Genomic DNA, 125921 nt, shown 5'->3' with positions numbered 1-125921 from the left:
ATAAGGTCTTGGTGATGCAGACAGTTCTACTCACTTTTTTAAAAATCATCTAGCATTGTGACTTGGGCACAATGTGACAAGTGATAAGTAGTTTATTAAAAGGGACTTCGCCAAGTATAGCTTTAGATGAGTATTATTCCTAGTATATGGTTATAACTACTACTCTATGGGATTTACTCAGTATAATTATATGGTTTATCGTCATGAGTTTCAGTAATAAGAGTTAGGTACTGTCAGAATAGATCAAAGCCCACAAGGATTATTTACATAAATTCTGATTGTGTATTTTTGTTTTCTCTCAGAATTATACTCTTACATTAAAATATAACAATTGGTTGCAGCATTTTTTTTTACCTAATAATTGGATCAGATGTGAAATAATCAGTTATGGTGGTGGAGGGGGGGGACTGTCTTCTCATTCTCTGTATTGTTCCCATATGATAAGTGAGGATTATGGAAATAACTAATTAGGTCCTTGTTTGAGTTCCAATAAGAACTTGAAAATGTATTTATTTATTCATTTATTGTGAAATAAATGTCAGTGTTTCTTTTCTCTGTGCTAAGCACAGTGGTAGGCACTGTATAAGGGTTGCGCTGACCTGAATAGACTTGGTCTATCCTGTATGGCTAAACATTAATGTCCACGGATGCATTTGATAACTGAGATTCATCATGCGCTTGTTTTGTTAAAGTGCCAGATGATGAGTCTAACTTATCATTTGACCTGAGATAATAGTTAATACTTACATTCTTGTTAACTGAATATATTCAGTTGCTTTGTAGCAACTGCAACAAAAATCTACCACTTTTGCATAATACTTCAAGCACCAAAAAATTTAATGTTTCATGTGCAAATTTTTTTCAAATAAGTCTGTACCCAAGGGGTTGGGACTAAAAAAAAAAACCAAATATCATAGTCCTTATGAATTAAACTTGAAAGCACAGTTGGAGATCTTTGATCTTAGTTAAACACATTGGATGATTTTCTCTTCCTGCAGTAATTGACTCTACTAAATTGAATGAATCATTTTAGTGTTCATATTGGGGTAAGTCCAGTGTATTGATGAAAATCTACACTGAAAATATATGTGACTTGCTCTGGGAGAATTTTATTCCATGACTTGGTTAGAAGGAGAGGTGTGAGTAGGCCACAAGTAAGTGGCCAAGAATTTTATGTAAATTTGAGCAAGTAACCTTGTTTTTTCTGTAGAATTGGAATATCAGGCTATTAGATTTCTTGGAGAATTAAACTTACATATTCACAGAAACTCTATTGCCTTTGTAATTCCATAACTGGAATTGTTAGTACATCTACAGGTACTATTACTATTTTTTTAACTGGAGAGTGTATGGTTTATTTATTTATTTATTTAATTTTTATTAGTGAAACACCATGAGGTATAGTTGTAGACTTACAAATTGTGCTTGGGTTTCAGTTATACAATGATAAAGTACCCATCCCTCCACCAGTGCCCATCTTCCACCACCACGGGTCCCAGTATCCCTCCCACCCCCCATCTCCCCCATCCCACCTTGCCTCTGTGGCAGGGCATTCCTTTTTGTTCTCTCTCTCTACTATAGGTACTATTAGAACAATGTGTGAAAACCACCAAAAATCAATATCTTTTTTTTTATTAAAATTCACCAGAGTTGCCAACAGTCCTCAAAGCATGAGATCTAATCTACAACAGCCAAACTTAAAAATGCCTGTCAAGGAGGCAGCTGTGGGATGAGAGGGAGCATGAAAACAGTGGTGGAGAAAACTTGACACTGGTAATGGGATTGGTGCTGCAACATTGTATGCCTGGAACTCAACTCTGTCTAACTTTGTAAATCACAGTGTCTTAATTAAAAAAAATTAATTAATTAAAAATTCACTAGAGTGAATAGTGACCACAGAGAGGAAGGAATGAGACTCAATGAAGAAACATGCATTTCTTTATTGTTCTGACTATATGATAAATGAATATTTCTGATCCACTTATGGTGTTTCTAATGAAACCCTAACTTTTAATGAGACCTACATATTAACTTCTCATGTCTTCTTTGTAAACCTCTGAAATCTCTCATTTCATGTTTTACTTGAAAATATTTAAATCGAGTAACTATGCATGCAATTTCTTTCAAAACACAAAACCTGTACATTAGCATCAAAATAAAAAATCAAGACTGCTTAATTAAAACCTTGACACCATCAACCTCTTTAATTATGTGTTAAAGAGACCTGGCATCCTGGGGATACCCACTTACAATCAGTGTGCATTTGAGTGTGATATGGTCTGTGTGCCTGCTTAATTCGCAGAAGGGGGTAGGGGAAAGAAGTGGAAAGAAATCATTTGAAATTTTTTCCTTGGCATGAATGATTTCACATTTTTAAAACACAAAGAGGGTAAATTTGTCTTAACAGAGAAAGAATGCAGAATAGAAAATGAGGCCAGAACAGTTTGTTTCTATCCTATATCCAAATTTCAGTGGATGCTTTTTAAATAATAAAGACTTGAATTATAAATGTCATTAGGAAAATACAGTTCTTTAGTATTTAGCGGATCTACTGGTTGCTTGAATGTATACTAGAGCTCTCATTGGGTAAATGGGGGAGGAGCAGGCTGTTTATCTCTCTCCTTTAGCGTATAGAAATTGTGCAGCGAAACAACTGATTTTCTTCACATCTCAGTTCTTGCTGTCTTCACTATTACGTGACTATTCCCAATTTCTTTTGCTAATGTGAAACCCAGCAGCTCTTTGTTCTCATTGTGTCTGTCCTCTCCCTTTCTTTGTGTTGCAGGGATACTGCTACCCGCATCTGCCACTGAGCATGCGGATAAATCCTTCAATAGATTCTTGCTTAGGACTTTCAGTAGTATTATTCCACTTCTCCAGGTTTTAGTAAGAGCTCGAATATCCTGAAGATCCAGTGAAACTTGGATAGGTGATAGGGGACACAGGTGGTTAGGTAGCCAGGCTACCAAGTTGCCAGCCAGGTGGGAACGTTCAGGTTGTTATCACCCATATTCATGTAAATCGTGGAAGTTCTCACCAACCTTATAAAATGCAGAACACTCCCTCTACCCCACTGAGACTTGCCAGACTGACAACTGAACAGCCACAATGTTTCTAAGTGGAAAATCTCCCTCATATTTAAAGTCAATGCATACAATGGGCTTCATGCTTCCAGAGGGACATGGTACATTGTGGCAAAGCCTGGAATGTCAGTTCTGGAGAGGATGAGAACCTGCTGTGTGGGCTCTTCTCAACACAACATTCAGAATTCTATCATTGTGTCAAACACTTATGATGCTAAGTCAACAAAAATGGAATGAAACTCCATCCAATAGTTCTGCTTAAGAAATATATTTGCAGTGATATTAGGGGTGTTGGGGACTGAATCCTGAGTTTTTGTGACACCCCCTCACCCCAGGAAGACTGGCTTTAATAGCTTGTAAATCATTGAACAGATGGAGCACTACACAATTTTACTCATGTTTCTCCCATAATGATTTCTGCCTGTTCATTGCTAGTGTGCATCACTCTTAAAAAAAGGGGAGTCTGGCACAGAATTAGGTGCTCCCAGACCCTTATTAATGAATGGATGACATATATAGAAGAATGCTCTCCATTTCCTCACGCAGCTCTTGGTAGTAACTGAATAGCTCGAATTAGACTGTTTTAGAATACACTAAAGGCACCCGGCTACTTTCTCTCTCTCTGTCTCTGTCTCTGTCTCTCATTTAGGGAGGTTTTCTTCTTTCTCTTCTGCCTCCTCTCTCCATTTTGTTTCTGAAATGAAAGGAAGGCACCAACAGCATCGTCTCAAAGCCTTTCTGTCGCGCGTTATCTATTTCCGTTTCCTAAGATGTCTTGCAGCCTTTACGTTTTTCTATCGGTTTCACTCGCTAGCGGATAGCAGGTCAGACCGTCAAGCATCTCAGTGCTTCTAGGAAGACGGCAAACCAGGCACTGCAGGATGTGCCCACCTGGGGAGGAGACACCTGCAGAGCGGCCTCCTTGGCACCCAGCCCCTGGCTCCTCTAGGGATGTGCAGCCTCCACGCGCCGCAGCTGCAAGAAGGACCAGTGGCGGGAACGCCGAGGCCAGGTCTCAAGGCACCTGGGGCAAGGTTGCGGGGGGGGGGGGGGGGGGGGGGGCCGGAGGCGTTGGTCCCGCAGCCCCACGCCCACCACCCGGGCAGGCCCCGCCCCCACAGCCTTCACCGCCCCCCCGGCCCCGCCTCCTGGCGCCCGCGCCCCGCCCCGCCCCGGGGCCGTGGCTAAAACCCGGAGCCGCCGCGCGCCCAGGGGACTGGAGGGACGCTCTGAGCATGTGCAGAGCAGCTCGGCGGCGGCTGCCTGGGCCAGAGTCTGGGGCCCGGTGCTGATGCGAAGAGCCGCGCCGGCCGCCGCCCCAGCTCGCTGCGCGTCCCCGGCCGCGGTGGCCGAGCCGGAGCCCTAAGCCTCCCCGCGGCCCCGGGAGCCGACCGCCGCGCGCGCACCCCGCAGCGTCCTCGGCGGCGGTGCTGCCGCGGGAGCCCACGATGATGGCGGAGCAGGTGAAATGCGTCTCGCCGGGGGGCGGCTCCGGCGCGGGCTCCGGGCCCGTGGTGAACGCCGAGCTGGAGGTGAAGAAGCTGCAGGAGCTGGTGCGCAAGCTGGAGAAGCAGAACGAGCAGTTGCGGAGCCGCGCGGCCAGCGCGGCCGCCGCCCCGCACCTGCTGCTGCTGCCCTCGCCGCCGCCCGCCGCACCGCCCCCTGCCGGGGCCTGCAGCCCGCTGAGTCCGCGGAGCCCCCCGGCCGCGGCCGCCGCTGCCTCGGGGGGCCTGGCTCTCGGCTTGGCGCTGGGCGCCGGGGGCGGCGGAGGAGGCGGCACCAGCAGCGGTGGCAGCAGCGGCAGCAGCGGCGGCGGCTCCAGCCCCGCGTTCCCGGGCACCTACTGCCTGCCCAGCCCGGCGCCCTCCCTGCTCTGCAGCCTGGCGCAGCCCCCCGAGGCGCCCTTCGTCTACTTCAAGCCCGCCGCGGGCTTTTTCGGCGCGGGCGGCGGCGGGCCGGAGCCGGGGGTCGCGGGCTCGCCGCCGGGGGTCGCCGCCACGCCGCCCTCGCCGCCCCCCACGCTGCTCGACGAGGTGGAGCCGCTGGACCTGGACAGCGTGGCCGCCTGGCGGGACGGAGACAACTACACCTGGTATTGCCCTGCGGCACCCCGGGTCCTCGGGTAGGGCGGGCGCGGGGACCTCCGCCCCCCGGATGTGCAGCATCCCCCCCTCCCACATGCACCCGGGCAGGTCCGGGGCAGAACTGGCTTCTCTCTAAGGCGAAAACCTGGTTTCTTCTAGCTCAGACGGACCCAGCTGGGGATGGGCTGGTTCCTCTTTCCATTGCCTTAGCGCTCCGCTGTGATCCTGGGGGTCCCAAGCACCGCCTTCGCCTTAATTGCAAGATATGCCATCTTGTCTGTCTACGGCGCGATCTGCACTTAACCTGCTTTTTCTAGGGACCCGAGAGGGGGTTAGCCTCCCTCTCTGCATCTGTTTGTGTGGATTTCACTGCAAGGTCGCTCGCTGGACAGGGTTTGCGTGCGGGTCTCTCCTCCCCAGGCACCTCAAACTGCCCAGTGATGGATCTCTCCCTAGGGATTCTCTGACTTGCACTTGCTGCTGGTGGTGGCGGCGGTTGCTGGTTTGGGATTTGGGGTCACATCTGGCGCTGCGCAGCACTTGCTCTTGGCTCTGTGCTTAGGGTTCACTCTCGGCTGTCCTCTCTCTGCAGGGCCGTCTTGCACTTACTTTCCTGCAGGCAGATTGTCCTCACTTTGCCGCCTGCCCATCAACGATACTTATCATTTCAGGATCTGACCTGCCGGTTTCTTTTTAATTATTGCATCACTGTGAATTACAAAGTTACGAAGTTATTCGTGATTGGGTTTCAGGTGGACAGTGTTCCTGACTTGCTGTTTGAAAAGTGCTAACCACACTGGCGTGAAGATGTCCAGAAAAAGGGCTTCATAGGGAATGGGTCTGCAGCTTCAAGGCACCTTGTTAGTCAGAGACCATGGAACTTTCCGTTTTTTAACTTAAATGGAAATGGTGATGGTGGAGGATAAGGGTGATGAAATAAACTTAATTTATACAGAATCTTTAAATTTGGTATCAGAAGATTTGAGGCTGACATCTTCTCAGTGCTCCTTACCAGGAAGGATGAGAAGTGGAGGTTCTAGTCTGTTTATTTTAAAGATAGTGATGGTGTGAGTGATTTTTGCTGTGTTGGTAGGTTTTCTTAAGTTACTGTGGTAGAGAGGAAAGGCCCCATGAGTGTTCAGTTATGGTGGAACTTTGACAAATGTGTAAAGAGGGAGGACCTTTGAAATTTTTGCCATAGAACTTTCTTTTCTTCTTTTTTTTTAAAGGTCTTTTCAATTTTTCCAAGCTTGTTTCTCTACTCTCTGTGCCTATTGCATGATTGCACATGAGAGAAGGGGAGATGGAACTTGCTGGTTTCCCAGAAGAAACTGGTGTTGCTTTTCCTTCACATTCTTGAGTGTTATAACTCATCACTATGAAACATACTAATTGGTTAGCCAGATTCTGAGACTCAAAATATATGAAGATACAACAAAGCAAGCTCATTCAACATCCTCTTTAGCTTGGACGACTGTGCTTGATTTGTAAAAATTTTTGACAATTTACTGCTTTCTGAAATTTAAAGCCATTCTTTAGAACGCACATCTTTTTTTTTTTTCAAGCCCAGGCTATGATGTTGTTTTTAGCCTAAATATGGTACTAAAGATGCTCTCATGATAATTCTTAGGTTGTCACTAAAGTTGAAGGAAATTTGTTTGCATTTTTGATGAGAGTATATCTTGTACTTTTAAGATATTAGTGTTTAAGAGGCCAGAATGATAGCACAGTGGGTAGGGCGGTCACCTTGCACAAGCCAGCCTGGGTTCAATCCCTGGCACCTGGAGCCTGCTGTGAGTGTCCCTGAGTGCAGAGCAAGAGAAAGCCTTGACCACACAAGGTCTGATCCAAGAACTAAAAAGAAAAAAAAAATGGAATTTAAAATTTAATTGTACTTACTTTATACTTAGATTGGTGATAGTACATATGTAATAACACAATTTTAGTATTTTTCTCTTTTGAATAGACTCCTGTATTTAGTCACTTTTCTGTGATTGCTGTCATTTTCATATCTATATTTTTCTTGGGCAGTGTATTTTTGCATCATTACAAACTACACAGGAGCACCCCTAACCTGAATCTTAACATAGGCTGCTTGTTATTTGGCTCCCTGAAAAGTTCCTCTGAGCATCCAGAAACAGCTTGTAGATACATAGTATCCATTTTAAAAAAAGTTATTTTATTTTGTTTTGGCGGCAAATGCAGAGGTGCACAGAGCTTACTCCTGACTTTGTGCTCAGGGATCACTTCTGGCAGGGCTTGAAAGACTATATGGGGTGCTGGGGACCAAACCGAGGTCAGCCATATGCAAGGCAAGTGCTCTACCTGTTGTACTGTCTCTCCTGCTCAGTATCTGCTAGCACTTCTTAAAGTGTTTGAAAATTGATGTTTTACATTTTATTGTAAAACCAAAATGAAAAAAATTCATGGAAGTCACTAGTACAATTTTTTTCTGTTGTTCCCAGTTCAGTGTTACTACTCAGAATTAATCCTGTTAATGTTAATTCTCTACATCCTTCAAGATAAACATAATTATATATATATGCATATGTATATATATACACATATATAAATCAGTACACAAATAATCAGTTTTGCATTTTCCTGTCATTGAACTTATGTAACAGTGGAATCATTGTTAAAGTAGTAATAGTATTAAAGATAAGTTACTACATTATATCATCTACAATTTTTTTGTGCACTCTTACATTTCAACCTAATGGCTTAAACAAAATTGATGTTTGATTTGTTTTTTCCTTTGTGTAATGATACTTTATGTTAGATAAGGTGCCATATCTCCAGGGGAAAAATCCTTACAAAGGCAATACAAGTTCTTTTCTGTTTTTTTTTTCCCTAGTAAAACCTTAGATTATTACTATTTACCTTTTATTAACAACATGAACAAAGTTTGGCCAAAGGATTGTGTCTAGAAAGAAAGCAGGGACTAGTAGAATCAGCGTTTGCTGGATAAAAGTTTATTAGTGAAAGATCTGAAAGATCTGTCATGTCTCTTGGGATTTTTAACCCACACGATTACTTAACCTGCAAGTGTCTTTAGTTTATGAAACACCCAATTTTGATAAAAGGAAAATGATGTGTTCTGTATTTCATATTGATGAAAAACTTTCAAACAAAACAATTAGTTTCTCCAAATATTTGTCTTGGTTAAACTTAACATATTTTTTTGCCTTAGTAAACCCTGGTTTTCATAACACAGTGCTGCTAGCTAGCATTGAGTGTTTCAGAAAGTTCAAGTTGGGGTTTCAAACCTGAGTTCATAAGTCCAGTTAGTCTGCTTGATTTTTTTTCTTTGGAGGTGACATCTGACTCTGAGCTTTTAGCTCGCTCTCAGCGAAGCCTGGGGGAACCAGGCAGTGCCGGAGATGGAACCTGGGCCCCCACATGTGCACACCCACTTGACCCTGTAGCCCCATTATTCTAATACAGAATAAATTTCAAGTCCTGCTTTGCTGATTCTGGGGTGATCTTCCCACTGATTTGACAGCTGTAACGCACCAGGGTGGGTGAGACCATAGGCTGGAAAGTGACAGGGAGAAAGTAACTCTCAAGAGCAAATGAAAGAGCAAACCTCTTGTGTCCATGGGACACATTGTGACTGAGTGATGTACTAATCTGTCAGAGATCTGTCCCCAGGCTAAGAAGCACCAGCACACAAATAGAATTGGCCACAGTGACACCCATTAACTTCATGCTGGACTTTTCCATGGCCTATTACACTGTATGTCTCTTATTCCAGTGGTGAGCCACTGAAAAGACATAATGTGAACTGAAAAAATAATCTTTCAGTAATTCTTTGAAGACTCAAATTCAGATAATTTTCGTTGACTCAGGTGTGTTTGCACCATTGGTAGTCACCCCCACTCCCCAAGATTAATTGTAGCCCATTAGTGGATTGGCTGACATTTCCTTTTTTTTATAAAAATAATGAAACTGCAGTAGAATTAGAACAGAGTGTATGCTACTGTGCAATATAACCCTTGATTCCAGTTTTGCTTTATAAGTGTGTGAATTGGGTGGCACTAGTGAATTGTGTGTTATATAATTGTGTGTTATGGCCAGAGTTAAAAAAAATTGCAGTTTCTAAGACTTGAATGCAAAGTGGCAGGGCTACCGTGGGTGGAAAAGCATAGCTGTCCGAAGCGAGGGTTCCATTGGGGAAAATGAGGTCCTAAGCTCTTCAGGGTGCAAGACAATCCTGCCTTCAGAAAAGGGTGAGGAAGAAAGAGGCACCCTGGGCTGGAGCTATAGTACAGTGGGGAGGGCATTTGTTTTGCATGCCGCCAACCCAGGTTTGATCCCTGGCATCCTATATGCTCCCCGAGCACCATCAGGAGTAATTTCTGAGTGCAGAGCCAGGAGTGATGTCTGAGCATCTCTAGATGTGACTCAAAGAAAAAAAAAATAGGCAGCCTGCTGTGGAGAGTGTGCAGGGGTGGGACACATGCTTTTTCTAAGAGGGAGGCTGAGTTTGATTCCTGGCACTGCTTGGCATCTTGGGCGCTGAGCCAGGAGTAACTCCTGAGCACCACCGAGTATGACTCCCAAACAAAACAAAGCGAGCTAATATAAAATATAGCCATGTGAAGAGGCATTAATTTTGGTGGAGTGGAATTAACAGAATACTGAGACGTATGAAAAGGGAATGTAACGGGGATTTTTGACTTGACCAACTGGAAGAAACAGGAGGAAAATAGTTAATTATACAATGGAAAACTGGTGGTATTTACAAATTAAGGAAAATTTAATGAATGATAGTCGTCACCCATGTGTAACACCAGGACCCTGGACAGCTGGCTAAAATCATTGCCAAGTCTACATCAGTGCGATTGAACACCTTGTGCTCTACATATGGCACTGCTAAATTAGACCATCGAACTGTTTTTGTGCATAATTGATTTTCAGCGAAAAGACCAGAGGGTGCTTCAGCTTTCTGACAATGCTAATTGAAAATGCATGGTGTTTTCTAGGAGCAAATGGAATTGGAGAGAAGTGTGCTGATGTGTCTTTTAAAAAAAAATATTTATATATATATATATATGATCACAGGTACAGTAACAAAATTGTTCATGATTTGGTTTCAGTTATACAACATTTCCAACGCATTCTCTTCATCAGTGTACATTTCCCACCACCAATGTCCCTAGTTCCTCACCCCCACACCTACTCTCTCTCTCGCTTGTTTGCTCTCTCTTTCTCTCTCGGTCTCTCTGCCTGTCTCTCTGTCTGTCTGTCTGTCTGTCTGTCTATCTATCTATCTATCTATCATCTATCTATCATCTATCTCTCGGGCATTGTGGCTTGCAACACAGGTTCTGAAAAGTTATTTGACTTGGGAATACTGCAGTGAATCTTCTGAAACCAAAATTCAGATCTAACTGGGGGCAGTTGGTGTGCCATAGGGCAGCTCAGTAACTAAAAGGTAGACTATGTATCCTTTGAATAGCTTAGAGCTAGTCCCTTGGTTTGGCGGCCACTGCCTGGTTTGGCCCTAGCAGCTGCCAGTGACTCAAACACTGGATCTGACTAAAGATGGATGGCACTCATCTGTACTGGAGGCTTTAGCTTTCCTTAGAATAAGAAGTGTAATTGAAAGTGCTTAGAAGTACTTGTCTGAAAATTGCAATGTATTACTTTGCAGTCGCAGGTCTATTTAATTATGTATTATCTACAAAAGGATGACTTTGGAACCAAACACTTGAGAATAACTGAAATGCCCCCCCCCATCCCACCCCCGAACGGTTGTAATACTTCATTTAAAGCCTTCAGGGTTATTATAATGGGATTTGAATTACTTCTGATATTCCAATGTTAGCACATGTATTAAGTCATGGGATCAAGAATGAAATTGGGTGGCAGGGTGGGGGTGGGGTAGAGTGTGAGGAAAATTGCAGTTTCTAGCTATGTGCCCTTGGCAGTAATTAGAAGTAAAGAAATTAGTTAAGAAAAATTAGACTTCCGCATTTTAAATGGTAGTAGCTTTTCTAATATTTGAAGCTTTAAGGTTTAGAATAAAGCTTTTCTATATCTCTCATAGGTACAATGAAATTCTAGAATTTGAAGCAGTAATTTGAAAGTCACTAGGAAGATATGCTGCATTAAAATGATGAGAAAATAAAAGGTAAAGGTAAAGGCCCTCCCGTTGATCGTCGATTTGCTCGAGCGGGCCCAGTAACGTCTCCATTGGAGACTTTGTGGTTACTGTGTCTGGCATATCGAATACTCTCGGTAGCTTGCCGGGCTCTCCGAGAGGGGCGGAGGAATCGAACTCGGGTCGGCCATGTTGGCTGCATGCAAGGCAGACGCCCTACCCGCTGTGCTATCGCTCCAGCCAATGAGAAAATAAAATATTATATATATTGCCAACATTGCAATAGAAGTGAATAAGGTGATTTTTGTGACATTCTAGGAGATTTGAATCAAAATAAATAAAGGTATTTTCTTTGCATGTCTAATTAGGTATATATGTTGCACCAAAGGAATTTGTACCTGGTTGATTGGTGATGTGTCCCTCCCACCCCGACCTGCCTGCCTCTTCCCTGTTCATTAAATCCAGCTCTAGGTCTTGCAGTAGAAATAGGCTTAAGGCTATTCTAGGTATACTATATGATGTCAGTTTCTGAAGATAATCTCTTCTGTAAACCATGTATTTGCATAGTGCTATCAAAGTTAATCATTGTAATATAATAAATAGGATAAAAATAGCTATACTTACCTATAGCAAGTCTTAATTCATAAACCAATAGTCTTTTACTCTTTCCTACCTCTGGGACCAACCACACAGGCATAGCTTTGTGCTCCTCTGTTTATTTTCTTCCGTATTTTAAAACCAGCTTTTTACTAAATGCTGTACAGTCACTTCATAAATATATATATAACTATAAGTTGTCCTTATAGTCTAGACATTTTAAGACTTGTTTTAGAAGATGAAGACTAAAATTTCCTTGCCCCAAACCATTCTTTCCCTTATCATAGTGGGTTTTTATGGTTTTTCATATTACATTCTGTGTAATGTCTATGTTATATTGATAACTGTTATTAACTGTTATTAAGGCCTGTTAATTGTATATTGGGTTTATTTTCTCCTTGTTCCTTCAGGAGTTAATAATGACCTCTCTTTTCCTCTGTAACTCTTCCGTCTCTGTTATAAGTCCAAACATTCTGCTTGTGTCACAAAATTCTTCAGTAGATCAAACGCATGTAATGATCATTGAAATCTGTTTATTTACTTGCTAGTGCCTTTCTTCTGGAACTCATTGCTCTAGTTTTTACTATTTTTTTCATTAGGGTGGGAATGCAGTACTTCTTGTTTGAGAGTGTCTCCATTTCTAACCCATGTTGGATTTCCTGTATCTGAAGTCTTTGGTATTTCATTTGTTCCTTAAGGAGGGGCAACCCCAGTAGGTTTCTGAGGAAGAGGACCTGCATAAATTCTACTTTGAAATTCTACTTATTTTAAAAGGACTTTCCTTATACAAGATCCACAGTTTGGCTGGGTATAAAAGTCATTTCAACCTATATTAATATTTGAAGTCAGTGTCTTCATTTTGTTTAAGTTTCTGTTATGTTCTGGCTTTTAACCCATACTATGATTTAAGTAGCTCACCCTTGTGATTTCTTTTGTTTCCTTCATCCCTAGTATTGTACAGAGTTACATTGTACCTCAGGGCAGAGTTTTTTCATTAGTTATACCAGACATTTGTGGGTACCCTTGCTGTTGAACCCAATGGCCTGTTTCACTCTTGGGAATTATTTTTATTTTTGCTTACACAATAACCCTTTTCTCTTTGTATCCGTGTATATTTTAGAACTTTTAATAATCAGATTAAAACTCACGGTTGCTTCCCCCGGAAGGCAACATAAAATGAGGCTTCCATAACCATGCCACCAGACTCCGCACCAGGCTGTTATTCACTTGGGGTGCCCCAGAGTGGGGTAGGTGAGAGCCCTCCCCTCCCCAAGGGACTCAGCCCGGCAGCCGACCTTCCAACTGCTGCCACGCACCAGGCCACTTTCTGTACACATCATAAGATACTTCCTACCCATTTTCCATAATTACCACACTATATTTGATGGTGTTCAGACAGTAGTCAACAAATCATAGAGAGAAATATCACTGTATCACTGCCATCCTGTTGTTCATCGATTGCCTCGAGCAGGCCCAGTAACGTATCCTTCGTCCTAGCCCTGAGATTTTAAAAAGTGCCACATTCGAAGCTCTTTCAGGGTCAGGAGTTTAGACAGTAGGCAACAAATCATAGAGAAAAAATATCTGTATCTATCTATCTATCTATCTATCTATATGCCTCCTGGTGAGTCCTGCAAGCTACAGAGAGTATCCTGGGCAGAGCCTGGCAAGCTTCCCATGGAGTATTTGATATTCCAAAAACAGTAATGATAACAGGTCTCATTCCCCTGATCCTGAAAGAGCCTCCAATCATTGGGAAAGATGAGTAAGAAGAGGCTGCTAAATTTCAGGTTGTGAGGAATAGAGACGTTATTGGCGCCTGCTCGAGTAAATCGATGAACAATGGGATGACAGTGATACAGTGATAATAACCAGATGTGGACTCCCTCAGTGGTGTGATTTAACTTCTCTGTGTACCTCTCCTCATTGTTAATTTCTATCTTTGTTTTGCTTCAAGGATACTTGTTCACTTGATCTTCCAAACACATCCACTGACTCTGTCTCTGCTGAGTAATTTCTTCTTTAAAAAAATGAAGAAACTGTTTCATATCCTCATTTTGTTTCATGTGCAAAATCTGCTCCCACTTGATACCAGATTATTGTTGTCTGTAGATTTTCATTTATTCTTTGAGCTGTTTTTCTCCTTTTTTTCTCTTCTTCCTTTAGTTTTGGGATTTTATTTAAAAGGAATACGCCAAATTGCCATTACTAGTGCTTGTCTGTTTACACTCAGAAAGGTGGTGTTGAAGTTGATCTAAAGCTCTGCATGGGCAGAAACTGGTGCACTTTACTAGGGACTGGATATATTACCAGTTTGTTTGAGTATTTCAGATTCATCATCTTCTCCTGACATAAACGTTTTATACTTTCAGGGGATATAAGTAGAGGAAAAGCATTTAGTTTTTCCATTTTTGCTGGGATTTTTACTCAGGGTTTGTACCTAAACAAGTCTTTGGGCAAATGGGAACGATGGAATTACCATGACTGGCTTAGCTCAGGCTTGCATCTCTGCAGTAAATCGCTGGAAACTGTCACACACACACATTTTCTGGTCCAGCCCAAACCTCCTGAGAGTATCCCTACCTGGAACCAAGTACTCGCAGTTTAACAAGTGCTCCAAGACCTTGAGCAAGCCATATTGAAACAGTTGGCCTTGTCTAACCTTTACTCAGGAGTAGAGCGAAAATACCTAGCACTGGGCAGTCTGTGCCTGCTTCAAAGGAATGTGTGGAGCTTGGTAATAGTCTTGTTATAGTAGATGGAGGTGGAGCCCAGGAATATAATTTTTTGCTCAGTCAGCTCCTGTTGAGAGCAGGACTATGGTTTGCCCTCTAAGGCAGCGCTTCCCAAAGTGGCAATACCACCTGCTGGGGACACAGGAACTACAGGGTCCGGGTGAGGGTAATAACCTTGGATGCAAGTGGGGGTGTTTACAAACTTCTGCTTATTTACTAAAGAAGGTAGATTTCCAAGGAGGAGCTGTGTAAACTTTTTCTATAAATGTGAGTATGGTGGTAAGATAAACTAGGGAACATCTCCAATAGAAGGATGATATGTTAGAATCACTATTTTTAAAATTAGTCATTGTGAACTACAAAGTTATTCATGATTGGGGTTCAAGCGTACAATATTTCACCATCAATCCCTTCATCAGTGTCCCCTTCCGTCCACTAGTTACCATCTCCCTTTGCCTCCCACCTACCCATCTGCCTTTGTGAAGGTGCTTTTTAAAAATAACTTTGCACTATGGTTTGTACAACTGTTACAGATCAGTTTCATGCCTAACTGGATACTACCTTTAGGCTTCCCCTCCTCCAAGTTGAACACCTCCCTCCCCCATAGTTGTAGCCCCTTCCCTGGCCTGTCCTTCAACTCCCACAAGTTACACACTTTCTATTGAAGACCACTTCTCCTGGTCTTTGTTTCCCTTGCCTTAGGGCATTCATTATTCCTCCATTATGTTTTCTTTATAGTCCCCTTATGAGAGCACATTCTGTGTTGGTCTCTCTTCCTCCAACTGACTTCCCTAAGCATGATATTCTCCAGATACGTCCATGTAGCAGCAAAATTGCATGATTTGATCTTTTCTTATGGTCCAGTAATATTCCACCATGTATATGCACCATCATTTATCTTGTCTTTATTTGTGAACACTTGGGTTGTTTCCAGATTTTGGCGATTAGCTGCATGAGGGTGCAATGTCTCAATTTTGTTCTTGGGCCCTTGTGGTATATTCAAAGAAGTGGATTGCTAGGTCAAATGGGAACTCAATTCCTAGGATTTTTTTTTTTTAAAGCAAATGGTAAAGGTGTATTGGTAGTGGGATTGATGTTGGAATATTGAATGTAATGAATTATTGTGAACAACTTTATAGCAATTGAAAAATTGGTAAGGGGAGAAAAGTGGTTTGCTACATGCCAAAAAAATGAACTTGGATCCCTTTCTAATACCGTGAACAAAAGTCAAGTCGAAATGGATTAAAAACCTCAATATCAGACCTGAATCCATAAGATATATTGAGAAAAATATAGGCAGAGGTCTCCATGACACTGAAGCTAGAGGTGTGTTTAAGGAGTCAACACATTGGCCAAGAAAACAGAAGCAAAGACAAACAAATGGGACTACATTAAGAATCTTCTGTACCTCAAATGAAGTTGTGACCAAAATACAAAGACCATAGACTAGGTTAATATCCAAGATACATAGAGCACGGATAGAACTACAAAAAACATCCAACTCCATCAATAAGTGGGGAGAAAAGATGAACAGAAACTTCCTCCAAGATGACATACAAATGGCCAAAAGACAAATGAAAAAATACTTGGTGTCACTACTCATAAGGGAAATGTAAATCAAAACAACAATGAGTTATAACCTCACACCATAGAGACCATTATATTAAATAGAACAACCATCACTAGTGTTAGCGTGGGTGTGAGGAAAAAGGGGAATCCAATTTTGTCTAACTTATTAATTCCTTGATAAATCTTCTTTGCAACAAAAGAGTGAATACTGAAGGGTGTTATTTAGCTCATTAGAACTGTAGCAATGTTGGAGTAATTTTTAATGAGATTCGTAATTAGAATACAGATATATAGAGCATAATTACAAGAGCCACAATGTTCCTCTCTCCCTCTTCCCTTTTTTCCTCCTCTCTCTTCTGTTTCTTTTTCATGGCCAGAATGTTCCGGTCTACCATTGAGCATCATCTCTGCCTTTTTAGTTCTTCCCTTTACATTGTTTTATAGCAAACTCTAATATTTATTTATTATTGTCTAGAAAACACCTCCAGTGTGGCTGCTAGTGGGTCCTGTGGATCTTTTTTTTTTTTTCCCCTTTATTTTATTTTATTTTTTTTAAAGTTGTAGATTTACAATTTTTTGTGCTTTGGTTTCAATTATACAATGATCAGATACCCATCCCTCCACCAGTGCCCATTTTCCACCACCATGGATAATATCCCTCCCACCCCCATCCCCCCATCCCCCCGTCTCTGTGGCAGGGCAATCCCCTGTGTTCTCTCTCTCCTTTTGGGTGTTGTGGTCTGCAAAAGAGGCATTGAGTGGCAAACATGTTCAGTCCATAGTCTACTTTCGACATGCATCTCCCCTCCTGGGAGGATCCTCCAAACATCCTTTATTTGGTGCTCCCTTCTCTATCTGAATAGCCCTTTCCTCTAGGATACCCGGCTGGCCTCTAAGTTATGGAGTAATCCTCCTGGTGCTGATCTCAGCTATTCTTGGGTATTAATCTCATACTTTGTTACTTTATATCCCCCAGATGAATGCAATCTTTCTATGTCTATCCCTCTCTTTCTGACTCATTTCGCTTAGCATGATACTTTCCATGTAGTACCACTTGTATGTAAATTTCATGACTTCATCTTTTCTAAGAGCTACATAGTACTCCATTGTGTAGATGTACCAAAGTTTCTTTAACCAGTCATCTGTTCTTGGGCATTCAGGTTTCTTCCAGTTTCTGGCTATTGTAAAGAGGGCTGCAATGAACAAACAAGTGCAGATGTCACTTCGACTATACATTTTTGCCTCTCTGGGATATATTCCCAGGAGTGGTATTGCTGGGTCAAATGGGAGCTCAATTTCTAATTTTTTGAGAATCGTCCATACGGTTTTCCAGAAGGGCTGAACCAGTGGACATTCCCACCAACAGTGAAGGAGTGTCCCTTTCTCGCCACATCCACGCCAGCATCGGTTGCTTTTGTTCTTTTGAATTTGGGCCAGTCTCTGAGGTGTGAGATGGTATCTCATTGTGGTTTTGATCTGCATCTCCCTGATGATTAATGATGTAGAGCATTTTCTCATGTGCTTTTTTGCCATTCGGATTTCTTCTTTGAGAAAGTTTCTGTTCTTGATAGATCAACCAGATCTTCTGTTCTTGATAGATCAACCAGACTCAAGCTTAGCAAGGACATACTTCATTTGAGGGAAACAATGGAAGAAAGGGACTTAGTAGATATATACAGGACACTTCATCCACAAAAAGCTGAATACACATTCTTCTCAAGCGTACATGGAACATTCTCCAAGATAGACCACATGCTGAGCCACAAAACATGCCTCCATAAAATTAAGAAGGTAGAGATTGTATCAACAATCTTCTCAGACCATAATGCGCTGAAATTAGAAGTAAATCACACACAAAAACAGAAAACTAAATCAAACACCTGGAAATTAAACAGTGCACTATTGAACAACGAGTGGATTAGACAGGAAATCAAAGAGGAAATCAAAAGATTCCTAGAAACGAATGAAAATGAGAACACGAGTTACCAAAACTTATGGGACACAGCAAAGGCTGTGTTAAGAGGAAAGTTTATAGCTCTACAAGCATTCCTCAGGAAGGAGGAGCGAGCACACATAAGTAACCTAACCTCACAGCTTAAGAGCTTGGAGAAGGACCAAAAAAAGGAGCACAACCCGAACAGGAGAAAGGAAATAATAAAACTCAGAGCAGAGATTAACGAGATGGAAACCCAAAAAACAATCCGAAAGATCAATGAAACCAAGAGCTGGTTCTTTGAGAAAATTAACAAGATCGATAAGCCTCTAGCAAAACTCACAAAGAAAGGGAGAGAGAAAACCCTAATAAACCGAATCAGAAATGAAAAGGGGGTCATTACAACAGAAACCACAGAAATTCAGAGGATCCTCAGGGAGTACTTTGAGAAGCTTTATGCCACGGAACATCAAAACCTCGAGGAAATGGATAAATTCCTAGACTCCTACAGACTCCCAAGGCTGAACCAAGAAGACCTGGAATACCTGAACAGACCTATCACCATCAAGGAAATTGAAATGGTAATAAAAAGTCTCCCCAAGCACAAAAGTCCTGGCCCGGATGGATTCACTAGTGAATTCTTCCAAATCTTTAAAGAGGACTTACTCCCAATACTCTTTAAGCTTTTCCACGAAATTGAAATATCAAAAACACTTCCAAACAGTTTCTACGAAGCAAATATCACACTGATACCAAAAGCAGACAGAGATACCACAAAGAAAGAGAATTACAGGCCGATATCCCTGATGAACACAGATGCAAAGATCCTCAACAAACTACTAGCAAATAGAATCCAACTACTCATCAAAAAGATCATACACCATGACCAAGTAGGATTCATCCCAGGGATGCAAGGATGGTTCAACATTCGGAAATCAATCAACATAATCCACCATATCAACAAAAGAAAAGATAAAAAGCATATGATCATATCAATAGATGCAGAGAAAGCATTTGATAAGATCCAGCACCCCTTTATGATGAAAACCCTACCAAAATGGGTATAGAGGGGACCTTCCTCAACATAATTAAAGCCATCTACCACAAGCCTACAGCAAGCATCATCCTCAATGGGAAAAAACTGAGAGCCTTCCCTCTAAGATCAGGGACGAGACAGGGATGCCCACTCTCTCCACTGGGTCCTGTGGATCTTGGTCTGGCGAGGACCTGAAATTTAGCCTGTCTAAGCCCCGGGTGGGTTCAGTGACAAAGAGACTCATATTGAGCTTAGGGAAGATTTGGGTTGGGGAAGATATTTGATTAAAAGTTGACAGTAACTAGAAGGGCTGGAATGATAGCCCAGTGGGTAGGGCATTTGCCTTGCAAGCGGCCAACATGGCTGACCCAAGTTCGATTCCTCCGCCCCTCTTGGAGAGCTCGGCAAGCTACTGTGAGTATCTCCCCTGCAAGGTAAAGCCTGGTAAGCTACCTGTGGCGTATTCGATATGCCAAACACAGTAACAGCAAAGTCTCACGATGGAGACATTACTGGGCCCGCTCCAGCAAATTGATGAACAACGGGAGGACAGTGACAGTAACTAGAAGCCCAACTAATCTCAATTTATATAAATATTAACATGAAGACAGGCATAATTTATGACATCTTTGTACTCCATCAGACAAGGACTTGCTGTCCGTGGTATGAGTGAGATAAAACAGTTTTCACTAATTTTCTTCTGAGGAAATAACTTTTGATTATTCCATTAACAATTTATTGGTAACAAGCAGTATAAATTATGGTGGGCCTGCCATAGGAGCAGGCTTGAGGGGTGGTTGGGAAAATTGGAAACAGTGGTGGAGGAAAGGTGACAGTGGTGGTGGGTTTGGGGTTGGAATATTGAATGCTTGGAACGAATCATCGTGAACAACTTTGTAAACCACAGTATTTAAATAAAGTATAGGGGAAATTTATTTATTTTTTTCATATCTAGGGCTTACCTATTTCATGTATACTCCAAAATATATTAGTACAGAATTTTTTAAAAAGTTTTATTAATGACAGGTATGACATGATTATTACTATAATGAGATCCTAGTCCAAAATAAAATTTAATGCAATTATATATTTTTTAAAGTTGACAGTAACTGGTTTGCTCTTGTTTGTGAGTTTTTTCCCAGGCTTAATTAGTAATGTAAGTTGCTGACCTCAAGCTCTCTAGGATGTAGTTGCTTACTTATCATCTTTTTCCCCTTCCAACAAGCTGCAGTATATTTGGGGATTTGACATTGTCCCTTGGCAGTTTCCATTGCAAATGTTGGGTGTTTGTTTTCTCTGTGAGAGGTAAGTTAAATTTCTATATAATACCTATAATGTAGATTTCTTTTTTTAAGGTTATATGTTGGCTCTTCCAAGACATTCACATCGTCTGAAAAATCCCTGAATCCTTTGCAGTGGTGTAGACATGTCCTCGATAATCCGACTCCGGAGATGGAAGCAGGAAGGCGTTCCCTGTGCTTCAGACTGGAGCAAGGTAATTGTCACCCAGCACAGTCACATTCTCGAACATGCTCAGCCCTGGTTTTTTTTTTTTAATTTTTTAAATTTTTAAAAAATTTTATTGATTCACTGTGAGATATAGGTACAAGCTTTCATATTTGGATTACAATCACACAATGATCAAACACCCATCCCCCCACTAGTGCACGTTCCCCACCACCAATATCCCCAGTGTACCCCCTTCTTTTCCACCCTCCCACTGCCTCCACGACAGACAATATTCCTTATACTCTCTCTCTACTTTTGGGCATTATGGTTTGCACTGCAGATACTGAGAGGTTATCATGCTTGGTCCTTTATCTATTTTTGGCACACATCTCCCATCCTGACTGATTCCTCCAACCATCATTTTCTTAGTGGTCCCTTCTCATGAGGCAGATTCCAACTATGGAGCAATCTTCCTGACCCTTATATCTACTGTCCTTGGGTGTCGGTCTCATGTTATGTTATTTTATACTCCACAAATGAGTGCTGTCCTTCTATATCTGTCCCTCTCTTTCTGACTCATTTCACATAGCATGATACTCTCCATATCTATCTACTTATATGCAAATTTCATGACTTCATCTCTCCTAAGAGCTGCATAGTAATCCATTGTGTAGATGTACCAAAGTTTCTTTAACCAGTTGTCTGTTCTCGGGCTCTTGGGTTGTTTCTAGATTTTGCCTGTTGTGAACAGTTCAACCCTGGTTTTATAGTCGGGGTTAGTGTAGACACTTCCAACTAAAAAGCCTCACTGACGTGCACAGTGCTTGTGTGCGTGCACTTCACTTCATGTTTCTCAGTAGAGTGTATATAGTTTCCCACCTGTTTGTAGCTAGACTTTCAGCTTAGATGAACTTTGTACTGTAAGGTAGGAACATGTATTCATATTTTCCCCTCTCCAGTTTATTTCTTCTGTTTGCAAAGATACTGTGAGGGAAGATGAGTCCATGTTTAATTCTCTTGATATTGATAACAGAGATGTGTAACTGAATCCCAAGGTTTGGGATTCACTGGGATTGCACTGGGACCTGAGCTCTCTGACCCTTTTGATCGTTTCTGTACTCGGTTGCATTGATAACCGGAAGTCCTCACCTTTGGAAATTGGGAGGGAGCCGGACAGATAGTACAGAGGGGAAGGCCCTGCCTTGCATGCAGCAAAGGCTGGTTTGATCCCTGGCACAATATGGTTCCTTGAGCATCACTGTTGTGGCCAAAGTGATCTGGAAGGTCAAACTAACAAGGTTCATTAACATTTTAGGCAAAATGAGCAATGCGATCATAGAGAGTTGAAGAGTGTAGAAGGAGCCTTTGTGTATTCGCTTGAAAATGACAGCAGCTGCACTTCTCTTTTTATTTTTATTTTTTGGCCAGCAACATTTTTATTGAAATCAGACAGGGCTTAGATAGGAAAGGATGCAAGGGTGGGGGTGTAGGGATTAACATGTGTTTGGTTGGACATAAACATGGATTTGTTTGAATATAAATATAAACATGAATTTGGTTGAGCATAAATATAAACATGGATCTGGTTGTGCATAAACATAAAGGGCTTCCTTCAGGGGAAAGTCTTCTAGGAGACCCGCCCAGGGGCAGCACTTCATTTCAGCAGCTCCAGCATTCTGGATTCTGGTCCCCAGCACTGGCTTTGAACGCAGGAGTTATTCCTGGTGGTGCTTGAGAGACCATGTGGGATGCCAGGAATCAAACCCAGGTCTGCTACATGCAAGGAGGGTGCCATATCCGCTATATTATCTCTCTAGCCCCCCCATAATAATGCAGGGATTTTGAAGTTTTTATCGAATCACTGTGAGATAGACCATTAAAAAGCTGTTCATGATTGGGTTTTATACAGTGATCCAACACCCATCCCTCCACCAACCAGTGTCACTAGTTTTCTTCCCAACCCCCTCCCCCCCATTTCTATGACAGGCACATTCTCTCTCTCTCTCTCTCTCTTTCTCTCTCTTTCTCTCTCTCTTTCTCTCCCTCTCTCCTCTCTCTCTCTCCCCCCCTCCTCTCTCTTTCCCCTTCTTTCTCTCTTCCCTCTTCCGTCTCTCCCTCCCACCCTCCTTTTGTGCATTACTGAGGAGCAGCAGCACTCTTTTTTTTAAAATTTTTTATTAGTAAATCACCATGGGGTACAGTTATAGACTTACAAGCTTTCCTGCTTGTGTTTCAGTCATACAATGATTGAGTACCCATCCCTCTACCAGTGCCCATTCTCCACCACCAATGAACCCAGTATCCCTCCCATCACCCCCATTCCATCCCCCCTACCCCCGCCTCTGAGGCAGGGCATTCCCTTTTGTTCTCTTTTTCCTTTTGGGTATTGCAGTTTGCACTAGAGACATTGAGTGGCCTTTGTGTTTGATCTATAGTCTACATTCGGCTTTCGTCTCCCAACCTGAACTGGTCCTCCAAATACCCTTTACTTGGTGTTCTCTTCTCTGTCTGAGCTGCCTTTTCCCCCAGCATGTGAGGTCGGCTTCCAAGCCACGGAGTAAACCTCTTGGTCCTTATCTCTACTAATTCTTGGGTGTTAGTCCCCCATTCTGTTACTTTATATACCAAAGATGAGTGCAGTCCTTTCTATGTCTCTCCCTCTCTTTCTGACTCATTTCACTTAACATGATACTTTCCATGTTGATCCATTTATACGCAAACTTCATGACTTCATCTTTTCTAATAGCTGCATAATATTCCATTGTGTAAATCTACCAAAGTTTCTTTAACTAGTCATCTGTTATTGGGCACTCGGGTTTTTTTTCCAGATTTTGGCTATTGTAAACAGTGCAGCAATGAATATACACGTGCAGATGTCATTTCTACTATACTCTTTTGCCTCTCCAGGATATATTCCCAAAAGTGGTATAAGCAGCAGAGCAAATATTTCATACCCAAGATACTGTTCAAGATACTGTTAAAGTCATTCAGATGACTCTAAGCAAATCATTAAATCCCTATGAATATTTTTTTTCAGAGATTATATAGAGAATCTCTTAAGAGTCTTTATTCAAACTTCTCTAGACTCGAGGATGTTTTAGATGTACATTTCACTCTGCCCACTCCAGATGAACCCCAGTGGCTACAAATGTACTTCCAAAAGAAAAACCCAGGTATGCGAGACCAGGGTCTGAAGACTCCAGGCCACATGGCAGTGGTAGGGATGGGCCTTCCCTTCCCGTCTCCCTGCCCCTTTGGGGACTTGGCTGTCACATCCATGAACTGCCTCTGGGCGATATTTAAGTACATCAACACTTTGATCCAGAGACTCACAAATTAATCTCCAAATGGATTAGCTCTCTACAGAGATGTATCTGGACCCCAGTCATTTACAGTTTTAGAATTCCAGTGACTGTGCAACCTCTCATGATATTCACAATAAGCAATAGAAAATAAATTATCTGGCATCTGCAGTGGCAGGCAGGTTTGAATGGTCGTGGGAAAATTTGAAATAATGGTGGCAGGAAAGTGTAATAGTGGTGGGATTGATGCTGAACTATTGAATGAATGTAATCAATTAATGCGAACAACCTTATGAAAATAAAATTTAAAAATTGAATAGGGCGTTTGCCTTACAAGCGGCCAACATGGCCGACACGAGTTTGATTCCTCTGCCCCTCTCGGAGAGCCTGGCAAGCTACTGAGAGTATCTCGCCCACACGCCAGAGCCTGGCAAGCTCCCCGTGACGTATTTGATATGCCAAACGCAGTAACAACAAAGTCTCATGATGGAGACATTACTGGGCCTGCTCGAGCAAAATCAATAAACTATGGGAGGACCATGAAGCAAAAATAAAATGAAGTTTAGAACTAGGACCCTTTAGTTCAGGTTTCCACAGACTTCCTGAAAGGAGCCTAAGAGTAAATATTTTAGGTGCTGTGGGTCGCACAATCTCTGCCTTCACTAGGAAGCAAGAATAAATACAAAAATGAGCAAAGCTATTTACTAATAAACCTTTCATTATGGGCACCAGGATTTTAATTTCATGTGCTTTTTTTCCCCCATGGGCCATGAAGTATATTATTATTTTTTTAATTATTAAAACAATGCAATAAACATTCTTTAGCTAGGAATTACAAAATGAGGAGCAGATCACATTTGGACCACCCAGGCTATAATTTGCTGAGTCTGCTTTCATTCTTTTGCAAGCAGGTAGATAGCTGTATAGGACTGATTTTTTTTTTTTAATAAAGGAGAGGCTTTATTAAATTTAATGGAAATGACCTTAATTGGAGTGCTTTTGAGATTTTTTTTTGAGGTGATTCATTTACCACATTGTTTTAGGTATGCCACAAATGATTTGATATTTGTGTATAGTGCTTGTATTGACCATGATAAACCTAGTTAATATACATCACCATAAGACTACAGTTTTGTCTTGGTGATGAGAATTTTTTAAAATATACTCTTGAGAACTTTCAAATATCCAGTACAGTCCAATTACGTATAGATACCATGATGTCTATTACTTATTTTACATAAACTCGAATTTATACCTTTTGGTCATCCTAATCTAAAACTTCAGAAGTTTTAGTCTGATTACCTCATTTTTCTTTGGCAAGGAGCTAAAGCAGAATTTAAGGTGAAGAGAGCAAATTGATGAACTATACCTCTTAATAATGCAGTTTATTTAGATTTCATAGGTTTTTAAAAACAATTAGTCTTTATTAAATCTGTATGTAAGTGTTAATCCTCTGATATTAAATGCTTCTGTTCTAGATATGCACACTTTGTAATCCCGTTCTGAGCCAAAAAGTAACCCATGTAAACTGGTTCTCTATTGAATGAAAAATACTTTTGAAATTTAATGTATTTTGTAAAGCAACAGGTCTGTAGATTACAAAGGATTAGTTTTATGGGATTCCAGCCTCATCCCAAACATTCCCATTCTATTACTTGGGTTCAGTTGTTTAAGTAAAGCTGTTTATTTTCTTTCTGCTGTTTACCTCTTCTATGGCTGCTGATTGCATTGTCAGTTTTAAATGTTTTTTATTGGCTTTTTATTTTGACTGTGAAGGTTTAATTAACCCTTTAAAACCACCTACTCTTCTTTTTCTCTGTACCATGCCCCATTCACCCTTTAACGAATTCTGAGTTACATTAGTGTTGATTTTGTGAATGAAATTATCACATCTAAATCATGCAATAATTTATCTTTTTTTTTCTTATTTACTAATTTCTTTTCCAAATCTTAATTATGGACTGAAGCTATAGCACAGCAGGTAGGGTGTTTGCCTTGCACACGGCCAACCCAGGTTCGATTCCTCCATCCCTCTTGGAGAGCCAGGCAAGCTACCGAGAGTATCCTGCCTGCACGGCAGAGCCTGGTAAGCTCCCTGTGGCATACTCGATATGCAAAAAAACAGTAACAACAAGTCTCAACGGAGATGTTACTGGTGCCCGTTTGAGTGGAAGGACCTTCTTGACCTTGTATTTCCTTGAACTTTGCTGTTCACTGGAGTACCTTCTCTTGTGGCTTTGGGCAGGGCAGGGAGTAGTACGAGAGGAAAGAGGAAACATGGTAGCCTGAGAGTATGAGAACCTCATATATGTGAAAATACCTTTACTGTAGATTTTCTTCTACAGTTAATTCTTCTTTTGGGCTAAAAGAGTTTAAAGTCAAAAAACACTGTCAGGAGAGTTCAGAAAGCATTACCTCATTTAGAGTGTACTCTCTGAATTGCTCTGGAAGTTCCATTTGTGGTCATTCTATCTTTCTATCTGTAGTACTGTAAGTCTCAAGGGCTGGGCCCAGTTCAAGATATTTTGAAATTACATTTTTCCCACCTTATGCTAGATGGTAGAGGGATAGAATACACACACGCACACACACACACACACACACACACACACACACACACATGCACACACACATTTTAAGTCAGGAAATGTGAGCTCTACAAAATTTCTTACATCATTTGTTTCTCCTACTTGTTCTTCCTAGATGCTGAATGTTGACTTTACTGGATTTCAGCTTCATGCTTTCTCCCTTTTTCCATTCTTGCTTCTGTTGTTGTTCCCAGTTTATGGATTTTATTTGTTTAAATGCATCTTGCAAGCTTTTCTTCTCTTTGTTAAGTACTTCTATCTTCCAAGCCCCATTGTAGAGTACAGGGATGCAGCAGTACCAAAACAGACCATAGATCTCTACCCTTACTGACTTTACCTTGCAACATGCAAACAGACCTTCATTAATCCTCCCATTTTTTGTACCTGATTAGTGTAAGGTGTTGTTAAATTCAGCTTTTTTCTGTAAATAAAATGAAAATTAAGCAGTAAAAGCTGTCTTTAAAAATAAAACCCAGTGAATAATTGTTTTTTTTTTCTATTTCAAAAATATTCGGCTGGTGTTTGTTAATCTTTATGTGGAAGCACACCCTGTTTTGTAAAAATATTTTAATTTTTTTGTGTAAATAGCATTTGACAGGAGTACCTATACAAACTTCGATTTCCTGTTAAGCTAACCAGCACTTAATGCATTCTCAAACATATTTTTAGCTCCGAATGTTGGGCTTTTGTACTTATTTCCTGTGTTTAAATTCCCTAGACTGAGCTAAGAAACTCAACTTGTTGACTAAATGGCATCTAATTAGCCAAAGCTAAAAAAAAAAAAAAAAAAAGAAAAAGAAAAAGAAAGAAAAATCAGTATTGCTTATTAAAGCGATGGTTCTGAGGGGGAGATAAATCTGTTTTGTTCACTGCTGTAACCCTCCCAGAGCCAAGAATAGTGCCTGTCACCTCGTACTATTGAATGCTGCTTGTTGATGAATGAATAAATCTGTGAGAAAGTTTTGATCCTGTGGTTAGATTTATGTCCCCCAGTGCTTCTTTCCATCATAACTCCAAGATCTCATCTAATAACATTGAACAGATTTCACAGTGGAAAGTTTTGAGGAGATGCTGAATGTGAAATACTTTGAAAACTGTGTGTCATGTAACTGCAGTTAATATGCAGTTGTCTTTTTTTTTTCAGAATTACTGGGAATCCTCCTAGGTGGGCTACTTAGACATTAATAGAAAACAAATAGCTTTTTCTTTATTTCTCTGTCTCTCCCTTTCTCTCTCTATATAGATACCTATATCTAGCTATATATCTATATAGATAATATCTATATGTATATATATCTATATAGATATATATGTATTTATATACATATATAGATTTTGTATATTCTGTCACTTCTGTTTTATCACTCTGACCCAAGGCTGAGATTTTAAAGGACCAAATAATGATTTTAAAAAAAAAAAACCCTTACCTGAATAATTAGCACAGCAGTAGGGCATTTGCCTTGCGTGCAGCCAGCCAGGGTCTAGCCGGGTTCGATTCTTCTGCCCCTCTCAGAGAGCCAGGCAAACTACCAAGAGTATCTCGTCTGCACGGCAAAGCCTGGCAAGCTACCTGTGATATATTCGATATGCCAAACACAGTAACAACAAGTCTCACCATGGAGAGGTTACTGGGCCCACTCAAGCAAATTGATGAACAATGAGAGGACAGTGACAGTGATACATACATATATATGTACATATATATGTATATATGTATGTATATAGATAGATGGGCTGAGTGATAGCACAGCAGGTAGGGCATTTGCCTTGCATGTGGTCGGCTCGGGTTCAATTCCTCCGCTCCTCTCAGAGAGCACAGCAAGCTACCAAGAGTATCCCACCCACACGGCAGAGCCTGGCAAGCTCCCCATGGTGTATTCAATATGCCAAAAACAGTGACAAGTCTCACAATGGAGGTGTTACTGGTGCCCGCTCGAGCAAATCGATGAACAACGGGAGGACAGTGCTACAGTGCTATCTTGTAAGGTTTGAGGATCTTAATTTGAAGTGTTATGAGCATAGTTTATTTCATTCAAGAATAGTAAAAAATTTAGACCCTCTCACTGTATTCCTTTGTCTTCTATTTTTTATTCATTCTATATAGTAAATGCTTTTTTAAACTCTATTTTTCTACCCTTTTAGAATAAAACTAACAGATAGAGCTTACCTGGGTAGCTTTAGTTCCCATGGCTTTCTAAAATTGCAGTGAGGCTAATGTAAGAATATTTGTTAATCCCATGTCATGAGGCTGGGATTTTTGGGTTGTTTTTGGTTGTTGTGGGTCACATTAAGCAATGCTCAGGGATTACTCCTACCTAGCTCTGCACTCAGGAATCACTCTTGGTGGTACTTGGGGGACATGTGGGATGCCAAGGATCAAACCCTGGTTTTTTGCATGCAAGGCAGTGCCCTATGTGCTGTTCTATCACTCTGACCCAAGGCTGGGATTTTAAAGGACCAAATAATGATAAAAAAAAAAAAAAAAAAAAAAAAAACCTTACCTGAATAATTTGAAACACCTAGTATGTGGCTCAGTTAATTTGCAGCCAGTTAATAAAAGCTTATCTTGCCTCAAGATAGTTGAATATGTATAAATATTGAGTTAGGACAGGGCACATTTGAGGAGTAAGGATGTAACCTTCCCAAACAGTATAACCTGCACAATGACCCTCTTGGCTGTCTCCCTATGACCGTCTCCCATTTCCTCCTGGATCACACGTTGAATGTGATTTTTACCTCATGGTCGAGTTTTTCATTTTACCTTTATATGATACTACTGCCCATTCTTATCTCTATTGTTGTTATGGAGTGTTTCTAAATTTAGCGAATGGAGAAGAAAGTTGTTGACTAATCTAGTGTGTTAAGAATGTGGCCTTTTCACTGGTGAAAGCCACAGAGATTGTGTTGAGACATTAAGCAGCTTATCCGGCATCTCTCCTAGACCCTGTTCAGTCTCTCCTCACCTGGCCTGAGATGCTATCTCCGTCAGTTCAAGTTTCCAGTCTTGAGATACTCTGTCAATTCGGAACACAGAATTAAAACTTAAGTTTGTGTGGTTCATTTTAGGTAAGCTTGGTCAAGGTCCCTTTCTGTTTGGGAAAGTCATCTGGAATCAGGCCAACATTTTGGTGCAGTGACATGGTCTCTGGATATTTCCTGTGTGTTGGAAATTGGAGCCAGGTTTTCACTGCTCTGTATTTTCATCATTACTTTGCTTTGCTCTTCTGTTCTGAAGAGCCCCGTTGCATTTGCTTCAGTATTGGCCTTTATGCTTAATAGGGTCAGTAACAAGTAATTAGGCACTATACTCCTGTGAAATTTGTAGTTCCCATCTGTTTTTTTCTAGCAACATGGAACTGTGTGATCCGGGTCTTCTTCAATAATCATTCCCTGTGTGTTGCCAGTTACACAGGCATGTGGCTTTGTTCTGCATCTCCTCCATGATTTGAAAGGTTGTTTATTAAAATGAACAATAACTTAGGACAGGACATAATGTTTGCTATAATGAATTAGCTAATTGGCATGCTATTTTGCTACCTGCTGCTTCTAAGAGGAAGCATAAGAGATTCTCCCAGAGTATCCTTTGTACTATTCTGCGGTTGATTAAATCTTTCCTCTGTGGCAGTGAAATTTTATTTGGCAGATGTTCACGGAGATTTCTTGGGAGCTCTACAAAACCATCATTATGTGGGAATCCATAGTCTCTTTTCAGAAATAATACTCCTCCATCAGAGAGACATTAGAATGCTCACTCGTGAAATAAATCCAGTGTTTGCTAAGTGCAGGCCCAGTTTTGAGGTACTAAGGGTAGAACAGTTTCAGATAATCCCAAATCAGACCTGGCCTTCAGGGCATGTGGTCTTCTGTGAGAAACAGATTTTAGCAGAGAGCAACTTTTGTTCTTGTTTCTTCTTCGCTCTTATGCCAGCCTAAAGTCGTAATTCAGCTGACCTTACCAAAGGGGGGTGGGGGCGGGGGCTGGGCAGAAAATGCTTTCCCAAGGATGGGACATAACCAAGAGGCTATGAGAGTCGGCAGAAAAAGGCATGAAAATGGCCCTGGCCTTGGGACCAGGGACTCTGTGATGAAGTGGGACTTGGGATATGAGAGAACTTAACATACCCTGTGATGCACCGCACACGTACACTACAGCTCTGCTGTTTGGCCTCACAGCTCTGCTGGCTGTGACTGCTGGTACCACATGCAATTTCCGGCCACACTGCCCTACAGACAGCTTTGTGCAAGCACAGAAACTGAAAGGACTGCAGCCCACAGCAAAACCACAACACAAAAAGATTCGTGAGCTTGCCTAGCATAGACTTCCGAGTCTCACCAAGACTGAACCCTGAGCACAGGACCAGGAGTCAGTCCTGAGCATCACCAGGTATGGCCGAAAAACAAAACTAAAAAAAAAGCACTTAGGTATTAGCCCATTATCTGATGCACTCATGCAAATATAATAGGGTGTCTTTATTTCAGCTCAAGGGCTTTTTGTTTTTGGAGTGATCCCCAACCACAGAAGCAGGAGTAAGTCCTAAGCACTACTGGTTATGATGGAAAAAAATTTAAAATGATAGATAGATTGTGAATGTATAATGCAGGCTTGTGGTGTACTCAGCCACGTCCCTTGCTCACTGCTTTTCTGCAAATACTTTTTGTTTCCATGAACGCATAGCAGTAAGAAGATGCTCATCATTCAGTTCGGCTCTCAGTACCAACATGGAACTGGCTGGAGCCAGAAATCTCTAAAACAGACTTTGCCAAAGTGGGTGATTTCATCTCCAGACCTGTGAAGCTGGAAGGATTTAGGGCAAGCGGGAGTAACCACAGGCACAACTGGTGGACACTCCCTGTTAACTTAAAGTAGGCTTCCAGGAGGGCTCTGAGTAGGGCGTGTGTGTATGTATATGTGTGTGTGATGTGTGTGTGTGTGGTTTCTTGAAACATGGTGGCCGTTAGACCAGATAAGTTTAGAAACTCCTGGTATCTGGGTTTTATTATATTTTGTAGGGCTCAGGGTTGGACCTTGGGACAAGCTCCTTCGTGGTACATGTGCACTCTACCACTGCACCTAACCCAGGTTAGTTCACTACCCTTTAGATATTTTCTTGGTCTTTATTGACACTGATGTGAAAAACGGTAGTAAAGAAGCTTGCCATTGGCCGTCATTTGTGTGCCTCAGTCCCTAACCAGTCCCTCCATACACTTGTAATCCTTGGCATTATTCCCTGGTGTGTGTTCCACTTCAGGACGTGGCAGACTCAGGCCAGATCTGACCTTCTGCCTATACCTGTGTGGCCTCTCCACCTGGGGGTGATGAGAAGCTACTTCCAGCAAGTGATCAGGAAGCCCCCAGTGATGATCGGGGGGCCGTGCCGTGTGGTGCCAGGGATCAGTCCTGGGCCTCCAGCATGCAAAGCGTGTGCTCCAGCCTTTGGAGCTGTCTCCCCTGCCCGCTCTTCACATCCTCAAGTGGCTAAAAAAACCCCAGAATTAATCATTTTCTGATCCATAATGATGACTTGGTTGGAGAATCTCAAAATTTACATGTGTTGGAGACTGTCCGTGTTCATTCATTGATTATTTCAATTGATTGGCTCCTGTCTGCAGCAGGAGCAGCATCAATCCTTGCTGACGTGGGTCAGTGGTTGCCTCAGAAACAGCACAGCCAGCAAAACTTGGCCCATTTGTCCCTTGTTGTAGTGATCTTTGATTTTTGCTGGTGATGAATGCAGCTGGCTAGCCCTTCCAGCTCCTCCGCAGTCTCTTCTCATCAAGCTCTTACCCTCGATCTCGAACATTCTTCAATAGCAAGCACTTACTTGCAGTCAGGGTCAGTTCTGACTTCCTGACTGCAAGTAAGCAACTTGTTCCATTTTGTGTTTTGCCTTATGACAGGGATGACGGAGTTGACATCTCTGAACAGTGCAGCTGCCCCCCCCCCTCCCCACACACCAACTACCTAGCCCTAAATCCTTTGGACATCATTGCGCTTTGCAGAATAAAACAAAAACAAAAACAAACCATGAACAAAATAGCAGCAACAACAACAAATAGGTGCTTCTTGCCAGCTTCTTCCACTGTGAGGTGGTTCACTGCCTTCTAATCTGGAGATAACTTCCCACCTTCGCCTCCCTGTTGCCTGCTCTGTGTCTTACTCTCCCTTTCTCACAGCTCTCCCTGTCTCTCCCACTCATTCCCCCCCCCACCCCCCCACCCCGCCTCTCTCCACCTTCCTACTGATCCCGAGGATCTTGCTTCAGAGCTTTGCCTCTGTTTGTAAAGTCTTTTCTCCATCCCTCCTTCCATTCTGCAGACACGCGGAAAGACCTTCACGCTCTGCAAGCTGCCTCCTGTTCTTGCTTTTGGAGCCAGGTTCCTTTAGAAGACATTTCTTATTCCTCGTCTTGTGTGAACTCGATTCAACCCCACTCATTTCTGCTGCCTCTGTTCCCCTCAGGGACCCAGGCCATCTAGCCAGGAGCCCCATCCCTCTTAGCTGTGGTTTCTCAGTTCACTCCCACTTCCGTGGCGAGAACTGGAAGACGTTTCTGGGCTGAATCGAGTACACACAAGATGAGGAAGAAGAAATGTCTTCTAGTTCATTTCAGATATCTTTTCATCCCCATCCCTCTTAGCAGTGGTTTCTCAGTTCACTCCCACTTCTCGTGGTGATGCTTCATTATCTTTGTTCTTTGGGCACCTCCCTCCCCCCTCCCCCCAGCCCTTTGGCTTCCTAAATTCTACCTCCTAAGTTTCCTCTGCCAGATCCCTGGATTCTCTGTTCAACAGCCTTTCCTCAAGCACCTTCACCTTTACTTTTCTAGGTTCTCCATAGGTGAAGGTCTATTCATGCGTTGGTTTCATCCAACTCCTGTTCTGAAACGTGCCACCCACTTCCTCCTCCCATTCACTGCATATGGGCCTGCCTCATTCCTCTTAAATTCTCCTCATTTTTTTTTTATTAGTGAAACCATGAGGTACAGTTGTAGATTTACAATTTTTTGTGCTTGGGTTTCGATTATACAATGATCAGATACCCATCCCTCCACCAGTGCCCATTTTCCACCACCATGGATAATATCCCCCCACCCCCATCCCCCCATCCCCCCCTGCCTCTGTGGCAGGGCAATCCCCTGTGTTCTCTTTCTCCTTTTGGGTGTTGTGGTCTGCAAAAGAGGCATTGAGTGGCAAACATGTTCAGTGCATAGTCTACTTTTGACATGCATCTCCCCTCCTGGGAGGATCCTCCAAACACCCTTTATTTGGTGCTCCCTTCTCTATCTGAGCTGCCCTTTCCTCTAGAATGCCCGGCTGGCCACTAAGCTATGGAGTAATCCTCCTGGTGCTGATCTCAGCTGTTCTTGGGTATTAATCTCATATTTTGTTACTTTATATCCCCCAGATGAATGCAGTCTTTCTATGTCTATCCCTCTCTTTCTGACTCATTTCGCTTAGCATGATACTTTCCATGTTGTACCACTTGTATGTAAATTTCATGACTTCATCTTTTCTAAGAGCTACATAGTACTCCATTGTGTAGATGTACCAAAGTTTCTTTAACCAGTCATCTGTTCTTGGGCATTCAGGTTTCTTCCAGTTTCTGGCTATTGTAAAGAGTGCTGCAATGAACAAACAAGTGCAGATGTCACTTTGACTATACATTTTTGCCTCTCTGGGATATATTCCCAGGAGTGGTATTGCTGGGTCAAATGGGAGCTCAATTTCTAATTTTTTGAGAATCGTCCATACTGTTTTCCAGAAGGGCTGAACCAGTCGACATTCCCACCAACAGTGAAGGAGTGTCCCTTTCTCGCCACATCCGCGCCAGCATCAGTTGCTTTTATTCTTTTGAATGTGGGCCAGTCTCTGAGAGGTGTGAGATGGTATCTCATTGTGGTTTTGATCTGCATATCCCTGATGATTAATGATGTAGAGCATTTTCTCATGTGCTTTTTTTGCCATTCGGATTTCTTCTTTGAGAAAGTTTCTGTTCATTTCATTGCCCCATTTTTGGATGGGGTTGGATGTTTTCTTCTTGTGGAGTTTAACCAGTATTTTGTATATCCTGGATATCAACCCCTTGTCAGATGTGTATTCGGAGAATATCCTTTCCCATTCTGTAGACTGTCTTTGTATTTTCGTCACTGTTTCTTTGGAGGTGCAGAAGCTTTTTAGTTTAAGATAGTCCCATTTATCTATCTCTGTTTTCACTTGCTCGGCCAGTGGCGTGGCATCTTTGAAGATACCATTAGCTTCAATGTCATGGAGAGTTTTGCCAACTTTGTCTTCAATGTACCTTATGGTTTCTGGTCTGATGTTGAGGTCTTTAATCCATTTTGATCTTACTTTTGTACAGGGTGTTAGGCAGAGTTCTGAGCCCATTTTTTTGCATGTAGCCGTCCAGTGATGCCAGCACAATTTGATAAAGAGGCTTTCCTTACTCCACTTCACATTACTTGCACCTTTATCAAAGATTAGATGATCATATGATTGAGGGGAGATGTCAGTGTATTCAACCCTGTTCCATTGGTCTCCAGTTCTGCCTTTGTTCCAGTACCATGCTGTTTTAATTATTACTGCTTTGTAGTACAGTTTGAAGTTTGGGAGGTTAATTCCTCCCATTTTCTTTTTCCCAAGAATTGCTTTAGCTATTCGTGGGGGCTTATTGTTCCATATAAATTTCAGGAGTGTTTGCTCCATTTCTTTGAAGAATGTCATGGGTATCCTTATAGGGATTGCATTGAATTTATACAGTGCTTTCGGTAGTATTGCCATTTTGACAATGTTCACTCTCCCGACCCATGAGCAGGGGATATCTTTCTATTTCCTCATGTCCTCTTTTATTTCCTGAAGTAGCGTTTTGTAGTTTTCTTTGTACAGGTCCTTTACTTCCTTACTTAAGCTGATTCCTAGGTACTTGATTTTCTGGGGCACAATTGTGAACGGGATTGTTTTTTTCATGTTGCTTTCTTCTCTCTCACTGTTTGCGTATAGGAAAGCCATGGACTTTTGGGTATTGATTTTATAGCCTGCAACTTTACTATATGAGTCTATTGTTTCTAGGAGTTTTTTTTGTGGAGGTTATTGGGTTCTCTAAGTATAGTATCATATCATCTGCGAATAGTGAGAGCTCGATTTCTTCCTTTCCTACCTGAATGCCCTTAATATCTTTTTCTTGCCTAATCGCTATTGCAAGTACTTCCAGTACTATATTGAACAGCAGTGGAGAGAGTGGGCATCCTTGTCTCGTCCCTGATCTTAGAGGGAAGGCTCTCAGTTTTTCCCCATTGAGGATGATGCTTGCTGTAGGCTTGTGGTAGATGGCTTTAATTATGTTGAGGAAGGTCCCCTCTATACCCATTTTGGTAGGGTTTTCATCATAAAGAGGTGCTGGATCTTATCAAATGCTTTCTCTGCATCTATTGATATAATCATAGGCTTTTTATCTTTTCTTTTGTTGATATGATGGATTATGTTGATTGATTTCCTAATGTTAAACCATCCTTGCATCCCTGGGATGAATCCTACTTGGTCATGGTGTATGATCTTTTTGATGAGTAGTTGGATTCTATTTGCTAGTAGTTTGTTGAGGATCTTTGCATCTGTGTTCATCAGGGATATTGGCCTGTAATTCTCTTTCTTTGTGGTATCTCTGTCTGCTTTTGGTATCAGTGTGATATTTGCTTCGTAGAAACTGTTTGGAAGTGTTTTTGATATTTCAATTTCGTGGAAAAGCTTAAAGAGGATTGGGAGTAAGTCTTCTTTAAATATTTGGAAGAGTTCACTAGTGAATCCATCCGGGTCAGGACTTTTGTGCTTGGGGAGACTTTTTATTACCATTTCAATTTCCTTGATGGTGATAGGTCTGTTCAGGTATTCCAGGTCTTCTTGGTTCAGCCTTGGGAGTCTGTAGGAGTCTAGGAATTTATCCATTTCCTCGAGGTTTTGATGTTCCGTGGCATAAAGCTTCTCAAAGTACTCCCTGAGGATCCTTTGAATTTCTGTAGTTTCTGTTGTAATGACCCCCTTTTCATTTCTGATTCGGTTTATTAGGGTTTTCTCTCTCCCTTTCTTTGTGAGTTTTGCTAGAGGCTTATCGATGTTGTTAATTTTCTCGAAGAACCAGCTCTTGGTTTCATTGATCTTTCGGATTGTTTTTTGGGTTTCCATCTCGTTAATCTCTGCTGTGAGTTTTATTATTTCCTTTCTCCTGTTCGGGTTGTGCTCCTTTTTTTGGTCCTTCTCCAAGCTCTTAAGCTGTGAGGTTTGGTTACTTATGTGTGCTCGCTCCCCCTTCCTGAGGAATGCTTGTAGAGTTATAAACTTTCCTCTTAACACAGCTTTTGCTGTGTCCCATAAGTTTTGGTAACTCGTGTTCTCATTTTCATTCGTTTCTAGGCATCTTTTGATTTCCTCTTTGATTTCCTGTCTAATTCATTCGTTGTTCAATAGCGCACTGTTTAATTTCCAGGTGTTTGGTTTAGTTTTCTGTTTTTGTGTGTGATTTACTTCTAATTTCAGCGCATTATGGTCTGAGAAGTTTATTGATACAATCTCTATCTTCTTAATTTTATGGAGGCATGTTTTGTGGCTCAGCATGTGGTCTATCTTGGAGAATGTTGCATGTACACTTGAGAAGAATGTGTATTCAGCTTTTTGAGGATGAAGTGTCCTGTATATATCTACTAAGTCCCTTTCTTCCATTGTTTCCCTCAGATGAAGTATGTCCTTGCTAAGCTTGAGTCTGGCTGATCTATCAAGAGGTGACAAAGCGGTGTTGAAGTCTCCCACTAGTATTGTGTTGCTATTGATGTCTTTTTCCAAATCTATGAGTAATTGTTTTAAGTACTTTGCTGGTCTCTCATTAGGTGCATATACATTTATTATTGTAAGTTCTTCCTGTTGTACAGATCCTTTGATCAATAAGAAATGGCCTTCACTGTCTCTTATGACCTTCTTCACTCTGAAATCGATGTGGTCTGATATTAGGTTGGCTACCCCAGCTTTTTCATGGGAGCTGTTTGCCTGTAGGATTGTTTTCCAGCCTTTGACTCTGAGTCTGTGTTTGCTTTGACTATTGAGATGTGTTTCTTGCAGGCAGCAGAATGTTGGGTTCAATTTTCTAATCCATCCTGCCACTCTATTTCTTTTAATTGGTGCGTTCAGCCCATTGACACTGAGAGAGATTATTGTTATGGGATTTTGTCCCATTGTTCTGTTGAAATTTGGTGTATTTGAGGGGCCTTTCTTGCCTTAAAGTAGCCCATTTAGTTGTTCTTGTAACCATGGTTTTGAGTCTATGAAGTTCCTGAGCTGTTGTTTGTGAAACTGTGTGTTGTTCCTTCTATTATGAATGAGAGTCTCGCTGGGTAAAGTATTTTTGGGGAGGCATTTATTTCATTGAGTTTTTTCACTATGTCCCACCACTGTTTTCGGGCCATGAGGATTTCATCAGAAAAATCAGCTATGAATTTTAAGGATGCTCCTTTGTAAGAGATTTCTTTCTTCGATCTTGCTGCTTTCAGAATTTTGTCTCTGTCTAAGGTTTTGGTCATTTTGATCAGGATGTGTCTTGGGGTATTTTTATTCGGATTTCTTCTAGCTGGTACCCTTCGGGCCTCCTGAGTGTGGTCACAAGTTTTCTTCAGCTCTGGAAACGTTGTAGCAATGATGTCTTTGACAGTTTCTTCTTCATCAAGGTTTTCTTCCTGTACCTCTGGGACTCCAATAATTCTTATATTACCCCTCTTGGCTTCATCACGATCTTCTCTTGCCATCTGTTCCCGAATTGTGAGTCTCTTTTCCATTTTCTGCTCTTTTCTGGAGAGTCTCTGAACTTCTTCTTCGAGCTCACTAATTCTGTTCTCAGCAGCTGTTACTCTGCTGCTCAGGCCTTCCACTGAGTTTTTCAATCCGCCTACGAGATTTTTCAGGTCTGACATTTCCGATTGCATTTTCCTCATTTCTGCCTTCAAATCCTCTTGTCTTCTATTGGCATTGCTTTCCATTGTTTCTTTTAGTTCCCTAAGCATCCTAAGTAGCTCCCTTCTGAATTCCTTGTCAGAGAGGTTGTCTAACACTACAGTACTGTGGGTGTCATCTGGGCTAGACTCTTCAATACGAAAGTTTGGTGGGCTTTTGTGTTGCTTTACCATTGTGACAAGTGTGGTTTAGTCCTTCACGTTCACTGTTACTATTCTGCTTGATATGCAGTGTGAGTTAAGATAGGCTTATGAGTTATTGGCCTCTGTGTTTCTAATGGCTAAGCTAGAGAAGTTTCCATCTAAGAAGGTAGCTTATGGTTCCTACGGCATATGTAGTGGGAAAATATTTCACGGCCGCTAATGCGGCTGCGGCTCCGGAAAGAGTCCCTGGCACTGGACGAGGAATTGGGAACGTCTCCTGGTTGGAATGAGGAGAAGTTCAGCTTTGTTGCCCAGAGCTGTGCCTCCGTGCCCGTCCCGCACAGATCCAAATTCTCATTTTATCTTTCATTTTCATGCACTTTCATCAGATCCCGTATCATCAGTGTCCTGAGACAGAGATGGCCATAGTTGCTGTGGGGATAGTGGTGGGGGTAAGGTGCTTGAACCCGTCTCCATCCCCAGTCATGCAGATGGCCACATGGCCAGGGGTCACTCCTGAGCACAAATACCGGAGTAGTGGCTGGTGAACCATCACTGGGTGTGGCTCCCAAATGAAACCAAACCAAAGTAATTGGTAGCTTGGGCAGCCCCCTCTCCTCCCTGCTGCATGCACAGTGCTCACCAGTTTCACAGCCGTGGCTTGTTCACCTGTGTCCCATGGGCGCTTCAGCACTGTACCTCGTCATGTGAGCCTCGGAGCCACCTCGCTGCTCCGGCCCTTGGTCCCTGCCCAGTCAGCCCATCATCTCTCCGGGCACTTGTTTCCCCTTCCTAAACGACGTAGCCACTCAGGCCTTCTTAAAGTTCAAATACCCAGTGACCATCTCTCTCCAGCGCTCACCCTGATTCTCCCGCACTCTCTTCAGTCCTGTCAACCCAGGCTGGACCCTGCAGCCATCCCTCTTGCAGGATTTCTACCCAGAAGGACGTCACCTGGCCAAGTGGAGTAAAATGTCCTGGTCTGCCTGTAGCTTGTCTTCACAGCCCGACTCCCTTTCCTTGGTCTTGGGGCTCCCGATGGTCTATCTTAGCCCTCATGGGATCTTCAGAGGCTGGTGTGGGCTGCCTGCTCAGATGAATGGAGGGGTATTGTAGCAAGCAGGTGGTGGGTGGTGGGGAGGAGAGATCATATGGTGGATTGAGTTCTTGCCATGCACAAGGTTCATCCAGGTCCTATTTCTGGCACCCCATATTGGCCCCTTGAGCCCTGCCAGGAGTGATCCCGGTTATGCCCTATAAATATTGGGCCTTTCTAAATTAGCCTGGATCACTTCCTTGCTCCACCCCAGCCCCCCACCCTCCATTTCCCACCCCCAGGAGCACACAGGCTTTTACTTGCAAACATTCATATATTTACATGCTACTGGCCTGCTCCTTGGGGCAGATTCTGGGTTAGAATGATGAAAGAGAATATTTATTTGGGTAGCTGTGAAAAGACTGAGTGAGGGAGGATACAGAAACGCCTCCTAAAGGAGTAGTTCTGTGAATTTTAGTCAAACAAGTTCTTTTTTTTTTTTTTTGCTTTTTGGATCACACCCAGCGATGCTCAGGGGTTATTCCTGGCTCTGCACTCAGGAATTACTCCTGGCAGTGCTTGGGGGACTATATGGGATGCCGGGAATTGAACCCAGGTTGGCCGCGTGTAAGGCAAACGCCCTACCCGCTATGCTATCGCTCTGGCCCCTCAAGTTCTGAGTACAATCTTACTGGTTTTCTTAAAGACTGAAAGGAAGCAGTGAGAGACTTCATTGCCACACGGTGCCAGGATCTTCTGCCCCTCTGAGAGATTCTGAGCTGTGCTTCGGAATCACCTGTGTGATGGGAAGCAGGGCAAAAAGCATGCAGGAAGTCACCAACAGTCTCTGCAAGCTGCACTTGAGCCTCTCAACTGACTGTGGATCAGGAAGGAGAACAGGGCTGGAGAGAGGTACAGCGGGAAGGCCCTTGTCTGACATGCAGCCATCCTGGGTCCTATTCCTGGTACCCTGTAAAGTTTTCCCCAGCACCACCAGGTGTGAGTCCTAAGCACAGAGCCCGGAGTAAGTCAGTGTGGCCCTAAAAAAACCAGCAGCAACAGTGACAACAGATAAATAAGACGACAGGGGAAGTGAAAAAAGTTAGGCACTCACTCAGCCCTTGCAGTGCCTCAGAGTGCTCAAGCAAAGGGCTACATGCTTAGTGTGCAAGGAGCAGGTACTTATGTGTCTTAGTCCTTGAGACTGGAAAACCTGTGATTGAGATTGGGGTGCTGCGTTGGGCAGGAAAGAACCTTTGGTTTATGTCCCAGACTTCCTGTTATCCCCTTAGGTGACTGAAGCACTGGGAGCTCCCTGGGGCCTCTTTATGGAATATCAGCCCCACTAATGAGGTTGTACTTCCCAAAGGGCCCCCCACTTGTACAACCATCACCTTGGTATTGATACTGAGCATTTCAGTGTATGAATTGGGAGTGCGGGGGGGGGGGGGGGGACCAGAGTGCGTACACTGTGGCTGGCTGCATTCGGGTACGAGCTTCCTTCCAGCTCTTCTTCACCCAACTCCCAGTAGCTCTGGCGTGGCTTACAGAAGTGTCATCAGACGCACTTTCGGCTGCTTTGCAAATGGTTTTCGGCTACTTGAGCATAGAAGGGCTCCCAAAGGGTACTCGGGATGCCCGGACCCCTCACGGGTGACTTTTTCAGCCCACCAATCTGATAGCTTAATGTGGGGCCTGAGAATGAGATGCCAAGGACACCTGGCGGTATCACATGGTGCTCAGGGAACCAGGAGCTGTGCTGGGGATCGCGCCAGGGTTGACCGTATGCACCCCACAGGCCTTAACTCTGCCCTGTCTCTTGGACCCTGATTTTTCAGTTTGAAAAAAAGGTAGCTTTTCAAGAATTTGAGGAAGCGGGCCTGGAGCGATAGCACAGCGGGTAGGGCATTTGCCTTGCACGCGGCTGACCCAGGTTTGATTCCCAGCATCCCATATGGTCCCCCGATCACCACCAGGAGTAATTCCTGAGTGCATGACCCAGGAATAGCCCCTGTGCATCACTGGGTGTGACCCAAAAAACAAAGGAAAAAAATTCCAAGAATTTGAGGAAGTTTTTGTCTTTTTGGCCTCAGCACACTGTTGACGGGACTCACTCCCTCATTCTGGACAGCCACATCTCTCTATTTAATCTTTGTTTGTTTGAGGGCACTGCATATGTCTGTGCTCAGGAGCGTACTCTGGGCTCTGTGCTCAGGGATCACTTCTGGTCGGTTCTGGAGCCCACACATAGTGCCAGGTATAGAACCAGGTCAGTAGTGTTCAAGGCAAACACTGTACCTGCTGAGCTATCTCTCTGCCCCCTCGTTTTATGTTCAAGGCTCAGTTAACCCATCATTTAACTGGAAAATGGGAGGTTCACACAAATCAGTTTCAGCAGCTCAGCAGTTATTAGGAAATATTAACCAAGTGCTCCTATATTTCCTCATTTATTTTCTGGTCTGAAATGCCTAGACTGAAGACCCCAATCTTATTTGACCTGCAGTCACTTTCAGAATAAAAATCAATTTTTATTTTAATTCTGCTCCCTTCAGTTCTACCTTCTGTAAGAGAAGAAACAGAAAGTGCCCCAGTTGTGCCCTTTGTCATTACTGCCTCCTCCCATTGTTCCAGCTGTGGAAAATGAAGGGAACCTTTGCAGTGTTCAAGATAAAAACTGACTTAGGGTTAAGCTTTGTCACTTAGCTGAGTGACCGCTCCAAGAAGTCCGCTACCTTCAGTGCTTATTGAGTGCTTCCTCTGTGCCCGGCATCGCCTGAGGTATGGAGTTGGGTGCTCCTGTAGTGAGAGCAAAGTGCGGGGACAGGTCTGTCTCCAGATAATGGCACCGTCTCACTTTATTTTCCCATTCTCATTGTGGGATACAGTACTTATCTTTTGAGAGTTAGCATAAAGATTTTCATTAGATGCTTCATTGGTTTCTTTCCATGTGAATTGAGTCAGACTATTTTCTGAAATTCGATTTGGATGTTGTGCCGGGACACAGTCAACAAGAATTTGAATGTTTGCTGTATTTATGTGAGTCTCGGGAGAGGCAACCAAAGTGGAGAGGAAGCTTGCTGATTTGGAAAGCTTTATTGTTCTCTCTCCATTTTTAGTGTGGAGAGTTAAAGAAATTCAGTTCTCCAGCCCCATCCTGCCACCTGTCCTTTGTGTCTTCTTAGGTATCATTACTGGTGTGGTTGCCAAATTGAGTTTAGAGGAGGGTTGCTTTGTTAGTGATGGGTCGTACGTGGCTACTGATGCACAAAAAAGCTGCAGGAAGAGATCACAATTTTTTTGTTGCGTTTTGGGGGCACACCCAAGATGTGCTCAGGGCTTACTTCTAGCTGTGTGCTCAAGGGTCCTTCTTTGAGGTGTTCAGACTGAACTGAACCAGCACTGACTGTGTGTAAGGCAAACCCCTTAGCCCATGTATTTCTCTGCTAGTTGATTTTTTTTTTTAGGCAGGTAACTTTAAAGACATATAAAAAATAATAATAATAGCCCTCAGAACCAGAGAGAACAGAGGATAGGGCATTCGCCTCGCATGTGGCCAGCCCAGGTTTAGTCCCTGACACCCCGTTTGGTTCTTTGAGCCCCACAGGAGTGATGCTTGAGCAGAAAACCAGGAGGGAGTGCTGAGCACTTCCAGGTGTGGCCTCAAAACAAACTAGCCCATGAGGCACTTAAAATTTTTTTTTTTATTGAATCACTGTGAGGTGGACCATTGCAAAGCTGTTCATGATTAGGTTTCAGTCATACAGTGTTCCAACACCCATCCCTCCAGCAGTGTACATTTCCCAGCACAAGTGTCCCTAGCTTCCTTCCCATCACCTCCCACCCCTCACCCCCCTAGCCTGCCTCAATGGCAGGAGCTTTTCTTCTCTCTCATGGGGCACTCTTAAATTCGGATTTTTGTTTGTTTGTTTGTTTGTTTTGCAAAATGATGAGGGGATTGGCCTATAACAGCATTCATTTTTGATAGGAAATGCTCAATAAACAAAGACAAAGTCAAAAACTGAATCAGTAGCAGTACAGGAATGCAAAGGACATTGAGAAACACGAGGCTTGGCATGAGCTGTGTGCAGGGAGTCTGGGTACCAATGGGCTCCTTTGGGCTCTAGCATGTGACAGAAGCCACAGCCCTGCGTTAGTGGGCTCAGGCCCACAGGGTGACCGCGTTGCTTGGGTGAGTATTTATTTGGTACAGGCGTGCAGTCTTGGTGGCTGGAAGTTCACTGCAGAGCAGAGCAATAGTCTGGTGCAAGGGGGCTTCTCCAGCTGATGGAAGCTAGAGGACGATGCAGAGCACGCAGGGAAGGCTCATTGGGCAGCATCAAGAGCCCCAGGACCAAAGACCCAGCCAACGTGGTAGTTTAATCAATGCGCCTCTGTGTGGGGGCCCAGCTCGATGCCATTTTAAGGACTGGAGCCAAACAAAGAAACCCAAAACAAACAGTCCACGGTGCCAACTCCCAACTCTGAGAACTTGTGTCATGGTGCACCCAGGCTCCTGTCCTCAGGGCTCAGGATGGAAAGGACCAGAGACAAAGTGGTAGTCAGTAGGAACTTGGGAAAGGGAAGGGAGAGGAAACTGATGTGAGGTCTCTCTAATAGGATGCCTCGGAAATGTGAGGAAACACCTTTTGTAAAGCTTTTACTAGGGCCGAGTGAGTGGGTACGCTTTGCATTGGGTTTAAGGCGTGCAGGAGGGTGAGACAAAGGACTTGGGGAAGAGAAGGAGGTGTGAGAGGGTTCCTGTACCTATCCTGGGCCCTTCTGACGTACTGTACCAGGAATTTCCCTCCCACCTCACTCCCCCTATTTCCATGCTGACCCTGTATCATGCAGTCATTTGGAAATGATGGACGTGGTAGGAACTCTTACTTGCTCAGAAACTTACTCCCATCTTTTCCTTCACTTAAGCGGTCTTGCTCTATCCCGGTTTCTCTTTTGATTAGCATTGAGCCTCTCAAAGAATTTTATGGCCTTTGAATTTAAAAAGCCCAGTTAAATGAATGTACTGAAAAAAGATCAAATCACCCTGTAAATAGCTCACACCATTTTTCTTATTCTCTACAAGAATGGTTTTCCTGTTGGAAGTTTTTTCTATTCCTCAGCAGCACGGTGGAGAGTGGCTCTGTAGAGAGTGGCTTGATGTGCGGCTTCCCCACCTCCTGCCTGCAGACCCCAGCACAGCAGCCTTGTTTTGTTATCTGTCCCCCCGCTCCCGCGCCTCAAAGCCTCCTAGGTGCCAAGGACAATGTGGCGCATTCTCTCTGGAGATAGATGCTAATTGTGCTCTTGGTGGGGACCCTGCTGTCACAGCCACAGTCACTGTGGCCTTGTTGTGCTGAGGGGCTGGCGTGGTGAGTGCTGTTTACTGTTCGCTCTGGCGCCTGCATCTGCGGGTGAGAACATGCAGCCACTGTAATTTGCCTGGCAAGGGATCAAACTGGTATAAAATAACATCATCTGTGATGCAAGTTAGCATTCACAAAGGACGATTGATTTCTTTTTTTTCTTTCTCCGATACAGATCTTTTTTTAATGAGATGCTGAGTAAAAGATAACTGACAACGCGCCCCACGAGAGCAGAGATCAACTCTGTGTGTGTGTGTGTGTGTGTGTGTGTGTGTGTGTGTATGTGTGTTACATCTGAACCCCTAGTGTACTTGGGGATGGGCTTACAGATTTAAAAGCTGTAAAAGAGGGAGCTGGGGTCGGGGGTGCCAGGCAGCCAGGTCTCCCTCAGGGGTGGCATAGAGTGAGAGGAGGAGGTACGGAACCACAGTGAACATCACAGGAAGTCACATGACTGGTGGTGAGGCAGGCAGCTTGGTAGGAGAGGGTCCAGGGCTCGGGAACTAGATTTAGAGACTGTGCCCCCTCTGGAAATGGTGTGGATGCTGAAACACTGCCGTTGTGAGAATGGTGCCAGTGCCTAGTAGTTTCCCCCGTGCAGGGATCCAGAGAACTGTGTCTTTTGGGAATGGGAGGTCCTCAGCTCCAGGTGCTTGCTGCAGTCAGGATACAGATGGGCCTTTCCACAAACCTTTCCATTCAGCAAGGGCCTCAGCACTCCAGTTCTTCTCCACCTGACACCCCCCGCCCCCAGCTGTTGTTTTTACCCTTCTGCTCATTTTATTTTTGTTTTTTTTTATTTTTGACATTTTGGGTCACATCCAGCAATGTTCAGGGTTTACTCCTGGCTCTGTGGACTCAGGAATTACTTTTGGTGGTGCTGAGGGATCATATGGGATCCCGGGGATCAAACCCAGTTCAGCCTCATGCAAGGCAAGTGTCCTATCCACTCTATCTCTTACCCTTAATATGTCTAATCTTAACCTTTAACTGTTACATGAGGAAAACTGGGGACATTGGTAGCCAGAAATGTACATTGGTGAAGAGATGGGAATTAGAACATTGTATGACTGAAACACAATCATGAACAACTTTGTAACTGTATATCTCATGGTGATTCAATAAAAAATTAAAAAATTTTAAATTAACATTTTTAATTCAGTAAAAACTTTTAAAAAGAATATAGCCAAAGGTTTGTGTGTGTAGGGGAGTGGGGGGGGGGGGTAAGTTACATGAGTTCTGTCCTGTAAATAATATGTTTCGGTGCAGAAAATTTGTAAAAGAAATTCTTCATCAGTAGTTACTTCTATACCTGCCATCTATTGCTACCTTTTTTCTTTTCTTTTTTTTTTTTGCTTGAAGTTCCCTTCTGTGATTTTGTTGATCATTTCCCTATATGCTTTGTACCAAAACTAACTCAAGGCCTTACCTCAAGGCTACTTAGATACACAGATTCATTTTAATTTTATTTTATAATTCAGAAATATTTTTGCATTTAAAGTTTTTAGAGAAAATTTTTGGGCAGGAGGTGGGGGGTACATGGGTGTTGGGTCATACTTGGCTCTGCTTAGGGCTCATTCCTGGTGGTGCTCAGGAAACCATATGCTGTGTTGGAATTTGAACTAGGAGGGGCATCATGCAAGGCAAGAGTCTTAATCCCTGTCCAGTCTTTCCAGAGCTAAAATTGTCTTGCCCCACATTTTATGCTAAGAAAGTTGAAAGGGACAAAGTAGAGGACTATGGAAAGGGAAAAAATATAGGACCAAAGAGAGAAAAATATAGTACTGTAGTGAATAGTTATTAATGAGAACATTTCCCACAGCTCCAAAAGATAACATTTTTCTTTTTTTTTTTTTTTAAATTTTGATCTTGTGATACAAAACTCTAAAATCTTTGTGCAGAAACAAAACATCTCTAATGTAGTTATAGCAAGCAAAGTTCCATGACTCTGAAGTCATACTGGCTTTAACCAGGAGGGGAGAGTGGTTTGTTTTCTGAAATGATGCTGGGGACCTTGGACAGTGGTGACGGGGCTGGTGTGTGGTGCTGAGGCAAGGGACCCAGGGCTGGCACATGCCTGGCCCTGGTTTTCTTTTCTCTTCACGGAGATATAGATAAGACTGACTCACAACTAAGTCACAAAATGTGTTTTTAACTTGTTCTCTTTGATTAATGGGAGTCAAGATACTCTTTTGAGATTTTCCTTTTGTCTCTCTCTCTCTTTTTTTTTTTAATGGCTTCCCTCTCCTTGTGGCAAGTCATCCTCTGCTTCCTGTTTGCTAACTGCTGCTGTTTGTTTTTGCCTCTACGACAGCTAACCGATGGCGGAGTCTCTTCTCTTCAAATGTCTCCCTGGCTTTTCCCTATAGTCCTGTTGCAAGACTCAGCCCTTATAGCAATGGCATTAATACTTCCAGCTTCTCTAAAACTTCAAATAAAGCAATACTAACACCTGAACGAACAGGTAATATTTCAACCTCTTGGCTAATGCTTTGCCTTGCCTTTCTCTCGCTAAAGCAAACTTACATGTCCGTCTTGCATTGAAAAGCAAACTTACATGTCCGGCTTGCATTGAAAAGTTGGATGGGGTATCAGCCTTTTGCACTACCCGTGAAAGAGGCCAATGGCTTTCATTTGTTTCTCAGCTCCAGCTGTAAAACATAAAACTCGAGCACAGCCGTGGTGAGTAGGCAGTCTGGCTACACGGAGAGACAAGGTCCCAAGGCCTCAGCGACTTTTAGAATCAAGTGTCCAAGACAGTGCTGGCCGTTCCCATGATGATAAGGCCTTAGAGTCTTGTTTCTCTATGCTTCACTTAAGAGACAGAGATCTCACCATTTTTGTGCCTAGCTGGAGATTGGTTTCCTCCTGCTATGATTTTGCCCCTGGGGTCCTCTCTTCCTTGCCTCACCAGCCACGGCTTCTCCACCTTCAGGTGACTACAAGTCCCCTGTGTCTACTCTACACTTTTTTTTTATACATATGAGTTTGCATATGAGTTTGTGCATCTCATAAGGGACTATTCTTAGCCACATCTAGCAGTGCTGTCTGTACCTGTTAAGTACATCGGTGCTGGCACGTCCCACCTGTGGCTTGAGTGGTACATAACCATGCATGAGGCTTCATGAGCACAGCAGCACCAGCCTCCATGTGTTTTTTTTTTTAAATGTACCAGATGAAATTTTAATGTGTAAATATTTAATGAGCAGCTACCCAGGTGCAAGACGATCTGTGCATTGCCAGTGTCCATGAGTATGTGTTGTTTGCAGGTTTTTCCCTCCTGCCCTCAACTTGGTAGGTTAATTTTCGGGTCTGGGAATGGAGAAGAACAAATTCCAGAGATGGTTGTTGCTTGAGTGGCATGACGATAAAAGGAGGAAACTGCTCACTAGTGCCGATGCTTGTGTTGCAAACCATGGAGACGTATTAGTGCTGTGAGCTAATAAGTGTCTTTCTTTGCTTTCAAGGTTATACCTCCAGGGGGTCCCCCCTCAGTCCCCAGTCATCAATCGACAGTGAGCTGAGCACTTCCGAATTGGAGGATGACTCGATCTCCATGGGTTATAAGCTACAGGACCTCACTGACGTACAGATCATGGCACGTCTGCAGGAAGAAAGTATGTTCTTTTTAAATTCTTAGATAAGGACTCACCAACTCTGCCATCAGATGACTATAAGTCATCTGATGTTCACATATGTTCACAATGTTCACAATGTTCACATAAATTTATTTTCTAGATCTATTGATATTAATATTGCAACTTTGTTATCGAATAGCTTTTAAATCTAGAATTATATCAACCTTGGCCACTTTTTTTAAACATTACATAAGAAATAAAATAAACTAAATGCTTCCACATGAGCTGTTTCAGTGGTCAGGTAGACTTTCGGGAATTCTTCCCCAGGGAAGGTGCAAGTAATTGGATTTTCTCTCATGTACTAGCCTACCTTGGAGTTGGTTAATGTAAATGCTTCTCACATTCTTGTGAGCACTGTAAGGGATTAGGACTTAATTCTGATAAAAACACCTTCATAGGGGCATTGCTGTTGTAGCCACTATGGACACGGGTTGTCAGTCTTTAAAAAAAAATCTAAATTTGAGGGAGCTGAAGCAATAGTACAGCGGGTAGGGCGTTTGCCTTGCACCCAGCCGATCCGGGTTCTATTCCCGGCATCCTTGGGTCCTCTGAGTACAACCAAGAGTAATTCCTGAGTGCAGAACTAGGAGTAATCCCTGAGCATTGCTGGGTATAACCTAAAAAGAAAAAAAATCTAAATTTGAAATTTCTGCAAGGACTGCAAATTGCATTTATGCTTAATCCCAGGTGAATGGACATTTTTGTTCATACACAAAGACCATGGATGAATGTTCCTAGGGGCTTTGTAATAGCAGAAACCAGACCTAGCTCAAACATTGCTTAGTGGGCAAATGGTTAATCGAGCAGTGGTATATCTGTACCATGAAGTATTATTGATCAGCAAGGAATGAATTAATGACGCACATACCATTTCAGATGCATCTCCAGAAAATTATGCTGAGTGATAAAGATGATCCCAAGAGATTGTGTACCGTCTAATCCCATTTGGATCAAAACATTCTGGAATGATGAAATTTTAGAAAGAGATTTGTAAGTTAGTGGTTAGTGGTTACTGGGGATTAGGGACAGGCTTTCAGATGGGAAGTGGGTTGGTTATAAAATGACAACCAACACAAGGGATTTAATATAAATGTTTGCAACTGTTTAGTACCTCTGTGTACTGTTATACCTTGCTTCAGAGGCATTCAGTATTTTGACTAATGGTAGATATATAAATCCTTTGACAATAAAATTATATTGATCTTAATGCTAACACTCATTTATGAATAAAACTGAAGATCTAAATAAGATCAATTTGTATCACTTCCAATCTTCTGATTTTATTCTATAATTTTGTAAATATTACCACGGGTAACAGAGGTCACTGGACAAAGGCACAAGGAATCTCCAAAATATTTCTTAGTATTACATGTGAATTTATATCTATAGCCCCAAGCTACTGAAATACTGATGTGTCAGTATGCTTAAAAAAAAAAGATATTAGTAACAAGTGAAAAAAAGAGATGACCTTCTTAGAAAAATACTTGTGTGTAAACTCACACAAAAGGGGCACGGCACCCCACAGCAGCGGTGGCTGTAAAAGACTGTTTACAGATAAACACAATGTGGTGGAAGTGCCTCAGGAGCACTGTGATGAGTGTAACCAGATTGATGGGTGTAACCAGATAAACCTAAGCTTCTTGTAGAAGGACAAAGCAATGTTACCCAACATCTTGTACTCTAGATTTTAAACTTCTGTTTGGTTTTTCAAAGTTGGGCTGGGGAGAGGAGCTCTTGGTTGGGCAGAGGATTGATTGTCTCAGTCGACTAACTTGGCAAAGTATAAAGATTTTCCTAAGATATCTTCCCAAGTATCTTTCTAGATTTCAAAAGGAATTATTTGGGGCAAGTGGCTAGACATGGGTTGGTAACCTAGAGCATTGTATAGAATCCTAAGTGGAATCAGGGGGAAGCTTTCACAAATTAATTCTCAAATGACTGTTGTTTTACATTTTACTTGTTTAGAAGATAAATCTATCTGATTTTTTGAGAATTAAAACAAAACTGTGGATTTCAATTTGAATAATTTCTTCCAAACCAGTTTTTTATTTTTTTGCAGATTTTTGATTACCATGAACTTAACTTTTTTACCTTGTTCACATGCGCCATGAGGTAACAATTTCCTATTATGTTTGTAGGTCTCAGGCAAGATTATGCTTCTACGTCAGCATCAGTGTCAAGACACAGTTCCAGTGTGTCCTTGAATTCGGGAAAGAAGGGGACTTGCAGTGATCAAGAATTTGATCGCTTTAGCCTGGAGGATGAGGAAGAATTTGATCATTTGCCACCACCCCAGCCTCGCCTTCCCAGGTGTGCAACTTTCCAAAGAGGAATCCCCCATTCCCAGACTTTCTCCAGCATCCGGGACTGTCGAAGGAGCCCCAGTTCCCAGTATTTCCCTTCCAGCAGTTACCAGCAGCAGCAGCAACAGCAGTATTACTCACCTCAAGCCCAAACTCCAGATCAGCAACCAAATAGGACTAGTGCAGGTAAGTCGTTGTACTTCCTTGGTAGGTGATGTGTCTGTCACTGTGAGATGGTTCAAAGGTCAAAAAACACATAACTGGTCAATGTACCTGGGATTTACAGTACATTTTCCAGGCCTTAGCAGTCTGGTTGAAATTTCAGTTTGTGCTAACTGGCATCTCTCTAACCCCAGTTCTATATACTTGAACTCTGAGAAAACTCAGTGGCCTGGTGAGCCCAGAGTGAATATTACGGGTTCAGGGCACCTCCCTGTTGTAGCTGTGGGGCCGAAGGACAGGTCAGGCGAGTTGAGCTCCTAGCAGAGCACCAGGTAATCAGGCCATGAGCCACCTCTCTACTTATCCTTCCTGACCTTCAGGGGCTTCCTCTGTGTTCCCCGAGGGGTGGTTGGGAAGCTTGGGTAACCATGCTTGAAGGCAGTGCCACTTAATACATCCACATTTGGAGGAAGCTTGGATGTATCTTTGCCTCATGTTTCCTGCCATCTGCAGTTGAAAACCATGTGGCAGCAGGGATGTGAAGGCTGCAATTTGGTGTGGTTCAGGAGACTTGTTTGCCCTGATGTCAACACGATGGGTAGGGTTATGGCTTTTGTTCATCTTTTCTTCCTCCCACCCCTGGCCCCAGCCTCCCTATTTATCATTTGCTTTCCTTCTCTACTCTTTGAAGTTAAAATACTGAACTACCAAGAACTATCAAACTATATGCGATACGCAAATCCTGGTATATATTTGTATTAATGTGGTCATGCAAACAGCATGTAATAGGGAGAAACCAACCATATTTTTAGAGCTGTAGCTTCTAATTATGATGGAGTGCTGTTTCTCTAAGTTGTGCCCAGAAGTGATCAAACAAGGTTATTTAAAAACATTGCCCAACCACATACAAATTGTGTTTGTAATTCCCTGCTAACTTATTTTTAGTTTCTCTGTTTCTTTCCCTTCTTGTCCTTAAAGCAATTCAGGCCAATAGAGCATTTGAAAACACTTCGTTTTCTAGTTACAATTTCTCTTTCAGATTTCAAAGTGAAAAGAAAATAGCTCATCTTATCAGGGAGACCTTGTATTCTGGGTGCTGGTTTAGCATCGTGCCTCTAAGCCTTATTCTTTTCTTTTCTTTACGCATTCTAGAATATCATATCCTAGTTGCCAAGCAGATGCTTGCCGTGTGGAGTGTCTGCATTGTCGGTGGGACCATTGTTCTGCCTTAGATGGAGTGGACTTGCACATGACTGACTCTCACCTCTTCGGTCAATCCCCACCACAGAGGGTTCCCTGTTACACACTTGAGGACCACCCCTAGCCCTCTGAACACAGTTGAGTGTGGCCTAAACCCCCCAAATATTTAAATAAGTGAGAAGTGTGTGTGTGTGTGTGTGTGTGTGTGTCCATGTGCCTGTGTGTATGTACACATATATACTGCTTCACAGCTCCTACAGCTGCCTTGGTTTATAAGAAATGGTTCTCAAAATTTCTTGGGACATCTGATGGAATGACAGAATTAAAAGGGACTTGTTTGGAATAATTTACAGGTCACTGTCAGTGTCACTGTCATCCCGTTGTTGATTGATTCCCTTGAGCAGGCACCAGTAACATCTCCATTTTAGCAAGTGCCACATTGGAGACGCTTTCAGGGTCAGGGGAATGAGACCCATCATTGTTACTGGGTTTTGGCATATCAGATACTCCAGAGAGAGTTTGCCAGCCTCTGCCATGTGGGCAGGGTACTCTCGGTAGCCTGCTGGGTTTTCCTAAAGCGAGAAGTAGACAATAAGAGGTCGCAGCCATGCACTTCTGGGAGTTTGGTTTTATAGTCTCTGGGTCTTGGCTATTGATGGGATTGCACAGCGCTGGGGGCAGTTGGTGGGTGTAATGCTTAGCTACTGGAAGATGGGGATCTGGGCGGAGTAGGCCCAGTCTTGATCTGAGAAACCTTGGAGATCTCAGCCCTGGGTCCTGCACACCTGGGTTCCTCTGCAGGTAGGAGACTTATTAGCTCATGGGGTGCATAGTGACTGTGATATTCAGGGGATGACTGTTCTCCACACAGAAAATGCTACCAGAGCACCGTGGATCATTAGGCAACTGATTTTCAGTGAACTTTTGCTTACATTCAGGATACTTCTATAGATGCTAACTTTTTCTCAACCCTGACATTCAGGCATGTGACCTTACAGTTTATGGGGTCAGGAGGCCTCCCCTTGCCCTATGTTGATGAGGAGGCTGCCCGCAGCAGGTTGGTGGGGAACTGAGCATGGCCCATCCTCACCCAGTGGTGTCATTAGCTAGAAAGCCTTCATTTTAGTTTCTTTTTTCTCAATGATATCATATATTTTCTATTTGTTAGCTGCCATTCTTAATTTTATTTTTCATTTTTATTTATTTTTTGGACTCACCAGGAGATACACAGTTACAAAGCTATTTATGATGGGGCTTGAGTTATAAAATGTTCTAACACCCATTCCTCCACCCATGTATATTTCCCATCACCAAAGACCCCAGTTTCCCTCCTGCCACCCCTCACCCCCAGCCTGCCTCTGTGGCAGGCACTCTTCTTCTCTGTATGTGTCTCTGTCTCTCTCTTTCTCTTCTCCCTCCCTCCCTTCCTCCCTTTCTCTCCTTTTGGGCATTATGGTTTGCAACACAGATACTGAGAGGTCATCATGTTTGTTCCTTTATCTACTTTCAGAATGCAGTTCCTATTCAAGTGATCATTTGCAACAATCTTTGTTGTAGTGGCCCCTTCTATATCCCTTTTCCCCATGCACTTAAAGTAGGTGGAAGCCTTTGGACACATATGGTTGAGGTTTAAAGATAGACCTGTGGAGGGCCAGAAAGATAGTACAACGGGTAGGACTCCTGCACACAGCCAGCCCAGGTTTGATCCCAAGCATCCCATATGGTCGCCTGAGTGCCAGTGATTCCTGAGCATAGAACCAGCACTTAGCCCCGAGTACAGTTAGGTGTAGCCCCCCAAACCATATATATATATATATATATATATATAATATATATATATATTATATGCGAATGAATAAAATGTTTATTGCAGGGTATATGCTTATTTAATTAAAAAATTGAAATTGATAATACTTATGATAAAGTTTGTAATCACCACATGACTAGAAAACCCCAGCGGCTCTTTCTCGCTGCTTATATTCAGTGGTCTCGGGTCTCTCTCCCACCGGGGAGAGCTGATGCCATGGGTGGACGAAGGAAGAAACGAGGGCCCAGGCTCATTGGTGATCAGTTGCTGTTTATTCCTTTCTCCCCTCGCGCTTGTTCTAATATCCCTAAGCCCCTCATTCTAGTCTCACACTGCCCCTCATTCCCGTCTCCTCCTGTCTCTCCCACTCATCTCTCCCCACTCCATCTGGTAGCCTTGGTCTCTCCCCAACTCCCCTGCATTGGGGTAGCAGAATCAACATATCAAAGCCCTTCCTGATCCAATCAGGGTCAAGGGTGTAAATACCACCTAGGGGTGTTTCTCCTCTTCTTAGTCCAATAACTTAACATCTTAATTCTACTTTTCAATATTAGTTATTTTGTATGGACACAGTAAGAGCTACATTAAGCTTGTAGCGTGGCTCTCCTGGGAACATCTCGATATAGATCTCAGACTACAGTGCTTAGGTCAGATTAATCTTTCATAACCGTAGGAGGGTCCTAGTCTAGTTGTTACTTTTTTGGATCATGACAGAATTTGTCCATGACCATGCTCTTATAGTTAAGTATTATGATCCTTTGGCCTGACCCATTTTGATGCCAGGGTAGTTCACAGCTTGCCCTGGGTCCATCCAGTCTCTCATCGGGACCCTGCTTTGCTCCGCGCAGAGCCAGGAGTAAGGCTTAAGTGGAGAGAACAGATGTCCAAGAGTGAATATCATTTGGAGTTAACTCCCAAGTTACAAAAGCATAGCATTAACTGTCTTCTTGTGCCTATACAAAAAGGACATTGCTCTGAATTAACTATGCAAAGCACTTCAGGAGAAGAGAAAAGCAATATTTACAAGTTAACAGTCTGATTAGGAGATAAAAGTGATTGACAGTTGGGGAAGCAGAACACAAAGAAAGAGGTTACAGAGCACTGTGATGGGAGTAACCCAGTAAACCAAAGTTTCCTGTGGCAAAGCAGAAAGGACAAACCAATGTTATACTATAATATAGAATAAATAGGAATAAACAGTAGCCACACAGCCAGCTCTAAAGTGGCTTGGATAATGGTTTGATTGGATAATGGTTTGCAGGGCAAGTCTTATAGAAGACATTCTTAAGGACCTAAAAGAGAATAACATGGATGGGGGCACTTGCTTTGCAAGCTGACCTGAGTTCAGTCTCCGCCAGGGACCATGTGGTCCCCTTAGCACCGCCAGGAGTTTTCCCTGAGCGCAGAGCCAGGAGTAAGCCCTGAGCATTTGCAGGTGTGGCCCATCTTCCCAAAGATGAAATTGTTCCCTTTGGGACAAAACAGAACTTGAGGTAATTAAGTTAAGTGAAATATGTAAGGCAGTGACACAGTTACCAAAATGGTTTCAGTCACCTGTGGAATGCAGCTAACTGAAGCAAATGAACAGGCAATGGGCAAGCCTCCTGGATTCAGTGACAACTCAGGTATTTAACTTGAGGGAAATGGATGGGTAGAGGGGTCGGGTAGAGGGGTAATTCTGTTGGGGAGAAGTCACTGGCACTTCCGGACTGGTGGCTGAGGAGAATCCTGGAGACACACAGTCGTCAAGTTCAAGTAGAGAGGTGTTTTTATGTTGCAAACTAGTGACAGAGTGCACAACAAAAACAATACACCGTCAAAATAACATCACCTTGGATTGACAAGAGACATATTTTCATGCCAGCTATTGTGATGTTAAATTGTCTTTGGAAAATGGGTTGGAGGGACTAGCTGGGATGAAGCTTTAAGAAAATGTGGGTGAGCCTTAATGAGATCCAGCTGATTTGGCGACAGAAAAATCAGTGGGTACGGGCCAGGCAGCCTTTACAGGGTTTGGGGGGCTCAGGGCACGTGAGGGAGGAGGTTCTCCAGACCTCTGGTGATGTGAGGTCATCTTCTGGGCTGCAATCTGGGAATCAGTGTGACACCTGGCCGTGAAGCAGAGTGAGAAATAGATCTGGTTGGGGCTGAATTACCAGATAGAGTCTTTGTTTTCGAAGCTGGAGTGACCCGATTTCTGTGAACCTTAGCTCTTGGAGTGCCATTTGTGTCAATGAGGGGAGAAAGATCATGTCACAGCCTGGCCCTTGCCACAGCCTTGTGGCAGATTCCAAATCTCAGCCATGCCCAGGTCTCTGCCGGGCTCTGCTGCCCTCTGGTGGTTCATGGTCCTCCTCGCTATGCGGAGAAGGAGCCGGAGGCCTCTGCCAGGGCTTTCAGCCTCCAGCCTTATCCATGCAGATGCAAACAAGAGACTATAAAAATGCAGATCCCGGAGAACGCTGCAGTCTTTTGCCCCCGAGCCTGGGTGTCCCTTGCCGGGACCCCTTGGAGGGGAGCGGGTTGAGCTTTCCTCCCCGCCCCGACCCGGGCTACAGCAGCCGAAGACCTTCAGGACCAGCCACCACCATGCTGAGACCACTCTCCGCACACATGAAGGTACTGGCAGAGGGACAAAGCCACGCGGGTTCCGGGGCTGAGACCTCCAAGCCTACTCGGATTGGAGTCGAGCATCTTCCATCCAGATCCTCCAAATTCCAGCAGGCGGGGGTCACACCCACCACCTGGCCCCCTGGCGCCGTGTAATCCCATCAGCGGCCAAGACTCAGAGACTATAAAATGCAGATCCCGGAACCGCGCGGCCGCATTCGCGGCCGCACGACATCTTTTCAAAACTTTTTTTTATGACATCTTATTATCTCATTCCTACTTTGGACAAACTTGCAGGCTATCGAATGTAGCCTGCCCACAGGGCAGAGTCTGGCAAACTCCCCGTGGCATACCAAATATGCCAAATACCAGTAATAACGATGGGTCTCATTCTCCTAAAGAGCCGTGAATATAATCTCAGGGCTAGGATGAAAGAGACGTTACTGGGGCCTGCTCTAGGCAATCGACGATTAACAGGATGATGAAATGAAATGAAATGAAATGCAAACAATTTTCACACACGTCTGCTTTGTTGGGCATCAGCTCAGTAATGGGGCGATGAATAGCTCAAAACACAATGTTAGAGTTTGAGTAATTTTCTCCATTTTGATCACTTGAACACTTGATATCCTGTTACTCATCAATTTGCTTGAGCGGGTGCCAGTAACGTCTCCATTCGTCCCTGTTGCACGCTAGTGTAGCCCAATGGCATCTGCTCGTTCTAGGAACACAAAGAGCCTCAAAATGATCGTTCAGGGTCTTGATGAAGAAGTCTGACCATCTCATAGGTGGGCGGCCATGCAATCTTTTGACGTCCCGTGGAATCAAGTCAGTAATGGCTCTGTCCAGCAGTCATCTCCAAATCTCATTACGTGTCCAGCCCATCTGATTTTCGACACCTTTGCAAGCGAGACAGCATCCCTGATTCTTGATCATCGACGGAGGTCGGAACTCCGGATTCTTTCTCTCATTTGAGTGAAGCATGATGCTCCAAGCATTAGCTCTTTCGATTCCTCTTTGGGAGACCCGAATAGCGTTCTCATCCTGTTTTTGTAGGGTCCAGGTCTCTGAGGTGCCATGTTAATGCAGGAAGAACAGTGGAATTGAAGATATGTGCCTGGAGCTGGAGTTTCTTCGTCCTCTTAGCTATTTATTTGATGTTCTTGAAGGCATTCCAAGCCGCTCTCATCCTCCTGCACAACTCAGGTGCCAGGTCATTCCTGGTCCACCTCCATTACTTCCATTTTGATAAATGTTGGTTTTGACTCTCCTAGGTCTTTTAAAATCATTATTAATTTGTAAAAGTGTCTAATGTTTTCCCATGTCTTTTCACATGCCTGTATTTACGACCTTTGATATAATTCCATTCACTTGCTATATAGACATGAATGACAAATCAATTCACTGATTTCTCTTTTTCTAGAAATGTGTTTTCTTTGAAGTCTGCTTAGTGGAATCTGTTAGATGTTAAGTGTTATCCACAGGACGTTACTTTTATGTAATGCATGCGGTTACTGTTATTGAACCAAATAGGGTTGTTTGCTTTTTTTTTTATTTATTGACTCACCATGAGAACAGTTACAAAGCTTTCGTGTTTGAGTCTCAGTTGTACAATGATCAAACACCCATACCTTCACCAGTGCACCTGTTCCACCACCAAAAACCCCAGTATAACCCCATCCCACTCCTACCCCTGCCTGTGTGGCAGATAATTTCCACATTGCTCCCTCTCTATTTTGATCACATTCAGTATCCCGACACCAGTTCCACCATTATTATTTTCAGTTTTCCCCCAACACTCAGACCTGCCGAAAAGGCAGCATTAGACAAATTGTTTTCTGTTGTTGATTATGAATAGTTTATGATGTCACGCGGCCACTCTTATAGTCATGTGATCTTGGAATTCTAAAATTTTAATAATTAGGTCTGGAGAGATTTCTGCCAAGAGCCGCTTGGTTCCGAGATTCATTTGTGTGTCTCTGGGATCATGGTCGTTAAGGAGCTTAATAAGTATAGCTGGGTCGGAGGTTGGGGGCTTTCATGGGCAGCATCTCAGAGTCCTGTTGGAGCGGGGGAGGAGAAGGACTGGCTTCTCCCCTGTCCTGTGAACCCGGCATCTGTCATCACTGCTGGCCCGTACCTGGATTTTCCAATGAATTCTGGAAGATGGTGGCCACTGGGATCCCCAGGGAATAGGCAAAGGGACAGCATCCACTCCCATCTGCAGTGGCTAGGAGAAGGTGGCCTATTGCAAAGTCCAGAGGCATTTCTGCCAAAAGCCGCTTGGTTCCAAGATTCATTTGTGTGCGGGGTTGTTTGTTTTTGAAAATGAGTGTTTTGATGGCTCTCAGCTGCATGGATTCTAACACAGTCCTATTCTCTTCTCATCTAGACAAGCTCCGGAGAAGCATGCCCAACCTTGCCCGCATGCCCAGCACCACCACTGTCAGCAGCAGCGTCACTTCTCCAGTCACCGTGCGAAATAGTCAGAGTTTCGACTCCAGTTTGCACGGAGCTGGAAACGGAATTTCAAGGATACAGTCTTGTAGTAAGCATGACCGTTTTTGCTTTTTTTTTTTTTTTTTGGTTCGATTTTAGTCCATTGTAACAGGATTAGGGAAAATATCTCACTGTTCATCCCTTCCTCCCCCCACCCCCTATCTTCGCCCCCAATAACGTAACAAAAAGTTTCTCTTGATGGCATCTGTTTAATTTCATCATAATCGTGAGCTATTTTTCACTTGTGCCTCTATAACCAATCAGGAGGGCTGGAGCGATAGCACAGTGGTAGGGAATTTGCCTTGCACGCAGCCAACATGGCCAACCCAAGTTCGATTCCTCCGCCCCTCGGAGAGCCCAGCAAGCTACCGAGAATATCTCGCCCGCACGGCAAAGCCTGGCAAGCTTCCCGTGCTGTATTCGATATGCCAAACACAGTAACAAATGTCACAATGGAGACTTTACTGGGCCCACTCGAGCAAATCGATGAATAACGGGAGGACAGTGACAGTGACAGTGAACCCATCAGGAATTAGTGAATTAGCGGCCAGAGCAAGAATAAAGCAGGTAGGGCGCTTTCCTTACATGCAGCTGACCTGGATTCAATCTTCAGCATTCCAAATGGTCTCCCAAGCCCTTACTGGAGTAATTCCTGACCTCAGAGTCAGGAGTAAGCCCTGAGCATTGCCAGGTGTGGCCTTCAAGCTAAAAAAACAAACCAACAAACCCAATTAGTAAATTCAATGTAATCATCTGTCTTTGAGGGAAGCAGGAGAAATTCTACGTGGAGGTTAATTTGCCCACTCAGCAGACAAAGATGTTTTCTTGGCAGTTCAGTCTCTTCATTGCTATTTATTTGGTACCTTTGTTCTGAAGAGAACATACTTGTACTGTTTACCTGTTGCTTTGGGTTTTATTCATTTCCCCTGCTCCCTTTTTAGTGCTAACGTGGGTTCTGTCAGCCTCAGTTCCCCCGTCCCATACAGTCTACTCTTCTCTGCACCTCACCCAGCACTGGCACTGGATGAGCTCAGTGGCTGTTCAACCTGGGTTCTTCTAATCCTTTTGAGTGGGCTTTCCCATCCATGGCCGCCCAGTCTTACACTGTTGATGTATCTGAAGTAAAGCTGATGCTTCCCAGGGAGCAGACTCCAGGCCTCCAAGGGTCAGGCCCAATACTGACCTGCCCAGACCTGGGATACCAGCAGCATCAGCCCAATGCTTGGTGGCTAGTTTGATTCCCTTTTTCTTAGCTCTAATTTTGGGGTGCAAGTGGCATTTCCCCAACACATGATTGGCTTTTGTTCTTTTGCCTAAATTCTTCGGGGCAGAATGGCATTTTTTTCCCAGCAGAAGCATTGGACTGACTGGATTGTATTCGTTTTTTGACTCTGTTTTGACGGCAGCCTGACCAGCTAGTTTCGGGTGGTCCTGTTTTAAAAATGAAGAACCTGTTTTAGCTGCTGGGTTTTTAGGTGCCTCTCCCTGCAGTGCTCAGGGGACCGTGTAGTGCCCGGCATAGTTTGCTGGCCTGCTGTCCACAGAGCATGTGTGCCAGTCTGTTGAGCTCTTTCTCCCACCAATGAGTCCAGAGAGGCTGGGAAACTGTCTAGTCCAAGGGCATGGAAGGAAAGGAATAGAGATGGAAAGATTCTTCTTCCTCTTCCTCATTCACCCGCCTCCTTCTTCGTCATATATACTCCTGCTTAGCTTTGTAATTCACCCAAATACCAGACCCTTTGAAAAGCTCCTTTGATGACTCTCATAGGTGCTCCTGGTATGGAGTTTGGTGCTTATCTGTTAACTTCCTATACCCAGCTATGTCTCTTCCATATAAGATGTCCATTGTTCCCTCTGGCTTTAGACCTGAGTTTTACTTATCTTTCTGTTCTAGGGGTCTGGCACGTAAGGAGCTCTCAGTAAAGATTTGAGTAAATAAGATACACACACACACACACACACACACACACACACACACACAGGGTTGTATTGTAGGCCTTGATCTGCTGATACTGGAATTAAGTTGTGGAAAGGCAGAAAAGAGAATCTATGAATTCCGCTAATGGTGGGAAACCGAGCTACTTTTAGTTAAGGAGATTCAGACAATAGATCAAATGCTTCCTGATGAAATTTCACTGAGGTTGATAGTCCATTCTGAACCTGATCACAAAAGTTAGTGGTGTGAGTGTAGAACGGGGAAATTAACTGTTTTGATGGCACCAGAGGTATGATAATTGTGAAGAAAATCATTAGTAGCGATTAGTTCAGGAAGGATTAAAAAGATAATTTGAGAAAAATACAGGAAATGCAAGAAAGAAGGAGCTGCACACTTCAGAGAATAGCCAGTTTTCTGCTAAAAATTGCTGCGAGTTCATAAAGTGATACAGGAAGCAACTTGGAAGATGCTCTGAGCGAGCTCATTGGAGCCATGGAATAATGCCAGTGATGGATTAGAGCCCGTCAGATGCAACCAGGAGCCAGGGGCTGAGTTTCCGTGAATAAGTAAATGGGGATGAGTTCCATGCGCCAGTTGAAGGCCTGGGTTGGTGGTAAGCAGAAAACAGCCACTTTTCCTCTTACTATGAACTGCACGGAATAATCTTTGATGTCCTGGAAGAAAGATTCGTGAGGCTCCCAAGTTTCTGTCCTTGGTTACCTGTGTGCCTGGAAGCTCTATGCCAGGCGTGAGGCGTTTTTGGGAGATGAAGCTTTGGTACGCAGAGAGGGCCCCTGTTCAGAGTTTTCTGCCCCGTGATGGGGGAGATAACCCTTGCTGGCACTTGGCAAGTGGGTGCCAGGCACCATTGTCCAGTTTGATGCCAGAGTGATTGGTCAGACTGATTGGCTGATATCCCATCAGCCCTCTGAAACCGCATCTTTCCAGCCCACCCATGCCACCCTCATCTTCCCTGTCCATTGTTGGCCCCAGTTCTATTTTCCGTAAAGGCGTGCTTACCACAGCTGAAAGGGCCCAGTGGCCTGAGGGCCAGCAAACAAGCGGCTGCCCCAGGAAAACTCTGAGACAGGTTTGTGAGCAGAAAGACAGGAGGCAGCTCTGGGAACTGGCTCCCAAGTCGAGTCAGGCACCCCGAAAATATTGCTGGTGCACAGAAGAATTCCAGTCAAGGATGAGAATTTGCCTGGGGCCAAATGCTGGCCAAAAGTGGATGTCTGGGATCTGGGGATCTGATACCACCTCCTCCATTGCATGGTTAGGGTGGCCTCTATCTCTTTAGCTCAGCAGAAAGTGCCGTGTCTGACATCCTCTCTCTCTCTCTCTCTCTCTCTCTCTCTCTCTCTCCTGCCTGCCATCCCTCCCTCCTCTCCTCTCTCTCTTCCTCCCCCCCCTTTCTCATGTCCCTTTCTCCTCTAGTTCCATCCCCAGGGCAGCTGCAGCACCGGATCCACAGCGTGGGGCACTTCCCGGTATCGGCCCGGCAGCCCCTGAAAGCCACAGCCTATGTGAGCCCCACGGTGCAGGGCAGCAACAGCTTGCCCTCGTCCAACAGTGGCCTGCAGCTCTACCCATCCACGGGCATCCCTGCCCCCAGCAAAGCCGCGTCCTCTGGGATCGGGCCCCGCAGCTCGCTTCCCAGACCCTCTTTGGCAATAAATGGAAGTAACCTGCCTCGAAGCAAAATTGCACAGCCTGTGAGAAGGTGAGAAGGCCCCCCCTCCTTCCCCTCACTCCCCACAAATCCCTCTCAGCTCCCAGAATCACCAACCTCAGTTTTCCTTTGGCTCAGGCCAACTTTAGGTCCCAGGTCCCCCTTCCCAGCACAGGCAGCTTGGCAGCTGGTCTTCTGTTGGTAGGCCATGGGTACCCATCGTGTGGTCAGCACCACCTTTCTTTGATCTCATCTGTTTTGGCTTTAATTTAGCTAACCAAGGCTTTGAGGGTTCCCTTTTCTCAAGTGATTTGCCTCTCTGCCCCCTCTTATACTTGGGTTGGCTGAGATCAAATCTCCGGCCAAAGCTGCAGCTCCTGCGACAGGTGGGGCTCCCTTCAGCTCCCCCTTTCCCATCTCCACAATCTCATGGATCACCATCTGACAGACTGGATGGATGGGTGGATGGATGGTTGGGTGGATGGATAGATGGAGGGAAGGGTGGATTGATGGAAGGGATGGATGGGTGGATATATGAATGATAGAATGGAGGGTTGGATGGATGGAGGAAAGAAGAGGTGGATTGATGGGAGCGTGGGATGGGTGGATGGATGAATGGGTGGGTACGAGGTGGTTGGATGAGTGAGAGGGAAGGGTGCATGGGTGGATAGATGAATGGGTGTTGGAGGATGGATGGATGTGTGGGTGGGTGAATGGGTGAATGGATGGGTGGGTAGGTGACTGGGTGGATGTAGGGTGGGTGTTGGTGGATGGATATATGGATGTGCGGGTGAGTGGGTAGATGGACGGATAATGGAAGTATTGGTGGATAGATGGATGGGTAGCTGGCTAGCTGGATGCTAATTAATGTATGGTCTGATTTACCTTATTAAGATGTAAACTCCTTGTGGATAGGCTGGGGAGTTAATATATGTCCCTCATACCGAGAACTATGCATAGCACAGGATAGGTTTACAAGTATTGGTTGAATCAGTCATATTTTTAAGTTTTTTCTCTTAAAAAATTTAAAATGAAAAATATTAGACATTAATATTAGATTGTGATTTACATAGTTATTCATAGGCGTTTTAGGAGAACAGTGTTCTAGCACCAATCCCACCACCAGTGTTCATTTCCCTCCAGCAGTGGTCCATGTTCCCTCCCAGGCCCCAGTCTGCCTCTTCAACAAGCACATTTTGAAATTTGATGTTGGTTATTAAAAACAATAATAATAAGCAAAATGAGCAAAAACTGTTTTGAATGTGTATGTACACACATGCATGTTCCACTCACATAGGAAAAGCACCTTGTGACATTTAGTTGGAGGCTTTATTAGTTATGTTAAGTTTAGGTGACATTTTTTTTCCCTCCAAAAGTCCAGATTTCTTCAAGGTAACATTTTATTTATTTTTATATTTTTGTTTTGGGGCCACATGCGGCTGTGCTCAGGGCTTACAATTGGCTCTGCAATCAGGGATCTCTCCTGATGGTGCTCTTAGGACCATATGTGATGCCACTTTGGGACCCAGCCAGGATTGGAAAGGCAAGAGTCCTGCCTCTGCTAGTTCTCTGGCCCCAGCAGGTAGCATTTTTAGCATAATATGTACTCATCAGAAGTTTGGAGTAGCTTATGACTATTTAAAAAAAGAAAAAGTGTAAATGTGTGTTGACGAAAGCTTAGAAAAAGAGAAAATGAAGATAGTAAGTGCACGTAACTCAGAAGAAATTAAGATATGAAGGAGGAGCTGAAGAGAGCCTTGGGAAAAGTTTGAAAGTGGGAATAGTTAATTTTCTTTCTCTCTGCATCTACGTGTATAAGTAGGGGTGCTTTCCTGCTTTCTGATTAGAATAGGTGTTCAGATAAAAAAAATAATAAATTCTCAGAAGCTGCTGAGGAACACAAAGTAAATAAAGACTAGCTTATAACCTTTCTCCCCAGATGGAAAATTATTGTGATGTGTGTTTGTTCAATAAATTTCACCTTACCACCCTGCCCCATTTCCCCCCACCCCCCACCTCCCCCACCCCCGTAAATGCAGAGCTGCACTGTACTTAAGATTGAATAACGTTGCACATTTACTGTGTATGGGTTATTGTGAATCATCCATTAATCTTTTGGATACATGTCTCCATGTTAATCTACAAAAGTTGTCACTGCCAGAACATAATAGGGGGTCTGTTTCCCTAACTAGAGGCAAACACCAGCAATCATCATTCTTTTAACATTCTTTACCAGTAGGACAGGCAACTGCTTGTCGGGGCAAAACTGATTCGTGTTGAACTTGCCACCTTTGCACTCAGTGAAGTTGCCCAATTCATGTACCTGGGTCATTTTTCAGTTAGGTTGTTTTCTTTCTTTCAAAGTAGTCTTTGCTTATTAACACTGTTGGCTGCTTTTCACTCCTGATGCAAGTCTGCTTGTACATGCACATATATCCTGCCTGGAATGATGTGTGTCCTGAGGACTAATGTCCATACAACTGTCTGAAAACTGAGTTTCTAGCAGATGCTGAGACTCTCAGCAGAATGTGCTGAGAGGATGCCTGGGTGCTCTGGGAGGGACCCAGCAGGTGCTCTTGGAGAGGAGAGTGGGCAGGGCAGGCCAGGGGCAGTGAGGACTCAACAGCCTGTTAATGACCTGTTTCCTTTTATCATCCCCTCTAGTTTCCTTCAGCCTCCAAAGCCTCTGTCTTCGCTCAGCACTCTGAGGGATGGAAATTGGAGAGATGGTTGCTACTGATGCTGTTCTATTCTGCCCTTGGAGTGCGGAAAGGAAGTGTGGAAATGAGGGTGGTGTTACCTAGCGGGCTGGGTAACAGTGGGTGTCGGGGATATTCTTTCCCTTTTGCATTTTAACATTACTGCATTGTTTTTCAATGGACCAATCACCAGAGACTAATTATTGCACTTAAATATTTGCCTGAGGTACTGCAGCATTCTCCAAACCCACAATTGCAGTATTGTGACACTTAGATCTAGGAAGTTTTTGTAGAACTGCTACGTATCTGGAATACTTTTTTTGAGAGAATCAAGATGTATCAGTAATTCTTTCTTTGCCATATGATTTTTTTTTTAAAGAAACCTGTTCACTGTACTTACATGTTCTAAACATCTTCACATTCCATGTTCTGTATTTTAATACTCTGCATATCTACCACTAGGTTCTATGATACATGCTTTGGACTTTACTTTTTTATAGTTTACAGGAATTTTTATTTTTTGTGCCTATTTCTTTTTACACCTATGTGAACCATGACGAAACACCTTAAATTTTGTGCCATAAAAATATTTTTGTGGTAAGGTACTATTTTTTTAGCTCTAGCGATATATCAACAAAAATTCACCATTCCAATTTGAGAGACACAATGTTATGTTGAAAGAGCACAACATAATCTGAAGCATTGCCAGGAGATAGCCAGACAGCAGTTTTTAAGTTTCGTCATTTTCATTATTAATTTATTGTCATACCTGGGTTTCATATTTTACAGTGGCATCACAGGCTCAATGAACTCAGTACCTGCGATGATTACTACTGGACCACCATTGGTTTTTAATACTTTATTACAGAGGATGAAACTGTAATGTTTTATTAACAATGCTTCTGGAAATGAATGCATTTTAAAGCAAATAAATCTTTTTGATAGACCTTTTACAAAATCCATTTGCACTAACGAATGCTTTCTTATGGGATATGACTTAATATTTGTTACTGTGTACACTGCTGTTTTGGAATGTTCAGAAATAAAGACTATTTCAGCAATCCCAGGTCATGCATCCATGCAGCGCAAACAGTATGAATGCCACGTGTGTGTCTCACCACAGCTACAAAGGAGGTTCATTTTTCTGTGTTCTTATGTAGGGCATCTTATTTTCTAACTCGGGTGAGCAAAAATATTCAGTTTCTAAAAGTTATTTCTTTGTCTAGAATACTCTTAAGAAATGTGAAGTTTCTGTTGGTAGTGAGGTCGCGGTGCGTTGTGGAAAAGGCCACGAGAAGTCACCAAGTCTCTTGCCTCAAAGTTCATTCTGGAATCAGTACTGTTGATGGAAATTTTAATATTTTAAAGGGGTTGAATTCCTTTCTGAGTCTCCGTAAAAATCACAGAACACTGTCCTTAGTCTACATTTGATACTTGTTGGAAAACTTTTTCACCTGAAAGGTACTGTGGAAAGATTAGGCAAAGATGTCAATGTTAAATTTTAAAGTTGAGTTTTATCCGAAGGCCATTAGAGATTTCTATTTATAACTAGTGTGCCTTTCTGTGTAATTTAAAATTAAAAGACTGGCATTGAACTCACATGTTCGTTGTGAGCCGGGGGAGGAAGGAATCAAAGAGGAAGGACAATTTTTGGAGCACTTAGGTGATAAGAATATGTAGATCTTTGATTTAATCCTATCAATCACCTACTGTCATCACCCTTAACAAAATGACACTCACCCTGTGCAAACATTTAACCAGCAAATAGCCAGGACCGCTCTGACGTCTAGGATTAGGTAGCCTCATCTGTTTTTCCCACTGCTGTGCTCTCGACATGAGTACATAGTGTTAAGTTAGTCTATATTTTAAAAATGATCTGATGTTCTGACAAACTTAAATGCAGCTCATTTTCCATGCTATCAGTATATAGACTTAACAAAGCACGTCTAGCCCTTGAAAGAAACATTCTAGCTATGGAGAGAGAGGATACAAGTGATAAATATAAGTGATATGTTTAATTTTTAGAGCTGGGGGGGGGAAGGGAAGCAGAGTTAAAATAAGACCAAGGGAGAAATTGAAGTGATAAAGGTCTGAGAGCCATCTGCGCAAATGAGGTCAGATACTTTTCACTCCCTGGATGGTATCTGTAACAGTGACTATTGGGCCTATCAGAAGGAACAAAAAAGAGTGCTGTGGATAGTCGGGTAGAAAGGTAAAATGTGGAGCACTGGGGACTTCAATAAGGACTTTGAGGTTTTCATGATTTTTAGCCCTGGAATTCTTTTCTTTTTTTTTTTTCTTTTTATTTTGTCACACTCAGGGAGATTACTCCTGGCTCTGCACTCAAGAATTATTCCTGGTAGTGCTAGAAGGACCATATAGGATGCCCGGAGATCAAAGTTGGGTTGGACTCAAACCTGGGTTGGACTCAAGCCCTAGCTGAGTTCTTGGAACTCAAGGTGTCCTCCAAGGTTACAGTCATTGGGATCTTTCCTGGGGAGGATTCTGCTCCCAAGGCCAGCCACATGGTTATTGGCAGGACTGATTTCCCTGATCCTTTCATCATCTTTTTTTTTTTTGACTGTGGCTTCCAGTGAGTAGTACAAATTATGCTAATAGCATCTTTCATTGCTAAATTCAAAGGAAAAACCTTTATACCCTTATTTCAGTTTCAAATCTCTGGAAGTGATTTTTACATAAGAATATGAACAAGAATATGAATTAAATATACTTTCTGCAGCTCTTGACATTTATCTCATGCCGTCTATTAACAAGTTATCACTTCTCAGCCTTTTAGAGGAGATGAAATATAGTATCCAATCTTAGCTAGTTTAATATGCTGACTTTATGATCGATCTTCCAAGTGTAGAATGAACCAGGGACACTCCAGGAAGGTCTCTGATGTCCAGGATGAATGGAAGCTAATCCAATGAAGAGGAAGGGAAGCTTGCTTCTTGCAGAGATGGGGAAGAGTCTGGAATGTACAAATGGCTGGACCTTAGTATATTAGTGGCTAAACTGATACAATGATTTGGGAGGCTCAGTAGAAAGTGCAAATGCAAGATCAGCATTGAAAAAATTCCAGGATGGCCACAGCTGAGCATTAAACCAATCTGGCCCTCCCAAGAGATGGTGGGGCCAGCCCTGGCTGGAGGGAGAAGGGTCAGGCTGAGTTGGATGAAGAGGCAGGGATGTGATCCTGACATGATCCTGTGGAGCCTCGAGCAAACAGGACCTTGAATTTGATCCCAAGTTCAATGGGAAGCTATTAATAGCAGTCTGCTCATAATGTTCTTCATATGTGCCATTCACTGCCAAATTCTTGAGAAGTTTCTACTAATTTAATCCTGCACAGGCTGTCCAAAATGATGTTTGTGAAGTTTAAATTTATGGAGGTAACTGATGACATGGAGAGGTTAGAGCTATGAAGAACAGGTTTTTATTACATTTCCCTAGAGAGGGTGGGTCCAGCTACAGGGTAGCTGAGAGGCGCCGGGCCAGGCTGCAGAAACAGTACCAGGGGCAAAGCTTTATTGGGGTTCCCGGCAGGTTTCTCCTGTCTAGGCTTGGGATCTGCGTTATAGCTGTCTCCCCCAATTTTACTGAAGCTGGAGAGTCCTCTCTGAGCCATTGTGGTGAGACTTTTGAGAAGGGGATGAAAATGCTTTCATCAGAAGACAATTTTTATTTCTTTCTGATGATTTCTAACCCAAAAATGCTATAAATCAACATCAGTGCAACAGATCAGTTAGAGATCTATCTTCTAAGAATATTTTTGTTCCGGAATATGGTTTCTCTCGCCACTCTACAACCATCAATGTGTATGCAATGAAGGAAAAACTATCAAGGAAATAGTATTCATATGTAAAACTAGATGTAGATTTAGCTTGCTCTTCAAGTCCATGTTCTCCCTTGAACACGTGTCTCACTTGTATGTCTCTCAGATTCTTTGCTGCCCGTGATCTCTTGAACACACTTCCCTTCTTTCTCTCCTCACATCTTTCTCTCCCCTCACATCTTTCAAAATACATTTCAATAAAAACCAGCTTACATCACTTACTTCACACACACACACACACACACACACACACACACACACACACACAGAGTCAATTCAACAAGGACAAAATCAACCAGATTGAAAAAATATGGGGACAAAGGGGAGAGAGAACATGAGGAACATGTGACTTAAGGCTTCTTCCTGTCCTGGCTGGGAGCCACAGTGAGCAGGTTTGGAGTCAGGAAGTTCTGGTCTGCCCAACAGCCTGAGGGGCCAGAGAGATTTGTGTGATGGTGGATGCTGAGGGGCCCTCAGCCCTCAGCAGGAACAAGAGAGCACAGAGGCCCAGGCCTTGCATCCAGGAGGGCTGACTACAACAGAGAAAGTGTTTCACCAGCAGCTTCCTTCCCCTTACACATACACAAACTGCGTGCCTGCGCCTTGCAGTGTCCTGACAGCCTGTAGATCCCCGATAAACAGCTGTGACCTCGAGAGGTGCAGTCCTGAACCCAATCTCCCTGAGACTCTGCCTCCTCACCGAGGACTCAGCTAAAGCTCCTTCACTCTCTCAGAGAACCTAAGGCGCCGACAGCAGCAGCAGTACCCCCCAATAAGGCCATAGCATCACCCATGGCAAAAGAAAGTGATAAGGACATCTTTATTATTTTAATATAGTGGAAGTAACATAGTTTTAATAGTGTTAGGCACCTTCACCACCATCAAGGTGTCAAAGGTGCTCTGTCCCTGTAACCCAGTGGTATCTTTTTCCAACCCTGTCCCCCTTCATCCCTTATTTCCTTCCTACCTACATGGTTGGCCTCCAGTCTTGTGCTCTTTCTGTTTACATGATTTTGACCTATGCCCTTCTTAGAATGTCCTGGGGTCCACAGGGAACTGTCTGACACCTTCCCCTGCCCCGCCATAAAAAGACCAATTTTAAATAAAAAGTAACGCCAAAACCCAAAAAGTTTGATGTGGCAGACAAGTGTGCAGATTTGAACTTGTCCTATCCAGCTCATATGCTTCCATCAAGAGAGAACTACAATTCTCCAGAAAGCAGACATAAGGACACAGAAGCTTGTGACCTGACAGAACTCAAGAAGATGAAGGTCTGGAGCTACTGACATTAAACATTCTCTTCATAATTTCACTTTCATCATTAATGTGAAAAAATCACCAATTTGGTCTGTTTTGCTACCCAGATACCTTGTTATATTGATGAATAAAAGGGAGGAGGCATCAGATATGAAGTTCTTTTGTGCCACTGTCTTTTATGACAGCCCCAATACTTTGATGTGAGCCAGTAAGATGTTACCCTGAGTTCCATTCTCAATACAGAGAAAAGGTTGTATCCTGGCTTTCATATGTTCCAACAATCAGAAAAATTCCTTAAGATGCCAAAATGTGAAATGCTCTAGAACACTGGCATTAATCAACAGCTTTAGAGTAATTTGAACAGTTTGGTACTAATTTTTGTTGGGATCCACTGCTCTATCAGTCATAATTCCTTTGAACATGACCTGGTCTAATGAAATTTACCAGTGGTACCTTTCCACCTTTGTAAAGAGACTGAAACTAATTAAACTAATTAAATAACACAAAATGTGCTCACAAAACAATCTTGCCACCCCTACCTGACTTTAAAGGTTCAGTGAAGGTGTTAGGTTGTATCACAAAAATCTAAGGATTAGTAAATTTGATTCTCAATGTGCAAGAGAAAAAAAATTGTACCTATAAAAATGGCATTTTGCATGTCAGTATAGCATGAAAAGTCATGAGAAACATCCATACATATGAGAACTTTTTCTTAGTGTTGCTCTTGGCCACTTGATGTATTGGTAAAGACAGGAGTTTACAAATCTGATCGATAGTTGCAGGACAGTTATGAAGTAGTTCTAAGTTGTAATGGACTCAGGGGGCCAAGCATGTGCATTGCAAGCACTTGGTTCAAGATGTTCTGTTGCTAGTGGCCTGGTAGCCTCTAGTGCTACTGGGAGTGATCACAACAACTAGCAATAGCGGCTAATATTTTAAATCATTTCATTGGTTTCCTCATTTTAAACATTGTATTCAAGGGACTTATTAATAAGTTCACATTTTTTGTTTTCAGGTATCTCATTAATTCACTGTCACTGTCCTCCCATTGTTCATCTATTTGCTTGAGCGGGCCCAGTAACGTCTCCATTGTGACAACTGTTACTGTGTTTGGCATATCTAATATGTCATGGGGAGCTTGCCAGGCTTTGCCGTGTGGGCGAGATACTCTCCGTAGCTTGCCGGGCTCTCCGAGAGGGGCAGACGAATTGAACTCGGGTTGGCCATGTTGGCCACTTGCAAGGCAAACGCCCTACCCACTGTGCTATCGCTCCAGCCCATATATATTCTAAATATTCCTTGGTTTTAAGACTATAAAGGTTACATCTTCTGGTTTATTTTTCTCTGCAAAACTAATACAATAACTATGAGATTAGAAAATTCATACATTTGTCTTTTAGAATGAGAGTAATATCAAAATTTGCTGATTAGAGGCCAGTACAATAGTACAGCAGGTAGGGTGCTTGCCTTGCATGCGGCTGGCCCAGGTTTGATTCCCCAGCATCCCATTGGATGACTCCTGAGCATTGTAGGAATAATTCTCCTGGGACAAAGGCAGGAATAACCCCTATGCATCTCCAGGTGTGGCCCCAAAACAAACAAAAAGTCTCAGCAGTGAATCCCAGAAGACAGCAACTTGATGGAGATCTCTCCAGACCCTGTGCAGCACTGATTTCACCTGGGCACCTCAGATGGAGCGGGTGTTCCAGCTCCGCCCACTCCAGATGAACCCCCAGTGGCCACAAACTTTCAGAAGAAAAACTCAGGTATGCGGGAACAGGGTCTGAAGACACCAGGCCACATGGCAGCCGAGATGGTTCATTCCTTCTGTCTCCCTGACCCTTTGGGGTTCTGGCAGTCATGCCCATGAACTGCCTCTGGGCCATATTTAAGTACGTCACTGGCTTTGATCCAGAAACACAAATGAATCTCAAAATGGATTAGTTCCCTACAAAAATGTCCCTGGACCCCAATCATTTACATATTTGAATCCCAGAAGCAGGCGGACACTTTTGCAGCTGTGCAACCTCTCGTGATATTCATAATAAGCAATAGAAAATAAGTTATCTAGAATCTGCTCGTGGCAGGCAGGCTTGAGTGGTGGTGGGAAAATTCAAAATTATGGTGGTGGGAAGATGCAGTGGTGGTGGGAAGGTGTAATGGTGATGGAATTGGTGTTGAAATATTGAACATAATGAAACAACCTTTTGAAAATGAAATTTAAAAATTAAAAAAAATTGCTGATTAGAGCAATTTTTCTTACAATATACTATTTCTTACTTTCAGGTACAACAGACAGAAATACAATCATCCCTCTGGATTTTGCATATCATTTTTTTGCTTTATAATAAAACTTATTATATGCAGGAGGATAGCACAGCGGGTTGGGAGTTTACCTTGCACGCCACCGACCTGGGTCCGATTCCTTCATCTCTCTCCGAGAGCCCTGCAAGCTACGGAGAATATCCTGCCCTCACTGCAGAGCATGGCAAGCTCCCTGTGGCGTATTTGATATGCCAAAAACAGTAACAATAACGGGCCTCACTTTGTGTTCCTGGATGAATGGAGACGTTACTGGCGCCCGATCGAGCAGATGAGCAACAGATGACAACTGATACAAGTGAATATATGCAAGACTCCTAGACTGTTATTACACAGCTGTCTAGTTCTAAAGATCAAAAACTTAGAACATGTGGTAATAATAAGCACCTTGAAGTATTACTGAACACTCACGATCCAAAGTCAGTGGAAAATGCAGACATTTTTGCAGACAGAGGATGAGGTTTTGCTGGATTTGTACCATGATGAATTGTACAACATAATTAAACTATGGTGTATTAGCAGCAAGAATTCTCATTGACTGCATAACAAGTTGTGATAAATGCAGTGGATTACCATTACACAGATTTAATAATATCACCATTTATGTTGGTCAAAAGTTGATCAGGATTTTTTAAAGCTAAAACCAAGATGTCCTGTGGACTACCTTGCTTTCTGGAACTGTTTTTTTTTTTTCTCTCCCATTGTTAACCACCTCGTGAACTAATTTCACTTCCCTGCCATTGGAGGACTAAGGCACCTGGTTCTGCTGCCTGCCATCCTGGATTTTACCTCAACTCCAAAAGGTGTTATTTTTTTGTATGGTAGCTTACCTCTTATGTCTCAAATTCCTTTTTTTATTAGTGAAACACCATGAGGTACAGTTATAGACTTACAAATTTTTGTGCTTGGGTTTCAGTTATACAATGATCAAGTACCCATCCCTCTTCCAGTGCCCATCCTCCACCACCACAGGTCCCAGCATCCCTCCCACCCCCCAACCCCCTCATCCCACCCTGCCTCTGTGGCAGGGCATCAGATTCCTTTTTAAGGACCCTTTTGATTTAGGATTGACTTACCTGGATAATTTTCCTTTTGATTAGTTCAAGGACCAGCAGGCTAGTTATCTAATCACTGGAGTACTGCTCCATTTTACAGGTAGGGAGAAATGTATGCAAAGTGTGTGTGTGTGTGTGTGTGTGTGTGTGTGTGCACGCGCACGCATGCATAACTACAGCCACAGGGAGCAATATTGGAGCCTCCTTGGAATTCTGTCACTAAATTGTCCATTGTGGTGATGGTTCAATAAACAATCACATACCAAAAAAAAAAAAAAATCAAGGGAGCCACCAGTGAGAGGCCTTCACTGGCTAAGAGAGGCATTTATCATGGAGTCCCATCAGTTGAAATGAAATACCACTTACTCTTCCTTTAAAGGACAAGTTCATAGTATGCACAGTTTGTACTTGCTAAGTCTTACAATTCTCAGTAATATTTTCTTTTCTTTAACCTAAAAACATATCATGTGAATATGACTCAGTATTTCACCAAATAGTTCTAATGATTTGTAAAAGTCTTAATGAAAAAATTTATTTAGTAAATTGGAAACGTTTTTCTTTCTAGGGAGAAAACAAATTGTTTGTATGAGAATAACTGTTTCTAGTCTGATAATAATGATTAAGTTACAGGTGCAGGTGAATAAGCAAGTGTATATGTATGCATTTCACTTTAAAATGTACTTAATGATAGTACTGGAAGTACTTGCAATAGCGATTAGGCAAGAAAAAGATATTAGGGGCATCCAGGTAGGAAAGGAAGAAATCAAGCTCTCACTATTCACAGACGATATGATGCTATACTTAGAAAATCCTAAAACCTCTACCAAGAAACTTCTAGAAACAATAGGCTTGTATAGTAAAGTGGCAGGTTATAAAATCAATGCCCAAAAGTCCATGGCTTTCCTATATGCAAATAGTGAAAGAGAAGAAAAAGACATGAAGAAAACAATCCCATTCACAATTGTGCCCCAGAAAATCAAGTACCTAGGAATCACCTTAACTAAGGAAGTAAAGGACCTGTACAAAGAAAACTACAAAACTCTACTTCAGGAAATAAGAGGATACGAGAAAATGGAAAATATCCCCTGTTCATGGATCGGGAGAATTAGCATTGTCAAAATGGCAATACTTCCCAAAGCACTGTATAAATTCAACACAATTCCTATTAGGATACCCATGACATTCTTCAAAGAATTGGAGCAAACACTCCTGAAATTCACATGGAACAATAAGCCCCCACGAATAGCTAAAGCAATTCTGGGGAAAAAGAAAATGGGAGGAATCAACCTCCCTAACTTCAAACTCTGCTACAAGGCAGTAATAATTAAAACAGCATGGTACTGGATCAAAGGCAGAGCTGTAGACCAATGGAACAGGGTTGAATATAATGACGTCCCCCCCCCCCAAGCATACGAGCATCTAATCTTCAATAAGGGGGCAAGAAAAGTGAAGTGGAGCAGGGAAAGCCTCTTTAACAAATTATGCTGGCAAAACTGGACGGCTATATGCAAAAAAATGGGCTCAGATCTCTGCCTAACTCCATGTACACAAGTAAGATCTAAGTGGATTAAAGACCTCAACATCAGACCGGAATCTATAAGATTCATTGAGGAAAATGTTGGCAAAACCCTTCATGACATAGAAGCTAATAGTGTCTTCAAAGATGTCACACCGCTGGCCAAGCAAGTGAAAACAGAGATAGATAAATGGGACTATCTTAAACTAAGAAGCTTCTGCACCTCAAAAGAAACAGTGACCAAAATACAAAGACAGTCAATAGAATGGGAAAGGATATTCGCCAACTACACATCTGATAAGGGGTTAATTTCAAGGATATACAAAATACTGGTTCAACTCCACAAAAAGAAAACATTCAACCCCATCAAAAAATGGGGAGATGAAATGAATAGAAACTTTGACAAAGAAGAAATCCGAATGGCTAAAAGACACAGGAGAAAATTTTCCACATCATTAATCATCAGGGAGATGCAGATCAAAACCACAATGAGATATCACCTCACACCACAGAGACTGGCCCATATCCACAAGAACAAAAGCAACCGGTGCTGGCGCGGATGTAGTGAGAAAGGGACACTCCTTCACTGTTGGTGGGAATGCCGACTGGTTCAGCCCTTCTGGAAAACAGTATGGATGATTCTCAAAAAACTAGAAATTGAGCTCCAATTTGACCCAACAATACCACTCCTGGAAATATATCCCAGAGAGGCAAAAAAGTATAGCCGAAGTGACATCTGCAATTGTCTGTTTATTGCAGCACTCTTTACAATAGCCAGAATCTGGAAAAAACCTGAGTGCCCCAGAACAGATGACTGGTTGAAGAAACTCTGGCACATTTACACAATGGAGTACTATGTAGCTGTTAGAAAAGACGAAGTCATGAAGTTTACATACAAGTGCTACTACATGGAAAGTATCATGTTAAGCGAAATGACTCAGAAAGAAAGGGATAGACATAGAAAGATTGCATTCATCGGGGAACATAAAGTAACAAAATAGGAAACTAACACCCAATTATGGCAGAGATTAGTACCAGGAATTTTACTCAATGACCCGGAGGACAACCACACATGTTAGGGGAAAAGGGAGCTCAGAAAGAGAAGGGAACACCAAATAAAGGGTGTTGGGAGGATCCGCCCACGATGGGAGAGCATGCTGAGGGTAGACTGTCGACCGAGCATGATTGCCACTCAATGCCTCTTTTGCTGACCATGGCACTCAAAAGGAGAGAGAGGGAAATGCCCTGCCACAGAGGCAGGGTGGGATGGGGGCTGGTGGGGGGAGGGGATGCTGGGATCCGTGGTGGTGGGAAATGCGCACTGGTGGAGGGATGGGTGTTTGATCATTGTATAACTGAAACCCAAGCACAAAAATGTGTAGGTCTACAACTGTACCTCATGGTCTCTCACTATTAAAAAATAAATAAAAAATAAATAAAATAAAATGTACTTAATGAATTCACAAAACCATTATAGTCCACAAGAGGGCAGTATCTGTTCTAGATATATTTTAAGTTTAACTGCTGTTTCCAAGTAGGAATTTTACCAAGTAAATGATAGTGTATTAACTAGTATGGGGTGGGCTGTGGGGATTTATTTCTTGGCCATTGAAAATAAGTTGTGATAAAACAAAACAAAAGCAAAGACTTATTTTTTTGTTTTTGAGACAAAAACGATGACTACAAAAAGAAAACCCACAGAAAAATCAATAGAATTATCTCTTTCCTTTGACTCTTCACTTCCTTTTTGTCCTCTCCATCTCTAAGAGAGTTCTTCCTACAGGTGTGTCCAATAACCAGAAGTTGAATGATGGTAGGCATAAACCTTTGGTTCATGTTAAAGTCTTCTCTGTTTTTGTCCTGTTCCCCACCCACCCCCCCCCCCCCCCCACACACACACACACCCTTCAATGCTTAGGGTTTACTCCTGGCTCTGCACTCAGAAATCACTCCTGGCTGTGCTTGGAAGGTCATATGGGATTGAACCTGGGTGACGGCATGTAAGACAAGAGCCTTACCCATAGTACTATGGCTCCAGCCCTTCCGTTTCTGTCTCAAACCTGCCATCCATGACTCCTCTCTGCTAACCAGTGACCCTTGTGGTGTCACTTTATAAACTGGTACCACTCTCTCAATTAGTGTGAGGGACAGCCTGCTGGGCGCTGAGTCAGCACATCTAATCAAATGTTCTTAGTCCTTGAGGCCCTTTCAGGCTGAAACCTAAGCACTAACCGAGATGTATTGCTGATTCCCTTCTTCTCACTTCTAATCTGGAACCACTGCTGTCACACCCTGTAAAATAGAGGCTTGATTTGATATCACCCTCTGAATCAGTAGGAAACAGGCAGGAGGGCCTGACCCATTGGAGTTAAACAAGTTTCCTGCCCTTGTTTCCACATTGCCACAGGTGATAACACTAGCCCTAGGGTGTATTTGTTTCAGCTGATTCTATTTGGGGAGGGGTGAGGTCGACCCATCACACTTCTCTGTTGTTTAAGGATTGGAGATCACACAGCACTATAGCAGCGATATGTGAGTTTCATGTTTTCCTTCTTATCAAAGTTGCATTTTGGGAGTTCTTTATTTATTTACTTATTTACAAAAATCTGCTCTCTTCTTGTCTCTGGACCTCCGCATTTGTAGCTTGCTTTGCTCTAAGTAACATCCTCCCCCTCCTCACCTTTCCCTTCCTTGCTCCAGCGACAATCAGGCCCTTGGGTAAAATTGTATAGCCCTTCCCTATTTGGCATTCTAGGTGCCTACTGAGCTCTGTCTCTCTACAGATCCCACCACTTTCTAGATCTGTCAAGACTCCTGGCACTGGGGACAGCTAAACCATTTGAATAAAAGAAATGAAAAATAAGTGTTGAGTTGAGAAACTAGTACTTCCTTGATAGACACATTATGGGTGGACAAGGTGGAGTCCACAAAAAGGCTGGCATGATGGAAACAAGATAGGTTACAAGTGTTGGCATGGGTGAAGAGGGTTGGTTTGCAGACAAGAACCTGGGAAATGGTCTTTGCTGAGGCAATGGATGGCCAAGCGCTGGGGGGGTGTGGGAGTGCAGTGGGGGTCTCATGCTCACCAGCCTGTGCCATGTCAGGTCTGACTTCTACCCTACAAAGCTGAGGAGCCTGTGAGACCCGACCATCCCTCGTGCACCCCACAAACACACTCTTTCATATTCTCACATCTTTGCTGTCCGAACTGTGTCCCCACGGGAAGCACCTGGTGGAAAAGGGTCATGTGTACCCTGACACTCTTTTAAAGGACCGTGGGAATCAAAAACAAGAGCAGAACAGTGGGGACTCTGGGAGCCTTCTCAGAGGGGTCAGGAACTCTTCCCTCCTTCTCAGAGGGGGTCAGGAACGCCAGGACAGGAAAATCCAATGACAAGTGTTTTTATGATAGGGGATTCCAGAACCAACCATTTAGAACCACAGTTGGAAGATACCCTGGGGTTTAAAATGGATTGCTCCTTGAAATGAACCAAATTCTGGAAACTGGGGTTTCTTTCCTGTGGTTGTGCTGCGTCCCCCTTGGGCCCTGGAATACCAACTAGACAGCAAATAACTGAACAGTTGACAGAAATGCTGAGTCTTTTGGCTGTTTGCACAGATAGCTCTCTTGAGCTGAGAAAAATGTAAGTTTTCTTAGTTTAGGACAAGAGTTTGGGGACCTGGTAGGATACTCCTTATGGATCCACATATGAATCTTAGAATGAAGGTAAGTTGAACATTTCTCCTTAAACTCCCCCCCCCCCCCCACCACCCTGTTCTTCATGACTGTACCAAAAGTAAGAGACTGATAAAATGAACATGGAAAAATCACTGAACATGTATGGTATATGAAATTATCCAAGAATAAGAACATTTATCCAAGAAGAAGAACATTCATGAAGGCATGGGAGGGGCATGTTGGACCTATCTGCTGTGTTCAGGTCTTACTCCTGGCTCTGTGCTCCCATGTATGAGGCTGGCATGGAAGTGGGGTCAGGTGCACGTGAGGCAAGTGTCTTAACCTGCATCTTATGTCTCTGGCCCCAGGGGCTTTTTTTGTAAAAGTGAAAAATAGGGAATAAATCAGCTGAGAATCACTAGGATTCCGAGTTAAGGACACTTGGAACACAGCAGTCTCACCATTCTATAGTCTGTGTAAGAGTCACACTCATCTATGGCATGAATATGGAGAAATCTTGAAAACATGCTTTTGAGTTAACTAGCAAAGTTTATGTACAAATGATGGTTTTAGTAAATACATTGTATGAATTGGAGAACTCTGGACAATGGCAGAGACACTGTGTTTCTGGAATGTTTTGTGCATGAAACCCTACCATGCCATGAACAGTATTTAAGGCATTGTGCCTATAACTAGATAACTTAATTTTTTTAAAGATTAAAAAAAGGATAAACTGTGGGGCCAGAGTAATACAGTATAACATGTAGGAAACATGTCTTGCACACAGCTAACCTGGGTTTAATCTCCTTGCACCCCATATGGTCCTTGAGCCCTGTCAGAAGTGATACCTGAGCACTCCTTGGTATAGTCCTCCCCCCAAAAAAATTGGTAAATCGTATACATTTGCAGTGAAACTTGAAAATGCTTACCAAGAGATCAGATTTAGAATATTGACTTCCCTGGGAGAGTGAATAGAAAGAGATGGGAGGACCTAGAAAACTATAGTATCACATTAAAGTTTCTGCCCTCCAATATGGCAGAGATGTTTATTGAATTTTGTGATAAGTACATGGCTTTTCTATTTTCTTTTCTATTTTGTAGTTTTGAAATGTAAAAGTAAAATTATGAAGAGATTCAGAAGGCGCTGTTTATCAGTTTAGGTCATGTTCTGTTTAAACCCAAATTTAGTAGATTGTGTCTTCCCAGTGCTGCATCTCTACAATTCACAGAAGTAAGAAAAGCTGCATAGAAATATTGCATTCATCAGGGGAACGTAAAGTAACAAAATAGGAGACTAACACCCAAGAGTGGCCGAGATTAGAACCAGGAGTTTTGCTCCATGGCTTGGAGGCCAGCCACACATGCAAGGGGAAAAGGGAGCTCAGATAGAGAAGGGAGCACCAAATAAAGGGTGTTGGGAGGATCCTCCCAGGATGGGAGATGCATGCTGAAAGTAGATGATAGACCGAACATGATTGCCACTCAATGCCTCTTTTGCAAACCAAAACACCCAAAAGGAGAGAGAGAACAGAGGGGAATGCCCTGCCACAGAGACAGGGTGGGATGGGGGGGGGGGTGAGGGGTGGGAGGGATACTGGGATCCGTGGTGGTGGGGAATGGGCACTGGTGGAGGGATGGGTATTTGATCATTGTATAATTGAAACCCAAGCACAAAAATTTGTAAGTCTACAACTGTACCTCGTGGTGTTTCACTAATAAAAAAAAGAAAAGAAAAAAGAAAAGCTGCAGCAGAGAGCTGAACTGGGCCTTTGGCTGCCCCCTTGGCTGCCAGGAGGTTTTTATTTCCTCACAAATGGTACTCTTTGAAGGGAAGATGAGTCTTTGATCTTCTCTTACCAATCTCAGCATATCCAGCCAAATGCAAGGAACACAAAGGCAGCTAAAAATATCGATAACAAAACTTTTGGTTGTTCTGCAGACCAGCCTGGTGCAGGTTCACAGGGATCCATCCGCTGGGGTCTTGGGAATCTGATTCCGATGACTTGGCCACTTCTGCCTGATCACAAAGGTCTTGTTCTGTTAAATCTGGAACCAGATGGGCTTTGCTCAATGAAAGGCGACCCAGGAAATCCTCCTGAGACAGGTTCTTCTCATTGCACCTGGCTCCTCTCTACGGGATTGATAGGTGTCGAGAACAATTGCAGTGTGTTCCTCCGTTGGAGTTTAATGGAGAGAAACTTGTGTTTAAGCCTTTTGACTGAGGCAGAGCCAAAGAGAAATTTCTTTTTATTCCTGCCCTGAAATTTCAGATGGATTTCCAGGTGTAGCTTTGTAAATCGGTAGTTTTGTTGTTGCTGTTGGTTTGTTTCTTGGACCACACCCAGCTGTGCTCAGGACTTGGCTCTGAACTAAGGAATTACTCCTAGTGGGAGCTGGGGGAATCAGATGATGGGGATGGAACCCAGGTCGGCTGCATGCAAGGAATATGCCTTACCTGCCAGATTACAGCTTTGGCCCCTTTAAATCAGTGTTTTTAGGATTCTTTGTTAAAAGATACAAAATTGTCCCATCAGGATGACTCAAGAAAACTGGAAGGCTGTGCTCACTGGACCCAAGTTAGTCTCCAGGCAAGAGACTGCATGGAAGCTTGCTTAGCATTCTCTCTTCGGAATTGATGATTTCTACCATGTATCATATCATTTCTGCACTGTTAAGTGCAGAGCTAGAGGGCACTGCATGGCTACTCTGTTTACTCTGCAGAGCTGTTTCTCCAATTAACACTCTCATTGCTCACAAAACTCTTTTGATTCACAGCGAATGCATTGATAGTTTCCAAAGGCTAAAGGAAAATCAAAACAACCCTCACTCTGATAATGCACTTTTTGAAGGTGCTTTAGATGAGTGAGTGGTGGACAGATGGATGTGAGGCCACCTAGGCTCAGGTACCCATTGTAGGAAATGAGGAGAATTCAAAGACATTTGAGCCTTGTTGATGGTGCACATTAATTAGGTTTTAGGAAACATTCTCTGTGGGGACTGGAGATGGGTAAGGATGTTGAGAGGTAGAATGAAATCCCAGCACCCTAATCTGATTTTAGGAACAAAATCCGGAAGCAATGCTGGAAAGTGAATGAGAAGGAAGAAGAACTGATTTAGGCAAGGAGGATGGGACAGCTCTACTCTTGCTTGTGGCTATCGGGGGGGAACATTTCAGTAAGACTGAACTTTTGATTTTGGTGATTATCTCCTGTTTATAACTGAGCTGAGTAGATGTGACTGTTGCATGACCCACAAAGCCCCAGATATGTATTATGTGGCCTTTGACCAAAATAACGTTTTTTTTTTATTAGTGAAACACCATGAGGTACAGTTGTAGATTTACAATTTTTTGTGCTTGGGTTTCAATTATACAATGATCAGATACCCATCCCTCCACCAGTGTCCATTTTCCACCACCATGGATAATATCCCCCCACCCCCATCCCCCCATCCTCCCCTGCCTCTGTGGCAGGGCAATCCCCTGCCACATTTTAAAACGTTAAAAATAACGTTTTTTAACGGAAGTGTGTTTTTTTTTTTTTTTTTGCGGGGTGGTTCACGCCTGGTAATGCATAGGTGTTACTCCTGGATTTGCACTCAGCACTTACTCCTGGCGGTGCTCAAGGACCATATGGGATGCTGGGGATCAAACCCAGCTTGGCCACATGCAAGGAAAATGCCCTACCTGCTGTACTATCCATTCCAGTCCCAAAAGAACTTTTTGAGCTTTGATTTATACCAGAAAGTACAAATGACAATATAAATGTTAAAGCAAAAGCTTGACCTTATAAAAATTGTTTTTTAGTGTGGTGTGGGGGTGAGTAACTATTCTGTGTAGAAATAAACAGATTCTAAGAGAAGTGCATAGAATGTATTGTCTCATCTCAGAGTTCATAAATCAAAATTTGGGGGAGGGTGGTGTGGGGTGTTAGTCCCTACTCAGCCGAGCGGTGCTCAGGGGCTACCCCGACTCTGCTTGGTAATTGCTACTGGTGGTGCTTGGGGGGAAAGCAGTGCCAAAGATTGAGCCTGTGCCACTCTCATACAGACTACATACTCTGATGCTTTAGGCTATATTTCTGGCTAATAAATCAGCATTTAAAAAAAATAGTGCTTCATAGCGTTTAAAAGTTTGCCCTTTAGGTTCATAGAGATAGTACAGGGATTAAGGCACTTGCCTTGCTAGTACCTGACCAAGGCTTATTCCCAGCACTCATACGGCCCCCTAAGCACTGCCAGGGGGCACGCCGGAGCACAGAGGCAGGAGTGAGGCCTGTGCACCTTTGGGTGTGGCCCCCAAACCTAAAATTTTGTATCTTATCCACCTGTTCTGTGTAGATTATGATGACTAGGCAACAGAAATAAGCACAGGAAAATTAGATGGAAATGTGCACTAAGGAATTAAGCTGCTTTCTCTGAAAGCCATCATCAGTCTACCTGTGAGATGTGGCTCCTGGGTGACTGCCTCCACACTTAGCCATAGCAAGTCACAGTTTCAGCTGTGACGGGGCAGTCAGCCTTAGTTAGCTAATCCTGCCAAGGTTTTCTGTTCCACTCATAGGTGCTTTCTGGAATAATTCTAGGGCTTGTGGTCTCCCTCCCTCCCTCCCTTTCTCTCTTCTTCTCTCCTATCCCTCTCTTCTCTCCCTCCATCTCTCTGTCTCTTCCCCCCTCTCCCTCTCTCTCTCCTTCTTCCCCTCCCTCCCTTTCTCCCTCTCCCTCTCTCTTTCTCTCCCTTTCTCTCTCTCTCCCTCTCTCCCTTTCTCTCTTTTCCTCTCTCCCTCTATCCCTCTCTCCCTTTCTCTCTCTCTCTCTCTCTCTCTCTCTCTCCCTTTCCTTCCCCCTTTTGGAAGAAAGTACCAGTCAAAGGACTGGGGCAACCTTATATAACCTGCCTTTATACCACAATATAGCCTGTTCTGATTCCATGGTTTTCTTCACTTCCTCGCTCTGAGCTCTCCAGACTTTTGATTCTACCACACTGGAATCTGACTTCACATGTCAGCTCAAAATCCTTAGCAGTTGAGGAGCCTGGATTAGGGACTGGAGCAAGCGTAGAAGGGTTAACGCTTGTCTTGCATGCTGTCATCTCTGGTTTGACCCCTGGCACCATATATGGTCCCCTGGACACCACCAGGAGTGACTGTTAGGCATGGCTCCTTCCCCCACGCACAGACAAGCAAACAAACAAAACCAGCATGGATTAATCACTGCATTACCACTTGCTCTTAGATTTTTTACTTTGGCTTGGAGAGCAGACCAGCCAGACTCAGCCCTGCCACTCAGCTCAGCAGGCTCTTCCCTGCATGCCATGCTCATGTTCCTTGCTCCAATAGTCCCCACTGAGGCCCAGTTTATTTTACAAATAGAACTTGAAGATTTTGTCTGAGGCTTTTCTAAGGAACAAAATTTGAGCTTTAAATATATAAAACAAACACGGAAACCAAAGAAGTCTTTTGGGAAATCATTTTTTCTCAAATGACTGAGAAACTTTCTCTCTCTCTCTCTCTCTTTCTCTCTCTCTCTCTCTCTCTTTCTCCCCCCACTAAGGAGAGCTCACTTATGGTTCTATGTGGCCAACTGGGGGGTCATCCAGGACATGTTCACCAGTGCTCAAGTGGTACCATGCCGGGTCAGATTCAAGCTCAGGACCTTGTGCACACAGGCATGTGCCTCTGGTCCTTGTGCACACAGGCATGTGCCTCTGGTCCTTGAGCTCACCCTTCCCCGTCCTTAAGCCCTGTCCTGTCTGCTGAGGGACTTCTTGCCAGCCTTCTCATTCCTTTCAGGGAGGAGCAATGATGTGCAGTCTGAACCCTCCTGCTAGTGGTCAGAGCTGAATCATTCCCTCTGGCAGGGTCTCCTGCACTCCGAGGGGGATTGTGGCTATGGAATGCCACTCCCAGCCTCAGAGGCTCTCTCCAGGATTCCTGACCCCACAAGGAGGGGGAAGTGCCCTGTGCACTGCAAGCTCAGCCCAGAGAAGTACAGTGCAGATGCTAGAGTGCTACACAGGATTTACTGGCCTGCAGCAGGGCGGGCTGGGCTGTACCTAGCAGACACGCCACTCATTAAGGACACACATAGATTGTCCTCTTGCTTTTAGTTTGAACTGCCCTGAGGGAAAAGTAGCTATCCTCCCGGATCTTGTTTTCTATGATGCTTTTAAAGATTCATTTTGGAGAATCTGTTTCCAAAGATTTTACACTTGATCTTAGTCCTTGCACTTTTGTCCCTTGAGCCAGGTCCTTGAAAACAGAAATCAGATTCAATTTATTCCCTGATTAAAATCACCGTGATTTCCCAAAGGGCACTGCATAATCCCTACCTCCCTCATCACACTTCTTTCTGCAGGCTCTGGTACTAACACTCTTGCATTTGAATTTTCATCCCCACCTCAGGGCTAACCTACCGAGAGTATTCGATATGCCAGACACAGTAACAACAAAGTCTCCAATGGAGACGTTACTGGGTCCGCTTGAGCAAATCAACGGGAGGGCCCCACCTCAGGGCTTTCATGGTTGCTGATCTCTCTGCCTGCCTGAAACGTTGTTTTCTGAGATCTCAGTCCATCTGTTCAATCTTTTCACCCATATCTGAGTACAAATGCCATCTCCTCAAAAAAGTCTTCTCAGACTGTCCAAGCAAAAATTGAGACACCAGGAACTGCAGACTCTTATTCCTCTCTTGTCTTTATACTCATTGGATATGTTATTTATATTATTTGTGTCCTTTTGTTTACTTTTTGCTTATTTAGAATTCATCATTCATATTTCCTTAAGCAGGAATAACTTCTTTACAGAACTTATCTGTCTTCTTCACTGCTTTATATTCAGGTGTCAGTAAGTATTTTGGAACAAAGGATTGAATGAGTCATGAGGTAATGTCTAGTTTGAGCCACTACTTCTTCCATCACTTATTCATTGTCTAGAATATCTCTTCTCCGTGAGCTGTTTAGGAACACTCTCTCCACCAAGCCCCTATTTCAAATAAACCTACCCCCCCAAATCTCCAAGTTAACTTTGAAGTTAAGATCTGCCATATCTTTGTAGACAATTAAGAAGCTCACCTGAACAGCCCTAAAATTGTTTCTCCAGCTTACATATCATTTAGCTGGTTCCTAATTTTTTAATGAGAAACCCCCCAAATTTCTCCAATAAATGCCTACATTTTCATACAAATCAGATTTGATTGTGAAAGTGAGAAGGATGTGAGAACAGTTAAAGAAGTTTAAACTGTTCTGAAAATTAAGATTAGATATGCATATTAAGGATCTTTTTTAACTTTGAAAAAGAAGGTTTTCTTTAATTTTAATTAGTGAAACACCATGAGGTACAGTTGTAGACTTACAAACTTTCGTGCTTGGGTTTCAGTTATACAATGATCAAGTACCCATCCCTCCACCAGTGCCCATTCTCCACCACCAATGAACCCAGTAGCCCTTCCACCCCCACCCCAACCCCCCCACCTCACCCCACCTCTGTAGCAGGGCATTCTCTTTTGTTATCTCTTCCTTTAGTGTGTTGTGGTTTGCAATAGAGGTATTTATTGAGTGGCCATCGTGTTTGGTCTATAGTCTACTTTCAGCACGCGTCTCCCATCCCAAGCGGATCCTCCGAACACCCTTTACTTGGTATTCCCTTCTCTATCTGAGCTGCTTCCCAACCCCCCCAACACCCAGCATGTAATGTTGGCTTCCAAGCCACGGAGCAAACCTCCTGGTACTTATCTCAACTATTCTTGGGTGTTCATCTCCCATTCTGTTACTTTATATTCCAAAGATGAGTGCAATCTTTCTATATCTGTCCCTCTCTTTCTCACTCATTTCACTTAGCATGATACTTTCCATGTAGAACCACTTGTATGCAAATTTCATGACTTCATCTTTTCTAATAGCTGCATAGTATTCCATTGTGTAGGTGTACCAAAGTTTCTTTAACCGGTCATCTAAAAGAAGTTATTTTAAGGGAGATGTCTTAAGTTAGACAAAAGGGGTAGTCAGCTACAACATTGGTATTTCCAAGCCCTCTATTTTCAATTGATCTCAGTCAGTTGCTCATGTAGATATGTGAGCAAGAACATCAGAGAAGCAGAGCAACATGGAGTGATACAGGACACTTACTTTATTACAGGTATTTGATTTAGTGTTTTTGGAGCTGGTTATGGGGCTAGTGTACGGATGTTGCTCCTGAAACAAGTGCTGGGCTTAATTCAGTAGGAAGGAGTTGAAATGGGCAGGAGGTTATGAAACACATGAGGTCAAGGCCATAGCAATAACCACAAGACAAGAGTGGAATATGTATCTCTGAAACTCAGTGTGTCTGTGAAATTCCTTGAGTCTCACAGTGGAGACCAACATTCATGACTTCTACTTTAAGGCTATAGGTGGCTGCAAAAAAGTCAAGGTACTAAAGTGATAGCACAGCGGTAGGGCATTTGCCTTGCACGCAGCCAACATGGCCGACCCGAGTTCGATTCCCCCGCCCCTCTTGGAGAGCCTGGCAAGCTACTGAGAGTATCTTGCCCACACGGCAGAGCCTGGCAAGCTCCCCGTGACGTATTCGATATGCCAAACACAGTAACAACAAAGTCTCCAATGGAGACTTTGCTGGGCCTGCTCGAACAAATTGACGAACAGCGGGAGGGCCTTTACCTTTTACCTTTTACTTTACCACAGAGAAGTTAGATCAGGGGATATAGAAGGAGCTGTAAGAGTTAGGACTTTGATCTTGCCCATCCCAGTCAGACTACTCAGACCCTGTGTGGTATGTGAGTTGCAAGAGCACCTTATTACCAACTGATTTCCTCAATGTTAGCAAGTCTGTCTTCAGTTCTTAGTTTCAGACAGATTTCTCTTCTAGTCCACGCTGTCTCAAAACATACACATAAACCTAGCTCCAACTTAGTGTACATCCCAGAAGAGCAAATCATCGCAGTAGATTTTACTAACCTCTACAATCCATACAGCTATACAAATATATTTCATTGAAGCTCATTTATTCTACTTAGATATTTAGGTATTTGGGTAGTATTTTGACTTAAAACAAATAGTGTTTTGACTTAAAAAAATCACTTAAACACCTTGCCTTTGCGATATATATCAAGGAAGATGATCTTTCTCTTGGACAAGAGAGCTCAGTGACCTGGCATGCATGATGTGCATGCAGTAGATCTGGGTTGCATGGGCATAGTCTGGACCCCTGAGCACTTCCAGATATGCCCATTGCCATCACCACAGCCCCCAATCGGATGTGTTATCTAAATGACTTTCCTACTCCGTCATGTTCTGAACTTAAGATTTATCTTCTTTTTATTTATTTATTCATTTATTTATTTTTGCTTTTTGGGTCACACCTGGCAATGCTCAGGGGTCACTCCTGGTTCTTCACTCAGGAATCATTCCTTGTGGTGCTCAAGGAACCATATGGGATGCTGGGAATTGAACCCGGGTCGGCTGGGTGCAAGGCAAATGCCCTACCTTCTGTGCTATTGATCCAGCAACTTATCTTCTTTTATAAAAATAATTCAAGCAAATGAAGTGCTGAAGAGATAGTCCAGAGGTAAAGGTACTTGTCTTGCCTGAAGCCTGGTTTGACCCCTGATACCCCGTATCATCCCGTGAATCACTTCTGAGCATAGAGCCAGGATTAAAACATGGTCTTTGGTGAAAGCCCACATGTTTGCTCTAAACCTAGGAAGTTATAAAAATACTTGCTATTTTTTAGGAGTATACACTAAACTCATGGTGTATGATCATGATCACAATCATCCTGTTGTTCGTCGATTGCCTCGAGCAGGCACCAGTAACGTCTCCTTCGTCCTAGCCCTGAGATTCTAAAATGTGCCACATTTAGGGCTCTTTCAGGGTTAGGAGAATGAGACACATCATTGTCACTGGTATTTGGCATATTGGGTACGCCACGGGGAGTTTGCCAGACTCTGCCGTGCAGGCAGTTTACATTCGGTAGCCTGCCAGGTTGTCCAAAGCAAGAATGAGATAATAAGATGTTGCGTGGTTGTGAATGCTTCGGGGAGCTGGGTTTTATAGTCTCTAGGTCTTGGTTGTTGATGGGATTACAGCGTCGGAAGGACAGTTGGTGGGTGTGACTCCCACCTACTGGAAGATGGAGGATCTGGGTGGAGGATGCTCAGCCCCTATCCAAGCAGGCTTGGAGATCTCAGCCCCGGGACCCGCATGCCTTTGTTCCTCTGCCGGTACCTTCATGAGTGTGGAGAGTGGTCTCAGCATGATTGTGGCAGATTCTGGAGGTCTTCAGCTGCTGGGGCTTTGCTCGGGGTGGGGAGGGAAACTCAACCCACCCCCCTCCAAGGGGCCCTGGTGAGGAGAGCCAGGTGTGGGGGCAGGAGACACTGGTGTATGAAATGACATGAAATGGTGGTGTGGGTATCAAAATAAGGGAAAAGGGTACATATCCAGAAAGGATGACAGTAAACACAAAACACAAGAAATTTTAAGTTGAGTGCCTGCTACAGAGGCAGGGGGTGGAAAGGGGTGGGGGTGGGGGAGGGATACTGGGAATATTGGTGGTGGAGACTGGACACTGGTGGAGGGATGGGTACTTCAACATAGTTTGACTGAAACACAATCATGAAAGTTTGTAAGTCTATAATTATATCTCACAGTGATTCATTAAAATAAAATTTAAAAAAATTAAAAAGACCTATTAAGTTGATTATGGCTGAAATTCATCATAGTTGAATGTGTGATGAATTCATTATATTGTATTGTCAATTTTCATACCTGCTTGAAATTCTCCATAACATGTATATAAATAAATATGTATGTTAGTATGTTTTGGTCATTACATTTCATTTTCCTTTCCATTAATGACTAAGATTTTGCAGATGTAATTGATCAGAAACATCCCCAGGATGACAGAGATCTCTGCCCATATGATTACTAGTCTCTATAAATTACTCCCCTGCACCTCCTTGCCCATCACTGTTGCAAGCCCAGACCAGGTAACTTCTGCTTATTCACAATTCAGAACATTAAAACTTTGATACAAATTTTAATAGTCTCCCCCACTTTCAGTGCAGTGATTCCCCCTTCCTGACAACCCCTTGGAAGATCCTTTCTGTTCAAACTTCATCATAGGATGTGCACACTCTGATTCTTACAGGGAAGAGTCATCCCAACCCTTTCCAAGAGAGTCCTGTTACATTCACTCACTCCTATGCCCCAGTCCTGGCCGGCCTCTGAAGTAGAGACTGACTAGGCAGGTGAAGTTCCACTGAGTCACAACTAATCCTTGGAACTTCCATCCTCTAAAATAAAATCAACACACATTATTCCTTATTATCTCCTAGACACGTCTTTTTGTTCTTCATGGTTAGTATCTTTTTTTATTCTGCATTCTAAATTTTGGGGCTTAACGGGTGCTCGAGATAATGGATCTGTTTAATCCAGTTCTTTTATATGGAAAAGCCCCTGTATCATTATGCCAGTTCAGCTCATCTGATCCTCTTGTTTACATAGAACTCACTTCAGGTGTCTTGTGTGGACTTAGACTGTTCTTCCTTTCTTCCTCATATAGTAACTGGCCAAGATTCTCCAGCCCTGCCTGCTGAGGCTTGCAGTATCTGTCAGGCTCCCCTGCTCAACCAGATTCCTACCTTGAGACTCTTTTGATCGATCCTTTCTCTCCTGACATGGGTAATGCTTCATGGAGTTGAATTATTATTCTAGCTTAAGCAAAGCACTCAGGTGATTATCACTCTCAGAAGCATCCAGATGCATTCTGGGCAAGGGCACTTCTCTGGGTTTAAAAGCAGAAGTTAGGTGCATATGCTGCCTAAGTCCGTGTGCTTCTTGTGCCCGCATGACCAAGCACATGCGGTGCCTAAGCACGTGTTTTGCCCACATCTCCCCTCTTGAGATGTGTACTTTCATGCTTTCCTATCTAATGCTGGGGTGTGTGTAGGAACCCTCTCCTCCCTTGGAGAAGCCCATGTTCTTTCTTGAGCGCGTTACTCTGTCTTCCTTACTCTCCACTCTCTCCCACATTCTCTTCCTCCTTCCCTTCAAAAAACCTTCCAAAAAATCTGTTTTACTTCAAAATAAATAAATAAATAAAAGCAGAAGTTAGCCTCATTTTATCTTTTTGGAGGGCTGCAGTGCTAAATTCTGCTTCAGCAGTGGATTGCTGAGGAGACAGCTGTTATGCACATTTTCAGGTCCAAGGAAAAACAACTGTTTTTCTTGCAGGGATAAAAAAGCTCCTGGAGACATTTTCTTAGATGCGAAGCCTCTCTGGAGTGAGTCAAAGGCTTCCAGAGGTGATGCCAAGAGCTCCCTTCTGTCCACCTTGCAGAATTTGGATGGAAAGGAAAGAACAGAAAAAGAGATGGCAGGGCATTGGAGGAGACAGCGTGTAGACTTGCAGGGCCCAGGAGCCTAGAAGGGCAGGGCGGGGGCAGGAGGGAAGGGGGCAGGCTCCTTTCTTGCCTCCTATTTTGCACCCCATTTTGCAAACACAGAACACAATCCCAATTCTATTGAGATCTGAAAGGAATTGTGATCCTGTGCCAGTTTTCAAAGCTGCACTTGGAATGTGTCCTTTAAAATCTCTGCTTTGATTTCAACGTTTGTCTTCACTATAAAGAGAGTGGTTTTGACTTAGCAATTAAGGCAAACACTGAGGAAATACCAAATGAGGAAAGCCCGGGAATTCCATGGATCCTGTTTTGGCCTGTTTACTTCGAACATCAGCATGGAGGCCTGAGAGAATAACACTCATTGTTCTTCACTTGCTTTTTTTCTGCTCCCCCTCTTCAAGTATTATTATTTGACATTCATTGAGTTCTTGAGTCATTTTTTTTTCAAGTGACAAAGTCATATTTTTTACCTTCAGGGAACTTATAGGTAAGACAATAGCATCCCATTTAAGACTATTATTTAATTGAGAGGAAGAGGAACTATTAAAAAAAAGTTTCATTCTCCAGTTTCTTCTTTCATTTTTCCTTTTCTTCATTCTTTATTCCACTTGTCTCTGCAAAACAAAGCATTGCCATCTTCACCTATGACTCCTCCAGAATGACTTCTTGTTGTAGCTCATCTGTCACCCACATTTGCTCAACTCTCCTTTTTCTCTGCAGAGATGTGTCATCTTTAGTTTGGGTTTGTTGGCTCTTATGAAGAAATCTGCCTCAGGCCCACTCATTCTCTCTGTATGTCTGTGGGAGTTACTCTTCCTTTTCCCTGATACAGCTCACTACAGAAATGCTTTTCATCTGTTTCATATTGTTATGTGCACGTTTCATGCGGCTAGAGTTGGTGTGTCCCATTATCTTAATTGAATCCATCTTCTGCATGTAAACATTTTCAAAGGAAATGTAAGTTGTGCAAGAAGAGACAGAGACTTTGGATTCGGAATTACTATTTTTTGTAATTGGTGAGTAACCCAGGCTATTCAGACATGCCTTTGCCTCAGTTTCCCAATCTTGGGAATTCCCTCTGGAGTAATGGCTTTATAGTTTCTCTCTGTAGCTCAGCATTTGTTTTGCAGTTATTAATCAGCATAGTGCCTCTATTTTTTTCTTCTAGGGGAAGTTATATTGTTCTGATGAGATACCATAAGCTTAAAAGATTCTGACTTGCAAAGATAATTTCCTTTGGCTTAGAAATTCTTCTCCTTGATCTTTTCATACTATAATTTTGCTCTAGTTTTCATGTATCATTTTCCACCTGCTTGAAGTAAAATAACTTTAAAGCATCTGACAGTAAGGTTTAAGTATATTTTTTCCCTTTCCCAAAAGGTTGCTGGAATGAGGGAGGAATTCTTTTTTCTTTATTAAGGTGTTTGTCTTCTAAATGACTTTACTCACAGAATTGTTCCTTCTGTTCCTCCACCTGAAGAAATTTTCCTATCAAATAGGCAGCAATCCAATTGGCCATGAATACATGGTTCCCCAGAGATTGCCTGAAATTTTGGAGGACCCACATATGGCAGGTTTTGGGTGATTGTATAGGGTGCTGGGAAGGATGCCTAAATTTTTGGATAGCACTGACATAAATATAGACTTTGTTTTATCTCTACACACATACCTGACATAAGTTTAATTTATAAGTTAGGCACAATAAGAGATTATTATAAAAAGATTATTATAACATACTATAATAAAATTGATGTATATGTGATCTTTCACAAAATAGATTATTATAATTTCTTGTGTTTGATTGCAGGAAATAAAAACTAGAGCAAGACTTTCGATAAAAATGAGCTGTTGTTTTTATTTTTTATCAAATTAAGGATTACTAGAATTCGTGAGACTACTAGTCAGTTTACAAAATTTATTTGCACACAGATTTTCAAGAAATCACCTGAAACCAAATGCATCACATTCTCTGAATACTGTTCTCCACAAAGTAGCTTCAATTTTTTAAAAATTATATCATTGATGTCTTAAACCTCCTTAGGATTATGTATTTCCTATTGTTCCTAGAATAGAAATAAAACTACTTCTGGGGTCTTCCTGGTGAAATATTCTTTGATGCTAGCTTACCTTAGCAATGTTACCTCTGACCAATTTATTTTTGTTTGCTGCATTTCTCAGAACTAACTCATGAATTCATTTATTCACTTGATAAATAATATCTCAGATCACAGTATATGTGAGTAGGCACAGTTCTAGCTACACCATCAATATCACTGAGAACAAGTGCTATAAGCCATTGCCTATAAGGAACTATTATCCTGGAAGGGGACAGATAACCAAGAGAGTACTGAATAATATCCTATGAGTACATGCAGTGAAAACAAATTCAGCCTGAACTGCAGGGCTAAAAAGAGGGAAGTTTTGGGGTGGTCAGGGGAGGCCTCTTTAAGGAGATAACATCTTGGAAGGGTAAATCAAATAAGACAATAACTCACAAGATTTGGTAAAAGAATATTCTGGGCAGAGAGAATAACAAATATGCAAGTGATGAGGGCATAAATTGTGAGTTTGGTGGACAACGGAAAGGTATATCTTAGTGGAAAGAAATGAAGGGGGAAGAACGGGGAATGAAATCAGAGACAGGCTGAGCAAGACCATGCCTACACACATCTGTAGGCACAAAGTTAGATTTTATTCTGCTATGTTTGGAATAGAGTCTAGAAGTATAAGAGAGAAAGTCACTAGGGTTGCTGTGATAATATAGAAGAGAGATAATGATGGTAGTGATGGTAGGTGGGGTTTGGAAAATCCCATAAATGTTGGGGAAATGTTTGTGTTCTGAAAATGTTTCCCCTTAGATTTAATATTTGAATAATCTGTTGAGGTCTGATTAGCAAATACAATTGTAAGATATTTGAATATGACAGCAGGTAGGGCGTTCGCCTTACAAGCGGCCAACATGGCCGACCCGAGTTCGATTCCTCCGCCCCTCTTGGAGAGCCCGGCAAGCTACCGAGAGTATTCGATATGCCAGACACAGTAACAACAAAGTCTCCAATGGAGACGTTACTGGGCCCGCTCGAGCAAATCGACGATCAACGGGAGGGCCTTTTACCTTTTAATATAATTTAATGATGTGTGTACATATTTTCAGGTCATTCTTCTTGTTGAATGCCATTTGGTCAAACCAAAGATAATTTTGTCTTCTTGAACTTATTTTATCCTGAAGAAGTAAAGATGGTTTAATTGTTAAAGATCAGCTTTAGTTTCCTCTGGGTATGCATAAAAGTGATAGTCACTGTGTTGAGAGCTCATTCCCTGGAGGGAACGAATCTGTTTGTTCCTATAGGACTGATTTTATTTAAACCCCACTCCCCCACATCTCTGTCTCTGTCTCCCTCTCATTGCCCCTCCTTATTTATGATTTTACTCTTGCTTGTTTGTGATAGGAAAGAGGTTTAGTAAATTGTTTTGTTTGGAGGCAACATCTGGCTCTGCACTCAGGAATCACTCCTGGCAGTGCTTGGGAGATCATATAGAATGCTGAGGATTGAACTCAGGTCGGCTGTATGAAGGCAGAATGCCCTATCTGCTGTACTATCTCTCTATCCCCTGTGTAGAAGTTTTAGAGTAACGATTTAAACTAATGATGCCAGTGTTCAGTGTTGCCTGGGAGTTTCTCAGCATTTGACTCTTTATTTTTATTCCAGGCATCTGGGATTAAGTTCAAGACCTCACTGAACTTCCCCTGTCACTGGGAAAACAGAGGGCTTTGAACATTTGCCAGGCAAGGGCTTGAAGCCACTGGGCCTTTCTCTGGGACTCCACTGCAGTCAGAGGTGACTTTCAGTTGCTTCATACTCCTGGTTGTCCCATACAGGTGAAGCCAGGGAGACCATCCCTCTTCCACTGAGCGGACAGTGACGGAACATCATAAAAGACCTCAGAGGGGAAGAACAGAGAAGGAAAGAAATTGAGGGGCAAGGAAAAAGTTGAGAAACAAAAGTAATGGGGGAGCAGGGGCCAGGGCCTCAGGCACATTGGTAAGGTGTGGGGGGAGGGCAGTATAATCAAAACCATAGACTCAACACTGAAAACATGGGATCTAAACTACAACTACCAAACTTTAAAATGTGTCTGTTAGGGCCAGAGAGATAGTATAGTGACTAGATCTTTCACACAACCCACCTGGGTTTGATTCCCAGCATCCTATATGGTCCCTGAGCACCACCAGTAATTTATGAGTGCAGAACCAGGAGTAATCTTTGAGCATCACTGGGTGTGACCTCAAAACCAAACAAATGTGCCTATCAAGGAGGTCGAATGAGGGCATGGGAGGGAACCTGGGAATACTGGTGGAGGGAAGTTGATGCTTGAGGGATTGGTGATAGAAAGCTACAGGTCTAAAACTATCAATAACAGTGTAAATCATAGTTCTTTAAATAAAAAATATTTTTAAAACCCCTTTGTGGAGAAAAGCATCTCTTGAAATAATTTGTTGCCTTCTGATGAAGTCATGAAATTTATTTATAATTGGATGGACAGGGAGAGTATTATGCTACGTGAAAGAGGAATAGACACTCATTTGTGGAATGATTTGCCTTGCACTCATTTGTGGAATATAAAAGAATATAACATGAGACTAACATCCAAGAACAGTAGAGACAAAGGCCAGGAAGATTGCCCCATTGTTGAAAGCCTGCCTCATGAGCTGGGGGAGTAGGCAGCTTGAATAGAGAAAGGATCACTAAGTCAATGATGATTGGAGGAATCACTAGGGATGGGAGATGTGTGCTGAAAGTAGACTAAGGACCAAATATGGTGACCTCTCAGTATCTGTACTGCAAATCATAATGCCCAAAAGTGAGAGAGAGTAAGAGGGACATTATCTGCCATAGAAGCAGGGAGAGGAGGAGAATAGGTAAGGAGGGAGGGGTACTGGGGACAGTGGTGGTGGAAAATGTACAATGGTGGAGGGATGGTAATACAATTGAAGGGAGTAATACAATATCATTGTATTACTGAAACTCAAACATGAAAACTTTGTAACTGTATCTCATGTTGATTCAATAAAAAGCACCGTAGCACTGTCCTCCCATTGTTTGCTAGAGTGGGCACCAGTAATGTCTCCATTGTGAGACTTGTTACTGGTTTTTTTAATTTTTTTTGGCGTATTGAATACATCACAGGTACCTTGCCATACTTTGCTGTGCGGGTGGGATACTCTTGGTAGCTTGCTGGGCTCTCCGAGAGGGGCGGAGGAATTGAACCTGGGTCGGCCACGTGCAAGGCAAAAGCCCTACCTGCTATGTATCGCTCCGGCCTGATTCAATAACCAAAAAAAAAGAAAACAATTTTTGCTTTTTTCCAAACAACTCCTCCTCTGTAAATACCTTTTTCCCACGTCACACATTTTTTCAGTGGAGGAAGAAACTGGAGAAGTGGCTGAATGCTGCGGGGGGGGGGGGGGGGGGGCGGTGATTTAGCTCTCCCCTCTGAGACTCTTCTCACTTCCCCTGCCTGCACCTCCGTTCCTCCATTGTCACTGCTCACAGGGACCACTCTGCATACACAGTGATAGTGATATTTTAAGAAGCCAAATCCCAGAGCACTTGTGGAGGTTATCGCTCTCCTATGCACGTTGTGGGCTGGGTTGCCAATTACGTTCGTGGTTTTTGCGGGGGCCAGCAAAATCTGCAGAGACAAGATGTTGCCAAGATGTTCCTAAAGCAAGGCCACAGGCTGTGCTTGGGCCTAAATTGTGTTTGTCACACTCAGCAGCTGTGTTTTGATGAGGTAGGAGGCTGATTTTGCTGCACTCTGATGGGAGGGGGGGTGTAGAAGAAGATGGGACCCAAATACTGAAGGGCTCTGGCAGAAAGGCAGGTTTTCTGGGTCTCTGGGGAGACTTCACGTGCTTACCCAAACTTGACAGGCATCTGGGATTTTTAGTTTGATTCTTAGGCAACTTTGTGTGTGGTTGGTAGGGGAAATTTTGAGTTTACTATGAGAAGGCTGCTTGGTCACCAGATGATGTAACTTGATGTGCCATTGCTCTGAGTTGCTTTCAAATGCAGGAAACAGAAAGTTCTAGAAACATGTGCTCAAAGCTGGTGATCAAGTTCTGGGTTAGTAAATAAATAGACTATGGTGAGAGAAACCTGGGAATGCTTCAAAGTCTTGCCCACCTGCATGTCATTCCCATCCATGCTTTGAAAAGTGTGTTTGCCATGGACACCCGTGGTGAGATCGGACCCTGGTGCTCACCTCAGGCTGAGTGGCAGAGGGAAGACCAAGTGATCAGGCTGGGTCTCACGCTTTCAGTTGAATCCTATTAGGAAGACCATCTCTACAAAGTACACCGCATGTTTGGAACATTAAAAAAATTCCTAGAACACATTACAATGAAAGAAAATATTGTGAATTTTGGAAATGTTTCAGCCTTTCACAAACATGGACCTGCAGGTGTTGGGGACTGAACATTCTGTAAAAGAGCCAAACAAATATATCTGTTATTCGAGGTTATTCACTGGGTCTTCTGAGGTTGCAAGGTTAGTTTTGGTCGTTGAAAGGTTGTGTCAATAGCTTTAGCAAACCAAAACAAATTTATCCAATTACACTCTATATAAGGATAATTAAAATTGGGCTGTTTTTAGAGCCCAATGGTGAGTCAACTTTATGTCCTTCATGTGAAAGTTTTATGTTTTTAGGGGATAATCTGAGAAGCAAGAACTCAAGAGCCACACAGACTGTTATTTTTCTACAGAAAGTGAACTACAATAACAAAAGCAGAGTAACAAAACCAAAGCCCCAATTGTCCAGCAATTTCCAGATGGTTCTTCTTAGGTAGTAGTTATAAGCCTCTTAGATGTCAAGAAATCAAGTTAACAGATAGAACAGATGGGTTTTTTCTTTGTTCTGTCTCATTATGTTATCTATAAATTTTCCCTTTAGAGTCTTCTGCCCCCACGCCTGACTGTCCTCGCTCGCCGGGACCCCTTGGAGGGGAGCGGGTTGAGCTTTCCTCCCCGCCCCGACCAGGGCTCCGGCAGCCAAAGACCTCCAGGACCAGCCACCACCATGCTGAGACCACTCTCCGCACACATGAAGGTACTGGCAGAGGGACAAAGTCACGCGGGTTCCGGGGCCAAGATCTCCAAGCCTACCCGGATTTGGGCCGAGCATCCTCCACCCAGATCCTCCAAATTCCAGTAGGCGGGGGTCACACCCACCAACTGGCCCCCTGGCACCGTGTAGTTCCATCAGCGGCCAAGACTCAGAGACTATAAAAACCAGATCTCTGAACCACGCGGCTGCATTCGCGGCCATGCAACATTTTATTATGACATCTTATTATCTCATTCCTACTTGGACAAACTGGCAGGCTACCAAATGTAGCCTGCCCACACGGCAGAGTCTGGCAAACTCCCTGTGGCATACCCAATATGCCAAATACCAGTAACAATGATGGGTCTCATTCTCCTAAAGAGCCTTGAATATAATCTCAGGGCTAGGATGAAGGAGACGTTACTGGGGCCTACTCGAGGCAATCGATGACTAACAGGATGATTTGTGATTTGTGAGGAAAATTCAGACTCTTCCTTCTACATTTGTATCAGCTCCAGGAACTAAGAATCCTGATGCTGTAGCTCATGAGATTGTGAAGTGTGGCTGGTGTGGTGAAAAGCAGCTGTGGCAGTTCATCAGATTCTGCTAACCATGAGCAACACATGCTTATTCTGGCCCCTGAAACATTGTCAGAAGAACAGTGTTGGGAATACACTCTGCTATGAAGTGCTTTGGGGTTCCCAGGGAGACACAAGCTTCTGTAGCCTGAAGTAGAATTTTATATGAGCAAGGACACTTTTCCTTGTCACTCAGTCTTTCTGGGCTGAGATCAGAAGTTTTCTACCACAAAGAGTATTGACTATTGGGAAAGGCCACACTGAAGCTGACTGGAAGCAAGACGCCAACCTAATTCTATGTCTCTGCTAGGTCATCTGCATAGATTTGGCCCATGGACTTTCTCACTTAACAAAGGGGGTGGGGGAGAGCAAGGAATTCTGGGAGGGAAGGAGCCAATTGAGAGTTTAAGGCTATTTATCCAGTATGTTGGTTAGAATTTAAACATTTAAAAATAGCCAGAAGGACATGACATTGTCCAAAAGCTCCCTTAAAATGATGGTAATTAATAAATAGCTGTTGATTTCCTATTGTGTTTCTGAAGGACTTCTTTAAACAAAAATTTTCAGACCTTTTCTTATATACCCCCAATTAGAATATTAATAAAATATGGCCTTTGCTACATCTTCAGCTTTTGCAGAGAATAGTACGTGTTCCTAGATTGTAGTAATATGTCATTTTATGTACATATATGTGATTTTTTTTGACTTTTTTTCCCCTTTATTTTATTTTATTTTTTTAAAAGTTGTAGATTTACAATTTTTTGTGCTTTGGTTTCAATTATACAATGATCAGATACCCATCCCTCCACCAGTGCCCATTTTCCACCACCATGGATTATATCCCTCCCACCCCCATCCCCCCATCCCCCCTGTCTCTGTGGCAGGGCAATCCCCTGTGTTCTCTCTCTCCTTTTGGGTGTTGTGGTCTGCAAAAGAGGCATTGAGTGGCAAACATGTTCAGTCCATAGTCTACTTTCGACATGCATCTCCCCTCCTGGGAGGATCCTCCAAACATCCTTTATTTGGTGCTCCCTTCTCTATCTGAACAGCCCTTTCCTCTAGGATACCCGGCTGGCCTCTAAGTTATGGAGTAATCCTCCTGGTGCTGATCTCAGCTATTCTTGGGTATTAATCTCATACTTTGTTACTTTATATCCCCCAGATGAATGCAATCTTTCTATGTCTATCCCTCTCTTTCTGACTCATTTCGCTTAGCATGATACTTTCCATATTGTACCACTTGTCATATATGTGATTTTTATAGTTACTAAATACTTGCAAAGGAGAAATGAATATAGGTTTTTATTTCCTTTTCTAGAAGAGAATGAAGCTCAAATGGCACCACTCTTGTGGAAATTGATATAATGAGAGAGCAGGGTCCTAAACAAATCCATCTTAGCCCTCACTGCTAGTTTTAGAGATTTCATCAAGAGCCGGGTGTTGTGTGGGGTCTGGAGGTATATTGCTGAACAAAAGCTGCCTCTTTGGGAACTAGCATTGCTCCTTTTTATCCATCAACTTTCTTGCTTTCAAATTTACAACTTGGTTCTAAAAGTTGGAACCAAGTGGAACTAATAGGAACATTGTTTGTTTTCTCTCCCAAGAGGCAAAAACAAGGAGTTTCTATTTCCAGCCTTTGCTTAAAGTTGTGGCGATACAATTGATACCTCTCAGTAAGATGACTGACTATATGCCACATCCTCTCTCCTCTCAAACTTCTGTTTTCACTCACCATGATCATCATGGACCAGCACCTGTCCTGTATCCTAGACCACAGATCAGCAGTTATAATCAAGGCTGCAGATTAGAGACTTTTAACCTTTCTGCACCTGCAGACCAGTACTTGAAAGAACTGCTGCTGCTGTTGGGCATGTAAATGGATACAGCCGCTATGAAAAGCAACCTCGAGAAATATTTTTTAAAACTTAATGTGACTTAGCAGTTCTGCTCCTGGCATGTGTCTGAAGGATTTGAAAACACCGATTCAAAAGGATATTTGCACCCTTGTGTTCATAACATTATTCAAAACTGCCAAAATCTGGACTCATCATAAATTCCTATCAAGATTACTAGATAAACTGTGTCACATAAACTCAAGGAACTAACATTAAAAAAAAAAGATTGTGGCTTTAGGGACAAAAGTCGATGGATCTTGAGGTGATTGTACTAAAAATAAAGAAGTGGAAGACAATCCAATAGATTGATTAATATGTGGTCTAGGAATTACTAAAGCAAATGAACTGACAAAAAGCAAAACTACTAGATTCAGTGAAAACTTTGGTGTTTACTCTAAGGAAAGAGAAGTGGGGTGGGAGGCATGAGGGAGGCAGAGAACGTCTTTTTGGTGATGAGATGGACTGAAACTTATTGGTGAGAAGTATATGCATCTCAAGGTTTGAAGTTAAACCCCTGAAATTCCAATGTTAAGTCAAAGAGGAAAGAAGAAAGAAAGAAAGAAAGAAAGAAAGAAAGAAAGAAAGAAAGGAAAGAGAGAGAAAGAAAGAAAGAAAGAAAGAAAGAAAGAAAGAAGGAAGAAAGGAAGAAAGGAAGGAAGGAAGGAAGGAGAGAGAAAGAAAGAAAGAAAGAAAGAAAAGAAAAAAGAAAGAAAGAAAGAAAGAAAGAGAAAGAAAGAAAGAAAGAAAGGAAGGAAGGAAAGAGAGAAAGAAAGAAAGAAAGAAAGAGAAAAGAGAAAAGATAGAGGAAACCAGGAGAGAAAACTACATCAAATGCTCATTAGACTCTGGGGTATGCTCTGGACATGAGCTGAACTTTGACTTTACATAGTCTAGAAGAGAAAGAACAGTATGTTCTTGATAGTATTGTTTTGTTTGGGGCTATACTTCATAGTGCTCAGGGGCTGCTCCCTGCTCTGTGCTCAGAGACCACTCTTGGTGGTGTTCTAGTTCCTATGTGGCATTAGGTATCAAAATCGGACATTCCACATGTGAAGAATGTGCTCAGCCCATTGTGTCCTCTTTCCAACGCTCCATAATATTCTTAGGAACAAAACCAGCCAGGGGTTCAAAATCAGAACAACACTGAGATTCCAGAGAAGTGTCCTTGGTATTTTTCTTAACAAAGAAGACAGTGTGATATGAGGAACAACATTCTCTAACATTCTAAGTGGCAAACAAAAATTTTGATGTGTTTGTGTACATCAAAACCATAAATGTCAACACCATTGTAAATGCACTGCGTTAGCTATAATAAATTATAATTTTTAATGTTTTTACTTAATTATGATATAGCACATTTTACTGTTGAGTGAGAAAAAAACAAATTTCATGAGAACGCCACCAAACAATTTTTAGGAACCTCAAAAGGATGCTGGTTGGTTGTGAGTTTGGTTATTGTTTTCTTTATTTGGTGAATTTGCTCCAATTAGCATTTGATAGAGGGAAGGTTACACACACACACACACACACACACACACACATCCCTTCTGTCAACAACCTGGAATACTGATGCTTATTGGGTGTGTAATCATAAACTGTAACAAAGTCCAAATATTCTAGAAGACCTGTGTTCCACTGTTGGCTATGGAGAATGGAAATTTAAGGGAATATATTTGAGTTTTATGATTTACAAATGCCAGTGTATTAATGTGTGCAATAAGGAATATTTGAAGTAGCTCAATCTTTCTGTTATGCTCTTTTCTCCCACGTTGTGGCAGATCTGAGTCACTGGAATCACTCCTTGACACTTTGTTTTGAACATTGACTTATTGGTCTCATGGCATATGAAAAGTGCAGCACTTAATTGTTGTTCTGGGTTTACACTTCATCCAATCTCATATAAGTAGTGATTTAATTTAGTCTCCATTTATTGGATCACCTGAATGACTCAAAATATTAAGAAGCCCTAATAAGATTTCCCCCCACACAAGCAAGTCATTTTCACCGGTGCATTGATTCTACAAGATGGAAACCCTTTGGCATGTCAAACGTATGTATAGTTGCTGGGAAATAAGTCAGTGAAATACTAATCAGTTCACTTAGAAACTAATAACATCAGCCCCGAGGCTGTAAGAGTCATTCAAATGGGCTTCCTCTGTGAGGGGCACACGGTCTCTCTGAACTGGTAGTAGGGTGGATTTCATCAGATAAGCTGTCAAATGCTTCATAGAACATGCCTTGGAGAATTAAGCTTCCACTGTTCATACAATTTTATCAGACACTAGCAAAGTAGATTTTCCAGTAAAACAGGAAATTGCCCTAAGGCCATGCTTTTGAACATTTATTCAAGATGTACTTTAAATGCTGTTTCAGCTGTCATTTTTTGCTATCGGCAGAAATGTCTTTGCTTTTGTTGCAGACGAACAGTTCTCTTTAATCACCAAAATCAACTAAAATGGGGGGAATTGGGAGTGGTGGTGGAAATAAATGCTTTAAAATTAGAGTATATGCAGGAAGGGGTGAAACTAGGTAGGTTTGGAGGCAAAAGCAATTTTTGCTGATTTGGAACCACAGTTGACTGCCTGAATTGGCAGCAGAGACATCCATAACTGTCTTTCTTTTAATCGGGTTAGCAAGATATAATTTGTGTGGAGGCAATATAGCTCAGTAATAAAAATGCCAGGCAAAGTTTCAAATACCAATTCTCACACTTGTTTCAACTTCTGAAAAAGTTTCAGAACTGCTTTGTGACTTGATTTCTTCATCTGGCAGATAGTAATAGAAATAATTACTAGAGCATGGGACCATGTGAATAGATTAAATATTGTATTTAATAAGAGTTGTATAGCTATTTGCTATTGCTACTAGAACTTTCTATAAAATCAACAAGGAGCCATATGAAAAATGGAATATAAAAATAGTGATTATTAGTTTAAGGTGTCAAAATGTGCACATGTCTGGAAGGTATAAACATTAGTTTGTGTGTGTGTGTGTGTGTGTGTGTGTGTATGTGTGTGTGTGGTGTTGAGGATTGAACCCAGATCCTCATGCAGGGAAGGTATCACTGAGCCATACCCCCAAGATTTTAAGAATCAATATGTAATTTTCAACTTTGTGTAGAAGTATAAAATGTGTATTTCAAAATTATGGAGGGTGAATATGCACACACACACAAAAACCATTTGGTCTTTAGTGAGTGGAACCCAGGACAATTATAATCTTTGCAACTTTCAGTAGAAAATAACTTCCTGGTAGATGGCAATTGCAAAACATTTTTTATACAAGTATTTTTATCGTGGTGAAAAAATACAGTTGTTTTCCATTTTGTTACTTATAAATCTAAACCAGCATGTCAGGAAGTGACTGGCTGCTTCCATGTGGTGTTCAGGCGGCTCCACTTTATTCCAATCTGAGAATAGAAGAGTCATGAGGAGTCAGTTGCCTCAAGTCATTTTGGGGTGCATCAGTTCCCTTCCTCGGTCCAGCAAAAGAAAATGAAGTTGACCTCTTGTCACTTGTTTTAAAAGACCAATTTAATCAGGAATGATAGTCCAAATTGTCATTTTTCACTGCTAGAAATGCCAACTGCTTCAATGGTCTGTCTACATTAACACTTACCCCTTAATCAACCAGGTATAGGCACGAGAAATAATTACTAGCATGAAGTATTATTTCAAAGAAATATGTTTTCTTTAGAAATTTACTAAAGAGGTATATTATTTGTGATGTTGAAAAATGCTTTCTGTTTTCTGACATGGAGTTTGAAAGCAATCATTGATACCACAAGTGAAAGGTAACTGAATGCAGCTCCATTACCAAGACTTAGCACTGTTTTTTTTTAAATTTACTAAGATTTTATAACAGTTTTAGAACTATGGCCAAGCACTCTATTAGGTTTGGAATAAGGCGGGTATTTTTTTTTTAATTTTTATTAGTGAGACACCATGAGGTACAGTTGTAGACTTACAAATTTTTGTGCTTGGGTTTCAATTATGCAATGATCAAATACCCATCCCTCCACCAGTGCCCATTTCCCACCACCACGGATCCCAGTATCCCTCCCACCCCCCATCCCTCCTATCCCACCCTGCCTCTGTGGCAGGGCATTCCCTTTTGTTCTCTCTCTCCTATTGGGTGTTGTGGTTTGCAAAAGAGGCAATGAGTGGCAATCATTTTTAGTCTATAGTCTACCTTCAGCATGCTTCTCCCATCCTGGGAGGATCCTCCCAACACCCTTTTTTTTTGGTGTTTCCTTCTCTATCTGAGCTCCCTTTTCCCATAGCATGTGTGGCTGGTAAGGCAGGTATTTTTATAAAATGTTTAATAAAAAGTATTTATTTTATAAATTTTTATAAAAATAAAGTTTTTATTAGGCTCTGGGTTTTGGCTGTTTTAATTTCAGAAGTCTTATTTTAAAGGGAAAAAAGAGAACACACAATGTTCTTTTCCTTATAAAATGAGCATTCAAGAACTGGTTCTGATATTTCTGTGATGTATGGGAGCAGTGGGCTAAAAGTGTGTTCCACAGAATGTGTAGACAGTTCTCATTTCAAGACTCTTTCTGGCCCCAGGAAACTATTTCACAGCCAGTATTGTAGTTAGGATGGACCCTGCGCCTGTGTTTTATTGCTTTTATGTTCCTACTTTCTCTGCTGATGATGGTGGAGATCCTGGGTGAAAATTGCCCCCCTGAGAATCCAGGGCTGGAGAGAGAGCTCAATGGAATAAGCACATGCTGTGCATGCCGAAGAGACTTGGCTTTAAGCTAGGCCACTGCATGGTTTCCTGAGCATCCTGGGGAGTAAGCCCCCGACCCACCCCCAACACAAAGCCAGGAGTAACTACTGTGTACCTCAGGTGGTGCCCCTCCACCATAAGAGAAGAATCTGAAAATCACTGCCGAGAAGTGCCTCTTTGACCTGCCTAGGTTGCATATTTCTGCACACTTTCAGGATGTGTTGTGATCTCACAGCCTCTTGACTGGCTGCAGTGTCTCTTAGCTGATCCTGAACATTGCACCAGATTAGCAGGAGAAATGTCAAAGCAAATATTTTCATAAGAAGATTGTGCAGGATTGGAATCTTCCATGTGCACAGGACACCTCGAAAGAAGGTGAAGTGATGGCTCTGGTGCTTGTCTAGCAACTTTCTTTCATTTATTTTCATTTGAGGGCCATACCTAATTATATTTATCACTATTCCCCACTCTGTGCCTTGGAGTTTGCTTCTAGTGGTTTTTGGAGTGGGGTGGGGGACCAGTGTTACCGGAGATCAAACCTGGGCCTGCTGCATGTCCAACGGGCACTCTCGCTATGTCTCCATTCCTAATTTGGGAAGGGGGGCGTGGGGCACACCTGACAGTGCTCGGGAGCTATTCCTTGTTCTTGTGCTCAGAAGTGACCCTGGACAGTGTCTGGGATTTGAATCTGGATCGTGGCCACTGCAGTCACACTCAAGGCAAGAGTTTTACCACCTGTACTATCTCTCCGGCCCCATACTATTATTTGTAAGAAAATGTTTTACACAACAATAAATTTTAACCCATTATGTTTAAATTGATTAAAATATAATATTTACTTTAGAATTATAGGGTATTTTATTGGAAAAACCTCAGATGTCATCTGGCTAGTTTATTCTTCAACCCAGTCCAGTATCTTGTCAGTGTTCATTTTCTACTACTTTTATAAATTGCATTTTCTTTTTCATGAGACAGCCCATTAATTGTCATACTAATTGTGAGAAAGTTTATACATTATTCCTGTTTTACTTTTCCTGGTTCTTTTAAAGTTTTACAGACTAAAACAAAACCCTTTATTCTACTTTTATGTACTCCAAAATGTTATTACAGTTACTATAAATTTTTTAATTTTTTTTTTGTTTTGGGCCCACACCCAGCAATGTTCACAGGTTACTTCTGGCTCAGCATTTAGGAATTAATTCTGGTGGTTCTTGGAACCTATAGATTGCCAGGGATTGAACTTGGGTCACTTACATACAAGGTAAATGCCCTACCCCCTGTACAGTTATTTTGACCCCTACAAATTTATCTTTAACAGACCTTAGTTCTTTTGCATTTATGATCTATGTGTCTTTAAACAACTTTTATCTTCATCTTCCTTTGATATATAAAAAAACCTTTATCCAGGAACCAAGTAGAAAATGATGTTTGTTAAGTAAATGAATAAATGAATGAATAAATGAATGGATAATTAATTAAAATAACCAGAAGAGATTGTATTAGTATTCTTACCTGATTTGTTCCAAAAGAGCAATCTAGTAAAACAAACTGATATAACTAAAATCCACAGTAGAGAATTTTTTCAAACCCTGTTTACTTTATCCAGTATGTATTATTAATTCTTTGTGGTAAAGTTCAGCATTTTGTGTTAGGATTTGGAGGTATTTGTACAAGACAAATTCTTAAAGTAACTAAAAAAAAAAAAAGAAAAATATATCAAGCTTCTGCTCGAGCGGCCCAGTAACATCTCCATTGGAGACTTTGTTGTTACTGTGTTTGGCATATCGAATACGTCACGGGGAGCTTGTCAGGCTCTGCCGTATGGGTGAGATACTCTCAGTAGCTTGCCGGGCTCTCCGAGAGGGGCGGAGGAATCGAACTCGGGTCGGCCATGTTGGCCACTTGCAAGGCAAACGCCCTACCGTTGTGCTATCGCTCCAGCCCTATATCAAGCTTATCTATTGTAATTGTTTACATCCCTATTTTCCTAGGGGATATTATCTCTTATTTTAAAAGGTTTACATTATATGTCAACAAGATTTCACTGATTTTTAAAAAATATTTCACTTTAGGGAAATGATTCCATGTTAGGTTCAAAGCTAAGTACAATCTAGTTGGACAATATTAAAAACAGGCAACTAAAAGCAGTTTGGTCACTGAATTTGGGGGGAAAAATAAGTCTTCACATGTTTCAGTAAATACTAATGAAGTCAGTCCCAGTGGGAAATGCATTAACTACAACTGAGGTTTACCTTCTTTTGTACATGTTCTTACCTATCTAAAAGTAGATATAATCCAATGCTTCAGTTCTCAAACTTTAAACTCAGAAGAGAAATAGTCATGTGTCCAACAGTGCCAGTTTACCTGGATTGAAGAGTTGTGGACAAGCAGGATATTCCCCTAAACTGTGACAGTTGTGCAAAATCAGGGACAGTTTTCTGCCCTTCAAGTGAACCCCAAATAGTGTTTAGGTAAATTAGTATAGGAGAAATCCCTACACTATATTGAAATGGTTACTTTAAGCATTAGAAACACAAAGAAGTGTGTGAAACTTTTCATGGTCATAGGCACCTCCAGAATCTCTCATCTGCTCTGAGTCCTCCCTTATATTTACAAGTTCAAACAGAACTTTTTATAGAGTCTTATTTGCATGTCCTCCTTCTCTATAAATTGAAAACAATGAAGAACAGAATAATATTGCTAAAAATATTTCTATTGCTGACATTCAAGAAAGACTTAAGATAGTCATAGTGAATGGAAAGTAAGAAGACGAAGAGGGAAGATAAGACAGAGGCTAAAAAGAATCCAGATTTAGGAAAATTTGTATACTTGAAATAGATGATTGAAGAAATGTATGAACCAAAAAATCAAATACATACAAAAAGTTCTTCTTCCTATAGGAAAAGTTGATAAAGATAAATATATGCTAGAACATCACCAGTTTAGTTAATGCATATAAGGGCTAAGAATAAAAACTTCAGAAGTATATAGTGAGGCAAGTTACCTACAATGAGAAAAGTAGTCAGGATGACTTTCACTTCTCTGTGGTAACATTCCTTGCAGCACTGTAGCACTGTCCTCCCACTGTTTATTGATATGCTCGAGTGAGCGGACACCAGTAACATCTCCATTGTGAGACTTGTTACTGATTTTGGCATATCAATTACACCACGGGTAGCTTGCCAGGCTGCCATGTTGCCAGGATACTCTCAGTAGCTTGCCAGTGTCTCAGAGAGGGATGGAGAAGTTGAACCCGGGTCAGCCGCTTGCAAGGCAAACTCCCTACCCGCTGTGCTATCACTCCAACCAATATTCATTGTAGATGACAATAAATTCTATGTATCAAATTTGAAGTAAGTGAAAAAGCAGAATTAAATACTTCCAAATGTAGCCTTTCAGGATTCACAATAAATTAACATTTGTAAAGAGCACTATCACTAACTGCTTTATGTAATTGATTCATTTAATTTTCACATCTATTAAAAGGTAATATGATTTTTCATACATAAGGAAGGCACCAAGGCACAAAAAAAGACTGAAAAAATTGTTCCAAAATCACTTAGAAAAGGGAGTAGCAGAAATTCAGACCCAGACAACATAGTAGAGAGCTTAACCACATCAGCATACAAACTGAGATCAATGCAACAGATCCAGCACCTGGGACCATACCCCCCCCATGAAGAACTCTGCAGTGATGAAATCTAGTCTATTTACTTTTACAAAAGGAATTATGGTAAAAGAACAACATTGAATGCATTTAAATAATAAATGCCATGAGAATCTATAGGAATTCTGAGGACAGAATTTAGATGTTTAAAAACTAAGTGATGAGCTGGAGAGATTGCTCAACAGCTGAACTCGTACTTTGAATGCAGGAGACCTGGGTTCAGTCCCTGTCACTGCTTGATCCCCTTGAACGTTTACAGGGGAGACCCCACCCCCCTCCTCAATCACTGGGCCAGGTGTAGCCTCTGAGCACTGGATGTGTCCTTCCCCCCAAATTTTTACATAGAGGTTCGAGGAATGATACAGAGATTAAAGCACTTGCCTTGCATTCTGCCAACCCTCGTTCCAACCTCAGCACCATCTAGGGTTCCAAGTGCACAGCCAAAGTTGACTCCAGGACACAGAGCCAGAATTAGCCCTTAAGCATCATTGTGTATGCCCCAAAGTAGACACAATAAAATAAAAGCAAAGCATTACAAGATTACAATATTTTGCAATCATCATGAGATAGAAGGAAAAGAATCTTCATTGTCCTCTGTGTAATAGTTAAGAATCAATGAAAACTACCTAGATGAATGTCTTTAATAATTTTACTCTATTCTTCTCAAAAATAAATCCAAATCAACGATTGTGGTAAGATAAGATAAATGTATGCTTTCCATAATTCTTCTGTTTGTGTGTGTGGTATGTTTTAGTTTTCTGGATAAGATAAGCATGGACAGAAAAGAAGACAGCCTGACAAGAGGATAAACGAGCCCTCAGATGATAGGGTCTGCAGGGATTAAGGCAGGAAGACCTATAAAGAGAGGTGAATTTTGGAAGCTTTCAATCTAACTGAATCATTAATTGCTTGTTGGGTTGTCACAAAAGGAAAACTGAGGAGTAAAAAGTGATAGATCCCTTATACCTTACCAGGAAGGATTGACTTGAGATGTGAAGATTTCATTGAGACTTATAAAGTATGTGGCTCAGTTAGTGAACTGTGTTAAATGATTTATGGATTTGGTTTGGTGACATACGAGTGGTCAGAACAATCACTGAGAAAGAAAATTAAGAAGCAGGATAAGATTTGTGTATGTTTGGTGTGGGAGATATGCAAGAAGGAGGACAAGTTTGATGAAGACCTGGTCACTTTGAGACATACGTAGAGGTCAGTGTGATGATGGTCTGAGGCAGGTGTACATGAAGATCTGGAGTCTGGGATAAGAGGTGGAAATGAAATGTGGGTGTGGGATGTCAATAGAATGATCAGATAAAAGTTCTATTTACATGAGAAAAGGAAGGAAAATCAGCATACAATTAGGAGAGGAGAAAAAGAAGAAAGAATTCTCAGAGTGGCCAGAGACCAGGGAATGAGTTCAAAGTGATACACTCTGGGCCAAGCAGGTGCTTCCCTTGCATGCAGACTACCCCATGGATCTCCGGTGGCAGTGTGGTTCCATCCTAGCCCACCAAGAATGGCCCCTGAGAATTTTATGTGAAAATTTATTATATTTACCTTTGATTTTAGAAATGATTTTTAGAATGTAGGTTAAAGACATTTTTTTTTATAAATTTATTTATTGAATCACCGTGAGAGCAGTTACAAAGCTTTTGGGTTTAAGTCTCGGTCATACAATGATGAAACACCCGTCCCTTCACCAGTGTATATTTCCCACCGCCAAAATCCCCAGTATAACTTCCATCTCACCTCCTCCCCTACCTGTGTGGCAGATGATTTCAACATTTCTCTCTACTTTTATTACATTAAATATTTTGAGACCAGATCCACCATTATTATTTGGCATTTTTACCCCAACACTCACATCTGTTGAAAAAGGCAACATTAGACAATTTGTTTCCTATTGCTGATAATGAATTGTATACAATGCCGTGCAGCCACATTAGTGGCCGCATGATTTTGGAATTCTGAAATCTTAATTAAATTTGCAGGGATTTCTGCCAAAAGCTGTTGGGTTCAGAGATTTGTTTCTGAGTCTCTGGTTTCATGGTTTAAGCCACTTGTTGAGTAGCCAGAGAGCTTATTCGTGGGCGGCGACTCAGGGTCTCATTGGGGTGGGGGAGGAAAGGGCCAGTCCCACTCCCACTCCATGAGGCCCTGCATGTAAAGACATGGTTTTTGGTTGTAAGTGGAAAGTTTTAAAATGATGCCCAGCCTGCCTGGGATGAACTTCCCTGTTCAAAGCTAAGAAAATGCTGATTTCAGGAAACTGTAACCATACTGATAAGGTGCTGAATGCTCCCCCCGCCCCCCCCCCCCCCCCATTGCTTGATCATGAAGCAAAGTAATGATGAGTTTATAGCAATGCCCTATAAAAAACAGGCTCTTAGACCCCTGGGCTTTGTCTAATGCACCAGGTGTTTTCCTAGCTAGACCCACCAGTCTGATGAGCTGGTGTAATAAAGACCTCTTTGTTCCCTGCCATGGATTGTCTGGGAGTATTTGGTTAAGCGAACACCCCATTGCAACAAAGACAGAGCCAGGAATAGCCCCTGAACACCTCCTGATATACCCACCTGCCCTCTCCTCCATTCAAGGTAATGCCCCCCAGAAGGGAACTTGAGTAGAGTAGTCAGTAGTAAGTACCATGGACTGCAGAAAGGATTAAAACTGTGTATAGATGTGGGGTTGCTTAGACAAGCTTGGCCAGGCAGATTCAATGAATTAGCAGCAGTGAAATCAGATTGTGGATGATTGAGAAGCCAACACAGATCAAGTGAAGAACACACACACACACACACACACACACACACACACACACACACACTTTTAACTGATTCTGAGGAAAGAATGAGAAGAACAACTGCAGTTAGAGGAAGAATTAGGGTGAAGGTGATTAGGAAGAAAGCAATTTGGTAGACAAAGGAGAAAAATAATCACAATTAAGGCATAAAGATATGAAAATATAGGTGATTGACAGATGGAGATTCTTGATTGAGCAAAAGATATGAGTCCTGGAACATTTTTTTTTTTCTAGGCTGGGAAGATAAATAACACAAATCCTAAGTTATATTAAAAAAAAACTAAAAAAGAGATACAGGCATATTTTTTGATGGTTGAGCCTGAGGCAGGAAATTGAGGGAATTTGTAAGGAATTAGCTTAATACATGCAGAAAGATTATGGAGCAATAGTCCAAGTCCGGTTGCAATTAAGATTTAATTTATTGATCAAAAATCTACCATGGTCTGTGGTTTTTCTCCAAGAAGGTGGAATGACATTGTATTTACTTAGGGTTTATGTTTTAATGATGGATTAAACAGAAGAAAGGAAACAAGAGAACTGAGTCTATTAATGAAGTGAAATAAGGGTAGTGGAATATATTTGGATAAACAAGGAAGCTCAAAAAGAAATGATAGAAAGTAAGAGAAAGGTTATTAATGAGGTTAGTGGGGTCTATGGAAGTTTATGGGGCAAAATGTGTTATTCAGGAAGTAGAATTTTGGAGTTTGTGATTGTCCCAAAAGGCAGATGGGAGGTGGTCTTGTCCTAATTTACCTTTAAAAATGACCCTCCCAAGGATACCCACATCCTAATTCCTGAAACCAATGACTGTTATCTTATGTGAAAGTAGGCTGGGGCCAGAGCCATAGTACTGTGGGTAGGGCATTGCACACGGCTGACTCAGGTTCAGTCCCCATATAGTCCCCCAAGCACTGACAGGAATACTTCCTGAGTGCAGAGCCAGGAGTAGCCCCTGAGCATCACTGAGTGTGACCCCAAAATAAATAAATAAATTAACTAATTAATTTTAAAAAAAGATAGTAGGCCTTCACAGATGAACTGCTAATAATGAAGAAATTAATCTGGATTATTGTTTAGGGTGAGCATAAATGCAGTTACAGTTTCTTTAAGAGAGAGGTAGAATGAAATGTGACCCAGTAAGGATGCTATATGTGAGGGGAATGGGGGGGGGGGGGAGAGAGAGAGAAAGAGAGAGTGAGAGAGAGAGAGAGAGAAAATGATTTGAAGTTGTTAAAATCATGAACTCGAAGATGGAGAAATCAGTCAGAATGTAAAATTCATACTCACATAGAGCTAATATAGATAGGCCTGCCTGCCTTCCTTCCTTCCTTCCTTCCTTCCTTCCTTCCTTCCTTCCTTCCTTCCTTCCTTCCTTCCTTCCTTCCTTCCCCCTCCCTCCCTCCCTCCTTCTCTCCCTCCTTCCAAAAAAATAAAAAGGCAAGATAACTGATTTTTGACTTCTTGTCTTCAGAACTGTGAAAGAAATTTTTATTATTGTTTTGTTTTAGGTTTCTAAGTGCTTTTGTGGTAATTTGTTCCAGCAGCTGCAGGGAAACAAAGTTTCATCTTGCAGAAACACTACAGTTCTAAGTCTAGGAACTGAGTAGTTCTGTTTCATAGACACTAAGCCACCAGGGCTCTGAGACAGTGGTATAGAGTGGATTGTCTATTTGCTTGCTCATGGTCTCTAAAATTGTGGAAAGACTGGAAAACAAGTCCAGGAATCAAAGCCTTGAATCAAATGTGGACTTAGTGTCAGGAGGGTCAGAGATGAGAAGGGCTAGAAGTCAATATCACTGAGCTTCATTTGTATCGGAGGAGAAGAAATATTTACATGATGTTGAAGGGAAATCACTCCAGTGGGGAGAAGAGAGGCCTCTTTGACATCTAAATGTATGGGACGGGATGCCAAGGTGCAGGGCCCAGCAGGAAGATTAGTTTTAAAGGCAGGGATTGCGGGAGAAAAATAAAGTACCAAATACTGCTTTGGTACAGACACATGCGAACTTCCTTGACGTTCTTTTCAGATCATGTTATTTCTCACTATCCCAGATATGGATGATTTAGTATCATATTTTATCTCCCCTCAAATTGCTTCTTTCTAAAAATGTCTATTTCAGAATACCTTTTACTATCTCTTTTTCTGTCAACATGGACATTTCTTTTTTCTTTTTTTCCTTGGTTTTGGGGCCATACCTGGTGATGCAACAACACCCAATTTGGGTAGCTCAAGTGTTTGGAACTAAACCTGGACCTCCTGAATGCAGAACATGTGCACTAGTTTTTGAAACTGTCTCTCCAGCCTAAGGATGGTAATTTCTAGAATCATTTAAAATGTAGCTGGACATGATTGCCACTCATTGCCTCTTTTGCAAACCACAGCACCCAAAAGGAGAGAAAGAACAAAAGGGAATGCCCTGCCACAGAGGCAGGGTGGAATGGGGGGCGGGGATGGGTGGTGGGAGGGATACTGGGATCCGTGGTGGTGGAGAATGGACAGTAGTGGAGGGATGGGTATTTGATCATTGTATAATTGAAACCCAAACACGAAAATTTGTAAGTTTACAACTGTACCTCATCGTGTCTCACTAATAAAAATTTTTTTAAAAAAAGTAGCTGGTAGTAGTTCAATGTGCACAAGATGACTAGTAGTTATTTCTTTCTAAACAATGTACCTTTGTACCTGTGGACGGTTAACTTTCACTCAACTACTAAACTTATTCCAGACATCACAAATGCTGTACTTTTAAACAGTGCAATCCTTGATAATGCAGAGAATATAATTTTGTTTTTAAAAATTATAAAAGCTTATTCCTCAGAGCTTATAAAAATGATGTTTACTTTTTGTGAAATATTATCCAGACTTCACTATGTACCCGTGTAGTAAGAAGATGTCATACTGTGGCTATTTTAGAGACCGTCAAATAAGACTGTGCTAAGCTTAAGTAATTTGCCTGAATAGCATCCTAAAGGACGAGCATGACTCATATTTGGGACTATTCTATTTTAGCTTTTTTTTCCAGGAAGCATTGAAAATATGCTTCTTCATGTAGTTTTCTGCTTATGTATACAAATCAATATTTTACACCATAATATGTAATGTTTAACACATTGAAAATCTGAATTTACTCCAACATGATTGGTAGGTCATGCAATAGTTTGAGCAGGATTGAATTTCCAGTTCATCATTAAGTGTGAATTTGTCTTCAGAAATGCTGAATGTAGAAAACTACTTTCGGTTGAACTTAACAATTCAGGAATATACTCAAGTTACCCCTTCACACCTCAAACACATACCAGTTCTCTAGTGACGGGCATGTTATGAGTAACTCTAATCCTTGGTTACATTTACAGCTTTTTCTTTGATTTTGGCAAACTCCTTCCACTACTTCACAGTGACTCACCAGCATCTGTCCATCTAGACACCCACTTTTGTTAACAAACTACAGGTCTTTTCAAAATGCCATGTCTATCGCAGGAGTGTATAGCTCTTAAGCACTAGGCTTGTGTAAAACTGTGCTACTCATTTTGCCCAGTTTTTAGCTAGTTTTTATGTATAACTGATGGACATTGCACTGGACAGCTGATTCCATGCTTTCCCATATGTCCCATGTTTTTATTCTTGTAAACTACTGCACAGCATAGCAATTTGTATCAACCCTATTGCACAATTATAACAGAAGAACCCTGTGTGGCATACGGATGACCCTCAGCTCTACAAATATCTACCTAGTACTTGTTATCTCACAGTCATTTTCCCGAGGAGGATGGAGATATAAAGGTGACCAATCCTGGTCCCTTGGAGTCTAGGATTGTGGTCTGTTAGAAATAGGCATGCACGTGAATATTCTAACACAGGGTTATAATAAGCTGATCAATGAAGTGTCATAAACTAAGAATGATATCTTCCCAACCTAGAGGATCCAGAAATGTTTCATTCAATGATGCATCTGGCAATGCTTGAGCAAACATCAGATAATGGGTAAAATCAGGATTGGCCACATGTAAGGCTTGAGCGTTAACTACCCCCAAACCCCCATAATATTTTTCTGGACAACCTGGCACTTTATTACTTTACTTATTTTTTTGTTTTTTTCTTTTTGGGTCACACCCGGAGATGCTCGGGAATTACTCCTGGCTCTGTGCTCAGGAAATACTCCTGGCAGTGCTTGGGGGACCAGGATCGAACCAGGGTAATTGCGTGTACCCTACTCACTGTTCTGTCATTCCAGTCCCACTTCAGGGCACTTTAAAATTGCCTCTATTCATGGTGAATTTAGCATTTTTGAGCAACAAGCTGACTCCTTGAGATTGACAGTAAATTAGGAATCTGAATTAAGTCGAACCTTGTTTCATAATATATTCATTGTCCTTGTGGATAACTTTCATCTAATTCTTCTTGCTGCTTTTCCTGTCAATTCCAAAAGACTTTTGCTTCCAGTGGGTGATTTTTACTTGGTTCGATAATGTCTCTGTAACCTAAAAAGAACAGGGTCCTAATGGCTGAGCGGTGGTTTCTCATTGTGGTTTCACTTTGCTTTTCTTGAGGACAAATGATGTTTTCTCATATTAATATTTACAACTCCCTTAGCTTCTTTCATGAAATGCCTGCTTATTAACTCATAACCATTTTTAAAATCTTGTTTTCTAATTATTGAGCCTGCATTCTTTCTCAGAGGACTTTCAGAGACATCTATTATATGTAACATTTTAAGTGTTCTCCAAAGCTTTTGTAAAGGCACAAGTTACAGATTCTTGGGAGAATTGTTTGAAAGACAATACAGAAAATAGTCTAAGTCTTTTGTTTCAGGTGAAGAATGCTATCAGAATTTATTTTCACATATGTGTAATGCAGAGTGTTTTCTCTCAGTTGGTGAGTTTTCTTTTTGTTTTTTCTTGTACTCTCTCAAAAATATTTTATTTTGATGAAGACTAATTTTTTTTTCTGCTTTTTGGGTCACACCTGGTGGCGATGCACAGGGGTTACTTCTGGCTCTGCACTCAGGAGTTATTCCTGGCAGTGCTCAGGAGACCATATGAGATGCTAGGAATTGAACCCAGGTCGACTGCGTGCAAGGCAAACGCCCTACCCGCTATGCTATCTCTCTAGCCCCAAGACTAATTTTTCAATGCTCATGTCTGCAAGTTTAGTTTTGTATATCTTGTAAGATTCAAGGATTTTGTCAATATCAAAATTTAGTCATTTATATATCGTTTTAAACTTTATACCTTTTCCTGTTTATTTTTCTAGCTAGAACACTATTGAGCAGAATTTAAGAGTGAATAGCACCCTTGCCTTGCTTCTGATCTTAGAAAAGCTTACAGTCTTTTTTAAGTGTGATGCTAGCTGTTGGTTTTCACAATTTACTTTTATCAAGGCAAAGATTTTTCTCTTATTCCTTTTCACTGAAAGTTTAAGTTATGTATTTTGGTAAGTTTCCCAAACTTATTTTCTCTGCAATTTTTTTTTGGGGGGGGGATGTTTGGGCCATACCCAGTGGTGCTCATACTTCTGGTACCTTGCTTAAGGATCACTCCTGGCAGACTCAGGTGACAATATGAAGTGCTGGGGATCAAACCCAGGTTAGTCAGGTGTAAGGCAATTATTCTACTCTTTGTACTCTCACTCCACCACTCTGCAGTTTTTTTTTTATTTTCCCCATCACTCATTAAACAACAACAAGAGAAACATGAAACAGCCCCATGGAAAAACACAACACAAACTCAAAAACTGTTAGTGTTAGTATAGATAATCTCCACACAGATTTCTGAAAAGAGGGTCCACTTCTAGCCCTTGAGTCAATGGTGCTCAAAGGCCACGAGAATCATAGACATTGTCCTTGTCAACTGTGCTTAGGAGTCATCAGATCTACACACTGCATTGCACCAGGGACAATGTTGTTTTGAGAATCAAACTCAGGGTCCCAACATGCTAGGCATGCTATTACTTGAACTATGCTTCCAATCCCATATAGATGGTGTGTGTGTGTGTGTGTGTGTGTGTGTGTGTGTGTGTGTGTGTTGGCAGGTATCAAGTCCAGTAATAAAAACCTAGGCCTTGTTCTTTGTTTCTGCTTCTATAGTTAGATGGTATTTTTACTCCTATACTCTGGATAAAAATAATTTAAAAAAATAAACAACAGGTAAAGAACATAATGTAAACTTTAAAAATACTTTTGAATCATTTCAAGATTTTAAAATATTAAAATATTTTGAAATATATAAATAAGAGGATGTCTATCTGGTAATCCAACAGGTAGATATTAGTAACTCTGGGTTGAATAGCACATCTTCTCAACTTGAAAAAGAAGGCATGTTCACTGAACTATCTCAATTTGATCTGTTTTGGAAAAAAAATTATATTTTTTTCTCCTCTTTTTTTTTTAATAGTGAAACACCATGAGGTACAGTTGTAGATTTACAATATTTTGTGCTTGGGTTTAGATTATACAATGATCAGATACCCATCCCTCCACCAGTGCCCATTTTCCACCACCATGGATAATATCCCCCACCCCCATCCCCCCATCCCCCCCTGCCTCTGTGGCAGGGCAATCCCCTGTGTTCTCTCTCTCCTTTTGGGTGTTGTGGTCTGCAAAAGAGGCATTGAGTGGCAAACATGTTCAGTCCATAGTCTACTTTCGACATGCATCTCCCCTCCTGGGAGGATCCTCCAAACACCCTTTATTTGGTGTTCCCTTCTCTATCTGAGCTGCCCTTTCCTCTAGAATGCCCGACTGGCCACTAAGCTATAGAGTAATCCTCCTGGTGCTGATCTCAGCTATTCTTGGATATTAATCTCATATTTTGTTACTTTATATCCCCCAGATGAATGCAATCTTTCTATGTCTATCCCTCTCTTTCTGACTCATTTCGCTTAGCATGATACTTTCCATGTACCACTTGTATGTAAATTTCATGACTTCATCTTTTCTAAGAGGTACATAGTACTCCATTGTGTAGAGGTACCAAAGTTTCATTAACCAGTCATCTGTTCTTGGGCACTCAGGTTTCTTCCAGTTTCTGGCTATTGTAAAGAGTGCTGCAATGAACAAACAAGTGCAGATGTCACTTCGACTATACATTTTTGCCTCTCTGGGATATATTCCCAGGAGTGGTATTGCTGGGTCAAATGGGAGCTCAATTTCTAATTTTTTGAGAATCGTCCATACTGTTTTCCAGAAGGGCTGAACCAGTCGACATTCCCACCAAAAGTGAAGGAGTGTCCCTTTCTCTCCACATCCGCGCCAGCATCGGTTGCTTTTGTTCTTTTGAATGTGGGCCAGTCTCTGTGGTGTGAGATGGTATCTCATTGTGGTTTTGATCTGCATCTCCCTGATGATTAATGATGTAGAGCAAAAAATTCTATTTCTATATGCAATCTAGATGCTATCTAGTGAAGGATCTCAAAAAGTAGACTGTGTTAAAGTAGACTATGGACTGAACATGTTTGCCACTCAATGCCTCTTTTGCAGACCACAACACCCAAAAGGAGAGAGAGAACACAGGGGATTGCCCTGCCACAGAGATGGGGGGATGGGGGGATGGGGGTGGGAGGGATATTATCCATGGTGGTGGAAAATGGGCACTGGTGGAGGGATGGGTATCTGATCATTGTATAATTGAAACCAAAGCACAAAAAATTGTAAATCTACAACTTTAAAAAAAATAAAATAAAATAAAGGGGAAAAAAAATAGTGAAAAAAAAAAAGAAAATATTTATCAATAAATATTCTATAAATTAAAAAAAAAATAAAGATGTTTGGTAAAGGCTGAAAAAAAAAGTAGACTGTGTTAGAATGTATAGATACAGTAAAAAACAGTGATAAGTTCTTTACAATAGATGGGATGAAGATTGAGAAGAAAAAAATATATGTGAAGATAGAGATTGAAGTGATGATCTACATGTCAAAAAATGAAATTCACATACAAGTGGGTACTACATGGAAAGTATCATGTTAAGCGAAATGAGTCAGAAAGAGCAGGATAGACACAGAAAGATTGCATTCATGTGGGGATCATAAAGCAACAAAATGGGAGACTAACATCCAGGAGTGGCCGAGATTAGTACCAGGAATTTTGCTCCATGACTTGGAGGCCAACCACATGTGCTCGGAAGCTCAGATAGAGAAGAGAGCACCAAATAAAGGGTGTTGGGAGGATCCTCCCAGGGTGGGAGAAGCATGCTGAAAGTAGCCTATGGACCAAACATGATTGATACTCAATGCCTCTTTTGCAAACCACAACACCCAAAAGGAGAGAGAGAACAGAGGGGAATGCCCTGCCACAGAGGCAGGGTGGGATGAGGGGGATGGGGGGTAGGAAGGATGCTGGGACCCATGGTGGTGGAGGATGGGCGCTAGTGGAGGGATGGGTACTTGATCATTGTATAACTGAAACCCAAGCACAAAAATTTGTAAGTCTAACTGTATCTCATGGTGATTCACTAATAAAAAAAATTAAAAAATGCAGTTGCTTACAGCCACTAAAAAGCTAGGAGCGAAATGTGGAATGAATTCTTCCATAGGGTCTCCAGAGGGAGCCAATATTGCAAGCATCTTGATTTTGGACTTCTGGCCTATAAAGTTGTGGGTGAGTAATGCCAACTATGTTGAGCTTGTGATGATTTGTTATAGCAACTCTAACTAGTGACCTCTTATTTGCCCTTTTTAAGACATTGAAGCTACAGCAATAACCAGAGAATGAATGTAGTCCTAATTTTTGCTTGCTGCAAACTAATAATTTTTTTTGTCTGGACTTGGTTTCATCCAGTCAATGGGAAACATTGGCAGGAGATGAAAGAGCTGGTAGGAGAAAATCAGGATATTTGATCTCTACTAGTTCCCTTCTTTGGAAGCTTCTCTTTGGTGATAGCTGAAACACAGTTCTTGCCTCACAGACCCTCCTCTGTGGCTCCAGTCTTCATTGTGCTTTGATAAGATTATTTCCTCTCCTTGCTTTTTAAACCACAGTAGTAGCAATGACTTCCTTTTTCTGCCAATATCTCAGTACCTCAGCATCCCCTGCTATCTTTCTTAGCCTTACCTTCACCTCCTCTTAATTTAGGTCTCTTTATTTGAAAAAGCAGGAAAATAACTTGTTTCTTGCTAGAGTTCTAACTATTGAGTTTCTGGAGGATATACAGATACTTGTTTATCAATTAATGAGATCTCACAACCCAGAAGATCACAGGACTTGAACAGAGAACCTCTTTTTTTGCTACAGGGGTTCCGAATTTGTGAACAAGAGTCAGTTACCATGGTACATATATATGTGGGATAAAAATATCCCTGGGAATGATATTGTACTAGATAAATGTTAGTTACATTTTATTTATCATTATAAGACTCATAATGATGTTGAATAAATGCTATAACTGCAGAATTTAGTAGGATTGTCAAGAATATAAGGTCATGTTTAATGATTTTGCTTTATTTATATTTCTAATTTTATTGACACATTAGTTCTGATATTATGGAATTTCAAGGACCTAGTTGCAGAGAGAAATATCTGATAGTGCCCCTAACATAATATAAGCACTACTGTGGTTTTTAAAAAATATTCTAGCATTTTGAGGTTAGATTTCCAACCAAGCATATGCCTTTCCAATGTTTTTCCATAATTCTTATTGTAAGTTATTAGTTTGTAAGTTATTACATATTAATATGTAAGGTAAGTTATTAATTCCATTTTATCTATATAAATATACCCTCCCCATATAAAATTGTAGATAGGAGCTTATTTAAATGAACTTCTATTTTGGCATTTAGTTGGCTTTTACCAAAAGATGATCTAATTCAATGAATTAGTCAAGAATTATAAAGAGGGTATAGAAGAATTGAACTTTTTTTCCTACTAAAAATGTGTGTATAAGTTTTCCAGAAAGCTTAAAAGATTTTTAAAGAAAAAAATACAAAAGGCCAGGTGTTAGAACATTATATGACTGAAACCCAATCATGAACAATTTTATAACTGTGCATCTCACTGTAGTTCAATTAAAAAAAAAGTTGAGGGTGTGGTGCTGCAGCAGGTCAACCTGTACCTGTGGGGTGAGTGCATCAGCAGACTGATCCGCAGCCTGCCTTCATGTTTCCTGTTACCTTGAAATTGCTGCTGTGCTCTGGCCAGACCCCAACAACTTGGGACCAAGTATTCTGAGAAATTGAAATGCCAAAAGTTAGGTATGTCGGAGCCATGCCCTCAAACTACCTTCTGGCTCAGTCATACAAGGTCATTTATTGGTTTTGCTTCAGAGACCCATAAAGAAATCTCAAAAAAGAACAAAAGTTTCAGTTAATTTCAGACCAGTGCAAGGCTGAGCAGACCAGGGTAAATTGGAGGGTCAACCTGGTGATGATCAAGCAGAGCTCCCAGCAGCCACTTGCTTCCACAATCCAAAATCGCTGCCATGCCCCTAGCTGACCTCCACTGTCTCTGGATGGACCTCACCGAGATATCATCTGCTAAAAATTCGGGTATCTGGGTTTTGTGACTGAAATCTCCAGGCTTTTTTGAGGTTGAGGTGGGCTACCTCCCCCCACCTCCCTGTACTTCTAGAAGCCTTGGCAGTCATGTTCACACTCTAAAGTTTCCACCCTGTTAAAAATGCTACTCTATCCTTACCTTCCTAGTAAAAACACTGAATGCCCTGAACAAACATGATGACATCTTAGTTCCTGTATTTCAAACTGTAATGCACAAAAAGGAGAAAAAGAAAAAAGAAAAGTGCCTCCCGTAAAGGCAGATTGTGGGTAGGGGGTGCTGGGGGATGGTGGGAGAGAAACTGGTGACATTGATGGCGGTAAATGTACACTGGTGGAGGGATGGGTATTGGAAAATTGTATGACTAAAACCCAATCATGAACAGCTTTGTAATGGTCTATCTCATGGATATTCAATAAAAAACTTAAGAAACAAATAAAATTTAGAAAAGAAATAAGTACAGTGACATACATGAGGTAGAGGAACTTCTTGGGGGGGGGTCTTTCAAAAAATTAAAGTAATACCAAATCAAAATAGAAGATTGAAAGGTGTGAAATACTCAGTGGTGTGATATTTTCTGCTTTTCCATTTCCATTAGAGAAATAACATAAGATTAAAAAAAAAAAAGAAAAAAACCCTGCTGTCCCAGTAACCTTCTGATCCTTTGGGTAGAATTTTTCATTTATAAAACATCCTCTGTCTCAGCATCATTTCTAGGCCAGGCATGGTTGCAAAATTGAGTGAGGTTCACTCTCAGGGACAAACAAGACAGAACCTTTAACACGGGTATAAATCAGTAGGGTCTGGGCAAAGAGTCAGAATGTAGTCACCTGGACACAGGGTAACCTCTAGGGTGTGTCTTTCAAGTAAAGGCTCTGCACTGAGGGTAACAAGTTCTTTTTACAGCTGCTAGTGCTTAACTGACTGTTTTTGTTCTGCCTCTATCACTGCATAATAAATTTTTGGAAGTCAGAAATTATTTCTTCCTTTTAGATTCCCACTGCATTTCATAAGGATCTTGGTGCCTATATTTTTCACAATTGCTTCTAACCAGGTTATGGCTAAGTTATAAACATCCATGTAACAAAAAATAATAAAGCCTAAATTATCTACCGTGTGTGCGTGTGTGTGTGGTGAGGACAGCTCTTGTTTGGGAGTAGTATTTAAATTAAATATCACTTCATAGGATTTCTTCTGTTTTTAGGATTTCAAAATTATTTGGCAGTTAGTCAAGCTCCATAATGCATCTTGCCAAAAGAACAAATGACTTTGGCTTAGGTTATCTCTTTTGACCAAAACTGTATGTTGGCTACTGAATTTACCTAAAAGTCACTGGGAATTTGGTTTACACTTGTATTGTGTGAGATTGGGCTTTCAAATAGGCAGAAGAGGCAAAAGTAAAAATCTTTTTCCCCAGTTTTCATGTACTTGTTACCAATCTTCAGGGCTCACAGCAATAAGCAGACTGTAGAGTTGATGAGAAAGCTGATTGAAAAGCCCCATTAGAGGTGAATGGGCTCCTCTCCCTCTTACTCATTTGCACTGCTGGTGGAGTTAATGTTTTGAGTCTGAAGGACACCATGACTGTTATCAGTTTTAGTGGACAAGTGAATATAAAGGTAATTAAAGAGACCATGCCTAATAACCCAACTCTTACAATTTAAAAGTAAGAAAGAAGCCTGATAGGGTACCAGGGATATACCTATCATCCTAATTAAGTGCTAACAAGACAGTTGTCCTCACTTTGGTAACTTCAGTGTATTCCCTCTGTTAACTGTCTCCAGTGAGTGAACTCATCTACAATTCTTAATTCTTCTCCATGGTTACCTTTCTTCATTCTCTACACAAGCAATGTTTTCACAGGCTTCAGTGTTTAGCAGGTGATGTCCCCAAGCACTCACCCTAAATTACCCATGCAGTTTATTCATTCATCCACCCTTTTACACCTTCTCCCTGCAGTTCAGATTTGGCCAAATTGTCACACAGTTTGAACTTGTCATCTCTTCTAGCATTTCTACTTTATTAAGCAAGCACATCTCATAATGAAAACAAGAGGAGATGTGTGGCAAGCCCAGTCTCCTTTGATTTAAATTTAAAAATCACGGCAATTGCAGTACTTCGGGGAAGTAGGTTGGGATAGATCAAATATTTAAATGAATTGGGTTAGGTTGGACAAATGAACATGCATAATTAAACGGTGTTCTAAGCCAGAGGAGCCTCTTGCTCTAGTTATATGCAAATGCCTCCGTATTTTGATTAAATGTGCTCCAAGACAGGAATTGCTGTTTTTAGAAATAAAGAACAACGGTTTCTTATGTTTATTTTGTGCAAGCCAAAGAAAAACTCTTGTTACATAATTATATGAACCCTCCCAATTGTATTTTAAAATTTGTTTGGCATCTTCGTAGCTGTACAATATGCAAGTTCTGAAAATGAATCTGCACTGATATTTCTTTCTTCATCTTCTTCTTTGGTGTTTGTCCCACACTTGGCAGTGCTCAGAACTTATTCCTGGCTCTGTGTTCAGGCATCACTCCTCTTGGTGCTTGGGGACCATATGTGGTGTGGGCAATCTAAAGGGAGTCATCTGTGTGCACACAAGGCAAGTGCCTTAACCTCTGTACTATCTCTTTGGTCTAACATGGACATTACTTTGTGAAGTAGATTAGAAGGCAATAATAGTGATAGAGTCTCATACATATGCCAATATTGGCTGAATGTTAAGGTTAACACATGTACTGGATATTTCTGTACAGTTATAGACAGTTATAGTCCCAGGTATTATTTTATAGGGAGAATTTTGACTTAATCACTTAATCACTTAACTTCCCGTTAGTCGTCGATTTGCTCGAGCGGGCGCCAGTAACGTCTCCATTTGTCCCTGTCGCGTGCTAGTGTAGCCCAATGGCATCTGTTCGCTCCGGGAACATGAAGGGCCTCAAACCGATTGTTCATGATCTTGACGAAGAAGTCTGACCATCTGGTAGGTGGGCGGCCACGCGGTCTTTTGACATCCCGTGGAATCCAGTCTGTAACAGCTCTAGTCCA

The 125921-nt window shown here is 42.2% G+C and overlaps 1 protein-coding gene across 2 annotated transcripts; it reads left to right on the top strand.

Annotated features, from left to right (window-relative positions):
* Positions 1-4300: 4300 nt before the first annotated feature.
* Positions 4301-66597, top strand: SLAIN1 (SLAIN motif family member 1). Of its 2 annotated transcripts, XM_056109667.1 has the most exons (8): positions 4301-5175; positions 20502-20641; positions 47327-47476; positions 48480-48629; positions 50789-51139; positions 59125-59280; positions 62605-62890; positions 65504-66597. In XM_056109667.1, the coding sequence occupies exons 1-8, from the start codon at positions 4532-4534 to the stop codon at positions 65577-65579; spliced, it is 1953 nt and encodes a 650-aa protein (XP_055965642.1). In that variant the 5' UTR covers positions 4301-4531; the 3' UTR covers positions 65580-66597. The 2 variants fall into 2 exon arrangements, with proteins under 2 accessions (XP_055965642.1, XP_055965643.1); XM_056109668.1 differs by lacking the exon at positions 47327-47476.
* Positions 66598-125921: the final 59324 nt, after the last annotated feature.

This window comes from Sorex fumeus, unplaced genomic scaffold, assembly GCF_029834395.1.
Source record: "Sorex fumeus unplaced genomic scaffold, SorFum_2.1 ptg000008l, whole genome shotgun sequence".
In the NCBI taxonomy this organism is placed as follows: domain Eukaryota; kingdom Metazoa; phylum Chordata; class Mammalia; order Eulipotyphla; family Soricidae; genus Sorex; species Sorex fumeus.
This window is presented reverse-complemented; position numbering and strand designations above follow the sequence as displayed.

Excerpts from the sequence above, each read along its gene's own strand:
- SLAIN1 (XM_056109667.1), top strand. The coding sequence starts at position 4,532 with ATGATGGCGGAGCAGGTGAAATGCGTCTCGCCGGGGGGCGGCTCCGGC. Across the intron at positions 20,642-47,326 it reads GTGCTTCAGACTGGAGCAAG|CTAACCGATGGCGGAGTCTC; the intron begins GTAATTGTCACC and ends CCTCTACGACAG. Across the intron at positions 48,630-50,788 it reads GGCACGTCTGCAGGAAGAAA|GTCTCAGGCAAGATTATGCT; the intron begins GTATGTTCTTTT and ends TTATGTTTGTAG.